The sequence below is a fragment of the Loxodonta africana genome, chromosome 16, assembly GCF_030014295.1.
Source record: "Loxodonta africana isolate mLoxAfr1 chromosome 16, mLoxAfr1.hap2, whole genome shotgun sequence".
Classification (NCBI taxonomy): domain Eukaryota; kingdom Metazoa; phylum Chordata; class Mammalia; order Proboscidea; family Elephantidae; genus Loxodonta; species Loxodonta africana.
This window is the reverse complement of record NC_087357.1, coordinates 84,713,176-84,857,354: the sequence shown is the minus strand read 5'-3', so window position 1 is coordinate 84,857,354 and position 144,179 is coordinate 84,713,176. Positions and strand designations below refer to the sequence as shown.

Below are 144,179 nucleotides of genomic sequence, written 5' to 3'. Positions count from 1 at the left end.
GCCAGTCTTCCTAAGGGCTAGGATCTGCTTAGAATTGTCACTTCAGCCACATTTTATGGGTCAAGGCAAGTCACAGATTAGCCCTGATTCCAGGGGCAGGGAAATGGACCTCACCTCTCACTAAATAGAGCAGGGTGCACATATGGGGGGGATTGATGGTGGCCATCTTTGGAAACACTGTACTGCCCATCCTGAACCTGGAGGCAAATTGCTCCTGGTAGGTGTTCTGCTCTGTGGGATTGTGGGTAGAAAGTGCGTTACACACACCTGGGCCACCACACCAGTGCTAGCAGAAAGGAAAGAGGTGATTCAGAGCCATGCTCCAGAGCCGACCCATACATGACTTACAGGAAGGTAGCCCTGCAGAGCAGTCACAGCCTTTTTCTGCTTGAGCCCGTAGATCCCCATCAGTCCTGAAGGAGCCTTGGGACAAAGCAGAAATGGTCCTAGCGCTGACTGGGTGTGGGTATGTCAGAGTCCAAACCTCGCCTTCCCAGCTTTCCCAGAGCCTTGGAGGCTAACACACCTCCTGGTTGTTCTCATTCCCCAAATGGCTGTGTTTTATGATGTGTTAAGTTTGGAAAGAAGTAAGTTCCTCCAGCTGTAAAGTTATCCCAGCTGGAAGCATTTTGGGGACAAAGAATTACAATCTGCTGAGTGCCAACAGTGCGCTCAGCTCCACACAAGGCCTACACCTAGCACCCATGGAAACTCCAGGTCAAGGTATACTCTTTGGAGTTTCACCGCTCCAGGCCTTGAACCATCTCCAAGCCCTCTGAGTTACTGGACTGCTGTGTTCGGGTCACAGCGAGACAGCCAACCATCAGGAGGTCTCAGAGCCTGGCTTGGGAAATGACTTCCCTGCTGGCTTCAGCATCCCCCAGCCTGCCTTCCTCAGCGCCTGAGCCACAGTGAGCAGGACTGTCTGGGAGGCCGGCCCAAGGACCTCATAGGAGCCCCTGGATCACCAGCCCTCCCTCCTCCCTTCCCAGACCTGGATGTGAGAGCTGCTGTCATGGCTTCCTTCCACAAGAGACAGAAGGTGATGCTCCCAGAGATGGCTTCAGAGTCCGGCAGACTGGGCTTGGTTTGGACATACTGGCTACATGGTGGAGAGCCATGCCAGGCTTTCAAGGTGCCCTCAGGAAGGCTCTCCGGAAAAGGTGTGAACGATGACTGCTGCGTGTGTGTGCATGTGTGTGTATGTATGAGTCTGTGATGCAGTAGGCGGGCAGTGCGGTGGGTCAGGGCTTAGTGGCAGGAAGCCAGTTTAGAAGCTGTTATAAATGATCCAGGCAAGACCCAATCAGATGGCCTTCCACTTTCCTCCTGTGAAAATATATATTTTACTCTCTCCAAGCTCAGCTGCTGATTCGCCTCCCCATGGGAGAAGTCTGTGACCCCAGCCTGCTCTTAATGGGCGAGGGGGAGCAGCCTGGAAGGATGAGAACAACTAAGGCTTCTGGGTCACTCTAAGGCTTCCACCCCACTTCCTGCATCTGAGTAGAGAAATCACGTGAGCCAAATGACAGTCCCAGGCTTGTGAGGTTCTGCGGGACAACTGCTATTGCCGGGTAGGCAACAAGGGCACACACGGTGGCCATGTTTCTGCCCCACGTGAGGCTGCTTTTCAGCTTCAATTCCAAGTAGAAATCACTGCAGCAGAAGAACTTTAATATCACACCCCAAAAACACACGCCATATTGCCCCCTCCAACGCACCCTATTCACAGACATCACTGAGCCTGGCCAGGAGACTGGAAACTGGGGGGAGGGACAGAAAAACAAAGTGGTTTGCACTGGCTGGCAGGGCAGAGAGCCACCTGGACTCAAATTACATATGGTCCGGTGTCTTCATCTCTAAAAAAGGACCAGAAAACCTCCCTCCGGGGTGGCTGAGAACTTTGAATGAGACGATGGGTGAGAAGGCTCTAGCCCTGGGCTGCTGCCCTGAGTCTCTGGGAATTACAGACCCTCATTCTAAGTGTGAGGTGCTGCTCCCCCTGACGGGCACCCAAAGAAAAGGCCTTCCTCAGTCAGGGGACTCACTCTGCTAACTATTCCTGTAACATTTATTTTCTCACCCACTTAGCAAATGTTTCTGGGTGCAAGTAACTACATAAAGCACTGAAAATACAACATGAATATGACAAAGCTTGAAATATGTTTGACTCAAGGTTAATTTCAGAGGTAAGTACTGAAGCTATGGACCAGAAAGTTAACTTCTGAAATTGCAGTGTTGTTGCTGTTTTGCAGGGTAGATAATGAGAGAAAAGTTCTGAGGGGAGAGGTGCCCGCTGTAAGCTAACTATTCCCTTAACATTTATTTTTTCACCCACTTTGGTGCTGGCCTCCCCCATCTGAAGGGACCGTGAATTGGAATTCAGGACCATGGAATGGAATTCATACATGACTGAGAAAGAGACAAATGAAAGCTGATCCCAGCAACCAGGCCCCAGACTGTGGCCACACTCTCCTTCCTCAACAGCCTGCTGCAGGCCTGGGGCTTTTTCACCCTAGCCTGAAACACAAGCCCAGTGTGTTCTAGAAGGATCAGAACATTTTGGGGGTAGGAAAAGGCACTACGTGAAATGGATCTCAGACTCTTAACTGATGTCTGTGAAAAGAATAAACAGCTGCTTCAATTTAAGACAATGCTCATGATCCTATTTCAGCAAAGAACTTATTATCAAGACAAAAAAAAAAAAAAAAAAAACCTGTTACCATGGAGTCGATTCCAACTCAGAGAGACCCTATAGGACAGAGTAGAACTGCCCCCATAGAGTTTCCAAAGAGTGCCTGGTGGATATGAACTGCCAACCTTTTGGTTAGCAGCTGTGGCTTTTAACCACTACGCCACGGGAGTTCACCCTCAGATAAGTGGGATTAAACGGAAACGTGCGGTACCCCCGAGAGCAGCGTCGCCAAGGGGCCCACGTGCAGTGATGAACTGCTGTTTTGATTCCAGGACTATAGCTTTCTCTCTCTGCTCTCCCTTTGTCTCTGGTTTCTTGCTTTAGGTTGTTCTCAGAAAGTTGTTTCAGGCCAAGTTTCTAGGTGAGTGAGGCTCTGAATCTCTTGCTCGCCTTACTTTTGGGTGCCTTCTCCAGCTCCCTGCGGCAGCCAGGGCGAAGGCTTTTGAATATTTGAGCAACCACAAGCACAGAGGGCAGAATCCTGGAGTTTGGACATACACACTATGATTTATTCTTAGGAGTCCCTCGTGGTGCAAATGGTTAAGGTTCTTGGCTACTAACCGAAAGACTGAAGGTTCTAGTCCACCCAGAGGCACCTTGGAAGAAAGGCCTGGTGATCTACTTCTAAAAAATCAGCCATTGGAAACCCTATGGAGTGCAGTTGTACTCTGACACACATGGGGTTGCCATGAGTCGAAATTGACTCAACAGCAACCAAAATGACTTATTCTTAACCGATAAATCTTCCGTCTGTCATCAACAAAAGCAGCTAAGCAAAACAGGAATTCCAAAATTCAGAAGGCTTTGCATGACAGAGATTTCCCAAATGCCTTGTACAAACAGCAACATAAATAAAGGAGAACTCCACCATTGTAGATTCAGTAGAAACAGCTTTCCTCTTTTGAAAAATGGTCTGAGAGAGAAGGAACAGAAGGTGCCCTTCTATCTCAGATTTTATCTACTTAACAAGCCTCACTGGCACTACCTGAGGCAAGTTCAAATGCATGTCTTTCCATTCCACACAAGAGAACACCCGAGTGAGTTCTCTGTGATGACTTTAAACTATTTATTCCTGGCCCTGTTTCACCAACACACTAGAAAATGCACACGTGAAAAAAAGGTATTTGCATTCATTCACTCATTCGAAAATATGAACTAGCTAACACAGAGGAGAAGCAGGAACGCAGAGAGGCCAGTGCTGTGAGAACGTGCTGAGGGATGGTCAAGGGATGGAAACTAAAAACAGGCATCTGGCCTGTCTGTGGAGGGACTAACCAAGCGCAACATCAGCGTCCACCTCAGGGTTCACCTTTGCTGTCTAGCAGCTCCCAGTAACATTTCCCCCAAGATTCTACCTGTGTCGCCTAGTAACCAACCTGTTATCATTACAGAAACCAGTTTCTTCGCTGTCATGCCAAAAATGTGACAGTTTCTGAAGTACTGGGCGAAGTGATAGAGCATGGGGACTCCTGTTTCCATTCTCTTCCGGAGGTATAGCTTTCTAATCAAGATAATTGTTAATCAACCATTCCTGATAATATCCATCGTGTCATTGCTTTCCAGCCAACATGAAACCCTCCCTGACCCGATGTCTTTCAGTTATGTCTTTCAGCCAATCAGTGTACTCATGCAAACGACGTTAAAGACTATGCATTACTTGTCCTGCCTTAACCGACCTTAATTACAGTAAACCAATGAGAAAAACTGTAATCTTATTCCGCTTCCAGCACCACAAGTACTTGTGACTTGGTTTTTCCCTGAGGTCCCTGAGCTTCAGCCTGGGGTTTCGTGGTCTCCCACTCCAATATTACTTTGGCTTCAACAAATCTCTTCTGACTTTATCTCAGTGCAGCTGGAGAGTCTTTTCTCTGTAATAATCGGCATTTGTTAGCAGGGTTTGGAGTTCTCTCTCCCAGGCAGAACCTGAGAGCCTGAAGAACCAGAGTCAGGCACCAACAAGGGTCCATTTGTGCCCTCTCGCTTTTTCAGACCCCTGGGGACCTGTCCAGAGGTAAGTGCTCCAGAATTAATTAGCCCCAAATTTCAGCATGGCTTTTTTTTTTTTTTTGGATTTATTAAAGCCATTTCTCCTCGTTCACAGGTGAACAATTTTGTTAAAGGTTTGTGTTTGAGTGTTCTGAGGTGGCCAGTTTTTACTGTAGTTTGAGGTTGCCATCTACTGGCTGTATCCTGTTAAGTGTGTTCACGCTCATCTTTCCTTCGTTTTCTGTTGTGGGGAGTTACCTATTCCTAACTCCCCAGGCATCTGTCACGTTGTCAGGCTGTGGTGGCCTGCATGTTGCCGTGATGCTGGAAGCTATGCCGCCGGTATTTAAAATGCCAGCAGGGTCACCCACAGTGGCCAGGTTTCAGCGAGCTTCTAGACTAAAACAGACTAGGAAGAAGGAAGGACCTGGTGGAGCACTCCTGAAAACCATCAGCCAGCGAAGACCTTAGGAACAGCAGCAGAGCATCTAATACAGCTCCGGAGGACGAGCCCCTCAAAATACAACGGGTGAAAGCTGCCTCCTCAAAGTAGAGTCGAAGGGGAACATCTTTCACCATACTTATCCAATCTGTACACTGAGCAAATAATCCAAGAAGCTGGACTATATGAAGAAGAACAGGGCATCTGTCTTCTCCTAAGACAGATCTGTTCATTTTCCTGGCAGTCCACGGTATATTCAGTATTCTTCGCCAACGCCATAATTCAAGGGCATCAATCCTTCTTCAGTCTTCTTTATTCATCATCCAGCTTTTGCATGCATATGAGGCGATTGAAAACACATGGCTTGTGTCAGGAGCACCTTAATCCTTAAAGTGACACCCTTGCCTTTTTAACACTTAAAGAGGTCTTTTCCAGCAGAAGACTCATTAACAACCTGTGATATGCAGATGACACAACCTTGCTTGCTGAAAGTGAAGAGGACTTGAAGCACTTACTAATGAAGATCAAAGACCACAGCCTTCATTATGGATTGCACCCCAACATAAAGAAAACAAAAATCCTCATAACTGGATCAATAAGCCACATCATGATAAATGGAGAAAAGACTGAAGTTGTCAAGGATTTCATTTTACTTAGATCCACAAGCAACCCCCATGGAAGCAACAGTCAAGAACTCAAACAACGTATTGCATTGCACAAATCTGCTGCAAAAGACCTCTTTAAAGTATTAAAAAGGCAAAGAATCGCCTCATATGCATGCAAAAGCTGGACAATGAATATAGAAGACTGAAGAAGGATTGATGCCTTTGAATTATGGCGTTGGTGAAGAATACTGACTATACCGTGGACTGCCAGAAAAATGAACAGATCTGTCTTAGGAGAAGTACAGCCAGAATGCTCCTAAGAAGGAAAGACTTTGTCTCAGATACTTTTGAATATTTTATCAAGAGAGATCAGTCCCTGGAGAAGGACATTATGCTTGGTAAAGCAGGTCAGCGAAAAAGAGGAAGACGCACAATGAGATGGATTTACACAGTGGCTGCAACAGTGGCTTCAAACGTAGCAACGATTCTGAGGTTGGCGCAGGACAGGGCAGTGTTTCCTTCTGTTACACATGGGGTGGCTATGAGTAGGAACCGACTCGACAGCACCTAACAACAGCAATGCCTAACTATTTTCACTTTGAATTCTTCCCTTGTGAAAAGACTCCAAAACAAGGCTCATTTTTGTGTGGGTTATATAGCCAGTTATGCCTTCGAGCTCCCAGAGCCGTATAATCCCACTTTCCAAACCCCTTGGCCAACTCCCACCCAGACATCTTTTTCTTTCGGTTTGGTACCAAAGCCATTTACCAAGTTCCCTTGTATCTCTGCCAGCATCTGTTTAACAGTCTCCTGTCTCTTTACTTTTGGCTTATTTGTGGTTTGAACAGTTGCCAAGCTTTTGGCCTTTTGTTTCCGGTAAACTCTGAGAATGACAAGTCTGCCGTCTAGCGGACAGAAGGTAGAACTCCCCACACAAACCTTTTGTTTCTTTAAGGGTGCACTTTGGTTTGGAAGACCTTGTTGGCATGTGATGTTACTTAGTACTCTGAGGAGATGCCACCTCTGGCGTTCACTTACTAAGGTTTTCCACTTGCAGGTTCAGGTCAAGGTTTTCCGCTTGCAGATTTGAGTTTCAGTCTTGTTTGACCTAGGTCTGTTGGTGCATAATTCGCTTTGAGTGCATGTTTGGTAAAAATCTTGCAAGAAAATAGGTAATGCCAGCTCCCAGGTAGCATCACATAACTAAAAACACTTTAGAATTTCAGTGATCACTTTAAGAAAGCTGAGTGTCCATCTGTTCTCTTTCTTCCATTCTGGGAAAATGAGTTAACTTTTATTTAATGCTAAGAAACTAAGTTGCTTGTGTTGTATGGCTCATTTTATATAATTTTTTTTTTTTAAGCCGGCCTCACAAACTAGTGTTTTGTTTTGTTCTGAGAACTTGCCTCTAGTTTAAAATACTGTGTCGGAGTCTTATATACAATTAAAGGCCATGGCTGATGTTTTCCATGGGGTTGTCTAAATTCTTAGTTCTTTTCTCATCCAAGGAAAACTGCTTTTTACGTCTGGACTTCTAATAGATACTTTGAGAAAATTTAATATAAATTAGTAATTGTTTATTTTAAGTAATACAGCAAAACTTCAAAAAGATATCCTATAAAGCATAATTATTGGCCATTGTGCCTAAATGTCATGGTAGGTGTGTTGTCATTTAGCTCTGGAGGCAGAAATCAGTTCCAGTGGGCCCTGTCCTTGTCTTTTCCAACAACTCTTAAAAAAAACATGAGAACTCATAAAAATAAGCTGCTCCCACAAGTATACCAGCCCTGGAAGGCCAGGGTAGGCCCTGACATGTTCTCAATAGTAACACAGCATGGACAGTCACAAAGTGATCCACACCCCATTTTCTTGTGCACGGTAAGCTTAAGCTCGGAGTCATGAAATGCTATGCCTCTTTGATTTTGCCCTTTCTTGCAAATCACTTTAATGCTCAGCTTCACGTAGGCATAATTTCCTCTAAATACACACTTCAACACTAGTAATGTTTTCTCCTGGAAGGATATGTATTTTCTTGGAGAAAAAATACTGCCAACGTACGCACTTCTATTTGGCCTGTGAAGTACCTTTTACACATTTGATTTGGAAAAGGTATAATTCTGGATTGCCAACATCTCACTGGTAACTCTGAACAGAAATTATCTTTGCAGAGAGTTTTAAAGCTGCTCTTTGGGAGTAGGATTAACCAAATCTACCCCGAGGTGCCACAAATCAGTTTTGTGTGGTCTCTATAGCCATAGCCTTGCAGCTCTCACCCAAGTGATTGGGCGGGACTGTGTGACAGGCCCACCAAAGGGACTGGATACAGTGCTGGAAGTGTTTGCTTATCTATGCCAAGAAATTTGGAAGATAGCTACCTGGCCAACTGACTCGAAAAGATTCCTATTTATGCCTATTCCAAAGAAAGTGATCCAACTGAATGCGGAAATGATTGAACAATATCAGTGATATCACACACAGGAATATTTTGCTGAAGATCATTCGAAAGCAGCTGCAGCAGTATATCAACAGTGAACTGCCAGAAATTCAGGCCAGTTTCAGAAGAGGACGTGGAAGCAGGGATATCATTGCTGATGTCAGATGGATCCTGGCTGAAGACAATGGCATTCAACTGTGTGGATCATATCAAGTTATGGATAATGCTGCAAAGGATGGTGTCTTAGTTGTCTAGTGCTGCTATAACAGAAATACCACAAGTGGATGGCTTTCACAAACAGAAGTTTATTCTCTCATAGTCTAGTAGGCTATAAGTTCGAATTCAGGGTGTCAGCTCCAGGGAAAGGCTTGCTCTTCTCCGTCAGCTCTGGAGGAAGGCCCTTGTCATCAAACTTCCCCTGAACTAGGAGCTTCTCTGCGCAGGGATCCAGAAACCAAAGGACACGCTATGTTCCTGGTGCTTCTTTCTACGTGGTATAAGTTCCCCATGTCTCTCTGCTTGCTGCTCTCTTTTATATCTCAAAAGAGATTGGGTTAAGGCCCAATCTAATCTTGTAGATTGAGTCCTGCCTCATTAACATAACTGCCGCTAATTCTATCTCATTAACATCAAGGTGGTTTTAATATCACAGAGATAGGATTTACAACACATAGCAAAATCACAGAATGATGGATAATCACACAAAACTGGGAATCATGGCCTAACCAAATTGATCCACATATTTTTTGGGGACACAATTCAATCCATAACAGATGGAAATTCCAGACCACTTAATTGTGCTCATGAAGAACCTATACGTAGATCAACAGGCAATCATTCGAACAGAACAAGAAGATACTGTGTAGTTTAAAGTCAGAAAAGATGTGCATCAGGGTTGTATCCTTTCACCACACTTATTCAATCTGAATGCTCAGCAAATAATATGAGAAGCTGGACTATATGAAGAAGAATGGGGCATCACGATTGTTGGAAGACTCATTAAGTACCTTTGATATGCAGATGACACAACTTTCCTTGCTCAAAGTGAAAAGGATATGAAGCACTTACTGATGAAGATCAAAGACCACACACAGCCTTCAGTATGGATTATATCTCAACATAAAGAAAACAGAAATCCTCACAACTGGACCAATAAGCAACATCATGATAAATGGAGAAAAGACTGGGGTTGTCAAGGATTTCATTCTACTTGGATATACAATCAATCCCCATGGAAGCAGCAGTCAAGAAATCAAACAGTGCATTGCATTGGGCAAATCTGCTGCAAAAGCCCCCTTTAAAGTGTTAAAAAGCAAAGATGTCACCTTTTAAGACTAAGGTGTACCTGACCCAAGTCATGGTGTTTTCAATCACCTCATATGCATGTGAAAGCTAGGCAATGAATAAGGAAGACCGAAGGAGAATTGACACCTTTGAATTACGGTGTTGGCGAAGTATACTGAATATACCATGGACTACCAAAAGAACAAAAAAATCTGTCTTGGGAGAAATACAGCCAGAATGTTCCTTGGAAGCAAGGATGGCGAGACTTTGTCTCACATACTTTGTACACGTTATCATGAGGGAGCAGTCCCTGGAGAAGGACATTATCCTTGGCAATGGGGTTTTAAAGTAGAGGGTCAGCGAAAAAGAGAAAGACCCTCAGCAAGATGGATTGACACAGTGTCCACAACAATGGGCTCAAGCACAACAATGACTGTGAAGATGGCACGGAACCAGGCAGTGTTTCATTCTGTTGTACATAGGGTTGCTATGAGTTGGAACCAACTTGATGGCAGCTAACAACAGCAACAACAACAAAGGGGTTGGTCGATTTTGCCATCCCACCAAACTTAAAATGAGACAACCCAGAGGCAGGAAAGAGAAGAGCCCACCACCACCAAGGAAGGCGAGATTGGCAGAAGAGATCAGCAGGACAGACCTGAAAGAGACAGCACAGTGGATCAAGAAAGCTGAGTGCCTTTGGGCAGAGATTGGGGGCCAGGGAGAGGCATAGCTGTGAGCACAGCTGGGAAGAGGCTGTCCTAATGGAAGAACTGTATCCTTGAGTGTTCCTGAGCCTGAACTGTAACCTGTTGTTGTTCTTGTTGTTAGGTGCCGTTGAGTCGGTTCCGACTCATAGCGACCCTATACAATAGAACGAAATGCTGCCCGGTCCTGCGCCATCCTTACAATTGTTTTTATGCTTGAGCTCATTGTTGCAGCCACTGTGTCAATCTACCTCCTTGAGGGTCTTCCTCTTTTCCGCTGACCCTGTACTCTGCCAAGCATGATGTCCTTCTCCAGGGACTGATCCCTCCTGACAACATGTCCAAAGTATGTAAGACGCAGTCTCGCCATCCTTGCTTCTAAGGAGCATTCTGGCTGTACTTCTTCCAAGACAGATCTGTTCGTTCTTTTGGCAGTCCATGGTATATTCAATATTCTTCACCAACACCACAATTCAAAGGCGTCAACTCTTCTTCGGTCTTCCTTATTCATTGTCCAGCTTTCACACGCATATGATGCCATTGAAAATACCATGGCTTGGGTCAGGCGCCCCTTAGTCTTCAGGGTGACATCTTTGCTCTTCATCACTTTGAAGAGGTCCTTTGCAGCAGATTTGCCCAATGCAATTCATCTTTTGATTTCTTGACTGCTGCTTTCATGGCTGTTGATTGTGCATCCAAGTAAAATGAAATCCTTGACAACATCAATCTTTTCTCCATTTATCATGATGTTGCTCATTGGTCCAGTTGTGAGGATTTTTGTTTTCTTTATGTTGAGGTGTAATCCATACTGAAGGCTGTGGCCTTTATTCTTCATTAGTAAGTGCTTCAAGTCCTCTTCACTTTCAGCAACCAAGGTTGCGTCATCTGCATAACACAGGTTGTTATTGAGGCTTCCTCCAATCTTGATGCCCCATTCTTCTTCATATAGTCCAGCTTCTCGTATGATTTGTTCAGCATACAGATTAAATAGGTATGGTGAAAGGATACAACCCTGAAGCACACCTTTCCTGACTTTAAACCAATCAGTATCCCCTTGTTCTGTCCGAACAACTGCCTCTTGATCTATGTAAAGGTTCCTCATGAGCACAATTAAGTGTTCCGGAATTCCCATTCTTCGCAGTGTTATCCATAGTTTGTTATGATCCACACAGTCAAATGCCTTTTTGCATAGCCAATAAAACAGAGGTAAACATCCTTCTGGTATTCTCTGCTTTCAGCCAGGATCCATCTGACTGATCATCCTGACTGATATGTATTGTTATAATGTATTTTTGATCCAATATGTATACTTTAAGTAAGACATTTAACCCATTCCCTGATCTTAATCATCTTTATCTGAGACCTTTCATCTGGAATCATTTTCTGCCATCTTCACTTTTTAGAATTTCCCTTATTCTGCTGGAAACAAAGTCTCTCAGTTTTGATATGTCTGAGAATGTCTTATTGGCACTTTCATTCTTACAAAATTTAGAAATCATAATCTGGTACTAGGGGTGCTCATTGTTACTGGGTTGGTCACGGGGTTTCCATTACCATTTAAGTTGACAAAGCTTCCATCCATCCACCCATCCGCCCGCCCAGCCGCCCGCCCATCCGTCCGTCCATCCACCCATCCACCTCTCACACACCCGTCCATCCACCCGTCCATCTGTGCGCCTGCCCGCCCGCCCACCCGCCTGGATGTCCATCCATCCATCCATCCGTCTGTGCATCTGTCCACCCTTCCATCCAGTTCCTGAGTTCATAATGAAAATTTCAATTCAGGACCATAGGATTTTTATTCAACTTCTATGTTACACCTGCATCTTTCTTCTTCCACACAGAGAATCCTTATTTACAGAGACAAATGATGATTGAATTAGAATATTCCATAATTACTCATTTATTTTATCCTGTACGTCTAAAAAGTAATAATCAACACTACTTCCAACAATCATTACCAAAAATGCTTAAACATTTTTGCCTATGCTATATCTAGTCTCTTCATTTAAAAAAAAATGGTTATTTGTACCTTGTCAGGTCATATAGTCATTTGTATACTAGAATTTCTCCCTTTTAACTCATTTACTACTGGTATATATAAATTGTCAATACACAAAATTGACTAAGCACTTGGGTTCTTTGTAGTTCTTTAGAAGATTATCTAGGAGGGCCTCTGGGAAACAGTATTCTCTGAGCTCTTACATGTTAATATCAGTTGTGACCTTTATACATCAAAGTTAGTTTTTCTAAATACAAAATTTGTGAGTCAAAATTTCTTTCCTTGAAAACTTAAATATATTCCTCCATTTTCTTTTGTCATGAAGTGTTACTGTCCAAAAACCTAATAATAAAAATAACCTAATTTTCTTTCCCCCATAATCTTGTATTCTTTTGGCATAGGTACCCAAAGGATTTTTTTTTCTTCAAAATTCAGTAATTTTGCTACAAAATTTCTTGGTATTGGCCATTCTAGTTTGAGATCCATGGGTATAAGCGTGGTATTTCAATGTGTAATTTTAAATCTTAAAAAATATTGTCTCAGAAAAATTTTCCTAAATTATAATTTATTGTAATTGTTCTGTACCCTTTAGTTTCTTCTTTAGAAGCTCCTATTATATATACACTGGTCTTCTTTGTCTCTTTGATATGTACCATGCTCTCAAATTCTATTTTGCTTCTTTTTTCATTTTTTTTTCTCCTGGGAAGAGGGCATTTCTCCTCTTCAGTTTTCTAATTTTCTTAAGGCTTATCAGTTGTTGTGTTTATGAATCATTATCTTAGGCTGGGTTTTCTAGAGAAGCAAACCCCAACCCCAGTGCCATTGAGTTGATTCTGACTCATAGTGACCTTACAGACTACCGACCCTTTGGTTTGCAGATGTAGTACTTAACCACTACGCCACCAAGGTTTCCCTAGAGAAGCAAACCAGTGAAGCATATACATATAGATACACACAGATACAGAGATTGATTTATATCAAGGAAATGGCTCATGTGGTTGTAGAGGCTGGAAAGTCCCCAGTCTGGGGTCAGGTATCGGTCTGGAGGCTTCTCCTGACTCATGTAGCTGCAAGGCCTGATGAACCCAAGATCGGCAGGTCAGATGGCAGGCTGCTGGCTTACAGGCTGTGGAGGATGAAGAATCCAAGACTGGCAGATAAGACGGAAGGCTGCTAGCTCAAGTCACAAAAAATGGAGGTCAGATAATGTCAAGCTGGATGTAAGATCCAAAGCAAGCAAGACTCAGCAAACTTTGCCAGATAGTCCATATATATTGGATGCAGGCCACACCCCCAAAGAAACTCCTTTTCAAGTGACTGGCTGCTCGTAGCAGATCTCATCATGCAGGTGATTACATCATTATGTGACTGCCAAACTACATTGTAACTGTGAAGCCACTGAGAATTATGGCCCACCCAAGCTGACACAGTCTTAACCATCACAGTCCAGCCCCTGTTAACTTGGCACCTGTACACATCTTTAATCATATGTAATCTCTTTTTTTTTTTAATCTCTAAAAACAATTATAAAGTCATGCTTGCACATAACATAATACAACTTACATAAAACCAAAAATACATTAGCCCCATTTACATCTTATACCAGTGAAAAAACAAAACTATTTCATGCACATATTGTTTTTGTTAGGTGCTATTCAGTCAGTTAGTGACCCAATGTACAACAGGACAAAATACTGCCCGGTCCTGCACCATCCTCACAATTGTTACCTCAAGCCTGTCGTTACACGCACTGTGTCAATCTATTGTGTTGAGGGTCTTCCTTTTTTTCACTGACCCTCTACTTTACCAAGCACGATGTCCTTCTCCAAGGACTGTACCCTCCTGATAACATATCCAAAGTACATGAAATGAAGTCTCACCATCCTTGCTTCTAAGGAACTTCCTGGCTGTACTTTTTCCAAGACAGATTTATTAGTTCTTCTGGGAGTCCACGGAATGTTCAATATTCTTTGACAACACCATAATTCAAAGGCATCAATTCTTCTTCAGTCTTCCTTATTCATTGCCCAGGTTTTGCATACATATGAGGTGACTGAAAATACCATGGTTTGGGTCAGGCATACCTTAGTCGCCAAAGTAACATTTATGCATTTTAACACTTTAAACATGTCTTTTGTGGAAGATTTGTCCAATGCACTATGTAATTTGATTTCTTGACTGCTCCTTCCATGGGCATTGATTGCAGATCCAAGTAAAATGAAATCCTTGACAACTTCAATCTTTTCTCCATTTATTGTGATGTTGCTTATTGGTCATGTTGAGAGGATTTTTGTTTTCTTTATGTTGAGATGCAATCCAACATCAAAAATCACTTCATCAGTAAGTGTTTCAAGTACTCTTCGCCTTCACCAAGCAAAGTTGTGTCATTTGCATATCGCAGGTTATTAATGAGACTTCCTCCAATGCTGATGCTGAGTTTTTCATATAGTACAGCTTCTTTGATGATTTGCTCAGCATATAGATTGAATAATATGGTGAAAATATACAACTCTAACACACACCTTTCCTGATTTTAAACCATACAGTATCTCCATTTGTTCTGTTTAGATGACTGACTCTAGGTCTACATACAAGTTCTTCATAATCACAAGTGTTCTGGAATTCCCATCCTTCCATATTTGTTATCCACACAATAGAATGCCTTTGCATAGTCAATAAAACACAAGTAAACGTCTTTCTGGTATTCTCTGCTTTCGGCCATGATCCATCTGACATGAGCAAATGATATTCCTAGTTCCACTCCTCTTCTGTATCCAGATTGATTATCTGGCAGTTCTCTGTCAATATACTGCTACGACCATTTTTGAAAGATCTTCAGAAAAATTTTACTTGTGTGTGATGTTAATAATACTGTTCAATCATTTCTGCATTCTGCTGAAGCACCTTTCTTTGGAATGGGCACAAATATGGACCTCTTCCAGTTGGATGGCAGGAGGTTTTCTTCCAAATTTCTTGACATAGATGAGTGATCACTTCCAGGGCTACATCAGTTTGTTGAAAGATCTCAATTGGTATTCCATCAATTCCTGGAGCTTTGTTTTTCACCATTGCCTTCAGTACAGCATGGACTTCTTCAGTACCATCAGTCCTTGATCATATTGTACTTCCTGAAATGGTTGAACACCAACAATTTTTTTTTTTTTGGTACAGCGACTCCGTGTATTCCTTGTATTTTCTTTTGATGCTTCCTGCGGTGTTCAGTATTTTCCCTGTAGAATCCTTCAAGATTGCAACTCAAGGCTTGAATTTTTTCTTCAGTTCTTTCAGCTTGAGAAATGTGAAGCATGTTCTTCCCATTTGGTTTTCTAACTCCAGATTTTTGCATATTTCATTATAATACTTTCTTTTCTTGAGGTGACCCTTGAAATCTGTTCAGCTCTTTTACGTCATCATTTCTTTCTTTCACTTTAGCTACTCAACATTCAAGAGTAAGTTTCATTTTGGTCTTTTCTTTCTTTCCTGGCCTTTTTAATGACCTCTTGCTTTCTTCATTTATGATGTCCTTAAAGTCATTCCATAACTTGTCCGGTCTTCAGTCATTAGTGTTCAATGCGTCAAATCTACTCTTGAGATGATCTCTAAAATCAGGTAGGATATAGTCAAGGTCATATTTTGGCTCTCGTGGACTTACTCTAATTTTCTTCACTCTTATCTTGAACTTTCGTATGAGGAACTGATGGTCTGTTCTGCAGTTGGCCCCTTGCCTTGTTCTGACTAATGATGTTGAGCTTCTCCATCATCTCTTTCCACAGATGTAGTAGATTTGATTCTTGTGTATTCCCTCTGGTAACGTACACGTGTATCATTGCCATGTATGTTGCTGAAAAAAGGTTATTTGCAATTAAGAAATAGTTGGTCTTACAAAATTCTATCATTTCTCTCACCAGGGCCGTATATTCCAACTACTGATCTTTCTTCTTTGTTTCCAACTTTCACATTCCAGTCACCAATAATTATCAATGCATCTTGATTGCATGTTCCATCAATTTCAGACTGCAAAAGTTGGTAAAAATCTTCAATTTCTTCTTCTTTGGCATTAGTGGTTGGTATGAAAATTTTAATAATAGTGGTAATAACTGGCCTTCCTTGTAGGTGTGTGGATATTATCTTATCACTGACAGTATTGTCCTTCAGGGTAGATCTTGAAATGTTCTTTTTGACAATGAATGTAACACCATTACTCTTCAGTTTGTCATTCCCACCCCCACATAGCCGTTATCTTGTCATATTGTGGTGGATTGTGTGTTGCTGTGATGCTGGAAGCTATGCCACCAATATTTCAAATACCAGCAAGGTCACCTATAGTGGACAGGTTCCCGTGAAGCTTACAGACTAAGACAGACTAGGAAAAAGGGCCTCGTAGTCTACTTATGAAAAAAATGGTCAGTGAAAACCTTATGAATAGCAGCAGAACATTGTCTGGTATAGTGCCAGAAGATGAGCCCCTGAGGTTGGAAGGCAATCAAAATACAACTGGAGAAGAGCTTCCTCCTCAAAGCATAGTCGACCTCAATGACGAGGATGGAGTAAAGCTTTTGGGATCTTCATTTGCTGAGGTAATATGACTCAAAATGAGAATAAACAGCTGAAATCTTCCATTAATAATCAGAACATGGAATGAATGAAGTACGAATCTAGGAAAATTGGAAGTAATCAAAAATGAAATGGAAAGAATTAAGATCAATATCCTAGGCATTAGTGAGCTGAAATGGACTGGAATTGGCCATTTTGAATCAGAAAACTTATATGAACTACTATGCTGGGAATGATAAAGAGAAGGGTGCCACATTCATTGATGCACACATACAAGGAAGAGATACTCTTTTAATAATTACAGTCCTTGTTTCTGCAACTGGTCACGTGCTCTTAGCTGGTATTTAGAACTACCTTCCTCAACTACCCATTCTGTATTTCCTTTACCTTCAGCAAGCACCTCCAACGGTCGTTGTTCTTTGCGGGATGACACAAACCTTCATTCCTGAAGGTCTGGGCCATTAGTAGTCATGTCAGAAATGAGTTGCTGTAATTTTCCATTGACTTTAATCATAGGACATGGTAGTACTAAGAGACTCCATAAAAGATCTCCTGTATCCAGACATATGCTTTTTACTTGTATTACACAACATCAGTCCAATTTCCCCTTGGCAGTCAGGGTCAATCACACCAGCTAATATGGTGACTCCGTTCTTTGCATGTTGATCCAGAGGCATGATGAGCCTGGGGTACCTGGGTGGCATTCTTATCTTCCAGTTCAATGATGTGAATCAGTGATGTGTCTCTAGGTGGGAGCATTCCTCCCTTTGGAACTAAGAGCTGTAGACCCACAGAGCATAGGGTCACAGTGAGATGAAGCAAATAATTTGTAAGTGTGTCAACAGAGATAATAGTGATTAGTGCCATTTCCATTTCCACCCCTTGATTCCTGAACCCATGAATCCTGGCTATGGGAGAAACAGCATCAGATATTGGATGCTGGTTTACAGAATATACAACCTCCTAGACAACAATGCCCCAACCCGGCAAGGCATTGCCACCTAGCTGGCACTGTAATTGTGTCTTTAGAAGGCCATTCCACTGTTCTATCAAGTCACCTGCTTCAGGATGATGAGGAACATGGTAAGACCAGTGAATTCCATGAGCATGGGCCCACTGCCACACTTCATTTGGTGTGAAGTGTGTGTCTTGATCCGAGGCAATGCTGTGTGGGATACCTCGACACTGGATAAGGCATTCTGTAGATCCACAGATGGTAGTTTGGGGAGAAGCATTGCATGCAGGGAAGGTGTCTCTTCCAGTAAGGACAAAACGCTGCCTTTCCATGATAGAAGCAGTCCAATATAATCAACCTGCCACCAGATAGCTGGTGCCATATCGGGGATTCAGCTGCTGGCAGATTGGGCACTCAGCAGTGGCTGTAGCCAAGTCAGCCTTGGTGAGTGGAAATCCACGTTGCTGAGCCCATGCATAGCCTCCATCCCCACGACCATGGCCACTTTGTTCATGAGCTCATTGGGCAACGACAGGAGTGGCTGGGAAAAGAGGATGACTGGTTTCCACAGAACACATCGCCCCACCTACTTGGCTGTTAAAAGTCCTCCGCTGCTGAGGTCACCCTTTGGTGAGCATTCACATGAAACACAAGCATCTTCACTTCTTTGGCCCACTCAGAGAGGTCTATCCAAATACCTCTTCCTCACACCTCCTTGTCTCCAATTTTCCAATCATGTTCCTTCCAAGTCCTTGACCATCCAGCCAAACCACTGATCACAGCCCATGAATCTGTATACAATCACACATCTGGCTATTTCTCCTTCTAAACAAAGTGAACAACCAGGTGCACTGCTCGAAGTTCAGCCAAATGGGAGGATTTCCCTTAACTTCTGTCCTTCAGGGAGGTCACAGAAAGGGGCTGTAGTACTGCCACTGTTCACTTTCATAGCACACAGAATCATCCGTAAGCCAGGCACGAGTTTTCTCTACCTCAGTCAACTGATCATAAGGAATTCCCCATGAGGCCATAGGTGCAGACTGCTAGACAGAAGGTAATGTGACAGCAGTGGAGACCATGAGGACTTTGACTATTTCCTCATGTAACTTACTTGTGCCTTCAGGTCCTACTCAGGCCCAATCTCATATAATGTCGGAGTGCTGCTGTGCTCGTCCGAATATATGGCTCTGTGGATCAGACAAAACCCAGTTCATGATGGGCAGTTCAGGCCGCATAGTGACTTGGTGGCCCATGGTTAAGTGTCCAATCTTTACTAAGGCCCAGTAACAAGCCAAAAGCTTTCTCTCAACAGGAGAGTAGTTATCTGCAGAGGATGGTATGGATTTGCTGCAAAATCATAAGGGTCTGTGCTGTGATTCACCAATAGGAGTTTGCCAAAGACTCCAAACAGCATCTCTAGGTGCCACTGACACTATTGGATCAGATGGATCATATGACCCAAGTAGCAGAGCAGCTTGCATGTTAGCCTGAACCTATTGTAAAGCCTTCTCTTGTTCTGGGCCCCAATTGAAACTAGCAGCTTCTTTTCGAGTCATTTAATGGCTGGTGCCATGGATTAAATTGTGTCCCCCCAAAATATGTGTATCAATTTGGCTAGGCCATGATTCTCAGTACTGTGTGATTGTCCACCATTTTGTCATCTGATGTGATTTTCCTATGCGTTATAAATCCTACCTCTATGATGCTAATGAGGCAGGACCTAATCTACAAGATTGGATTGTGACTTGAGTCAACCTCTTTTGAGATATAAAAGAGAGAAGCTAGCAGAGAGACAGGGGGAACTCATACCACCAAGAAAGCAGTGCAGGGAGCAGGGTGCGTCCTTTGGACCAGAGATGCCTGTGCTGAGAAGTTCCCAGACCAAGAAAAGACTGATGACAAGAACCTTTCTTCAGAACTGACACAGAAAGTCTTCCCCTGGAGCTGACACCCTAAATCTGGATTTGTAGCCTACTAGACTGTGAGATGCACGTGAAAGCTGGACGATTAATAAGGAAGACCGAAGAAGAGTTGACGCCTTTGAATTGTGGTGTTGGCAAAGAATATTGAATATACCATGGACTGCCAAAAGAACGAACAAATCTGTCTTAGAAGAAGTACAACCAGAATGCTCCTTAGAAGCAAGGATGGTGAGACTGTGTCTTACATACTTTGGACATGTTGTCAGGAGGGATCAGTCCCTGGAGAAGGACATCATGCTTGGCAGAGTACAGGGTCAGTGGAAAAGAGGAAGACCCTCAACGAGGTGGATTGCCACAGTGGCTGCAACAATGAGCTCAAGCATGACAACGATTGTAAGGATGGCGCAGGACCAGGCAGTATTTTGTTCTGTTGTGCATAGGGCCGCTATGAGTTGGAACTGACTCGATGGCATGTAACAACAACAGAGTGTAAGAAAATAAATTCTCTTCGTTAAAGCTATCCACCACTTGTGGTGTTTTTGTAACAGCAGCACTAGATGACTAAGGCAGCTGGAATGAGGGATATGCTGCCTCCAAAATCTAAAGGTATCCACCAGGTATTGTGTCTCCTTCTTAGTTGTAAGAGGGGTCACATGCAACAACTTATCCTTCACTTTAGAAGGAGTATCTCCACATGACCCACACCACTGGACCCCTAGACATTTCACTGAGGTGGAAGGCACCTGAATTTTTGTCTGATTAATTTCCCAGCTTCTAACACACAAATATTTTACCAATAAATCCAGAGTCATTGACACTTCCTCCTTACTAGGTCCAATTAGCATAATATCAATGCAATGCACCAGTGGCTTTCACTTGGTTTTTCTTACCAAAATAGCCCTTACTCCACTTGTCAGAGATCCAGTATGGGGGTTCTGCCAGTTGCTGAGTACATCTTTTCCAACTGTGCATTATGGAAATGGGGACATTACTACAGGATGGGTCCCTAAACGTAGTCTATCCAGTGTGAGATGAACCTGCGCTAAGACTCCATTAATAACCTGATCTCCATATGCCCCCACTTTGTGTGGTTAGCCTCAGTGATGTTTTGGGTCTCCTGTAATTCCCAAAAAGTCTGATTATTTCCTTTTCTCCAATGAACAGTCATTCTTGTAAAAGGCTGTAGATCCCTTTGGGGAAGGCTGGGAGAAAGATCAACAGTATACATTTTGGGCAGTGTAATGGGGTCCTTCCTCAAGGGGACCCAGCCTCCCCTTCATTCAAGGGGTTATGGGTCTGTAAACTGGTTCAAGTCAGATTTTTTCCAAACCTCTCGAGCTGAAACACTGAATAAAGAATCTGTGCTTAGTGGGCCCATATCAATAAACTAGAACTTTATGTTCCTTGCACCATTATCCCACATCCTTAATGGACATTCCCACACATATTCCCCAGGTTTCTATTTGTACATGTTAGAAAGTCAAGTAGTTCTTTTGGAGTGTAGTGTACCTCCTCCTGGGTCACACTTTGTACTTCACCTTTGTACTTTTCACCTTTTGGTGTTTGCTGGGATTTGTCTAGTTATAGGTCTAGAAGCAAAAATAGTTAGTGGGGATGTGTTTTGAGAACATTCAGCAAGGTGTTTCAAGGCATCTGCCTCAGGTGATGCCCCCAGCAATGACTGAGGCACCTCTTCAGGCAATGACTCAAATGCTACCCTAGGCAATATCTAGACAAATGCTCTTCAGACACAGCTGGGTTAATCTCATCAGATGGGGTTGGCGTGGTTAATGGTTTTGTTGACAGGAGTGAGTCAATGGAATTTAGGGGCTCAGTGTCCCCAGCTTCCTGATTATCTGTCTTCCCATATGTCCCCATCCCAAGTTTCAGGATCCCATTTCTTCCCATTTAGTGCCCTCACATTAACTTCAGATACCATTCAGGGTTGGGGATTCAATTGGCTTTGTAATCCAGCCACTCTTAGAAAAAGACTCAGTTTAATTTTCATTTTCAGCAATATCATCTCCATTACTACAAGAAATAAAGCTTTCTTTCAGGGCACAAGTGGAAACTTTGAGGTCGTTTATGCGGGGCTTGAGCGGTGACTTTGAAGCCCTGAGCTCATCTCTTTCTTTTACCACTTTGTGTAGTGAAAGCAGGACTAACCAACCAGCTTCCTTATACTTCTCATTCTGAGAAACCTGTAGAAAAAGATCAAATGTGCAATCATCCAGAGCCTTGCCTTCACCAAAACTTGATCTATTTGTGATGAGACTGTGTATTTCTACTGGATTAGCAGTGCCTTCTTTACTGCTTCAAGCAGAGTTATCAGCATCTTTAACATCTTTAAGACTAACTACACTTGAGAACCAATTTAGAAAACTCATCCTTACAATTCTCTTTCTCTAGGACCACTCTTGATACCAAATGTCTTAGGCTGGGTTCTCCAGAGAAGCAAAACCAGTGAAATGTGTGCATGTGTGGGTGTGTGTGTAGACAGAGTGAGAGAGAGAAATTTACTATAGTGAGCCATTTCCTTGATACAAATCTTGGTATTGCCACCACCACCCGGTTGCCATCGAGTCGATTCCAACTAATAGTGACCCTATAGGACAGAGTAGAACTGTCCCCTAGAGGTTCCAAGGAGCACCTGGTGGATAAGAGCTGCTGACCTTTCAGTTAGCAGCTGTAGCTCTTAACCACTATGACACCAGGGTTTCCGAATCTTTATATATGCCAAAACCCATTGCCATCGAGTTGATTTCAACTCATAGTAACCCTACAGGACAGAGGAGCGGTTGGTGGATTCCAATTGCTGATCTTTTGGATGGCAGCCAAATGCTTAACCACTGTGCCATAAAGGATATATATATATATACACACACACACATAGAGAGAGAGAGATTTATATCAAGGAAACGGATCAAGCTGTTGTAGAAGCTGGAAAGTCCCAGGTCTGTGTGTCAGGTTGGAGGCTTCTCCTGACTTATGCAGCTGCAGGGGCTGATGAACCCAAGATCTGCAAATCAGATGGCAGGCTCCTAGCTCATGGGCTGTAGAGGCTGATGAATCCAAGATTGACAGGCTGCTGGCTCAAGTCCCAAGAATCAGAGGTCACATGACGATGAGCTGATTTAAGATCTAGAGTTTTGCTGGAAAGTCCATATATACTGGTGCAGGCCACACCCACGAGGAAACTCCCTTTCTACGGATTGGCTGCTTGCAGCAGATCTCATCATGGAGGAGATTACATTGTATCTGATCTCATCATGGAGGTAATTACATCATTACATAACTGCCAGACTACATCATAACTGTCAAACCACTGAGAATCATAACCCAGCCGGGTTAACACACCTTAACCATCACAATCATGTTACTTCCAGTTTAATCTTCATTTCTTAAATGATTTTTGTATCTAATTCTTCTTGATTTCTGTCATCCCACTTTAAATTTTTCTAATTCTGATTTTTGTTGTTCTTCCATATCTTACACAATTTTTTTAATGTCTTTAAGCTCGTTTTGAAATTGCACATTACAGTTTTCATCTGATATTTTGAGCATATCTTTCTGGTGTGCCTTCATCATATTTGGGGATGCTATTCATTTCCTTGGCCTCTTTTTATTTTGCTTATGGTAAGTTTTTGGGGATTTGATCATGATAATTATCTACTGCTCATTTTTATATAAATTTACTTTTCCTGAGCTTTTAGGTGGCTTTTTCAGATAACTCTTGTAACTTTATTGAGCTTGCTTGTTGAAGTTTTCTGGCTCTGTTCCCCTCACTCACTTTTATATTGAGCTTCTCTTTTATTCATCCCTGTTCTGCTCAATTTTGATTCTACAATTTCTGTTCAGTTTGAGACTCTTTCTGGAAGGGAGTCTTGGCTGGTCAGCTTTGCGGGTAGATAAGAACTAGGCTGCTCCAACCCTTGTAGTCCTTACCATGCTCCTTGCACTTACCTATTTTTGAAGGGGCAATGCCCCTCCAGTTTCAGCTGCTGGCCTCAAAATTAGCTTGCTACACTGGTTTGTAAATAAAATTGGTCCTTTGTGAAAGAGTTTGAGAAGCACTGCTGAAGGAGTCAGAGGAGGAAAAGATGTTAGGAGGTTTCATGAAGAGGTGGCTCTTAGGCTTGGCCATGAAGGGAAATCAGGGTAAGAATGAATGGTTCAGTTCCTCAGAGTTCTGCCCTTCACCTGTGTCATGGACTGAATTGTATCCCCCCAAATGTGTGTCAACTTGGCTAGGACATGATTCCCAGTGTTGTGTGGGTTTCCACCATTTTGTGATCTGATGTGATTATCCTATGATTATCCTATGTGTTGTAAATTCTAATCTCTACATGTTAATGAGGCAGGAGTACAGGCAGTTATGTTAATGAGGCAGGACTCAATCTACGAGATTAGGTTGTATCTTCAGTCATTCTCTTTTGAGATATAAAAGAGAGGATCCAGCGGAGAGGAAAGTTGCCTCCTACCGCAAAGAAAGAAGGGCTGGGAGCAGAGCGTGTCCTCTGGACCCGGGGTCCCTGTGCTGAGAAGATCTTAGGTCAGGGGATGACTGATGACAAAGAGCTTCCCCCAGAGCTAATAGAGAGAGATAGCCTTCCCCTGGAGCTGGCACTCTGAATTCAGACATCTAGCCTCCTAAACAGTGAGAGAATAAATTTCTCTTTGTTAAAGCCATCCACTTGTGGTATTTCTGTTACAATAGTACTAGATAGCTAAGATAGCCCCTATCTCACTTTCTTGGGGGAGCTCATCTGTTCCTATGGCTTCAAGCATCATCTACAAGGCAAACACTCCCTGAGATCTGGGTTTTCAGCTTGTTGTTGTTGTTGTTAGATGCCATCGAGTTGCCTCTGACTCATAGTGACCGTATGCACAACATAAAAAAACACTGCCTGGTCCTGTGCCATCCTCACAATCGTTGCTATGCTTGAGCTCACTGTTGCAGCCACTGTGTCAATCCACCTTGTTGGTTGCCTTCCTCTTTTCTGCTGACCCTGTACTTTGCCAAGCATGAAGTCCTTCTCCAGGGACTCATCCCTCCTGACAACATGTCCAAAGTATGTAACATGCAATCTCGCCATCCTTACTTCCAAGGAGCATTCTGGGTGTACTTCTTCCAAGAGAGATCTGTGCGTTCTTTTGGCAGTCCATGATATATTCAATATTCTTTGCCAACACAATTCAGAAGCGTCAATTCTTCTTCGGTCTTCCTTATTCATTGTCCAGCTTTCACATACCATGGCTTGGATCAGGTGCACCTTAGTCTTCAAGGTGACATCTTCATTTTTCAACACTGTAAGGAGGTCCTTTACAGCAGATTTGCCCAATGCAATGTGTCGTTTGATTTCTTGACTGTTGCTTCCGTGGGTGTTGATTGTGGATGCAAGTAAAATGAAATCCTTGACAACTTCAATCTTTTCTCCATTTATCATGGTGTTGCTCATTGGTCCAGTTGTGAGGATTTTTGTTTTCTTTATGTTGAGGTGGAATCCATACTGAAGGCTGTGGTCTTTGATCTTCATTAGTAAGTGCTTCAAGTCCTCTTCACTTTCAGCAAGCAAGGTTGTGTCACCTGCATAACGTGGGTTGTTAAAGAGTCTTCCTCCAATCCCAATGCCCTGTTCTTCTTCATACAGTCCAGCTTCTCGGATTATTTGCTCAACATACAGACTGAATTGGTATGGCGAAAGGATACAACCCTGGCGCACACCTTTCCTGACTTAAACCAATTAGCATCCCCTTGTTCTGTCTAACCTATTGCCTCTTGATCTATGTAAAGGTTTCTCATGAGCACAATTAAGTGTTCCGGAATTCCCATTCTTCGCAATGTTATCCATAATTTGTTATGATTCACACAGTCGAATGCCTTTGCATAGCCAATAAAACACAGGTAAACATCCTTCTGATATTCTCTGCTTTCAGCCGCTATCCATCTGACATCAGCAATGATATCCCTGGTTCCATGTCCTCTTCTGAAACCAGCCTGAATTTCTGGCAGTTCCCTGTCGATATACTGCTGTAGCCATTTTTGAACAATCTTCAGCAAAATTTTGCTTGCATGTGATATTAATGACATTGTTCTGTAATTTCCACATTTGATTGCATTGCCTTTCTTAGGAATAGCCATAAATATGGATCTCTTCCAGGAAGCTGTCTTCCAAATTTCTTGGCATAGATGAGTGAGCACCTCCAGTGCTGAATCCGTTTGTTGAAACATCTCAGTTGATATTCCGTCAATTCCTGGAGCCTTGTTTTTTGCCAATGCCTTCAGAACAGCTTGGACTTCTTCCTTCAGCTTAGGAATCTTTTTAGCATCAAACTTGTAGAGCCACTTGGAGGTCCCCCAGGCATGACAAGTTCAACAAATCACAAATCATGCTCGTGACATCCCTCCAAACTCTGTCACTGCACTTCACAAGTTTTGATGTTAAGTTTTTATTTTCACTTAGTTCAAATTATTTTCTAATTTTCTTATGATTTTTTTCCTTTGACAGTGGATTATTTACGAGTGCATTGTTTAATTCTCAAATATTTGGGAACTTTTCAAATATCTTTCCGTTTTTTTGATTTCTAGTTAGTTCTACAAACATTGTTCCATTCCTTTGAATTTTATTGACACTTTTTTTATGACTCAGAATATAGTGTATCTTGGTGAATGTTCCATGTGCACTTGAAAAGAATGTGTATTCTGTTGTAGTCTGGTGTTCTCCAAACGTCAATTAGATCAAGCTGGTTGATAGCGTTATTCAAGTCTTTTACGTCCTTATTAATTTTCTGACTACTTGTTCCATCAATTAGGGAGAGAAGAATGTTGAAATTTCCAACTATAATTGTGGATTTGTCTATTCCTCTTCCAGTTTTATCAGTTCTATCACTTTTTGCTTCAAATATTTTGAAGTTCTATATTTGAAATGCCACCTTTAGCACATAATGAACTGACAAATATATGAGTCGAGTCTGATTCTGGACTTGATCCACTTATGTTTCCTCACACCAGAGGCAGATTGTTTCAATTACTGTGACTTCAGACAATACTTTTGATTGTTGCTAAGGTAAACCCTCTCCCTTCCCCTCTTAAATTTTCTTTTTCAAAAATATCTTGCCTCTTTTCATGCATTTACTGTTCATTTAGAATGTGAGCATCAACTGGTCAAGTTCTTTAGATTTTTTTGGTAGGCATTTTATATATTTATTTCTCAGGGATATTTTTCCTACTGAAAATACAAAACAAAAGCTGACAAATTTTTTTTTCAAAGGGCCAGATGGTGAATTCTTTAGGCTTTATAGGGCCATATGATCTCTGTCGTTAATATGATTTCTGCCATTGTCACTGTATTGCAAAAGCAGCCACACACAATATGTAAAAACAAATGGGCATAAAACTTTACTTACAAAAACAGGCAATTGGTTGGATTTGACCTTTGAGCCATACTTTGCTGATTTCTGACATAGAAAAAGATTAATTTTTACATAGTTGTCTCGTAAATAGACTTCTTACTGAACTTTCTAATACATCATTTTTCAGTTGAGTGAATTATTTCTACATTGGCAAATATACAAAAATAATTTTTGATCTAATTTTCCAATATTTATATCGATTATTCCTTTTTATAGCCATATTTCATTGGCTAGATAACTCTAGAAGAATATTCAACTACGGCATTAACAGGAGGTATTCTTGTTTTGTTAATAGAAAGGCTCTATTTTTCACCTTTAAATATAATGTTGCCGTTGGTTTCTAATGAATGTTTTCTTTATCATATTCAAGTTTCAGATATGAGTATTGTATTTGATATCTTTTAAGAGTCCTTCTTATTCAACTTGTTTCATTATAAAGTCATTATTTACTGCTTTTTGATTGTGGATGTAGACAACCTGAATACTCCGCTGAGTAATCCATCACTCCTACTGAACACTACAAGCCTGTTTTTACTTAATGGAAACTCTCCAAGTCTTCCAAATTCAATTACCTGAACCTCAAGTCAACATAAAAGAAAATTAGTCCTTACCAGAGATTTAAAAAAAGTTAAGTAGAAAATGAAACTTTGTTGCTTTAGAGTTTTTCAAGGAGTTTTCTTTTGATTTTTTTTTTTTTAAATAAATCACTAAAATGACTTTGAGTAGACCATATAAACTTAACTGAAAACTCTATAATTTCTTGAGCTTTTGGGGGAATATGGAGAGAAAGGCCCAAAGAAAAATAAACCACTAAGACTTATCTGAGAATAAAATCTGTAATATTTATTTCTGAAAAGCGTTGGTCCAGCGTGTAGGCCTTAGGCACATATAACTTCAAAATTATGTATTTAAAGTTGAAAGTTAATATATGTATATATGCTTATATTTAAATATTTTTTAAAGTTCCTTTAAATCAGTATTCATATATTCACAAAGGTGTCAATAGGACTTTCATAGTCATATCCTAGGCAGAAATTGATTCACTGTTGGTATACAAGTTAGTATTTCAATTAGTTCAATGTTTTCAATTTGGAATTCACCTTCCAAAAATGAAATCAAAACAAATGCAATCAATATTGCCAAGTTTACTTACTAACTTCCCCAGAAAATTAAAAATTGGTCCAACTGTAAATATATAAGGCATACATTAAAGAAGGGACATGTATAACATCAAGAATTGTGCAATTTTTCTTTACAAGAACATTTCAAGGCCCAGATAAATAAACATACTTCAGGCAATACATAGTAAATCTTTTCATTTAAGTAATAGCATAGAATCCTTCTCAGGGATATTGTACATTAGACCTGTTATTTTATAATAGAGAAAAATTAAAATTAGGGATACAAATATTAAAGGCCATTCATAAAATGAATTTAACGTTCAGCATAGGTTATTATTCATACTAGCTAGAATCATCAATTTAATACAAAATACTTTTTTTGGCAAATAATTATTTGAAAAATTAGAAATTATCAATGTTAATTCAACCAATTCTAGCATTCGTTAAGCCAAAGGAATAAAATAAGCCTCTTAAAAATTCAGGATTGATATATTAATATTAGGAATGTTCTCAATATAATACATAGAATATTCTGATCTCCACTGGATTACAGTTGTGCACAGTAAAGTATAGGTAAAACTGATCACTAAAACTCCCTGACCAAAATATCACTATAATTTTATGAGGCAAAGTCCTATAATAAGATGAATGTAATAATGACTACAGTCTTTTAAAAAACAGACTGTAGAAGTTTTCGTTTTCACAACTATTGAGTAGAGTTTTCTAAAATCTGTTTCCCAAATCCAACTTCTAAACGTTTCAGCAGAGGTGAGGTATTAATCAAAAGAAATGATTTAATGGAACTCTGAAGAAAAAAGATAACTATTGTAGATCTTAGTTTGGAAAATACATTCAACAAAAGAGATACCATGAATGACTCAGAAATGATTTAATAATGCCTATATCAAAGTTTTATATCAAAGTGTACCAGTTAGCTAAAGTGCAAATAGGAAGAGGCAAGTAAAATGTATAATTGCCTCTAACAAAGCAGACTGAGTAATACGTTAAGTTTAGGGTGGAACAGGAAAGAACTCAAGCTAGGCAAAAATATCCTCATGGACTTTCTGTACAAACATCTATTTTAGTTTGGGACTATTCACTAGTGTGCTCAGGTGATGGAAAGGAGAAACTCTGCCCACCCAAGAAATGCTTCCCAGACCAACAGGCCCTTATTCAGCTGCTCTGTGAAGGCAGCTCATCTTCTGAGGTCCTTGGGTCCCCAAAGGAGCATTGGAAATACAAGAAAATGGGATCCAATTTGCTTCAAAAGTTGGTCCATTCTAATTAGACTCTTTTGTAAATTGAGTTGTTCAAGCCAGAAGTACAGACTCTTCAGTTAAAGAACATGGACAAGCATCTGTCTTGAAATGCCTGCAGGAGATCATGACGTGATCTTGCAGTTTACTGGCCCTATGTTCTCCCAGAATAAGGACTCTATAAGTCCTGGAAATCCACAGCTCCCTTTAGCCACCTTAATAAATAAGATTTATTTTAATAAATTTAATATATTATTTAAATCTTAGTAATATTTAGCAAATAATATCTTAATGAATATAGTTTAAATCCATTATTGGGCTCTGTAATCCTTTCAGCCAAATAGCCAAGCTGCAGTTCTTTTATGTAACTTTTGTTTCATTGGAAAAAGTAGGAGGGTATTTTGATATTGTCTGGTAATATCAATGAGTGAACAGGAAACCAAATTATGCTGCCTTCAGGGAGTTTTTAGAAAGCAAATCAATTGACTATATCAGGAAAGTACACTGTATACAAAGCAAAGCTCTTGTAAACATGTTGTTTATGACAAGGCTCCAAGCCACTTGGTAATTTCAAGTGAGAGGCAACAGAAGTCTTTCTTAATCCGAAGTCAGAATTTTCTGAAGAACTTCAAGCACAATTTCATAACAATAGTGGTACTGCTCCTATATACACATATATATGAAAAACAACAGAATGTTAAGTAATTGAATATCATATTCACTTTTAGAGAACACATATAATTTTCAACTATACAGAATAGTTCCTAAAAAGAACACTTAGCCAAGAATTTATTTATGCAAAATATACTTCTTAAAATATCAGAAGGATAATGACCAAAATATAGTTCTTGATCTAGATGTATTTAACTGAAAGCTTAAGTGAACAGAGGAGAAAATGACTCAATTTCCTTATATCTTCCCTTACTAAATTAAATTTTAAAAGCCCCTTGAATTAATCTTGACATTTTAACTGAACACAAATATTTTATTTTGAACTTGTAATATGAGCAATATTAGAGCAAAAGTAATGTTTACTTCAAACAATGAGAATTTAATCATGTATGCAAAATAGCTTTATAAATTTTAAGGTCCCATACAATATCAAGTGAGAGCGTACCTTTGTCTGAATCATGCCACAACGGTGCTCTCTCATTTGGGTCACGATATTCTTGATGTTGAACTAGAACAGGATGAGAATAATTCTGTATTATCCACATGGGTAAAACACAAATACGTAGATTGCCCAATGAGTACTCCATACCTCCTTCCAGTAAAAGAGATGTTAAGATTCAACCAGAAAGGTTTCACTTTTAGTCACAAGAAAATGTACTATTTTTAACCTAGTCCAATGGATAAGGCAGACTTGTTTAAACAGGTTTCCAGGACAAAGCAGGAAGCAATCATTTACAGCAAGAAGCGTTCTCCAAAATAAATAAATAACTTTGCCCCTGAGTATATCTTTCTGTTCTTCAAAGAGAGAACTTACAGCAGCAATGTAACTTTGGGGAAGTCTGCGGCATGTAAGACTCTCCTTCCGTGATAGCAGCACAGTTGTTTCTCACACAGCCCTATCAACTTAAGTGGAGACCCTGAGCAACAGTCTGCTCAACACCAGATTCTGCACCATGCTCACGGCCATCACTAGTCCATAGTGAGATGAGTGCAGAAACTGAGAGTAAGTGTTTGGAAATATTTACGGCAATCTGACACGGGCACAGCATTTGAGAGAACGAACAGCGGAATGGGATATAGCCAGTTTGGATGGTGAACTCACCGTAAGAGTCATTAACCGTGCTAGTACCAACATGTGCAGCAAGATGACATTGAAATGTGATATTTTCAGTTAGTTTGTCAACTGCAACTCAAAAGTATATAAAAATTTGAGAAAATCCAAGCATTTCTTTATTTTTACAACTTGTTATTTTTATAATTTACATAATTAAGCCTGTTTTTAAAACGTTTTATTTTGAAATAATTACAGATATTCAGGAAGTTGCAAAAAATGTACAGGGACATTCCATATCTCCTTCACCCAGTTGTCCCCAGTGATAGAAACACTGGTGGCTACAGCTGCTAACCAAAAAGGTCAGTAATTTGAATCCACCAGGTGCTCTTTGGAAACCTACGGGGCAGCTGGAATTGACTTGACAGCAAAGGGTTTCAATGGATTTAACAATAAAAAAAAAAAAATTACAATAGTATAATGTAAAACCAGGAAAATGACATTGGTACAATTCACCAAACTTTTTCAGATTTTAGTTTTACATGCAATCACTTGTGTGTGTGCGTGTTTGTATATGTGCATGTGTATAGTATTATGCAATTCCATTACATGTGAAGACTAATTTAACTACAATCACAATCAAGACACAGAACTGTTTTGCCCCAAGACTCCCTCACGGTATCTCTTTTGCGTCACACCCACCCTCCCATCCCTAACCTTGGCAACCATTAATCTGTTCTCCAGCTCTATAATTTTGTTATTTCAAGATGGCTATATGCATAGAATCACACAATATCTAATCTTTTGAGATTTGCTATTTCTTTTCACTCAGAATAATTGCCTTGAGATTCTTCCAAGTTGGATGTATCAGTAAACAGTTTCTTTTTATTGCTAAATGGTAATCCACAGTATGGATGTGCATCGGTTTGTTTAACCATCAACTTATTGAGGGACATTTGAGCTATCTCCAGTTTGGAGTTATTATGAATAAAGCAGCTATGAGCATTTACGCAAACATAAGTTTTCATATCTCTGGAATAAATGCCAAAGAATTCTGCCACTAGGTCATATCGTAAGTTTAGTTTAGTTTTAGTTTTTTTAATAAACTGCCAAACTATTTTCCAGTGTGGTTGGACTGTTTTGCATTCCCACTAGCAATGGGGTGATCTAGTTTCTCTAAATCTTCACCAGTATTTGGTGTTGCCATTATATTTTATATTAGCCATTCTGTTAGCTGTGTAGTGATATTTCATCATGGTTTTAATTTGCATTTCCCTAAAGGCTATGAAGTTGGACATCTTTTCATGTGCTTATTTGCCATCAGTATTTATCCTCTTTGGTGAAATATCTATTCATGTCTTTTGCCATTTTATAATTGGATTGTTTATTCTTTTACTGTTGAGTTTTGAGGATTCCTTATATAGTCTAGATGCAGGATCTTGTTGGCTATGTGCTTTGTGATATTTTTCCCAGTTTGATGCTTGTCTTTTCACCCTCTTCACAGGGTCTTTCACAGAACAAACATTTTTTACTTTGCTTTCCCCCTAAGGTTGGAAACAAGGATGTCTGCTCACACTGCTCTTAGTCAACATAGTACTAGAAGCTGTATTCAGCACAATAAGGCGAGAAAAAGAACTAAAGGCATACAGAATAGAACGGAAGAAATCTGTCTCTATTTGCAGATGACATGATTGTCTATATAGAATTCCCACAGAATCTTTAAAAAAAAAAAAAAAAAAAGCCCACAAAAACAAAGCCACTCCTAGAACTAATAAGTGGGTTCAGCAAGGTCACAGGATACAAGATCAACATGCCTAACCCAATCACATTTCTATATACTAACAATGAACATATGGAAACCGAAAGTAAAAACACAATGCCAATTACATTTGCCCAAAAGAAAATGAAATAAATATAACAAACCAGGCACAGGATTTGTATGTTGAAACTGACAAAAAGCTCATGAAAGAAGTCAAAGATCTAAATAAATGGGGAGACATACCATGTTTATGGACTGGAAGACTCAACATATTAACTCTGTTAATTCTCCCCAAATTGATCAATTGATTTAAACCAATTCCTATAAAAATCCCAGCAAATTTTTTTTTTTTTTACATAGATAAGCTTATTCTAAAATTGATGTAAAAGCATGGGCTGCAGCATAACTAAAACATTTTTAAAAAGAAGAATAAAGTGGGAAAATCACTCTACCAGATGTTAAGGCTTGCTATATATAGCACAGTAATCAAAACAGAATAGGGAACCAGAAAAATGCCCACACAAACATACTGAACTCATTTTTGAGAAAAGCGCAAAAGCAATTTGATGAAAGAGGAACAGGCTTTTCCACAAATGCGGCTGGAACAACTGTATATCCACAGGCAAAAAAAATGAACCTTGACCTAAACCCCACACCTTATATAAAAATCCACACAAGGAGGCGGGGCCAAGATGGCTGACTAGGTAGAACTACCGCGGATCCCTCTTGCAACAAAGACTCCGAAAAACAAGCGAATCGATCACATACATGACAATCTATGAACCCTGACCATCAAACACAGATCTAAAGAGTTGACCTGAGTGACAGGGGAGCGAAAAGCTGCGCCCTGAAACAGCGACTACTTCTGGAACCGGTGTCCCACTCCACAGCCTTGAGCCCTTGCGGTTCCCCGGTGCTGAGTGGCAAGCGGCAGGGCTGATTGTGGCTTGTTGAGGTGGGGCAGGCATGGGACACAGCCCGAACCTCTAGCCCCCTAATCTTAGCCAGCGCAAGCAGGCTGCATTGACACGGCTAACGAGAGAACAAGCAACCACGGGGAAGCAGCAACTATTTTCGGAGCCTGGAGCCAGAGTCCCAGTCAGAAAACCTTGGCGCCAGGCTTTGGACTGGGCGCAGGGGAGCTGAGCACGGCTTCCTGAGATGGTGCAAGCACGGGATGCCGCCCTAGCCCCTTGAAGTGACCTCAGGGGAAGCCCAGCCAGTGCATGCAGGCAGCGCAAGGACGCAGCTGACAGAAGTCACTGGGAGGAAGTGACTCGTTTTGGAGCCTGGAGTACGGCGTCCCAGCTGGGGAACTTTGGTGCTGGGCTTTGGACTGGGAGCGGAGGAGCTGACCACAGCTTCTGAGACAGCAGAAGCATGGGACGGGCCTGACCCTCGGGGGCAATCTCAACCCAGCTAGAGCACACAGGCTACATGCCCCTCTGGAATATCAGATAAAACAGTCATCACCAAGTAAGATAAGTAACTTTGTCTATATTGCTGGGTGCTACTCTCTCCTATCTATCTGATTCCTCCCCTCTCTGCCCCAGGTGGCTTCATTAACATTGGAATTTCCTGTGCCAGGGAGTGAAGTGCTCTGCAGGGTTTTTTTTTTTCCTAACCCATTCCCCTGGCCTCAGAGAAGCAGCTAACAACCCAGGGATCAAAAATCCTTCCCTGACTTCCCTATATAAAAAAAGAAAATTTCTTTTTTTTTTTTTTGTATGCTGGAATAAAATACAGAACCAGCTCCAGCCATGCATATGAGATCCACAGTCTTTGGCTTTCATCCCTACAGGGAACAATGTGGCTATTATAATGCAAAGGCCATTCTGATAGAGATCTAACTGTAATCCTTTTAGCTGATCACTGGAAAGACAAGTTTTCTAGATCTGACATCTCTACCTATTAAACAGAGCCCTCATTGATCCACAGTGGGGAACTGAGGGCTGAAGCTCCACCCAAACTACCTAGCCACATGCCAAAGGGGTCTGAGGATACCAAGGCCTACCAATCTTTAGAGGTACAAGCATTGGGTGCCTAAGGTAGAGCTGCAGAACCCATCCACCAAAGTGCTTTAGGAATAGAGACAAACCTATCTCACTGGCACGTGGGGGAAGGCTGTCAGCATCCTGCCCCCCCCCCCGGAGTGTGACCCCCTGCCGCCACTAGAATCTGGTGCACACAACTATCACCACTACTCCTATAAGTTAATAGGTGACAGTCTACACCACACATTTGGTGACCCAAAATCAGAACACCTAAGCTGATTCTATTCAAGAATAGTGAATGGACTCTTAGGCTTATATATCTGGTAACAGCCCAAACCACCTGAAAATAGGACATAAGTGATTCAAAGGCTACAACAATCAAGACAGAGCAATCTAGTAGCCCATCTGGGTATACTGAAACAAAACAAGATAAGACTCAGTGAGCAAATGTAAAATAAATCATTATAATATCTTATAGATGGCTCAGAGACAGCAGTCGATATCAAACCACATAAAGAAGCAGACCATGATTGGTTCTACAACTCCCCAAATTAAAGATTCAAAATCTTTCCCAAATGACGATACAATCCTGGAATTGCCAGATGCAGCATATAAAAAACTAATAAGCAGAATGCTTCAAGACATCAGGGATGACCTCAAAAATGAAAATAAGGCAATCTACAGAAAAAGCCAAGGAACACACTGATAAAGCAGTTGAAGAAATCAAAAAGATTATTCAAGAACATAGTGGAAAAATTAATAAGTTGCAAGAATCCACAGAGAGACAGCATTCACAAATCCAAAAGATTAACAGTAAAATTACAGAATCAGACAACTCAATAGGAAGTCAGAGCAGAATCGAGGAATTGGAATGCAGAGTGGGGGAGATAGAAGATAAGGCAATAGACACCAATATAGTTGAAGAAAAATCAGATAAAAGAGCTAAAAAAAATGAAGAAATCCTAAGAATCACGTGAGACTCTATCAAGAAGAATAACTTGCATGTGATCGGAGTTCCAGAAAAGGGAGGGATAACAGAAAACACAGAGAGAATAGTTGAAGATCTGTTGGCAGAAAACTTCCATGGCATCATGAAAGACGAAAGGATATCTATCCAAGATGCTCATCGAACCCCATATAAGATTGATCCAAAAAGAAAATCACCAAGACATATTATCATCAAACTTACGAAAACCAAAGATAAAGAGAAAATTTTAAAAGCAGCCAGGGATAAAAGTAAAGTCACTCACAAAGGAGAATCAATAAGTTCAGACTACTCAGCAGAAACCATGCAGGCAAGAAGGCAATGGGATGACATATATAGAGCACTGAAGGAGAAAAACTGCCAGCCAAGGATCATATATCCAGCAAAACTCTCTCTCAAATATGAAGGTGAAATTAAAACATTTACAGATACACACAAGCTTAGAGAATTTGCAAAAACCAAACCAAAGCTACAAGAATTACTAAAGGATATTGTTTGGTCAGAAAATCAATAACATCAGATAACAACACAACACAAGGTCATAGAACAGAACATCCTGATATAAACTCAAATAGGGAAATCACAAAAACAAAATAAGATTAATTTTAAAAAGAAAAAAATGCTCAAAACAGGGAATCATAGAAGTCATTATGTAAAAGATAACAATAATCAAAAAGAGGGACTAAATACAGGAGGCACAGATCTTCCATATGGAGAGGAAAACAAGGCGATACAAGTTAGGTTTTTACTTAGAAAAATAGGGGTAAATATTAAGGTAACCACAAAGAGGTCTAACAATTCCATAATTCAAAAAAAAAAAAAAAAAACCAAGAAAAACATAACAACTCAGCAAACATAAATTCAAATACTATGAAAATGAGGAACATACAATTTACAAAGAAAAACTTCTCAGCGAAAAAAGTGGAAAAATGAAATTGTCAACAACACACACAAAAAGGCATCAAAATGACAGCACTAAAGTCATACTTATCTATAATTACACTGAATGTAAATGGACTAAATGCACCAATAAAGAGACAGAGAGTCTCAGACTGGATAAAGAAACACAATCCGTCCACATGCTGCCTACAAGAGATACACCTTAGACTTAGAGACAAAAACAAACTAAAACTCAAAGGATGGAAAAAAATATATCAAGCAAACAACAATCAAAAAAGAGCAGGAGTGGGAATATTGATTTCTGACAAAATAGGCTTTAAAGTTAAATCCACCACAAAGGATAAAGAAGAACACTACATAATGATTAAAGGGACAATTTAACAGGAAGATATAACCATATTAAATATTTATGCACCCAATGACAGGGCTGCAAGATACATAAAACAAACGTTAACAGAATTGAAAAGTGAGATAGACCCCTCCACAATTATAGTAGGAGACTTTAACATACCACTTTCAGAGAAGGATAGGACATCCAGTAAGATGCTCAATAGAGACATGGAAGATCTAACTGCTACAATCAACCAACTTGACCTCATACACCTATACAGAACACTCCACCCAATAGCTGAAAAGTATACTTTTTTTTCTAGTGCACATGGAACATTCTCTAGAATAGATCACATATTAGGTCATAAAACAAACCTTTGCAGAATCCAAAACATCGAAAGCATCTTCTCAGACCACAAGGCCATAAAAGTGGAAATCAATAACAGAAAAATCAGGGAAAAGAAATCAAATACTTGGAAACTGAACAATACCCTGCTCAAAAAAGACTGGGTTATAGAAGACATTATAAAAAAAGACATTAGGAGGGAATAAAGAAATTCATAGAATGCAACGAGAATGAAAACACTTCCTATCAAAACCTCTGGGACACAGCAAAAACAGTGCTCAGAGGTCAATTTATATCGATAAATGCACACATACATAAAGAAGAAAGAGCCAAATCAGAAAACTGTCCCTACAACTTGAACAAAGAGAAAGAGAGCAACAAAAGAATCCATCAGGCACCAGAAGAAAACAAATAATAAAAATTAGAGCTGAACTAAATGAATTAGGGAAGAGAAAAACAATTGAAAGAATTAACAAAGCCAAAAGCTGGTTCTTTGAAAAAATTAACAAAATTGATAAACCATCGGCCAGACTGACTAAAATAATACAGGAAAGGAAACAAATGACCCGAATAAGAAATGAGATGGGCCAGATCACAACAGACCCAACTGAAATTAAAAGAATCATATCAGATTATTTCAAAAAATTGTACTCTAACAAATTTGCAAACCTAGAAGAAATGGATGAATTCCTAGAAAAATACTATCTATCTAAACTAACACAATCAGAAAGAACAACTAAATACACCCATAACAACAAAAAAAAAGATTGAAAAGGTAATCAAAAAACTCCCAACAAAAAAAAAGCCCTGGCCCGGATGGCTTCCCTGCAGAATTCTACCAAACTTTCAGAGAAGAGTTAACACCATTACTACTAAAGGTATTTCAAAGCATAGAAAATAATGGAATACTACCTAACTGATTCTATGAAGCCAGCATATCCCTGATACCAAAACCAGGTAAAGACACCACAAAAAAAGAAAATTACAGACCTATAACCCTCATGAACATAGATGCAAAAATCCTCAACAAAATTCTAGCCAATAGAATTCAACAACATATCAAAAAAATAATCCACCACGACCAAGTGGGATTTATACCAGGTATGCAAGGTTGGTTCAATATTAGAAAAACCATTAATGTATTCGACCATATAAATAAAACAAAAGATAAAAACCACATGATCTTATCAACTGATGCAGAAACGGCATTTGACAAAGTCCAGCACCCATTCATGATAAAAACTCTCAGCAAAGTAGGAATTGAAGGAAAATTCCTCAACATAATAAAGGACATCTATACAAAGCCAACAGCCAACATCGTTCTAAATGGAGAGAGCCTGAAGGCATTTCCCTTGAGAGCGGGAATCAGACAAGGATGCCCTTTATCACCGCTCTTATTCAACATTGTGCAGGAGGTCCTAGCCAAAGCAATTAGGCTAGACAAAGAAATAAAGGACATCCAGATTGGCAAGGAAGAAGTAAAATTACCTCTATTTGCAGATGACATGATCTTATACACAGAACACCCTAAGGAATCCTCCAGAAAACTACTGAAACTAATAGAAGAGTTCGGCAGAGTCTCAGGTTACAAGATAAACATACAAAAATCACTTGGATTCCTCTACATCAACAAAAAGAACATCGAAGAGGAAATTACCAAAGCAATACCATTCACAGTAGCCCCCAAGAAGATAAAATACTTAGGAATAAATCTTACCAAGGATGTAAAAGACCTACAGAAAGAAAACTACAAAGTACTAACACAAGAAACTAAAAGGGACCTACACAAGTGAAAAAATATACCTTGCTTATGGATAGGAAGACTTAACATAGTAAAAATGTCTATTCTACCAAAAGCCATCTATATATACAATGCACTTCAGATCCAAATTCCAATGACATTTTTTAATGTGATGGAGAAATAAATCACGAACTTCATATGGAATGGAAAGAGGCCCCAGATAAGTAAAGCATTACTAAAAAAGAAGAACAAAGTTGGAGGCCTCACTCTACCTGATTTTAGAACATATTATATAGCCACAGTAGTCAAAACAGCCTGGTATTGGTACAACAACAGGCACATAGACCAATGGAACAGAATTGAGAACCCAGATATAAATCCATCCACATATAAGCAGCTGATATTTGACAAAGGCCCAGTGTCAGTTAATTGGGGAGAAGATAGTCTTTTAAACAAATGGTCCTGGCATAACTGGATATTCGTTTGCAAAAAAAATGAAACAGGACCTATATCTCACACCATGCAAAAAAACTAACTCCAAGTGGATCAAAGACCAAAACATAAAGACTAAAACAATAAAGATCATGGAAGAAAAAATAGGGACAACGTTAGGAGCCCTAATACAAGGCATAAACAGAATACAAAACATTAGTAAAATGACAAAGAGAAACCAGATAACTGGGAGCTCCTAAAAATCAAACACCTATCCTCATCTAAAGAGTTCACCAAAAGAGTAAAAAGACCACCTACAGACTGGGAAAAAATTTTCAGCTATGACATCTCCGACCAGCGCCTGATCTCTAAAATCTATATGATTGTGTTAAACTCAACCACAAAAAGACAAACAACCCAATTAAAAATTGGGCAAAGGATATGAACATACACTTCACTAAAGATATTCAAGGTGGCTAACAGATACATGAGAAAATGCTCTCGATCATTAGCCATTAAAAGAATTTTTTTTAATGCAAATTAAAAGTACCATGAGATTCCATCTCACTCCAACAAGGCTGGCATTAATCCAAAAAACACAAAATAGTAAATGTTGGAGAGGCTGTGGAGAGATTGGAACTCTTATACACTGCTGGTGGGAATGTAAAATGGTACAACCACTTTGGAAATCTATCTGGCATTTCCTTAAAAAGATAGGAATAGAACTACCATACAACCCAGCAATCCCACTCCTCGGAATACATCCTAGAGAAATAAGAGCCTTTACAGGAACAGATATATGCACACCCATGTTTATTGCAGCACTGTTTAGAATAGCAAATAGCTGGAAGCAACCAAGGTGTCCATCAAGGGCTGAATGGATAAATAAATTGTGGTATATTCACACAATGGAATGCTACGCATCGATAAAGAACAGTGATGAATCTGTGAAACATTTCATAACAGGGAGGAACCTGGAAGGCATTATGCTTAGTGAAATTAGTCAGATGCAAAAGGACAACTATTGTATAAGACCACTATTATAAGATCTTGAGAAATGGTTTAACCTGAGAAGAACACATTCTTTTGTGGTTACGAAAGAGGGGAGGAAGGGAGGGTGGGAGAGGTTTATTTACTGATTAGATAGTAGATAAGAACTACTTTAGGTGAAGGGAAGGACAACACTCAGTACAGGGAAGGTCAGTTCAACTGGACTGGACCAAAAGCAAAGAAGTTTCCTGGGTAAACTGAATGCTTCAAAGGTCAGTGGAGCAAGGGCAGGGGCTTGGGGACTATGGCTTCAGGGGACATCTAAGTCAATTGGCAAAATTAATTCTATTAAGAAAACATTCTGCATCCCACTTTGAAGTGTGGTGTCTGGGTCTTAAATGCTAACAAGTGGCCATCTAAGATGCATCAAGTGGTCTCAACCCACCTGGATCAAAGGAGAATGAAGAACACCAAGGTCACAAGATAATTATGAGCCCAAGAGACAGAAAAGGCCACATGAACTAGATAGAGTCTTACATCATCCTAAGACCAGAAGAACTAGATGGTGCCTGGCCACAACCGATGACTGCCCTGACAGGGAGCACAACAGAGAACCCCTGAGGGAGCAGGAGAACAGTGGGAAGCAGACCCCAAATTCTCATAAAAAGACCAGACTTAATGGTCTGAGACTAGAAGAATCCCGGCGGTCATGGTCCCCAAACCCTCTGTTGGCCCACGACAGGAATCATTCCTGAAGTCAACTCATCAGACATGGAATGAACTGGACAATGGGTTGGAGAGAGATGCTGATGAGGAGTGAGCTACTTGTATCAGGTGGACACTTGAGACTGTGTTGGCATCTCCTGTTTGGAGGGGAGATGGGAGGGTAGAGAGGGTTAGAAACTGGCAAAACGGTCACGAAAGGAGAGACTGGAAGGAGGGAGTGGGCTGACTCATTAGGGGGAGAGTAAATGGGAGTATGTAGTAAAGTATATATAAGTTTATATATGAGAGACTGAATTGATTTGTAAACTTTCACTTAAAGCACAAAAATTATTTTTAAAAAAATCAACACAAATAGATCATGGACTAAAACATAAAAAATAAAACCATCAAACTTTTAGAAAAAATAGGAAAAATTTTCAGGAATTAGGCTAGGCAATGAGTTCTTAGATTTGATATCAAAAACATGATCCATAAAAGGAAAATTTGATAAAATTCGTCATCGTCATTAGGTGCCGTCGAGTAAGTTCCCACTTATAGCGACCCTATGCACAAGGGAACGAAACACTCCCCTGTCCTGTGCCATCCTTACAATCGTTGTTATGCCTTAGCCCATTGTTGCAGCCACTGTGTCAATCCACTTCCTTGAGGGTCTTCCTCTTTTCTGCTGACCCTGTACTTTGCCAAGCATGATGTCCTTCTCCAGAGGCTGATCCCTCCCGACAACATGTCCAAAGTATGTAAGACGCAGTCTCGCCATCCTTGCTTCTAAGGAGCATTTTGGTTGTACTTCTTCCAAGACAGGTTTATTCGTTCTTCTGGCAGTCCATGGTATATTCAATATTCTTCGCCAATACCACAATTCAAAGGTATCAATTCTTCTTCGGTCTTCCTTATTCATTGTCCAGCTTTCACATGCATATGATGCGATTGAAAATACCATGGCTTGGGTCAGGCGCCCCTTAGTCTTCAAGGTGACATCTTTGCTCTTCATCACTTTGAAGAGGTCCTTTGCAGCAGATTTGCCCAATGCAATGCATCTTTTGATTTCTTGACTGCTGCTTCCATAGCTGTTGATTATGCATCCAAGTAAAATGAAATCCTTGACAACTTCAATCTTTTCTCCATTTATCATGATGTTGCTCATTGGTCCAGTTGTGAGGACTTTTGTTTTGTTTATGTTGAGGTGCAATCCATACTGAAGGCTGTGGTCTTTAATCTTCATTAGTAAGTGCTTCAAGTCCTCTTCACTTTCAGCAAGCAAGATTGTGTCATCTGCATAATGCAGGTTGTAAATGAGCCTTCCTCCAATCCTGATGCCCTATTCTTCTTCATATAGTCCAGCTTCTTGGATTATTTGCTGAGCATACAGATTGAATAGGTATGGTGAGGTGAATACAATCCTGACACGCACCTTTCCTGACTTTAAACGAATCAGTATCCCCTTGTTCTGTCCGAACAACTGCCTCTTGATCTATGTAAAGATTCCTCATGAGCACAATTAAGTGTTCTGGAATTCCCATTCTTTGCAGTGTTATCCATAATTTGTTATGATCCACACAGTCGAATGCCTTTGCATAGTCAATAAAACACAGGTAAACATCCTTCTGGTATTCTCTGCTTTCAGCCAGGATCCATCTGACATCAACAATGATATCCCTGGTTCCACATCCTCTTCTGAAACCGGCCTGAATTTCTGGCAGTTCCCTGTCAATATACTGCTGCATCCTTTTTGAATGATCTTCAGCAAAATTTTGCTTGCATGTGATATTAATGATATTGTTCTATAATTTCCACATTTGGTTGGGTCACCTTTCTTGGGAATAGGCATAAATATGGATCTCTTCCAGTTGGTTGGCCAGGAAGCTGTCTTCTGTATTTCTTGGCATAGATGAGTAAGCACCTCCAGTCCTGCATTTGTTTGTTGAAACATCTCAATTGATATTCCATCAATTCTTGGAGCCTTGTTTTTTGCCAATGCCTTCAGAGCAGCTTGGACTTCTTCCTTCAGTACCATCGGTTCCTGATCATATGCTACCTCTTGAAATGGTTGAACATCGCCAAATCTTTTTGGTATAATGACTCTGTGTATTCGTTCCATCTTCTTTTGATGTTTCCTGCGTCATTTAATATTTTCCCCATAGAATCCTTCACTATTGCAACTCAAGGCTTGATTTTTTTCTTCAGTTCTTTCAGCTTGAGAAACGCTGACAGTGTTCTTCCCTTTTGTTTTTCCATTTCCAGCTCTTTGCATATGTCATTATAATACTTTACTTTGTCTTCTCGAGCCGCCCTAAAATTAGACCTCAACAAAATTAAAAACTGTTGCTTCTGTGAAAGTGTTTTTAATTTATAATTTATTTGCCAAATTATTGAAATAAACTTGTATTATTAACTGTAGATTTGAATTTACTGAAGGCATAACAAGCTTTACTAGAATGTTTTGTCAGGAAAAGATACACCTTTCTGAATGTGGGTGTAGTGGTAAACCATATGATGATGGTGAATTGACTGGAAATAAATGCAGACTAAAAGAGTTCATACTGATTTTATCTAGAATTATGATTCCTCACATACTGAGTTTTATAGCCAGAATTGATAAGGAAGCACTTTCAGTTGATTGTGAAAACCATAGTATGTTATTTGAAAAGCAAAGGAACTATTAAAACATAACTGTGATTTACATTTAAAAAATAAAGAAAGAAGTTCAAAACTAAAACAATTACAATCAAGCATCGCTTAACATCAACAATATTTTCTGTGAAGTAAGATGTTATGTAATTTGGACATTGTGTAAACACCTGAGTCTATGGGCCAGGGGCCTACTATGAGACCTAACTCCTGTTGTGGATGCCTCAGGTGAGTGCTCAGCTGGGATCTGTCCCACAGTCTTGTGAAGGTTGTGGCAGGAGGCTCCAAGCACGCACCGGGACAACAGGGGAGCAATCTTCACAACCCAGCAACCCCAGCCCAGCCAGTCCTGGTAATGCTAGCCGATCTTAGGTGCTCTTGAGCAGGATCATGCAACCACTCCTCCCAGCAGCAGGGGCATCTGCAACCACTCCCCCCAGCAGCAGGGGCACCTGTTCTCATGGGTGTGGGGTGATGGGGTGGGCTCGCTGCCAGGTCAGGCTGTGGGCATCCTCCGGAGGGCACGTGCCAGACCATGGACATATATGCGGTTGGACGTTGCCCAAATGGACACTATGCAGCACATGACTGTACTTTAAATGATATTAGATCAAAAAACTAAAACTTATGTGATGCAGTGAAGGGAATACTTAAGAGGGAAACTTACAACAGGAAAAAACTACACGATAAAAGAAGAAATGTCTCAAATTAACAGCCTAATTCAACAACTTTAGGAACTAGAAAGAGAAGATCAAACTAAGCCTAAACTTAACAGAAGAAAGGAAATAATAAAGGTCAGAGCAGAAATAAATAAAATTAAAAACAGAAAATCAATAGAGAGAATCAATAAAACCAAAATTCTTTGAAAAGATCAATGAAATTAACAAACCTTTAACTGGACTGACAAAAAAGAGAGAAAAGATGCAAATAACTAAAAGATGAAAGAGGGTACATTACAACTGATCCAATAGAAAAGAATTATGACAGAATATTATGAACAACTGTATGACAACAAGATAAACTAGATGAAATGGACAAAATCTTAGCAGCACACAACCTACCTAAACTGACTCAAGAGGGAGTAGAAAGTCTCAACAGATCCATAAAAGGTGAAGAGATAGAATCAGTGATCAAAAACCTCCCAACAAAAAGTCCTGGACCAGATGGCTTCACTGGGGAATTCTACCAAGCATTTAGGGAAGAATTGGCACCATTACTGTTTAAACACTTCCATAAGACACAAAAGGAAGGAATATTCCTTAATTCATTCTATGAAGCAAACATAGCCCTGATACCCAAGCCAGACAAAGACACCACAAGAAAATGAAACTACAGGCCAACATCTCTTAAGAATATAGATATAAAAATCCTCAACAAAATACTAGTGAACAGAATCCAACAGCATATTAAAAGTCATACACCATGACCAAGTGGGATTTATTCCAGTAATGCAGGGATGGTTCAACGTTAGAAAATCAATCAACATAATATACTGCATCAACAGAACAATGGAAAAGAAACACATGATCATCTCTATGGATGCACAAAAAGCATTTGATAAAACTTAACACTGTTTCTTGATGAAAACCCTGCAGAAGACTGGAGTAGAAGGGAAATTCCTCAATATGATTCAGGGCATACGTGAAAAGCCAACAGTCAACATTATACTTAATGGAGATCAGGAACAAGACAAGGGCCTTCTCTCATTACTTCTATTCAATATTGTATGAGAAGTCCTAGCCAGAGTAATAAGACAAGAAAAAGAAGTAAAAGGTATCCAACTTACAAAAAAAGAAGTAAAATTATTTCTATTTGTGGATGATAAGACCCTACAGAATATCCCAGAGCCCACAAGAAAACTTCGAGTACTAATAGAGGAATTTAGCAAAGTTGCAGGGTACAAGGTCAACAAACAAAAAATCAATTGGGTTGGTATACAACAGCAATGAGAAATCTAAAAAGAAAATTGAGAAACAATTCAATTTACAAGAGCATCTAAGAAAATGAAATACCTAGGAATAAATCTAACCAGGGACATGAAGGACTTACACAATAAAAACTATAAAACACCACTGAAAGAGATTAAAGAAGACTTAAATAAATGGAAAGATGTTCTATGTTCACCGATTGGAAGACTTAATGTTGTTATGATGTTAATACTACCCAAAACAATCTGTAGATTAAACACAATCCCAATCAAAATTCCAACAGCCTTCTTTCAGAAATGGAAAAACCCAATCTTCAACTTTATATGGAATGGCAAGAGGTCCCAAATAGCTAAAACAATATCGAAAGAGAAGAGCAAAGTAGAAGGACTCACACGTCCTGATTTTAAAACATATTATACAGCTACAGTAATTAAAATAGCCTGGAACTGGTATAACAACAGACATATAGACGAAAGGAATAGAATTAAGAGTCCCAAAATAAACCCATACATCTATGGTCAACTGATTTTTGACAAGGGTGCTAAGTCCATTTGATGGGGAAAGAAGAATCTCTTCAATAAATAAAAAAAAAAACTAAATTTTTTTTTTTATTTGGGAAAATTGGATTTCCAAATGCAAAAAAAAAAAAAAAAAAAGAAATAGGATTCATGCCTCACACCATACACAAAAACAAATCCAAAATGGATTAAGGAGTTAAATGTGCAAACTAAAACCATAAAATTCTTAGAAGATCAAGCAGGGGCAACGGTGTCAAGGCCTAGCTTTCAACAATGGATTATCTAATATAATGACAAAAGCACAAACAGCAAAAGACAAAATAAATAAATGAGACCTCATAAAAATTAAAAACTTCTGCTCATCAAAAGACTTTACCAAAAATGTGAAATGACAAGCTACTGACTGGGAGAATATCTTCAGAAACCATATATTCAACAAGAATCTAATAACCAATATATACATACATATATGTGTATATGTGTGTGTGTGTGTGTGTATGTATATAACTTCAACAACTTAACAACAAAAAGACAAATAACCCAATAATAGAATGGGGAAAAGGACTTGAATAGACATTTCACCAAAGAGGACATTCAAATGGCCACCAAACAAATGAAAAGATGCTCAGTGTCATTAGCCATCAGAGAGATGCAAACCAAAACCACAATGAGATATCATTTCACTCCCACTAGGATTAGCATCCTTTTGAGTCAGAATCAACTCAACAGAAATGGTTTACGATGATTAAGATAAAACAGAAAATAACGAATGTTGATGAGGATGAGGAGAAATTGGAACCCTTACCCATTGCTGGTGGGAATGCAAAATGGTACTGCTGTTGGGTAAAACAATGGGGCAGTTCCTAAAAAATCTAAAAATAGAACTACCGTATAATCCAGCAATTCCAGTCTTAGGTACATATCCAAAAGACTTGAAAGTAGGGAGTCAGAAAAACACCTGTACACCAATGTTCACTGCAGTACTACACACAAGAGCCAAAAGGTTGAAGCAACCTAAACGCCCATCAACAGATGAATGAGTAAACAAAACGTGGTACGTACATACAGTGGAATGCTACTCATCCCGTATGAGAAATGATGTCTTGATACATGCTACAATATGGATGGAGCTGGAAGACATTATGCTGACTGAAATAAGTCAAACACAAAAGGACAAATATCATATGACCTAACTTACATAAAGAGACAAGAAAAGACAAATGTAGAGATGTTTATTAGTGGTTACCAGGCGAGGGAGGAGGAAAGGGGGGTTAATGGCAATTATTGTAACTGCCAATTATTGTAACTGCTGTCAAGAAGTTGTATACATGTAAGAAGTTTAATTGGCAAAAATTGTGTGATTGATATATATATATATATAATGACAACGAAATAAGAGTAGCTGCTGAGGCTGCTTACGTACAACCAAAAACCACTTGGGATTTAGTTTCTTGTTTTGGAGGATTGGGGCCATGGTTTCATGGGGCATCCCAGTTAACTGGCCTAATACCATGTTTAGTGCTTCCATCTAACTTCTAGTTCATTGTGTAGTGCCTGGGGTCTTAAGAGCTTGCAAGCGGCCATCCAAGATACAGCAATTGGTCTCTTTTCACCTGGAACAACAGTGGAGGAAGGACAGAGTCAGGAATAGGAAGAGGATACAGAATGCGTGGCTAATAGCCTCCATGAACAACTGCCTCCTTTGCTGTGAGACCAGAAGTGCCCAGCTACCATTACAGAATATTTTGATCAAAGAATCCTGATCAAAAGTGGAAAAATGTGAACAGAATTTCAAATTCTCATGGACTCTAGACTTTCTGGAGCTATGGAAAGTGGATGAACCACTGAAAATATTGCCCTGAGATAATCTTTAAACTTAAACCAAAAATATCCCCTGAAGTCTTCTTAAAACCAAAAAAGTTAGGTTAACTAATGAAAAATGTCTGCCTTGAGCATTATGCTCTTTTAAGAACTATCTATATGGGATTGAACTGACGACAACTCAAAAGATTAGATAAGAACCTTAGGGGCAGAATTATGTTAATGAGGGGAGAACAACTCAGAAAAGGAAGATGAGAATGGTTGTACAACTTGAAGAATGTAATCTATGAATGGTACATGGAGAAACCGTTGAATTGGTTTATGTTTTGCCTAGTACATTCTCAAAAACAACAAAATAAACAAAATTAAAAAAAAAAAAAAGGAAACTGACGCCAGGAGATAAATCAACACACTGCTTCCTCAAGAAAGTACTGCTATCAAAAAATTGTCAGATAAACGAAAGTGTGCTTAGCGGTGTAGTAAAAATTGTTAATTACATGAAGGCTAATTTCTTACATTTTGGATTATTGTGATACTATGGTAACTGATATTAACAACTGTTAGTTCATGCTGAAGTAAAATGGTTAAAGAAAAAAAGCTCTGTAGACAATCTTTGAACTATGGAACAAATTCTTGGTGTTTCTGTAAGATAAGAACTACTTTGCTCTCACTGTAAGGATTTTTAAACAGGTTTGATTAAAAATTAAAGTGACCACAAAAATAACAATTAACAAAAACAAATAAATGGTTACATTTCCTCAGGTTTTTAAATACTTTAATGTTATGATTAATAAACTAATCCTAAAATTCCACAAGTCACAACTTGGTCCGACTGCACAGGACTGGCATGATGCTAGGACCACCTGAGCCCTCATGTGAGTTCTTCAACACTCCAACTTGTCTGCACCCTGTTCAATAAGATGAACCTACTGATCACACTCTTGGATGGTATGGCAACATCAAATTGCTGTAAAAGTTTCCGAATGCTTACTCTCAATGTCTATATACTTGTCTTGCTGCAGACAACACACATTCACAGATTGGTGCTGGTGCCAGACCATACTTTAAGTAGCTCTGGTGGACAACATTTCTGGAGAGTAGAAAGAGGCATCAGTCAGAACATTTAAATTGGTGACAGTCATTGGCTCTGTGGAAGGTCAATAAAGAAACAATGGATGTATTCCCTATTTTGGAACCACTATATTTCATCAGGAAACCCTGGTTGCGCAGTGGTTAAGTGCTATGGGTGCTAACCAAAGGATTGGCAGTTCGAATCCGCCAGGCGCTCCTTGGAAACTCTATGGGGCAGTTCTACTCTGTCCTATAGGGTCTCTATGAGTCAGAATAGACTAAATGGCACTGGGTTTGGTTTTTGGTTTTGGTTTATATTTCATCAAAGGAGGCCTGGTGGGGCAATGGTTAAGTGCTCAACTGCTAATTGAAAGCTCGGTGGCCGATCCCACCAGCCTCTCCATGGGAGAAAGATATGACAGGCTGCTTCTGAAAAGATAGTAATGGCCTTGGAAATTCTATGGAGCCGTTCTACGGTGTCCCACAGGGTCACTATGAGTCAGAACCAACTCAACAGCAGTGAGTTTGATTTTTTTTGTTTATATTCATCAAATCTAAGCACCTTTAATTGTAAGATACACCACTATTCACTATTTTATGTACTACTAAGGAAGAAAAACATTACCCACTAAGCTATGATAAACTATTGAGTATAAAATGCATATTAATTTTAAAGACGGTATAATGGGAAAAAGGAGTCTTGATGCAGCAATGGTGAAAACGTTCGGCTGCTAACTGAAAAGTCGATGCTTCAAACCCACCAGCTGCTCCGGGGGAGAAAGACGTGGCAGTCTGCTTCCATAAAGATTTATAGCCTTGGAAACCCTATGGGGCAGTTCTACTCTGTCCTATAGGGTCACTATGAGTTGGAATGGACCTGATGACAGTGGATTTGACTTGGTTTGATAACGTGAAAAATAAGTGCATCTTAGAATCAATGAAATGTAGTATTTACAGTGTCTATATGGGATATAAAATACGTATAAATAGACACAAATTATTTAAGAAATTAGGATGAAGAATACATAAATTCAAAAAAATTTTTGCTAATGCATTTTTGCTAAAAGGATAAAGCAACATTACTTACATCAGAGTCATACTACTTAAAATTTTGGCATTTTCAGGGACATCTGTCATTTTGTTGGCCACCTAGTTTATATTCCTTTTCAAATACCCATACGGTCTGGAGTAGTCCTGAATGGCCTAAATGGAGCTGTATATTCCAGTGTGGTTCATTCAAGGAAGTAGTTACATCATTCAAATGGAAAGAGTAAAATGTTAGGAGGTATCTGCTCGAGTTTCTGAGAAAGGAAAGCTTCCTCTGTCTTCTAAGGAAGAGCCCATTGTCCTACTCCTCTCCCAATGTGGCATAGGCTATGAGTCCTAGCACTGCAGCAACCATTCTGCTGCCATCAGTAGTCTGTTACAGGTCAACTGCCTGTCGCTGTTGTGGTATGACTGTGTATACCTGAGAGTCAAAGCAGAGAGATGACACATGTTCTGACAACAACATAACCACAGCATCTGCCTGCCAGGAAAATGCCTCACAGCTCATTTTCTCATGTTTGAGGTGTAGATTTTCAAATTCCTTGTGAGCAGGATAATAGTCACCTTTTCCCCCAGGGCCTGCTAAGTAACAGATGCCTTCCCCACCCTACTTCTGCCTGACAGGAAGACAGTTCAGTACTTCACAGTTAAGACTTCAGCTCCAACATATACTCAATGTATGCTGATACACATCGGGGGGATGGGGGAGAAACAGCGGATGAAAGGAAGAGAAGGGACACAGCATCTACTGAATACTTAACACATGTAACATGGTCCTTCTGACTACCCTATAGTTTTCATTGTTACAATTTTATAGACAAGGAAATTGAAGCTAGATGACCAACGTGCCCAAAGTCACAGCTAAAGGTGGCAGGGATAAGATTTAAACCAGGGTCTCAGAATTTGCAGTTCTTTCCCATGGGCCAGTGAGGCTAATGCCAGGGAATACTTCAAGGTTGATGATGGCATACTCTTTGTTCCACTTACTCAGATAGTGTTTGAGATCCGTTCCCATTTAACTCAACCCTGAAGTGCCTCAGCAACCTCAGGGGAGGATAATTAAGATGAAAGCACACAAAGTCAACATAGTCCATCAGCTCTGGAGTTCTCCAGCTTGAAAACCAGCTAGATGATGGGATTTCTGCTGCCAGTTCTGACCCTGAATCATGACTATGGGAACACCCAAAGGCAGGATACAAATCCTCCCCCTCTACCCAGCATTGCATACAGCCAGCACTGGCACAGAGTGAGAAAGGGGAAGGTTGGTAGGAGGAGGAGGCAGACATTCCTTCGCAGTAGGTAACACTCTTTCTCCTCTCTCTGCCTCTTCATGGCATTACAACCCCCCGACTGCAGTACTTATTGTACTGCTTTATCAGCTACAGAAAGGTAGGTGCTATAGCAGTTTTATTCTCTTCGACATGCCCAGCTCCTGGCAGACTTCTTGGCACATCATGAGTGCTCAATAAAAATTCCTTGGATGAACCAATGAGTTATATTATAGTTAACTGCCTGGTGCCACTGGGAGGTGAGCTCTTTGATGTGCTAATGTCTTTTTTTTTTTAATCTTTGCATCCCTAGGTACATAATAGATGCTCAGTGTTTATTGAATACATGAATTAATGGCAGTATCCCTAAAGAAGTTAAAGTTCCCAGTTTCCTAACCACTTCGACAACTGTAATTAAACTGAGTGTCCTTCATACGTCACCTCTCACAACACAGTGAGAGGTAGAACGCTTACTCTTCATTCCATGAGTGTCCACAAGGGAGAGACTTCAACTAGAGTGACACACCTGGCCTTCCACCTCCCAGACTTTTGAGCCCTTCCCTTCATTCTCTCCTTCTGGAGTGAGCCCATCTTCAGAACATACGCATTCTTGTCTGTTCCCTACAGGTGAGGCCTGCAGTCACTCAGCCTAGTCAGGGCCTGGGGCACCAATTCTGTCTAATCAGGGAAGAAAGGCTAGTTTCTGGCCTTTTGGCCACAGGTCTAAAGTCACATTCCCTAATCAGTTTAGTCAATAATAAAGGTGATGGTATAATCATCATCTGTCTGATTCCTATGTCTCTTAGCTGATTGCAAATCCAGGAGGAAAGTAAAGGGTTGTTAATGACTGCCTCTCTCAAACCCAACAATATTATTATTCCTGTTTTACATATGAGGAAACCCAGGTGGCGTAGTGGTTAAGTGCAACAGCTGCTAACCAAAAGTATGGCAGTTCGAATCCACCAGGCGCTCCTTGGAAACTCTATGGGGCAGTTCTACTCTGTCCTATAGGGTCGCTATGAGTCGGCATCGACTCAACAGCAATGGGTAACGGTAACGGTATCTTACATATGGGAAAACTAGGCTCCAGAGATGAGCAATTTGCACAGTCATGAAAATCTAAAGCATGTGGTAAAACCAGAGGTCCGACCCAGGGAATTCTCATTAACTCCAAAGTCTATATTTTTGGCAGTGTGCTCATGGGAATGTATTTCTGTTCCTTAAACATAAGTATATTCTCTGGGCCACATAAATCAAAGACTACATCAGCCAGAGACCAGAAGTACTAGATGGTACCCAGCTACAACCAATGACTACCATGACAGGGAGCACAACAAAGAATCCCTGAAGGAGCAGAAGAGCAGTGGGATGCAGACCCCAAATTCTAGTAAAAAGACCAGACTTAATGGTCTCACTGAGACCAGAGGGGTTCCGGAGGTCATGGTCCCCAGACCTTCTGTTAGCCCAAGACAGGAAGCATTCTCGAAGCCAACTCTTCAGACAGGGATTGGACTGGACTACAAGACAGAAAATGATACTGGTAAGGAGTGGGCTTCTTGGATCGAGTAGACACATGAGACTATGTGGGCAGCTCCTGTCCAGAGGGGAGATGAGAAGGCAGAGAGGGGAGAGAAGCTGCCTGAATGAACATGGAAACACAGGGTAGAGAGAAGGAATGTGCTGTCTCATTAGGGGGAGAGCAACTAGGAGTATATGTTGTCGTTGTTGTTGTTGTTAGGTGCTGTCGAGTTGGTTCCGACTTATAGCAACCCTATGCACAACAGAACGAAACACTGCCTGGTCCTGAGCCATCCTTACAATGGTTGTTTTGCTTGAGCTCACTGTGGCAACCACTGTGTCAATCCACCTTGTTGAGGATCTTCCTCTTTTCTGCTGACCCTGTACTCTGCCAAGCATTATGTCCTTCTCCAGGGACTGATCCCTCCTGACAACATGTCCAAAGTATGTAAGATGCAGTCTCACCATCCTCGCTTCTAAGGAGCATTCTGGTTGTACTTCTTCTGAGACAGATTTTTTCATTCTTTTGGCAGTCCATGGTATATTCAACATTCTTCGCAAACACCAAAATTCAAAGGGATCAATTCTTCTTTGGTCTTCCTTTTTCTTTGTCCAGCTTTCACATGCATATAATGTGACTGAAAATACCATAGCTTCAGTCAGGCGCACTTAGTCTTCAAGGTGACATCTTTGCTCTTCAACACTTTAAAGAGGTCCTCTGCAGCAGATTTGCCCAATGCAACGCGTCTTTTGATTTCTTGACTGCTGCTTCCATGGCTGTTGATTGTGGATCCAAGTTAAAAAAAATCCTTGACAACTTCAATCTTTTCTCTGTTTATCATGATGTTGCTCATTGGTCCAGTTCTGAGGACTTTTGTTTTATTTATGTTGAGGTGTAATCCATACTGAAGGCTGTGGTCTTTGATCTTCATTAGTAAGTGCTTCAAGTCCTCTTCACTTTCAGCAAGCAAGGTTCTGTCATCTGAATAACGCAGGTTGTAAATGAGCCTTCCTCCAATCCTGATGCCCCGTTCTTCTTCATATAGTCCAGCTTCTCGGATTATTTGTTCAGCATACAGATTGAATAGGTATGGTGAAAGAACACAATCCTGACACGCACCTTTCCTGACTTTAAATGAATCAGTATCACCTTGTTCTGTCCGAACAACTGCCTCTTGATCTATGTGAAGGTTCCTCATGAGCACAATTAAGTATTCTGGAATTCCCATTCTTCGCAATGTTATCCATAATTTGTTATGATCCACACAGTGGAATCCCTTTGCATAGTCAATAAAACACAGGTAAACATCCTTCTGGTATTCTCTGCTTCCAGCCAGGATCCATCTGACATCAGCAATGGTATCCCTGGTTCCACGTTCTCTTCTGAAACCGGCCTGAATTTCTGGCAGTTCCCTGTCAATATACTGCTGCATCCTTTTTGAATGATCTTCAGCAAAATTTTGCTTGCGTGTGATATTAATGATATTGTTCTATAATTTCCACATTCAGCTGGATCACCTTTCTTGGGAATAGGCATAAATATGGATCTCTTTCAGTCAGTCGGCCAGGAAGCTGTCTTCTAAATTTCTTGGCATAGATGAGTGAGCACCTCCAGCACTGCATCTGTTTGTTGAAACATCTCAATTGATATTCCATCAATTCCTGTAGCCTTGTTTTTTGCCAATGCCTTCAGAGCAGCTTGGACTTCTTCCTTCAATACCACTGGCTCCTGATCATATGCCACCTCTTGAAATGGTTGAACATCAACTAATTCTTTTTGATATAACGACTCTGTGTATTCCATCTTCTTTTGATGCTTCCTGCGTCTAATATTTTCCCCATAGAATCCTTCACTATTGCAACTCAAGGCTTGAATTTTTTCTTCAGTTATTTCAGCTTGAGAAATGCTGAGTGTGTTCTTCTCTTTTGGTTTTCCATCTCCAGCTCTTTGCACATGTCATTATAATTCTTTACTTTGTCTTCTTGAGCCACCCTTTGAAATTTTCTGTTCAGTTCTTTTATTTCATCAGTTCTTCCTTTTGCTTTAGCTGCTCGAAGTTCAAGAGCAAGTTTCAGAGTCTCCTCTGACAACCATCTTGGTCTTTTCTTTCTTTCCTGTCTTTTCAGTGACTTCTTGCTTTCTTCATGGATGATGTCCTTGATGTCATTCCACAACTCATCTGGTCTTCGGTCACTAGCATTCAACGCATCAAATCTATTCTTCAGATGGTCTCTGAATTCAGGTGGGATATACTCACGGTCCTATTTTGGCTCTTGTGGACTTGCTCTGATTTTCTTCAGTTTCAGCTTGAACCTGCATATGAGCAATTGATGGTCTGCCTGTTCCACAGTCAGCCCCTGGCCTTGTTCTGACTGATGATATTGAGCTTTTCCATTGTGTCATTCCACAGAGGTAGTCTATTTGATTTCTGTGTGTTCCATCTGGCGAGGTCCAGGTGTACAGTTGCCATTTATGTTGGTGAAAGAAGGTATTTGCAATGAAGAAGTCGTTGGTCTTGCAAGATTCTATCATTCGATCTCTGGCATTGTTTCTATCACCAAGGCCATATTTTCCAACTACTGATCCTTCCTCTTTGTTTCCAACTTTCTCATTCCAATCGCTAGTAATTATCAATGCATCTTGATTGCATGTTTGATCAATTTCAGACTGCAGCAGCTGATAAAAATCTATTTCTTCATCTTTGGACCTAGTGGCTGGTGTGTAAATTTGAATAATAGTTGTATTAACTTGTCTTCCTTGTAGGCGTATGGATATTATCCTATCACTGACGGCGTTGTACTTCAGGATAGATCTTGAAACGTTCTTTTTGACAACGAATGCAACACCATTCCTCTTCAAGCTGTCATTCCCAGAATAGTAGACTATATGATTGTCTGATTCAAAATGACCAATACCAGTCCATTTCAGCTCACTAACACCAAGGATATCGATGTTTATGCATTCCATTTCATTTTTGACCATTTCTAATTTTCCTAGATTCATACCTCATACATTCCAGGTTCCGATTATTAATGGATGTTTGCAGCTGTTTTTTCTCATTTTGAGTCATGCCACATCAGTGAATGAAGGTCCCGGAAGCTTTACTCCATCCACGTCATTAAGGTCGACTCTACTTTGAGGAAGCTGCTCTACCCAGTCATCTTTTGAGTGCCTTCCAACCTGGGGGGCTCATCTTCCAGCACTATATCAATGTTCTGCTGCTATTCATAAGGTTTTCACTGGCTAATGCTTTCAGAAGTAGACTACTGAGTCCTTCTTCCTAGTCTGTCTTAGTCTGGAAGCTCAGCTGTAACGTGTCCTCCATGGGTGACCCTGCTGGTATCTGAATACCAGTGGCATAGCTTCCAGCATCACAGCAACATGCAAGCTCCCACAGTATGACAAACTGACAGACACGTGGGGGCTATAGGAATATATATAAGGTGTATATAAGGTTTTGTACGAGAGACTGACTTGATGTGTAAAGTTTCACTTAAACTGCAATAGAATTTTTTTTAATATGTATATTGTGTAACAATATTCTAAAAAAAATGTGGGGGGTGTAGGGCAGGGGACAGTAGAGGGAAAATGAACTCACACTGTGTTCCTAATACATACCAGACACTGCCCTCAACCAGTTATTTGCAGTCTATAATTTAATTCTCATGACTAGCCCCAGAAGCCAACAGTTCATAGAGGTTAAGTAACCTGTAGCAAGTTAGGCTGCATGGGCTTTCAACTTACCAGTGGTTCTTGAAGGCCTAATGTGAGTCTTCCAGTATTGCAAGGCTGTTAAAAGTACTGTTTACTAACAGCACTGTTTTATCCGCTTGATTCACACACTTACCAGAAAGTTCCTTTCGATGGCACAGAACACAACATCCACACACAGGAGTACCCCAGTGCGGCCTATGCCAGCACTGCAGTGGACAATGATGGGTCCCCTCTGGTGACTCTTCCTTGCTAAACGAACAAACTTGATAAAATCATTTGCTGAGGCAGGAGTGCCATGGTCTGGCCAGTTAGTGAACTGCAACTGTCTTACAAAGTGAACAGTTCCCTTCTGTTGAGAGAGAGTGAAAGAAACTGAGATAAGAGAAATAGTGAAGGAGGAGACTGAAAGAGAAATGATCCATTTCTTATATTACAGATCTCATTTCATTTCTACCAACAATAATAATAATAATGGCTATACGGTATTATATAGAGCTTTCAAATGAATACTTAAAACCTCATTTTCCTATTTCTAAGAAATCTAGAAGTTGCCGGGTATTCCTTTTACAGAACACAATAACAATAATAAGAAGAATACTAACAGGTAACACAAACTGAGCACCTACTATATGCCAGGTACTCTGCCAGATACTTCACATGTATTTTCTCATTTAATCCTCATTATCAACCCTGCGAGGCAGGAACTATTTTATCTTCACTTTACAGAGGAAGATGCTAAGTATTAGAGGGATTGAGAGACTTATGCTTAGGTCATAAGCCTAATGCATGTAGCACTGGGACTACATATAATGCAGTCTGCAGAAAAACCAAGATTCAAAAATATTTAGAGCAACACATGAGCTGGTATGTTAGGAATAAGATAAAAAGGCAAACAACCTTAGCTTAACTATCATGATACTACATTTAATTCAAACCAGTTGATGCTATCAAGCCACCCAGCTGGGATGCACAGAACTTCTCTGGCAGTAAGTGCGAAGTGATCAAATGGCCATGCCAGCACCTGCGGCCCCCAACTCCTGTGCTGAGCCTTCTGGAAGGAGAGTTACAAAGACTCAGGGATGGCAGACAATGGACTTTCAGTTTGCACATAATCCCTTCCAAAGGGATCACCCTTCCCCTAGCATGGGGCTCTCAACTTACTACAATGGGGACCCTTGTGAAAAAACTCAAAATGGGGTTCTCTCCTCCTCTGCTCCACCTAATGCACCTCTTTTTCCTAAGTCTTTTTAATAAAGATGCTGGTGCTCAGAGACCTTCTTCTGGAATCCTTTATTTTTTAGAATTTTCACCCCGAAATTATAAACCTAGGAAAACTATAGTTACTGATGTTTTCAATATTACATATCACTTGACAAAAGCAGGAACGTCCTCTGATCTATAAATGGCAGAGAGAGAGGGTAACGTTTAAGACCTCTTTTAACTGAATACCAAATAGAAAACTAAAGTTTGAGTCATTGGTACATGAAATTGAATGATAAAATTAATACTTAAAAACCTTATGAAGGTACTAAGCTGAGGAAAGCTATCACCATGACCTACAGGCATACCTTGGAGATATTACGGGTTCAGTTCTCGACCACCACAATAAAGCAAATGTTGCAATAAAGCAAGTCACACAAATTTCTTGATCTGCCAGCGCATATAAAAGTTATGTTTATGCTAAACTGTGGTTCATTAGGTATGCAATAGCATTATGTCTAAAAAAAAGTTCATATCCTAATTAAGAAATACTTTACTGTTCATGTAAAGTGCAATAATTAAAAAAAAAATCCCACAAAGCATACGAAGGACAAGGTGTAAATATTGCATGGTGGGGGCAGTATATGGCCTCCTCTAACTTCACAAGAGGAAAATGAGTCAAGGTCAATGGCCCAAGGCTGACTGCTATGAGGCAGAGGTCAGACAAACCACTTACTTGCTGTAAATTCGCCTCATGGCAGTCAACCTTGGGCTCTTGATCTTGATTACCCTTCCCCCTGTGGGGGAAAAAAAAAAACTTTGTTGCTAAAAAGTGCAAACCGTCATCTGAGCCTTCAGTGAGTTGTAATCTTTTTGCTGGTGGATGGTCTTGTTTCGATGTTGATGGCTGCTGACTCATCAGGGTGGTGGTCACTGAAGACTGGAGGGGCTGTGGCAATTCCTAAAAATAAAACAATGAAGTTTGCCATATCAATTGACTCTTCCGTTCATGAAAGATTTCTCTGTAGCATGTGATGCTGTTTGATAGCCTTTTATCCACAGTTGAACTTCTTTCAAAATGGGAGTCTATCCTCTCAAACCCTGCCACTGCTTTGTCATCTAAGCTGATGTAATATTCTAAATCCTTGTTGTTATTTCAACAGTGTTCATAGCATCTTCACCAGGAGTACATTCCATCTCAAGAAACCACTTTCTTTGCTCATCCATAAGAAGCAACTCCTCAGCCATTAAAGTTTAATCATGACATTGCAGCAATTCAGTCATATCTTCAGGCTTTACTTTTAATTCTAGTTCCCTTGCTACTTCCGCCACATCTGCAGTTACTTCTTCCACTGAAGTCTTGAACCCCTCAAAGTCATCCACGAGGACTGCAATCAACTACTTTCAAACTCCTGTTAATGTTGATATTTGGACATCCTCCCATGAATCTTGAATGTTCTTAATGAAATCTAGAATAATGAATGCTTTTCAGAAGGTTTTCAGTTTACTTTGCCTAGATCCATCAGAGGAATCACTATCTATGGCAGCTACAGCCTTATGAAATGTATTTCTTAAATAATAAGACTTGAAAGTTGAAATTACTCCTTCATCTATGGACTGCAGAATGGATGTTAGGTTACAAACAACAGTAATCTCTAGAACTCTTGGGTGACCAGGTGCATTGTAAATGAGCAGTAATATTTTGAAAAGAATCTTTTTTTCTGATCAGTAGGTCTCAACAGTGGGCTTAAAATATTCAGTAAACCATGCCGTAAACAGATGTGCTGTCATTCAGGCTTAGTTGTACCATTTATAGAGCACAGGCAGAGTAGATTTAGCATAAGTCTAAAGGGCCCTGGGATTCTCAGAATGGTAAATGAGCACTAGCTTCGACTTCAAAGTCACCAGCTGCAATAGACCCTAACGAGAGTGTCAGCCTGTCCATTGAAACTTCGGAGCCAGGCCTTGACTTCTCTCTAGCTTTTGAAAGTCCTAGATGGCATCTTCTTTCAGTATAAGGCTGTTTCGTCTACACTGAAAACCTGTTATTTAGTATAGTCACCTTCATCAATTAGCTAGATCTTTTTTTTTATTGTGCTTTAAGTGAAAGTTTACAGTTCAAGTCAGTCTCTCAGACAAAAACATATACACACTGTTTTTTATGTAATCCTAGTTGTTCTCCCTATAATATGACAGCACATTCCTCCTCTCCATCCTGTATTTCCTGTGTCCATTCAACCAGCACCTGTCTCCGTCTGCCTTCTGTGTTCCAGTCTCTCCACAACCCCTCTAACATTTATTATTTTGTGTTTTGTGGATCAATGCTAGCCTTGTTGGGGTGAGATGGCACCTCGTTGCAGTTTTGATTTGCATTTCTCTAACGACTAATGATACTGAGCATTTCATCATCTGTTACCCCCCCCAAATGCCTTCTATAGTGAAGTATCTGTTCACATCATTTGTCCATTTTTTATTTAGGTTATTTATCTTTTTGTTGTTGAGGTTTTACAGTATCTTATAGATTTTAGAGATTAGATGCTGACCAGATTTGTCATAGCCAATTTTTTTTTCCCAGTCTGTAGGTTGTCTTTTTACTCTTTTGGTGGAGTCTTTTTTATTTTTTTCTTTTGGATGAGCATAAGCGTTGGATGTTTAGGAGCTCCCAGTTATCTAGTTTCTCTTCTAGTGTTTGTGCATTGCTAGTAATGTTTTTTTTTTTTTAACTTTTATTGAGCTTCAAGTGAATGTTTACAAATCAAGTCAGACTGTCACATGTAAGTTTATATACACCTTACTCCATACTCCCACTTGCTCTCCCCCTAATGAGTCAGCCCTTCCAGTCTCTCCTTTCGTGACAATTTTGCCAGCTTCCAACTGTCTCTATCCTCCCATCCCCCCTCCAGACAGGAGATGCCAACACAGTCTCAAGTGTCCACCTGATATAATTAGCTCACTCTTCATCAGCATCTCTCTCCTCCCCACTGTCCAGTCCCTTTCATGTCTGATGAGTTGTGTTTGGGAATGGTTCCTGTCCTGGGCCAACAGAAGGTTTGGGGACCATGATCAGCGGGATTCCTCTAGTCTCGGTCAGACCATTAAGTCTGGTCTTTTTATGAGAATTTGGGGTCTGCATCCCACTGATCTCCTGCTCCCTCAGGGGTTCTCTGTTGTGCTCCCTGTCAGGGCAGTCATTGATTGTGGCTGGGCACCAGCTAGTTCTTCTGGTCTCAGGATGATGTAGGTCTCTGGCTCGTGTGGCCCTTTCTGTCTCTTGGGCTCATAGTTATCGTGTGACCTTGGTGTTCTTTATTCTCCTTTGATCCAGGTGGGTTGAGACCACTTGATGTATCTTAGATGGCCGCACGTTAGCATTTAAGACCCCAGGCACCACATTTCAAAGTGGGATGCAGAATATTTTCATAATAGAATTATTTTGCCAATTGACTTAGAAGTCCCCTTAAACCATGGTCCTCAAAGCCCCGCCCTTGCTCTGCTGACCTTCGAAGCATTCAGTTTATCCCGGAAACTTCTTTGCTTTTGGTCCAGTCCAGTTGAGCTGACCTTCCATGTATTGAGTATTGTCCTTCCCTTCACCTAAAGCAGTTCTTATCTACTAATTAATCAGTAAAAAACCCTCTCCCACCCTCCCTCCCTCCCCGCCTTGTAACCACAAAAGTATGTATTCTTGTCAGTTTATACTATTTCTCAAGATCTTATAATAGTGGTGTTATATAATATTTGTCCTTTTGCCTCTGACTAATTTTGTTCAGCATAATGCCTTCCAGGTTTCTCCATGTTATGAAATGTTTCACAGGTTCGTCACTGTTCTTTATCGATGCGTAGTATTCCATTGTGTGAATATACCACAATTTATTTAACCATTCATTCGTTGATGGACACCTTGGTTGCTTCCAGCTTTTTGCTATTGTAAACAGAGCTGCAATAAACATGGGTGTGCATATATCTGTTTGTGTGAAGGCTCTTGTTTCTCTAGGGTATATTCCGAGGAGTGGGATTTCTGGGTTGTATGGTAGTTCTATTTCTAACTGTTTAAGATAACGCCAGATAGATTTCCAAAGTGGTTGTACCATTTGACATTCCCACCAGCAGTGTATAAGAGTTCCAATCTCTCCGCAGCCTCTCCAGCATTTATTATTTTCTGTTTTTTGGATTAATGCCAGCCTTGTTGGAGTGAGATGGAATCTCATGGTACTTTTAATTTGCATTTCTCTAATGGCTAATAATCGAGAGCATTTTCTCATGTATCTGTTAGCTGCCTGAATATCTTCTTTAGTGAAGTGTGTGTTCATATCCTTTGCCCACTTCTTGATTGGGTTGTTTGTCTTTTCGTGGTTGAGTTTTGATAGAATCATATAGATTTTAGAGATCAGGCGCTGGTCGGAGATGTCATAGCTGAAAATCCTTTCCCAGTCTGTAGGTGGTCTTTTTACTCTTTTGGTGAAGTCTTTAGATGAGCACAGGTGTTTGATTTTTAGGAGCTCCCAGTTATCTGGTTTCTCTTTGTCATTTTTGGTAATGTTTTGTATTCTGTTTATACCTTGTATTAGGGCTCCTAAGGTTGTCCCTATTTTTTCTTCCATGATCTTTATCGTTTTAGTCTTTATGTTTAAGTCTTTGATCCACTTGGATTTAGTTTTTGTGCATGGTGTGAGGTATGGGTCCTGTTTCATTTTTTTGCAAATGGATAGCCAGTTATGCCAGCATCATTTGTTAAAAAGACTATCTTTTCCCCAATTAACTGACACTGGGCCTTTGTCAAATATCAGCTGCTCATATGTGGATGGATTTATATCTGGGTTCTCAACTCTGTTCCATTGGTCTACGTGTCTGTTGTTGTACCAATACCAGGCTGTTTTGACTACTGTGGCTGTATAATAGGTTCTGAAATCAGGTAGAGTGAGGCCTCCCACTTTCTTCTTCTTTTTCAGTAATGCTTTGCTTATCCGAGGCTTCTTTCCCTTCCATATGAAGTTGGTGATTTGCTTCTCTATCACATTAAAAAATGACATTGGAATTTGGATCGGAAGTGCATTGTATGTATAGATGGCTTTTGGTAGAATAGACATTTTTACTATGTTAAGTCTTCCTGTCCATGAGCAAGGTATGTTTTTCCACTTAAGTAGGTCCTTTTGAATTTCTTGTAGTAGTGCTTTGTAGTTTTCTTTGTATAGGTCTTTTACATCTTTGGTAAGATTTATTCCTAAGTAGATTATCTTCTTGGGGGCTACTGTGAATGGTACTGATTTGGTTATTTCCTCTTCAATGTTCTTTTTGTTGATGTAGAGTAATCCAAGCGATTTTTGTATGTTTATCTTATAACCTGAGACTCTGCCAAACTCTTGTATTAGTTTCAGTAGTTTTCTGGAGGATTCCTTAGGATTTTCTGTGTATAAGATCATGTCATCTGCAAATAGAGATAATTTCACTTCCTCCTTGCCAATCCGGATGCCCTTTATTTCTTTGTCTAGCCTAATTGCTCTGGCTAGGACCTCTAGCACAATGTTGAATAAGAGCAGTGATAAAGGGCATCCTTGCCTGGTTCCCGTTCTCAAGGGAAATGCTTCAGGCTCTCTCCATTTAGAGTGATGTTGGCTGTTGGCTTTGTATAGAGGCCCTTTATTATGTTGAGGAATTTTCCTTCAATTCCTATTTTGGTGAGAGTTTTTATCATAAATGGATGTTGAACTTTGTCAAATGCGTTTTCTGCATCAATGGATAAGATCATGTGGTTTTTGTCTTTTGTTTTATTTATATGGTGGATTACATTAATGGTTTTTCTAATATTAAACCAGCCTTGCATACCTGGTATAAATCCCACTTGGTCGTGGTGAATTATTTTTTTGATATGTTGTTGAATTCTATTGGGTAGAATTTTGTTGAGGATTTTTGCATCTATGTTCATGAGGGATATAGGTCTGTAATTTTCTTTTTTTGTGATGTCTTTACCTGGTTTTGATATCAGGGAGATGGTGGCTTCATAGAATGAGTTAGGTAGTATTCTGTCATCTTCTATGCTTTGAAATACTTTTAGTAGTAGTGGTGTTAACTCTTCTCTGAAAGTTTGGTAGAACTCTGCAGTATAGCCATCCGGGCCAGGGATTTTTTTATTGGGAGTTGTTTTATTACCGTTTCAATCTCTTTTTTTGTTATGGGTCTATTTAGTTGTTCTACTTCTGATTGTGTTAGTTTAGGTAGGTAGTGTTTTTCTAGGAATTCATTCATTTCTTCTAGGTTTGCAAATTCGTTAGAGTACAATTTTTTGTAATAATCTGATATGATTCTTTTAATTTCAGTTGGGTCTGTTGTGATGTGGCCCTTCTCGTTTCTTATTCGGGTTATTTGTTTCCTTTCCTGTATTTCTTTAGTCAGTCTAGCCAATGGTTTATCAATTTTGTTAATTTTTTCGAAGGACCAGCTTTTGGCTTTGTTAATTCTTTCAATTGTTTTTCTGTTCTCTAATTCATTTAGTTCAGCTCTAATTTTTATTATTTGTTTTCTTCTGGTGCCTGAGGGATTCTTTTGTTGCTCACTTTCTATTTGCTCAAGATGTAGGAACAGCTCTCTGAGTTTGGCTCTTTCTTCTTTTTGTATGTGTGCATTTATCGATATAAATTGGCCTCTGAGCACTGCTTTAGCTGTGTCCCAGAGGTTTTGATAGGAAGTGTTTTCATTCTCGTTGCATTCTATGAATTTCCTTATTCCCTCCTTAATGTCTTCTATAACCCAGTCTTTTTTCAGGAGGGTATTGTTCAGTTTCCAAGTATTTGATTTCTTTTCCCTAATTTTTCTGTTATTGATTTCCACTTTTACGGCCTTGTGGTCTGAGAAGATGCTTTGTAATATTTTGATGTTTTGGATTCTGCAAAGGTTTGTTTTATGACCTAATATGTGGTCTATTCTAGAGAATGTTCCATGTGCGCTAGAAAAAAAAGTATATTTTGCAGCAGTTGGGTGGAGAGTTCTGTATAAGTCAATGAGGTCAAGTTGGTTGATTGTTGTAATTAGGTCTTCCATGTCTCTATTGAGCTTCTTACTGGATGTCCTGTCCTTCTCCGAAAGTGGTGTGTTGAAGTCTCCTACTCTAATTGTGGAGGTGTCTATCTCACTTTTCAATTCTGTTAAAATTTGATTTATGTATCTTGCAGCCCTGTCATTGGGTGCATAAATATTTAATATGGTTATGTCTTCCTGATCAATTGTCCCTTTTATCATTATGTAGTGTCCTTCTTTATCCTTTGTGGTGGATTCAAGTCTAAAGTCTATTTTGTGAGAAATTAATATTGCTACTCCTCTTCTTTTTTGCTCATTGTTTGCTTGATATATTTTTTTCCATCCTTTGAGTTTTAGTTTGTTTGTGTCTCTAAGTCTAAGGTGTGTCTCTTGTAGGCAGCATATTGACGTATCGTGTTTCTTTATCCAGTCTGAGACTCTCTGTCTCTTTATTGGTGCATTTAGTCCATTTACATTCAGCGTAATTATAGATAAATGTTTAGTGTTGTCATTTTGATGCCTTTTTATGTGTGTTGTTGACAGTTTCATTTTTCCACCTACTTTTTTGTGCTGAGACATTTTTCTTTGTAAATTGTGAGATTCTCATTTTCGTTGTATTTGACTTTATGTTTGCTGAGTCGTTACGTTTTTCTTCGTTTTTATTTTGAGTTATGGAGTTGTTATACCTCTTTGTGGTTACCTTAATATTTACCCCTATTTTTCTAAATAAAAACCTAACTTGTATTGTCCTATATCGCCTTGTATCCCTCTCCATATGGCAGTTCTATGCCACCTGTATTTAGTCCCTGTTTTTGATTATTGTGATCTTTTACATATTGACTTCAATGATTCCCTGTTTTGAGCATTTTTTTTTATATTAATCTTAATTTGTTTTTGTGATTTCCCTATTTGAGTTGATATCAGGATGTTCTGTTCTGTGACCTTGTGTTGTGCTGGTATCTGATATTATTGGTTTTCTGACCAAAACATTTCCTTTAGTATTTCTTGTAGCTTTGGTTTGGTTTTTGCAAATTGTCTAAGCTTGTGTTTATCTGTAAATACCTTAATTTCACCTTCATATTTCAGAGAGAGTTTTGCAAAAAAAAAAAAAAATTTTTTTTTTTTTTTTTTTTTGCTGGATATATGATCCTTGGCTGGCAGTTTTTCTCCTTCAGTGCTCTGTATATGTCATCCCATTGCCTTCTTGCCTGCATGGTTTCTGCTGAGTAGTCTGAACTTATTCTTATTGATTCTCCCTTGAAGGAGAACTTTTTTTCTCCCTGGCTGCTTTTAAAATTTTCTCTTTATCTTTGGTTTTGGCAAGTTTGATGATAATATGTCTTGGTGTTTTTCTTTTTGGATCAATCTTAAATGGGGTTCGATGAGCATCTTGGATAGATATCCTTTCATCTTTCATGATGTCAGGGAAGTTTTCTGTCAGCAGATCTTCAACTATTCTGTGTTTTCTGTCCTCCCTCCCTGTTCTGGGACTCCAATCACACACAAGTTATCCTTCTTGATAGAGTCCCACATGATTCTTAGGGTTTCTTCATTTTTTTTTAATTCTTTTATCTGATTTTTTTTTTCAGCTATGTTGGTGTTAATTCCCTCGTCCTCCAGATTTCCCACTCTGCATTCTAATTGCTCGAGTCTGCTCCTCTGACTTCCTATTGCGTTGTCTAATTCTGTAATTTTATTGTTAATCTTTTGGATTTCTGCATGCTGTCTCTCTATGGATTCTTGCAACTTATTAATCTTTCCACTATGTTCTTAAATAATCTTTTTGAGTTCTTCAACTGTTTTATCAGTGTGTTCCTTGGCTTTTTCTGCAGATTGCCTTATTTCATTTCTGAGGTCATCCCTGATGTCTTGAAGCATTCTGTAAATTAGTTTTTTATATTCTGTATCTGATAATTCCAGGATTGTATCTTCATTTGGGAAAGATTTTGATTCTTTAGTTTGGGGAGTTGTAGAACCAATCATGGTCTGCTTCTTTATGTGGTTTGATATCAACTGCTGTCTCTGAGCCATCACTAAGATATTGTAGTGATTTATTCTATATTTGCTCACTGAGTCTTGTTTTGTTTTCTTTCAATATACGTGGATGGGCTACTAGATTGTGCTGTCTTGTTTCTTGTAGCCCTTGACTTACTTATGACCTATTACCAGCTGGTTTGGGCTGTTGCCAGATATATATGCCTGAGTCTATTCACTATTCTTGAGTAGAATCTGATTTTGGGTCATCAAGTGTGTGCTGCACCCTAACACCCATCCACCTTGAGAAGTAGTGGTGATAGTTGTGTGCACCAGATTCTATTAGCAGCTGGGGTTCACACTCCGGGGTGGGGGCCGGATGCTGACAGGCTTCCCCCAAGTGTCAGTGAGGTAGATGTGTCTCTATTCCTAAAGCACCTTGGTGGGAGGGCTCTGCAGCTGTACCTTAGGCCCCCAATGCAAGTACCTCTACAGATTGGTAGGTGTCACCCTCCTTAGACCCCTAAGGCAAGAGACTAGGTGGTCTGGCGGGAGCTTCAGCCCTCAGTTCCCTGTTGTGTGTGAGTTAGGGCTCTGTTGAATAAGCAGAGATATCAGACCTGGGAAACTTGTTTTTCCAGTAAATCAGCTAAAAAAAAATGCAGTCAGATCCCTATCAGAAATGCCTTTGCATTATAATAGCCACCTTGTTCCCTGTAGGGATGAAAGCCCGAGATATGGATCATATATACTTGGCTGGAGCTGCTTCTGTGTTTTTAGTCTGATTAGGGAAGGATTTTTGGTCCCTGGGTTTTTTGTGGTTGCTTCTCTCAGGCTGGAAGAATGGGTTAGGAAAAGACCAAAATAAAAGGGAAAAGAAAAGCCGCGGAGCCGGAGCCATTCTCCCTCTGGCTCAGGAAATTCCGATGTTAATGAAGCCGCCTGGGAAGGGGAGGGGAGGGTTCAGAAAAACAGGAGAGAGTAGCACCCCGGAATATAGCCAAAGTTGCTCATCTTGCTTGGGATGACTATTTTATCTGAGATTCCCGAGGGGCGTGTCGCCTATGTGTGCTGGCTGTGTAAAGATTGCCCCCGAGGGTCGGGCCCACAGAAGCCGCGGTCAGATCTTCCACTGCCAATCCAAAGCCCAGCATCAAGGTTCCCCGGCTGCGACGCTGCACTCCCGGCTCCAAAAATCAGTCGCTGCCTCCCGGGGACTTCTCCTCCCGCCAGCGGCGTCACCGCACCGCCTGCGCAGACTGGCTGGGACCCCTCCCGGGGTCAGTTCAGGGGCGTAGGTCTGCGCTCCGTGTTTGTGCCGTGACAGGATGCTGTGCTCAGCTCCCCTGTGCCCAGTGCAAAGCCCGGCGCCAAGGTTCCCCGGCTGGGATGCTGCACTCCCGGCTCCAAAACCAGTCACTGCCTCCCGGGGGCTTCTCCCCCCACCAGCCGCTTCACTGCGCCGCCCGCACGGACCAGCTGGGCCCCCTCCCGAGGTCAGTTCAGGGGGGTAGGGCTGCGCCCTGTGTTTGCGCCGTCACAGGATGTTGTGTTCAGCTCCCCTGGGCCCAGTCCTAAGCCCGACGCCAAGGTTACCTGACTGGGACGCTGGCTCCAGGCTCCAAAATCAGGTGCTGCTTTCGTTCTCCGTCTCTGTCACTCAGGTCAACTCTTTAAACCTGTGTTTGTTGTTCAGGGTTCCTAGATTGTCATGTATGTGATCAATTCACTTGTTTTTCCGAGTCTTTGTTGCAAGAGGGATCCGAAGTAGTGTCTACCTAGTCAGCCATCTTGGCTCCCTCTTCGCTAGTAATGTTTTGAATACTTTTTATGCCGTGTATTAGGGCTCCTAGCACTGTCCCTATTTTTTCTTCCATGATCTTTATCATTTTAGAATTTATACTTAGGCCTTTGATCCACTTTGAGTTCGTTTTTGTGCATGGTGTGAGGTATCCACTTTGCAGATGGGTATCCACTTATGCCAGCACCATTTGTTAAAGAGACTGTCTTTTCCCCATTTAACAGACTTTGGGCCTTTGTCAAATATCAGCTGCTCATAGGTAGATGAATTTATGTCTGGATTCTTGATTCTGTTCCATTGGTCCATGTATCTGTTGTCGTACCAGTACCAGGCTGTTTTGACTACTGTGCTGGTATAATAGGTTCTAAAATCAGGCAATATGACTCCTCCCACTTTTTTCTTCTTTTCAGCAATGCTTTACTTATCCGGAACCTCTTCCCTTTCCATATAAAGTTGGTGATTTGTTTCTACAACTCATTAAAAAATGCCAGTGGAATTTGGATCAGAATTGCACTGTATAGATCGCTTTGGGTAGAATAGACATTTTCCCAGTGTTGAGTCTTCCTATCCATAAGCAAGGTAAGCTTTTCCACTTATGTAGGTCTCTTTTGGTTTTCTAGCAGTCGTGTCTTGTACTTTTCTTTGTATATAGGTCTTTTACGACTCTGGTTAGATTTATTCCAAAGTATTTTATCTTCTAGGGGCTATTGCAAATAGTATTGATTTGGTGGTGATTTCATCTTCAACATTCTCTTTGTTGGTGTAGAGGAATCCAATTGATTTATGAATGTTTATCTTATATACTGATACTTTGCTGAAATATTCTATTAATTACAGGAGTTTTCTTGTGGATTCTTTAGGGTGTTCTGTGTATAAGATCATATCACCTGCAAACAGAGATAATTTTACTTCTTCCTTACCAATTTAGATGCCCTTTATTTCTTTTTCTAACCTAATTGCTCTGGCTTGGACCTCCAGCACAACGTTGAATAAGGGTGGTAATCAAGGGCAGCCTTGTCTGGTTCCTGTTCTCAAGGGGAATGCTTTTAGACTCCATTTAGGATGATGTTGGTCCTCGGCTTTGTGTAAAGGCCCTTTATTATGTTGAGGAATTTTTCTTCTATTCCTATTTTTCTGAGAGTTTTTATCATGAATGGGTGTTGGACTTTGTCAAATGCCTTTTTTCAGCATCAATTGATAAGATCATGTGATTCCTGTCTTTTGTTTTATTTATATGATGGATTACATTCATTGTTCTTCTAATGGTAAACCATTCCTGCATACCTGGTATGAATCCCACTTGGTCATGGTGAATTATTTTTTTGATATGTTGTTGAATTCTACTGGCTAGAATTTTGTTGAGGATTTTTGCATCTAAGTTCATGAGGGATATTGGTCTGTAATTTTCTTTTCTTTTTTTCTTTTTTTTTGTGTCGTCTACCTGGTTTTGTTATCAGGGATATGCTGGCTTCATAGAATGAGTTTAGGAGTATTCCATCCTTTTCTATGCTCTGAAATGCCTTTAACAGTAGTGGTGTTAACACTTCTCTGAAAGTTTGGTAGAATTCTCCAGTGAAGCCATCAGGGCCAGCACTTTTTTGACGGGGAGCTTTTTTAATTAACCTTTTCAATGTCTTCTTTTGTTATGGGTCTATTTAGTTGTTCTTCCTCTGTTTGTGCTAATTTAGGTAGGTAGCGTGTTTCAAGAAATTTATCCATTTCCTCTAGGTTTTCAAATTTTTGGGAGTATGATTTTTCACAGTATTCTGTTACAATTCTTCTAATTTCAGTTGGGTCTGTTGTGATGTCGTCCATCTCATTTCTTATTCGGGTTATTTGCTTCCTCTTCTGTTTTTATTTTGTCAGTTTGGTCAGTGGTTTATCGATTTTGTTGACCTTTTCAAAGAACCAGCTTTTGGTCTTGTTAACTCTTTCAGTTGTTTTTCTGTTCTATTTCATTTAATTCTGCCCTAATTTTTATTATTTGCTTTCTTCTGGTGCCCAAGAGCTTCTTTTGCTGCTCTCTTTCTATTTGTTCAAGTTGTAAGGTTAATTCTTTGATTTTGGCCCTCTCTTCTTTTTAGATGTGTGCATTTATTTCTGTAAATTGATCTCTGAGCACTGCTTTTGCTGTGTCTCAAAGGTTCTGGAAGTGTTTTCATTATCATTTGATTCTATGAATTTCTTTATTCTGTCCTTGATTTCTTCTATAAGCCAGTAGTTTCTGAGGAAAGTGTTGTTCAGTTTCCATGTTTGGTATTTTAGTTTCCTTGCTTTTTCTGTTATTAATTTCTACTTTTATGGGTTTATAGTCAGAAAAGATGCTTTGTAATATTTCAGTGTTTTGGATTTTGTTGAGGCTTGCTTTGTGGCCTAATATGTGGTCTACTCTGGAGAATGTTCCATGTGCGTTGGAAAAGAAAGTATACTTGGCTGCTCTTGGGTGGAGTGCTCTGTATATGTCTATGAGATCAAGTTGGTTGACTGTAGCATTTAGATCTTCCATGTCTTTATTGAGCTTCTTTCTGGATGTTCTGTACTTCACCCAAAGTGGTCTGTTGAAATCTCCTACTATTATTGTGGAGCTGGCTATCTCTATTTTCAATGCTGTTAGAGTCTGTTTTATGTACTTTGGAGCCCTATTGTTGGGTGCATAAATATTTATTATAGTTTTGTCCTCCTGGTGTATTGTTTTAATCATTATATAGTGTCCTTCCCTATCCTCTGTAGTGGATTTTAAAGTCTATTTTGTCAGAAATTAATATTGCCACTCCTCCTCTTTTTTGATTGTTGTTTACTTGATATAATTTTTTCCATCCTTTGAGTTTAAGTCTGTGTCTTTAAGTCTAATGTGTGCCTCTTGTATGCAGCATATAGACGGATCATGCTTTTTCATTCATTCTGCCATGCTGTCTCTTTATTGGTGCATTTAGTCCATTAACATTCAGTGTAATTATTAATGGATATGAGTTCAGTGCTGTCATTTTGATGTCTTTTTTTGTGTGTTGTTGACACTTTCTTTTTTCCATTTAATTATCTGTGTTGAGTCATTTTTCTTTATATATTGTCTTTACCTCTTTTTCATTGTTGTTTCTTTTCTATTTGCTCAGTCTTTACATTCCTCTTGTCTTTTATTTTGATGTGTAGGACTGTTAGTTTCCTCTGTGTTTACCTTAACATTTACCTCTATTTTTCTAAGTTTAAATCAATCTTTTATTTCTTTTTATCGCCTTGATTTCTTCTCCATATGAGAGAGCTATAACTACATTTTTTAGTCCCTCTTTTTTTATTTAATGTTGTCATCTTTTACATAATGACACTTCTGTTTCCCTCTTTTGAGTGTTTTAGTTTTGATTTATTTTTATGATTTCCCTATCTGAGTTGATATCTGGTTACTCTGTCCTGTGTTCTAGTCTTGTCATTGATTTTCTACCCAGAGGACTCCCTTTAATATTTCTTGTAATTTTGGTTTCGCTTTTGCAAATTTCCTAAACTTCTGTTTATCTGGAAATGTTCTAATTTCACCTTCATATGTGAGAGACAGTTTTGCTGTATATATTTTATAATTCTTGGCTGGCAATTTTTTTCCTTCAAGGCTTTATATATGTCATCCCATTGCCTTTTTGCCTGCATGGTTTCTACTGACTAGTCCGAGCTTAGTCTTATGGACTCTCCTTCATAGGTGCCTTTTCATTTATCCCTAGCCGCTATTAAAATTCTCTATCTTTGGCTTTGGTAAGTTTAATTATAATATGCCTTGGTGAATTTCTTTTGGGATCTACTTTATGTGGGGTTCGATAAGCATCTTAGACAGATATCTTCTCATCTTTCACCACATCAGAGAAGTTTTTTGCCAACAAATCTTCAACAATTCTCTCTGTATTTTCTGTTATTGCCCCCTCTTCCGGTACTCCCATAACTCATAGGTTATACTTCTTGATAGACTCTTAAGGTTTCTTCCTTTTTGTTTTTGTTCTTTTATCCGATTTTTCCTGAAATATGTTGGTGACAAGTGCTTTATCTTCAGTCTCACTAATTCTGACTTCCATTGCCTCAGTTCTACTCCTATGACTTTCTATTGAGTGGTCTAATTCTGAAATTTTATTGTTAATCTTCTGGATTTCTGCTTGCTCTCTATGGAGTCTTGCAGCCTATTAAATTTGTCATTATGCTCTTTTCTGATCTTCTTAAGTTCCTCTAATGCTTGGTCTGTGTGTTGCTTGGCTTGTTCTTCATCATGCCTAATTTCCTTCCTGATATCTTCAAGAGTTCTGTATATTAATCTTTTGTATTCTACCTCTGGTAATTCCAGGAATACATCTTCATCCGGAAGATTTCTTGATTCTTTGTTTTGGGAGCTTGCTGAAGCCATCATGGTCTGCTTCTTTATGTGATTTGATATTGACTGTTTTCTCCAAGCCACCAATAAGTTATTGTATTTATTTATTTTCTGTTTGCTCACTGTGCCCTGGCTTCCTGTTTTGTTTTGTTTTGATATACCCAAGTAGGCTGCTCGAGTGAGCTAGTTTGGTTATTGGCACCTTTGAAGCTCTAACATCCAGTCACCAGGTGGTTAGAGCTATTACTTGGTGTATGAGCCCAGGAGTCCGTTTACTTTTTTTATATGGATCTAGCTCAGGTGTCCTGGTAGTCACTAAGTGTGTGGTGCAGGCTCTCACCTACAGTGTTTGACGAGCAGGGGTGACTGGTTTAGGCACAGGTATCTGGCTGCAGCAGGGGGTCATGTACTCAGCAAAGCAGGGGGCTGACAACCACCCTTGCATGTCTGTGAGGAAAGTGTGTTCCTGTTCTCTAGGGCGCCTAGGTGGATGTGTTTTTCAGCTGGACTATGTGCATGCAATGCTGTTGGCTGGAAGGGCTAGGAGGTACCACTTTTCTGGAATCCTATCTCGGGTGGCTAGGTGGCATGGGTGGATCCACCAGTCCTCAGGCCCCTGATTTGGGTAGGTGAGGACCGTGCTTAATAGGCAGAGTGATGTTAAACATCGTGAACCTACCTCTCTAGCAATATGGCTAAAACAGCTGAAGTCAGACTTCATGTATATACCCTGTGGTACTGTGCTAATGAGGCCCTACGCTGTTGTAATGGGTCCACACAGGCCTATGCAGGGGTAAAAGGCATTCAAAGTCTGTGGACCCCTTATGCCTGTGCCTGGGAAAGGATCTGTTTCTGCCCTGCGTTTCTGGCTTAGGGGAGCTGGCAGATTATTTTTTTCCCTGTTTGTTAATTTGTTCCTTCGCCAAGGCTGGGAGAATGGCTCAGGGAGCACCACAGGTCCTACTTCCAGCCCAGGGAAAGCAGCTTTCACTGAAGCCAGTTCTGACTGGTGCAGAGCAGGGAGGCATCAGGAAATTGGGAGAAAGCATTTTCCCCAAAGGGTTGTTTTTTGGTCCACACGATAGACTGGACACATGTACTTATCCTTTGCCGAGAGCACCGCTTTCTGCTGATTCTCCTGACGTGGAAAGCGCACCCCAAATGCCACTGCTTGCCTCCTCACGCTCGTACCAAGAGGTCCAGCCTGCAGGGAGCTGGTTTCCACCAAATCAGCTGTGCCAGTTCCCTGCTGCTTCTGAATCTTCTCTCGCTCCCCCTGCCGCTCTGCTGGATTCCTCAACTTTGCCTTTGATGTTCAGGGCTCCTAGACTGTCACGTATTATCAATTTCCTTGTTTTGGGGTCTCTGCTGTAAGAGGGGGCACAGGAAGCGTCTGACTGCTCAGCCAGCTTGGCCCCGTCTCCCTGAGCTGGAGCTTCTGGATGACTTGCTGCTGCTTCTACACCAGCACCCACTGCTGCCTCTTGCACCTTCATGGTATGGAGACGGCTTCTCTCCTTAAACCTCGTGAACCAGCCTCTGCCAGCTTCAACTTTTCTGCTGCAGCTTTCTCACCTCTCTTGGCCTTCACGGACTTGACGAGAGTTAGGGCCTTGCTCTGCACTAAGCTTTGGCTTAAGAGAATGTTGTAGCTGGTGTGATCTTTTATCAGACCACTAGAACTTTCTCCATATCAGCAATAAGGCGTTTTTGCTTTCTCATTATTCATGTGTTAACTGGGGTAGCCCGTTTAATTTCCTTCAAGAACTTTTCCTTTCCATTCACAACTTGGCTAACTGTTTGGTGCAAGAGGCCTAGATCTTGGCCTGTCTCAGCTTTTGATATGCCTTCCTCACTAAGCTTAATCATTTCTAGCTTTTCAGAGTGAGAGATGTGCGACTCTTCCTTTCTCTTGAACACTTAGAAGCCATTGCAGGGTTATTAAATGGCCTAATTTCAATATTGTCATGTCTTAGGGAACAGGGAGGCCTGAGGAGAGGGAACGAGATGGGGGAACAAATAGTCTGTGGAGCTATCAGAACACACACAACATTTATTAATTCAGTTTGCCATCTCATATGGGTATGGTTTGTAGTGCCGCAAAACAATTAGAATAATAATATCAAATATTACTGATCACAGATAACCATAACAGATATAAGAATAATGAAAAAGTTTGAAATATCTCAAGAATTACCAAAATGTGACACAGACAATTCCTCTGTGCCACATACTTGACCTATATCCTCCAAGCACACTCACTATCCTTCCCACGCATATCACACATCACTCAGAACTGACTTGTGCAGGGTGAGGTGTACGCAGCTTAATGAAGGGAAATGGTGTCACTAAAAAGTACACAAGGAAAAAGGACTTGTTGGTAACTGCTATGGCACATGCAATTTTGAAACAACCAAAAATTGAATGTGTGGGTATACATGCATGTATGTAAGCATATTTGCTGCTGCTGAGTTGATTCCAACTCAAAGCAACCCTACAGGACAGAGTAGAACTGCCCCATAGGGTTTTCCAAGGAGCAGCTGGTGAATTTGAACCACTGACCTTTTGGTTAGCAGCCCGAGCTCTTAACTACTGCACCACCAAGTTTCCTTATATGTGTATAGTTATGTGTTTATGTGTGTATATATAGATGTATGCATATGTATATGCAGCTATGTGACTATATGCACATATATTCATATACATAATAAAGCATATGGGGGCACAGTTACAGACACTTCTGAGACATAACTAAAGGCATCATGGAATTGGATTTCTGGGTTTAGAGGATTAGTACCACAATGTGGGACATCTCAGTCAATTGGCATAATATAGTTCATAAAGTTACGGTCTACATCCTAGTTTGGTGAGTAGTGTCTGGGGTCTTAAAAGCTTGTGAGTAGCCATATAAGATAAACTACTGGTCTCTGCTCCTCCAGAGCAAAAGAAAAAGGAGGTAACCAAAGATTCCAAGAAGAAACTAGTCTACAGGACAAATAGTTTACACAAACCACAGCCTCATCTACCCTGAGACCAGAACTAGATGGTGCCTGGCTACCACTACAAATTGGTCTAATCAGCGCCACAATAGATGGGCTCTGATAAAATGGGAGAAAAATATGGAATAGAACCTCAAATTCCTAAAAAAAAAAAAAAAAGACCTACTGGACTGGTTGAGACTGGAGGACTCCCTGTGACTACTGCCCTGAGATACTCTTCAAACCTTGAACCAGCATCTTGTAATTAAAAAACAAACTGGCTCAAAAAATAATGACTATCACCCATAAGTACTGTGCTCCTTTAAAAAATCACCTGTATGAGAGAGCAGTGGGTTGCAGACCCCAAATTCTCATAAGACTAGACTTAATGGTCTGACTGAGACTAGAAGGACCCCGGTGGTCATGCCCCCCAGACCTTCTGTTCGCCCAGGACAGGAACCATTCCCAAAGCCAACTCTTCAGACAGGGATTGGACTGGACAGTGGGTTGGAGAGGGATGCTGGTGAGGAGTGAGCTTCTTGGATCAGGTGGACACTTGAGACTATGTTGGCATCTCCTCCCTGGAGGGGAGATGAGAGGGTAGAGGGGGTTAGGAGCTAGTGAAATGGACTTGAAAAGAGAGAGTGAAAGAAGGGAGCAGGCTGCCTCATTAGCGGGAGAGCATTTGGGAGTACATAGCAAGGTACATACAAGTTTTTGTGTGAGAGACTGACTTGATTCGTAAACTTTCACTTAAACCACAATAAAAATTGAAAAAAAAAAATTACCTATATGAGACCAAATATTCAACAATTGCTTTAAAACAAAGATGGGAAAGTAAATGGGCAGGGAAAACTGGATTAATGAAAACAAAACAACCAGAAGGGAAATAATGAGAATGTTCACACATTGTGAAGAATGTAACCAATGTCGATGAACAACTTGCGCAGAAATTGTTGAATGGGAACCTAAACTGCTGTATAAACCTTCACCAAAAACACAATAAAATATTATTTAAAAAAAAAAAAACTGGTGTAGTGTCTTCCTTCCCCACTAGAGGTAAGTGTTCTAAAAGTTGATATTGTGCCTGTCTTCTATCCCCAGCACCTAGCACAATGCCTGGTTAATAGCAGGCAATCAACAAGCACCAGGGGAGAGAAGGATCGAATGTGTCCCCACATGCGCAGTGCACACACCAGGCTCAACACACAACTAGCAAGCTCTCCATCCATGTAAACCATAATTATGATTCCTGGCATCCTTGGTCTCACTCTGTGCTGTGATCATCATATTCCTCAACTCTATCTCTTCCTCTCCATTATCCACACTCCCCTCTCTTCACCCTCGCCCTTTGCACTTGTGTCTCCCATCCCACAGTAAACTCTTTGAAGCCCTATCATTTCACTGAATGCTTCTTCCACCTCCTCGTCTTGCCTCCCACAGGGACTTCACTCTGCAGGCCTCTCTAACTGAGGCTACCCCTTCTACCATGCTCCAGGTACCACACAGCTCAGAGGTAATGTTGCATACTCTGTGCTGCCCACTTCTGTTTCTAGTTCACTACTCCTTCTCATTGTATAAAATCCCCTCTTCCTTTTGACTTCATACCTCTAGCTTCATCTTCTCCTTCCTATCATCCAGTGGCTAAACCTCCTGGTGGATCTTCCACATACACTGAAGATCATAGTCTTCTCCCTACCACATAATTCAGGTCTCAACAGACTCTAATGTCACATGTGTAGTTCTCTCTTGCAGGGAGGACCACTTCCTTTCTTCTAGTCCTCACAATAATAACCACTCCTTGGACTTATCACATGTAATGTTCAGTTCTTAACCTCCAATATCACTTTCTGACCAGAAGGTTTACCCTAGCAGCTCACTTAAATCCAACAACAATGTGACCAAATGGCGATCTCCTGTCCCTTAAATCCTCCACTGTCTCCTCATTCACTATTCCCTCTGATCTCATTCGTTTCTCTGAGCAGCTTAGACTTCATGTTTGTTTATCTGAATCATTCTCTCACCAAACTGCTAACTCCTTTGCTCCTCTGACTGTTGCCACATATACTGGACAACATCCCTCCTGGATCAGTCCCATAATCTTGTCTTCAGGGATCCCACAGCCAGGCTCCCAGAAATAATAACAAAGCTGTATATTCTATTGCTATTACAGATTAATGGGTTCCAACAACCTCAGCACCACCAGCAACCTTTTCCCTTGCCATTGGCTGTGCTCCAATAAACTTCTTTGGTGATGACTCCAAACCTCACGACTCTCTACAAGTTTCCTGCCCAACTTCTGCCCCTTTCACTCCTGCTAAACTCATGTATCGCTACCAAGTTCACATAGAAAGACGTAGCTCATCATCTCCTACAAATAATTCCTTTCCTATTTTCTAAATCTATTAGATCAAGAAATCCATTAATTATTCTAGACTGGCACTGCCCAACAGAGCTTTCTAAAATGATGCAAATATTCTGTATCTGTGCTATCCAATATGTCAGCCGTTAGTCACGTGTGACTAATAAATACTAGAAATGTGGCTACTGCAACTGAGGAGCTGAGTTTTTTATTTAATGTAATTTTAAATATTTGAATTTAAACATAAATAGCCACATGTGGCTACCAAATTGGATAGATAGCAATTTTCTACCCCTCCTGTCACTCAAAAGTCACAAGTCCTAAGTCTGCTGATTTTGTCTGCAAAACACCTATGTCTCTGCTTTCCATCCCAATGCCAACTTCCTTAATTGATCATGCTACCCCCTAATAAAATTCTTTGATACCTCCCAATTATCTTCGTAATAAAATCCATGGTCCTTAGCCGAAATCTAAGACATTTCACCTCCTGGCTGGCCTCTTCTACGGCCTCATCTCATCTCTCATTACTACCTGCACTGAACATTCAGTCATCCACCCTTAACTACTTACATTTCTCTACAGACACCTCATGCTTATTTACATTTCATTATCTATTTCTTTCTCCCTATCTTTCTCATTTGAGCAATTCTCAATCCAGACATCACCTCCTACAGCAAACCTACCACAAGCCCCAAACAAAGCCAAGAGCCTCCCTTCTAAGTCCCCTAAGTACTCCATACAGACCTCTGTTACTACCACCGAACACAGTATTTGAAAGTATCAGGAGTGTACCCATGTCCCCACTACTCGGTAAGTACCAGTAGGGTCAGGCGTATACAGCACACATTAAGGAATCAATACATATCTGTCACATTCAGCAGAAGCAGCCTATGTACATCCTAGGAAAAGACAGTTTCTAATATTCACTTCCTCTATCCCACATCTCCTTTTCCACTTTTTCTTCTCTTTAGTCAGAGTTTCGTTAAGCCAAAATGCAAGTGGCAGTGGCTTAGTTTATGGTACCTGAAAAAAACCCAAACCCACTGCCGTCGAATCGATTCCGACTCATAGTGACCCTATAGGACAGAGTAGAACTGTCCCATAGGGTTCCCAAGGAGCGCCTGGTGGATTTCAACTGCCGACCTTTTGGTTAGCAGCTGAAGTCTTAAATACGATGCCACCAGGGTTTCCTTATGGTAACAGGGAGAAGTAAAAGGGAATTATTTAGAAAAGCATTCCCAGTTTTCTATCCCATCCTATTCCTAACTGCTAGTGCTTATGTAGTGAAACATATCTAATACTGATTTTTAAAAACTTACGGTCTTCTCCACAACTTTAAGTATTCGAATGATGAACTCTTCAAGTATCTGGTAGTTCTCCAAGAAGATACTGAAGTATTTCAATTCCAAAGGCTTATCCAGAGAGATGGGCCAGTAACGGTGACATTTGACAGTTCCATCTTCTACCTCTCTGGTCATCATGGCAATAACATTAGCTTGATTTTCCAAAACCATTTGCCAAAAATCACTTACAGTATCTCGCAGTGGTCCTTGGGTAGCAATGTAAAAATACTCTTCTCCAGAATTTACTATTCTAATATAACTAGCATTGATGTAGTCCCTGCTTTCTCCAAGAGGGACACGTGTTGAATCATCTGTTACAGAAACAGAAACATCAGACAGATAAATGAAAAGCAGGAGATGTGATTACACCCAGACTTGAGGAAAGCATTTCACAAAGGTAAATCTATCTACTTCTCTGACCAATACAGAACATGGCACAGGAGTTTCTTCCAAAGGGTAATTGGAGTCCATAAGTTTAAATTCTTTCCTCCCTAAAGCCTACTGGCATGACCTAAAAGTTAAATAATAAGGTGATTTTTTTTTATCAGTGTTTACTAAACAGAGAAGGGTGGCACTAGAATCCCAGGCACTTTGACAGATTTCTGCTAGCTATGGCACAGGTAGGATTAGGCCAAGGGTACTTACTAGTCTGCAATTCAACACAGCAAAGGAGGAGCACTCTGAGGAAGTAGGTGAATGGCACTTCTCTGCAGAATCCAGGAAATCTGCAAGCCCAGAGCAGCAGGGGCCAGGGACAAAAATGGACTGTGGTAGTTAATGGGAGTCAAATCCTAGGATTAGTATAACTCGATCGGTGCTCCCACAGAAGGTAACAGCTTTTATGTCCATCCTTAGCCTTCATCTGGTGAAAGAGCCTACTAATCAAAGCTAAGGTACCATGGCAAAAGGATGCTACCAAGCGCATTTGCTCCAATTAACGTAACATGGACTGTTATGACAAACATAGCAAATAGGAGAGATGGAAAAATAGCTACTTGGGTTATTAGTAAACTTCACTGCCCCGAGAGCTGTTCCTTCACTTCACAAAGACATATGGATCTCTGGCTCCACCACTGCTCCACAAGGAGAATAAAAACACTCAGCAAAGGAGTGGCCTTCCCTGCCATGTAGCTGTCTTACAAATAAGCCCTCCTTACTCTTCATAGCCAAGTATACCACTTATTCAGCAAATGTGTGTATGACAAACATATTCAGACAGGACATAACACAATTTCTGAAACAGCCCATCTCAAACAATCACTAGATATGTGAAGATACCCAGTATTTCAATAATGGAGACTGTTCTGAGAAATCATAGCAAATGCTTTCTTTTCCATAAAAGTGGACACTTTAAAAACCCTATTTAAATTTTAAATGCAATCCAAGAGAATATTATTTTAACATTTAAAAGGATAATATATAACTATGTTTATTGACATAAAAATATGTTATATTATTAAGCTGAAAAGGAAGAAATTAAAGCATTACAGCAAAATCTTTCATATATATAACCAAAAAACCAAACCTGTTGCTGTCAAGTCGATTCTGACTCTTAGTGATTTCATATGAGAGAGTAGAACTGTTCTGTAGGGCTTCCTAAGCTGTAATCTTTATGGAAGCTGACTGCCAAATCTGTCTGTTGTGGAGCCACTGAGTGGGTACAGACTGCTGACCTTTTGGTTAGCAGCCCAGCATCACCAAGACTCCTTATACATATATACAAATAAAACAGCCTCTGCTAACATTCTGATGAATATTTGCCAAGCCAGGTTTTGTTATTGTTGTTGTTTTTAATTATGTGGTAACCCTGGCAAATATTCACCAAAAAAAGTTAGCAGTGACTGTTTTATTACATAAAGTTTTATAGTTGGTACATATCAATTTTATAGTAGAAAGCTCTTTTTCATTTTGAAGATTACAGATGTAAAAATTAAATAACCTAAAATAATAAAATCTTGCTTTCAGATAAAAACTACAATTACTCAATTAAAATCCCTAAAATGGGAATGAAACAGAAAAACAAATTGGTGATTCAGAAAACTGGCATAAGGAATTTCCTCCAGAACTCCAAGAAAAAAAAAAAAAGGCAAAAAATGACAACAATGATTAAACTGCTAAAGAATGCAGAGGATATAAAAGGAGTAGATTAAAGGAATTTTAAAAGCAAACCATGGAATACACAATTGGAAAGAAATAACCCAAGTGATCACAGGAGAAAAGTTCCCTAAGTTGAAGATTAGTAATGGAACTCAGTACACACAGCCTACCAGCATGGTATGTACTCTGTGCATAACCTTATCTGAACTTCAAAACAGGTACCATTATTATTATTCATACTTTTCAGATGAGGCACCTAAACTCAGTGTGGCTGAGTACTTTGCTCCACATTATATGTCAATTCTTCTAGGCTCCAGAGCCCAAGTCATACTATGCTCCGTTGTCTCTCAAAGAAGACTCAAGTTTGCAGACGGAAAGGCCTATGTGCCAGGCAACATTAGTGAAAAAATCTGAACCTAAACATAACATAAACATTGTTGTTGTTAGGTGTCATTGAGTTGGTACTGACTCATAGCGACCCTATGTACAACAGAAGGAACCACTGCCTGGTCCTGTGTCATCCTCATAATTGTTGTTATGCCTGAGCCCACTGTTTCAGCTACTGTGCCAATCCACCTTGTTGAGGGTCTTTCTCTTTTTCGCTGACCCTTTACTTTACCAAGCATGATATCCTTTTCCAGGGTCTGATCCCTCCTGATAACATGTCCAAAGTATGTGAGACGCAGTCTCGCCATCCTTGCTTCCAAGAAGCGTTCTGGCTGTACTTCTTCCAAGTCAGATCTGTTTGTTCTTTTGGCAGTCCACGGTATATTCAATATTCTCTGCCAACGCTATAATTCAAAGGCGTCAATTCTTCTTCGGTCTTCCTTATTCATTGCCCAGCTTTCCCATGCATATAAGCAGAAAGAAAATATTAGGACTTGGGTCAGACTCGCCTTAGTATTCAAGGTGACATCTTTGCTTTTTAACATTTTAAAGAGGTCTTTTGCAGCAGATTTGCCCAATACAATGTTTTGTTTGATTTCTTGACTACTATCTCTATGGGTATTGATTGTGGATACAAGTAAAATGAAATCCTTGACATTTTAAATCTTTTCTCCACTTATCATGATGCTGCTTATTGGTCCAGTTGTGAGAAATTTTGATTTATTTTGAGGTGTAATCCATACTGAAGGCTGTGGTCTTTGATCTTCATCAGTAAGTGTTTCAAGTCCTTTTCACTTAGAGCAAGCAAGGTTCTATGATCTGAGTACCACAGGTTGTTAATGAGTATTCTTCCAATTATGGTGCCCATTCTTCTGCATATAATCCAGCTTCTTATATTATTCCTTCAACATACAGATTGAATACAGTATGGTGAAAGAATACAACCCTGACGCACAACTTTCCTGAGTTTAAACCACACGGTATTCCCTTGTTCTGTTTGAATGACTGCCTCTTGATCTATGTACAGGTGCCTCATGAGCATAATTAAGTGTTTCGGAATTCCCACTCACAATGTTATCCATAATTGGTTATGATCCACACAGTCAAATGCCTTTGAATAGTCAATAAAACATAGGTAAACATCTCTCTGGCATTCTACACTTTCAGCCAGGATCCATCTAACATCAGCAATGATATTCCTCATTCCACTTTCTCTTCTAAATTCAGTTTGAATATTTGGCAATTCCCTATCAATGTACTGCTACAAAGGCTTTTGAATGATCTTTAGCAAAATTTGACTTGCATGTGATATGAATGATATTGTTCGATAATTTCTGAATTCAACTGGATCACATTTGGAATAGGCATAAATATGGATCTCCTCCAGTCAGCTGGCCAGGTAGCTGTCTTTCAAATTTCTTGGCATAGATGAGTGAGCACTGCCATCGCTGCATTCATTTATTGAAACATCTCAGTTGATATTACATTAATTCCTAGAGCCTTGTTTTTTGCCAATATCTTTGGTGCAGGTTGGACTTCTTCCTTCAGCACCATCGGTTCTTGATCATATGCTGCTCCCTGAAGTGGCTGAATGTCAACCAACTCTTTTTGGTACAGTGACTGTATTCCTTCCATCTGCCTTTGATGCTTCCTGCATCTTTCAGTATTTTGCCCATGGAATCCTTCACTATTGCAACTTGAGGCTTGAATTCTTCCTTCAGTTCTTTCAGCTTGAGAAATGCCGAGCATGTTTTTCCCTTTTTGTTTTCTAACTCCAGGTTTTTGCATGTCAGTATAATATTTTACTTTGTCTTCTCGAGCTGCTCTTTGAAATCTTCTGTTCAGCACATTTACGTCATCACATAACCTAGGGAAAAATTAAAGGATAAAAAAAAAAAAAAACTAATCCTGTCATCAAGGCAGGAAAATATAGGTTGCAAATAAAAAAAATCTACCTCATCTTGTAATCAGAGTTCTTTAAAGTATCCTAAGTGCTGGAAATTAATACAGTAATGTCTATGGAGGCCTGAAAAGATTATGATCAGGAATTCTATACACAGAAAATGTATCATCATGCGTGAGAACAAGAAAATTCAGTATTATCATCTGTGCTTACTTCCTCACGTGACTGTAGAGAATATTCAATAAGATATGCCCAAACATGCCCTGAAGAGTAGAGAACAAATCTAAGTCATTGCTGTTATTAATCAGTACTGAGTAGATCCTGACTCAGAGACAAGTAACAGAAAAAGCATTAAGTAGAGAACCTGACATGTAGTGTGGTCCCACTCCTTTATTAACATTTAAAAATGCCTTTTAACCTCAGAGTCTGTCCCCTTCTCTATGACATGGGAATAATAATATCTGAGTTATCTAGTTCAGAGGGATTCTATGAAGATTATATAAAATTATGCATTTGAAAATGTTCTGTAAGTTGTAAAATGTTACAGAAATGCATGGTATTGTCTTTATACCTGAAAATCCCTAGGCTGCATGCTAAGGGCTGTCCTTGCTTTGCATGGTAGTACACGACCACAGATATGGCTGTACAAGCTAAAACTCTGTAAAGTGTTCTTAATAATCAGTAGAAAAAAATTATTATTGTTACATAACCCTTAAAAATTGTTGTCAAAAGTCCCAAACCCATTCCCGATGAAAACTCTAAATAAAATAGGTATAGAAGAGAAATTGCTCAACATAATAAAGGGCATCTATACAAAACCAACAGCCAGCATCATTCTCAACACAGAGAGGCTGGAAACATCCCCCTTGAGAACAGGAACAAGATAAGGATGTCCTTTATCACCACTCCTATTTTACATTATGCTGGAAGGCCTAGCTAGAGCAATAATGCAAGAAAAAGAAATAAAGGGCATCCAAATTTGTAAGGAAGAAGGAAAACTATCCCCATTTGCAGATGATATAATACTGTACAAAGAAAACCCAAAAAACTCCATTAGAAAACTACTAGAACTAACAGAAAGATTCAGCAGAGTAGCAAGGTACAAAATAAACATACAAAAATCAGTTGTTTCCTATACACCAATAAAGAGAACGCCGAAGAGGATATTAGGAAAACAATACCATTTATAATAGCCCCTAAAAAAATAAAATACTTAGGAATAAATTTAACCAGGGATGTAAAAGACCTATACCAATAAATCTACAAAACTCCACTGCAAGAAACCTGAAGAGACCTACATAAATGGAAAAACACACCATGCTCATGGATACATAGACTCAGCATCGTGAAAATGTCAATTCTACCCAAAGCAATCAACAAATGCAATGTAATCCCAATCCAAATACCAACAGCATTCTTTAAAGAGACTGAAAAACTAACCATTAACTTTTTATGGAAAGAGAAAAGGCCCTGGATAAGCAAGCACTATTGAAGAAGAAGAATAAAGTAGGAGGACTTGCCCTACCTAATCTCAGAACCTACTATATAGCTATGGTAGACAAAACAGCCTGGTACTGGTACAGTGACAGACACGTTGACGAATGGAACAGAACTGAGAACCGAGATCTAAACCCATCCACCTATGGTCACCTGATCTTTGACAAAGGCCCAAAGTCCATTAAATGGGGAAAAGACAGTCTTTTAAACAAATGGCACTGTCATAACTGCATGTCTGTCTGCAAAAAAAATGAAACAGGACACATATCTCATACCATACACAAAAACTAATTCAAAATGGAACAAAGACCTAAATATAAAACCCAAAACTATAAAGATCATAGAAGAAAAAAATTGTCAATTCTAGAGGCCCTAATACACGGCATTAACAAGATACAAACTATAACTAACAATACACAAACACCAAAGCTAAGCTAGATTACTGGGATCTTCTAAATACTAAACACTTATGCTAATCAAAAGACTTCACCAAAAGAGTAAAAAGAGAACCTACAGACTGGGAAAACATTCTTGGTCACGACAAATCCAACAAAGGTCTAATCTCTAAAATCTACAGGAAAATCCAACACCTCTACAACAAAAAGACATATAATCCAATTAAAAAATGGGCAAAGGATATGAACTGACACTTCACCAAAGGTGATATTCAAGTGGCTAACATACACATAAGGAAATGCTCAGGATCACTAGCCATTAGAGAAATGCAAATCAAAACCAAAATGAGATACCATCTCACACAGCCATTACTGGCACTAATTAAAAAAAAAAAATCAAACGTTGCAGAGGCTGTGGGGAGACTGGAGCTCTTATGCCCTGCTGTGGGAATGCAAAATGATACAACCATTTTGGAAAATGATATGGTGCTTCCTTAAAAAGCTAGAAATAAAAATACCATATAATCCTGCAATCCCACTCCTAGGAATATATCCTAGGGAAATAAGAGCTGTCACACGAATAGACATATGCATACCCTTTGTTCACTGCAGTATTGTTTACAATAGCAAAAAGATGGAAACAACCTAGGTGCCCATCAACAGATGAATGGATAAACAAACTCTGGTACACACAACATACACACAATGGAATACTATGGAACAATAAAGAACCATGATGAACCTTTGCAGGATCTCACAACATGGATAAATCTAGACAGCATTATGCTGAGTGAAATAAGTCAATCGCAAAAGGACAAATATTGTATGAGACCACTACTATAAAAACTCATAAAAAGGTTTACACACAAAAAGAAAAAATATTTGATGGTTACGAGGGTGCGGAGGGGTGAGGGGAAAAAATTAAATAGATGATAGGTAAGTGGGAAGGATAAGACAGTACACAAAACTGGGCAAGCCAGCACAACTTGTTCAAGGCAAAGTCATGGAAGCTCCATAGACACATCCAAACTCCCTGAAGACTGAGGGTTGTGGGGACCATGGTCTCAGGGAACATCCAGCTCAATTAGCATAACATCATTTATAAAGAAAATGTTATACAGTCTACTTTAGTGAGTAGCTTCTGGGGTCTGAAAAGCTTGTGAGCAGCCATTTAAGATACTCTACTGCTCTCACCCTGTCTGGAGCAAGGCAGAATGAAGAAAATCAAAGACACAGGGAAAGATTAGTCTGAAGGACTAATGGACCACAACTACCACAGTCTCTACCAGACTGAGCCCAGTACAATTAAATGGTGTTTGACTACCATCACCAACTGCTCTGACAAGGATCACATTAGAAGGTTCCAGACAGAGCTGGAGAAAAATGTAGAACAAATTTCTAACTCACACACAGACAAATAAAAAGACCAGACTTACTGGTCTGACAGAGACGGGAGGAGCCCTAAGACTATGGCCCCCATATACTCTTTTAGCTCAGTAATAAAGTCACCCTTGAGATTCACCCTTCAGCCAAATATTACACAGACTCAGAAAACAAAAGACTAAATGAGAATACCAGCCCATAAGGGAACAGGAAAGTTGGTAATGTGAACCCAAGGTCAAGAAGGGGAGACTACCGATCATGGGGTTAGCAACCAATGTCATGAAACAATGTTTGTATTCATTCTTTAATGAGAAACCAGTTTGCTCTGTAAAACTTCAAATAAAGTACAATAAAAAATTTTTTAGGAGGCGAGGCCAAGATGGCGGAATAGACAGACGCGTCCAGCAAGCCCTCTTACAACAAGACCCGAAAAAACAAGTGAAATGAGTATATTTATGACAAGGTAGGAGCCCTGAACATCAAAGGCAAGCTTAGAAAATGAACCCAAGGGCACGGGGAGGAAGAGACAGCTCAGACGCGGAGAGGACTTACCAGACCCTCAGGCACCATTCCCAGGAGTGGCTGTGGCAGGCTGGTTCCACCATTTGGCTGCAGTTTCCTCAGGGAGAAGCAGCCAGCCACGCATCCTACTCACACGTCCGGAACCAGAGAGGAACAGCACTCTCAGAAAAAGCTAAGTACCTATGTATATTTTACCGTGCCCCCTGCCCCCAAGCTGGCTTCAGTGGCTGTTCATTTCCCTGGGTCTGAGATAGGCCCTATTTAGTGCCTAGAGCCATCCTCTAGGCCTTGGAGAAGTAATAAATTCACAAGTGGGGGAAAAGATAATTTGCCAGCTCCACTAACTGGGGGAGCTCAGGACAGAAGCATTTCCTGTCCAGGTATAAACTGTCTGTGGACTTTGGGTACCTTTCCCCTAGGAATGAACCTGTGTGGGTCTATTTCAGGATAATAGGCCCTTGTTGGCAGACTAAAATTGTTCCAGCTCTGTGGTGGTGAAGTGGGTGTTTGATTTGACACTGCTTTGCCTATTAAACAGGGTCCCTGCCTACCCACATCAGGGGTCTCAGGACTGGTGGCTCCACTCAGCTCACCCAGACACCTGCGACAGGGGCACAAGGATGACTGGTACCTTCCAGTCCTTACAACCAAAAACATTGGGTGCCCATAGTCTGTCTGGAGAACCCACCCACCTGTATGCTCTAGGGAAGAGGGACGTGCTTTCCTCAGAGACACGGGGGATGATTCTCAGCCCACTGCCTTGTTCAGAGTATGACCCCCTGCTGCAACCAGATACAGGTACCTACACCCATCACCCCTGTACCTCTAAGACTGTAGGACAGAGCCTGCACCACACACCTGGTGATCAGCTACCTGGACACCTGAGCTGAATTCACACAAGAAAAATGAATGGACTCCTAGGCTTATATACCTGATAACACCTCTAGCCATATGGGATAGGACGTCAGAGCTCCAAAGGTGAAAATAATCCAACTGCTCACTTAAGCAACCCATTTGGGCATAGCAAAACAAAACAAAGCAAGAAGCTACAACATAGTAATCAAACACAAAATAAACTAATACAATGTCTTATAGATGGCTCAAAGACAACAGTCAATATCAAGTCACATAAAGAAACAAACCATGATGGCTTCAACAAGCTGTCAAAACAAAGAATCAAAGGATGTTTAGATGAAAGTGCCTTTCTGGACTTACCGGGGGTAGATTACAAAAGATTAATATACACAACCCTGAAGGACATCAGGAAGGAAATCAGGCAACATGCAGAACAAGCCAAGGAACACAAATACAAAGCAGTTGAAGAAATTAAAAAGGTTATTCAGGAATATATTGAAAAATTTAATAAGCTGGAAAAATCCATAGAGAGACAGCAATCAGAAATTCAGAAGATTAAAAACAGAATTACAGAAGTAGACAACTCAATAGAAAGTCAGAGGAGTAGAGCTGAGCAAGTAGAAGGCAGAATTGGGGAACGTGAAGATAAAGCACTTGGCACTAATATATTTGAAGAAAAATCAGATAAAGGAATTTTTAAAAAATGAAGAAACCTTAAGAATCGTGTGGGACTCTATCAAGACAAACAACCTAGGAGTGATTGGAGTACCAGAACAGGGAGGGATAACAGAAAGTACAGAGAGAATAGTTGGAGATTTGTTGGCAGAAAATGTCCCTGATATCATGAAAGATGAGAAGAGATCTATTCAAAATGCTCATCGAACTCCACATAAGGTAGGTATTAAAAGAAAGTCACCAAGACATTATATTCAAATTTGCCAAAAACAAAGATAAAGAGAGAATTTTAAGGGCAGCTAGGGAAAAACGAAAAGTCACCTACAAAGGAGAGCCAGTAAGAATAAGCTCGGACTACTCAGCAGAAACCTTGCAGGCAAGAAGGCAATGGGCTGGCTTATATAAAGCACTGAAGGAAAAAAATTACCAGCCAAGAATCGGATACCCAGCAAAACTGTCTCTCAAATATGAAGGTGAAATTAGGATATTTTCAGATAAGCAGAAGTTTAGGGAATTCATAAAAATGAAACCAAAACTACAAGAAATACTAAAGGGAGTTCTTTGGCTAGAAAATCAATAGTGTCAGGCATCAACCCAAGATTAGAACACTGGGCAGAACAAACAGATGTCAACCCACACAGGCAAATGACAAAAATAAATCAAGGTTAAAAAAATGCTCAAAACAGGGAAAGAGTGATGTTACTGTGTAAAGAAAACATTAAAGTAATAAAGAGGGACTAAGGAATGTAGTCATAGATCTTTCATATACAGAGGAAGACAAGGTGATACAAAGAAATAAAAGTTAGATTTAAATTTAGAAGAATAGGGGTAAATAATAAGGTAACCACAAAGGAGACAAACTATCCTACACATCAAAATAAAAAACAAGAAAAAAATAGAGACTCAGCAGAAACAAAATCAACAACAACGAATATGAGGAAAAGATAATATATAATCTACTCAGCACAAAAAGTTAAGTGGGAAAAACAAACTGTCAACAACACACAAAAAAAGATACCGAAATGAGAACACTAAATTCATACCGATCCATAATTACACTGAATGTAAATGGACTAAATGCACCAATAAAGAGAGAGTGGCAGAATGGATTAAGAAGCACCATCCATCTATATGCTGCCTACAAGAGACACACCTTAGACTTGGAGACACAAACTAAAACTCAAAGGATGGAAAAAAATATCAAGGAAACAACAATCAAAAAAGAGCAGGAGTGGCAATATTAATTTCTGACAAAATAGACTTTAAAGTTAAATCCATCATAAAGGAAAGGAAGGACACTACATCATGATTTAAGGGACAATACACCAGGAGGGCATAACATCATGATTTAAGGGACAATACACCAGGAGGGCATACCCATATTAAATATTTATGCACCCAATGACAAGGCTGCAAGATACATAAAACAAACTCTATCAGCATTGAAAAGTGAGATAGCTCCAAAAAAAAAGTAGGAGAGTTCAACACACCACTTTTGGTGACGGACAGGACTTCCAGAAGGAAGCTCAATAAAGACACGGCAGATATAATGCCACAAGAAAACAACCTGAACTCATCAACATATACACAACACTACACCCAACAGCGACCAAGTATACTTTCTTTTCCAATGCACATGGAACATTCTCTAGAATAGACCACATGTTAGGTCATAAAGCAAGGCTTAGCAGAATCCAAACAACTGAAATATTACAAAGCATCTTCTCTGACCATAAGGCCAAAAAGTAGAAATCAATAACAAAAAAAGCAGGGAAAAGAAATCAAACACTTGGAAAATGAACAATACCCTCCTCAAAAAAGTCTGGATTTTAGAAGACATTAAGGATGGAATAAGGAAATTCAAAGAATCCAATGAGAATGAAAACACTTCCTATCAGAACCTTTGAGACAGCGAAAGCAGTGCTCAGAGGTCAATTTAAATCAATAAATGCACACATACTAAAAGGCGAAAGGGCCAAAATCAAAGAATAATCCCTACAACTTGAACAAATAGAAAGCAACAAAAGAAACCCTCAGGCACCAGAAGAAAGCAAATAATAAAAATTAGAGCAGAATTAATGAAATAGAAATCAGAAAAATAATTGAAAGAATTCACAAGACCAAAAGCTGGTTCTTTGAAAAAATCAACAAAATTGATAAGCCCTTGGTAAAACTAACAAAAGAAAAACAGGAGAGGAAGCAAAAACCCGAATAAGAAATAAGATGGGCAATATTACAACAGATCCAACTGAAATTAAAAGAATCATATCAGATTACCATGAGCAACGGTACTCTAACAAATTTGAAAACCTAGAGGAAATGGAAGAATTCCAAGAAACACACTACCTACCTAAATTAACACAGAGGTTGTTGTTGTTGTTAGGTGCCATCGCGTCAGTTCCTAGCCTAAGCAAAACAGAATGAAACACTGCCAGTACTGCGCCATCCTTACATTCGTTGTTACGTTTGAGCTCACTGTTGCAGCCACTGTGTCAATTCACCTCATTAAGGGTCTTCCTCTTTTCCGCTGACCCTGTACTCTGCCAAGCATGATGTCCTTCTCCAGGGACTGAACCCTCCTGACAACATGTCCAAAGTATGTAAGACACAGTCTCACCATCCTTGCTTCTAAGGAGCATTCGGGCTGCACTTCTTCCAAGACAGATTTGTTCGTTCTTTTGGCAGTCCATGGTATATTCAATATTCTTTGCCAACACCACAATTCAAAGGCATCAACTCTTCTTCAGTCTTCCTTATTCACTGTCCAGCTTTCACATGCATATGATGTGATTGAAAATACCATAGCTTCGGTCAGGCGCACCTTAGTCTTCAGGGTGACATCTTTGCTCTTCATCACTTTGAAGAGGTCCTTTGCAGCAGATTTGCCCAATGCAAAGCATCTTTTGATTTTTTGACTGCTGCTTCCATGGCTGTTGATTGAAGATCCAAGTAAAATGAAATCCTTGACAACTTCAATCTTTGTTTATCATGATGTTGCTCATTGGTCCAGTTGTGAGGATTTTTGTTTTCTTTATGTTGAGGTGTGATCCATACTGAAGCGTTAGAGTGCTTCAAGTCCTCTTCACTCTCAGCAAGCAAGGTTGGGTCATCTGCATCATGCAGGTTGTTGATGAGTCTTCCTCCAATCCTGATGCCCCGTTCTTCTTCATATAGTCCAGCTTCCTGGATTATTTGTTCAGAATACAGATTATATAGGTATGATGAAAGAATACAACCCTGACGCACACCGTTCCTGACTTTAAATGAATCAGTATCCCCTTGTTCTGTCCGAACAACTGCCTCTTGATCTATGTAAAGGTTCCTCATGAGCACAATTAAGTGTTCTGGAATTCCCATTCTTCGCAGTGTTATCCATAGTTTGTTACGATCCACACAGTCGAATGGTTTTGCATAGTCAATAAAACACAGGTAAACATCCTTCTGGTATCCTCTGCTTTCTGCCAGGATCCATCTGACATCAGCAATGGTATCCCTGGTTCCACGTCCTCTTCTGAAACCAGCCTGAACTTCTGGCAGTTCCATGTCGATATACTGCTGCAGCCTTTTCGAATGATCTTCAGCAAAATTTTGCTTGCATGTGATATTAATGATATTTTTCTATAATTTCCACGTTCAGTTGGATCACCTTTCTTGGGAATCGGCATAAATATGGATCTCTTCCAGTCAGTTGGCCAGGAAGCTGTCTCCCATATTTCTTGGCATAGATGACTGAGCACCTCCATTGCTGCATCTGTTTGTTGAAACATCTCAATTGATATTCCATCAATTCCCGGAGCCCTGTTTTTTGCCAATGCCTTCAGAGCAGCTTGGACTTCTTCCTTCAGTACCATCGGTTCCTGATCATATGCCACTTCTTGAAATGGTTGAATATCAACTAATTCTTTTTGGTATAATGACTCTGTGTATTCCTTCCATCTTCCACGTGTCTGTCAGTTTGTTGTACTATGAGGGCTTGTGTGTTGCTGTGATGCTAGAAACTATACCACCGGTATTCAGATACCAGCAGGGTCACCCATGGAGGACAGGTTTCAGCTGAGCTTCCAGACTAAGACAGACTAGGAAGAAGGACCCGGCAGTCTACTTCTGAAAAGCATTAGCCAGTGAAAGCCTTATGAATAGCAGTGGAACACTGTCTGATATAGTGCTGTAAGATGAGTCCCCCAGGTTGGAAGGCACTCAAAAGATGACTAGGGAAGAGCTGCCTCCTCAAAGTAGAGTCAATCTTAATGACATGGATGGAGTAAACATTTCAGGACCTTCGTTTGCTGATGTGGCATGACTCAAAATGAGAGGAAACAACTGCAAACATCCATTAATAATGGGAACCTGGAATTACAAAATATGAATCTAGGAAAATTGGAAATTGTCAAAAATGAAATGGAACGCATAATCATCAATATCCTAGGCATTAGCGAGCTGAAATGGACTGGTATTGGTCATTTTGAATCGGACAATCATATAGTCTACCATGCTGGGAATGACAACTCGAAGAGGAATGGTGTTGCATTCATCGTCAAAAAGAATGTTTCAAGGTCTATCCTGAAGTACAAAGCTGTCAGTGATAGGATAATATCCATAAGCCTACAAGGAAGACGAGTTAATACAACTATTATTCAAATTTATGCACCAACCACTAGGGCCAAAGATGAGGAAACAGAAGATTTTTATCAGCTGCTGCAGTCTGAAATTGATCGAATATGAAATCAAGATGCATTGATTATTACTGGTGATTGGAATGCGAAAGTCCAAAACAAAGAAGAAGGATCAGTAGTTGGAAAATAAGGCCTTGGTGACAGAAACAATGCTGGAGATCGAACGATAGAATTTTGCAAGACCAACGACTTCTTCATTGCAGATACCTTCTTTCACCAACATAAACGGAACTGTACCCATGGACCTCGCCAGATGGAACACACAGAAATCAAATTGACTACATCTGCGGAGACAATAAAAAAGCTCAATATCATCAGTCAGAAAAAGGCCAGGGGACGACTGTGGAACAGACCACCAATTGCTCATTTGCAAGTTCAAGCTGAAACTGAAGAAAATCAGAGCAAGTCCACGAGAGCCAAAATAGGACCTTGAGTATATCCCACCTGAGTTCAGAGACCATCTGAAGAATAGATTTGACGCACTGAACACTAGTGACCGAAGACCAGAGGAGCTGTGGAATGACATCAAGGACATCACCCATGAAGAAAGCAAGAGGTCACTGAAAAGACAAGAAAGAAAGAAAAGACCAAGATGGATGTCAGAGGAGACTCTGAAACTTGCTCTTGAGCATCAAGCAGCTAAAGCAAAAGGAAGAAATGATGAAGGAAAAGAACTGAACAGAATATTTCGAAGGGCCTCTCAAGAAGATAAAGTATTATAACAACATGTGCAAAGAGCTGGAGATGGAAAATCAAAAGGGAAACACGCTCGGCGTTTCTCAAGCTGAAACAACTGAAGAAAAAATTCAAGCCTCGAGTTTGCAAAGGATTCCATGGGGAAAATACTAAACGATGCAGGAAGCATCAAAAGAAGATGAAGGAATACACAGAGTCATTATACCAAACAGAGGTAGAATAAGTAAATAGACCCGTAACAAGAGAAGTGATTGAAAAGGTAACCAAAAAATTCCCAACAAATAAAGCCCTAGCCGGGATGGCTTCTCTGCACAGTTCTACCAAACTTTCAGAGAAGAATTAACACCACTACTACTAAAGGTATTTCAGAGCATAGAAAAGGACAGCATACTCCCAAAGTCATTCTATAAAACCAGCATATCCCAGATACCAAAACGAGATAAAGACACCACAAAAAAAGAAAATCACGGACCTATATCCCTCATGAACACAGATGCAAAAATCTTCAACAAAATTCTAGCCAATAGAATTCCACAACATATCAAAAAATTAATTCACCATGACCAGGTGGGATTTATACCAGGTATGCAGGGATGGTTCAACATTAGAAAAATAATGAATGTAATCCATCATATAAACAAAACAAAAACAAGAATCACACGATTTTATCAATTGATGCAGAAAAGGCATTTGACAAAGTTCAACATCAATTCATGATAAAAACTCTCAGCAAAACAGGAATAGAAGGAACATTCCTCAGCATAATAAAGGGCATTTATACAAAGCCAACAGCCAACATCATCCTAAATGGAGAGAGCCTGAAAGCATTCCACTGGAGATCGGGAACCAGACAAGGATGCCCTTTATCACCACTCTTATTCAACATTGTGTTGGAGGTCCTAGCCAGAGCAATTAGGCTAGATAAAAAAAATAAAGGGCAACTAAACTTGTAAGGAAGAAGTAAAAGTATTTCTATTTGCAGATGACATGATCTTAGACACAGAAAACCCTAAGGAATTCTCAAGAAAACTGCTGAAACGAATAGAAGAGTTCAGCAGAGTATGGGGATACAAGATAAACATACAAAAATCAGTTGTATTCGTCTACACCAACAAAAAGAACATCGAAGAGGAAATTACCAAAGCAATACCATTTACAGTAGCCCCCAATAAATCTTATTCCAGAGATGTAAAAGACTTATACAAAGAAAACTAGAAAACACTTCTGCAAGACACCAAAAGAGACCTACGTAAGTGGAAAAGCATACCTTGCTCATGGATAGGAAGACTTAACATTGTAAAAATCTCTATTCTACCAAAAGGAATCTACAGATACAATGCAATCCCAATCCAAATTCCTATGACATTTTTTTAATGAGATGGAGAAACAAATCGCCAACTTCATACAGAAAGGAAAGAGGCTCCAGATAAGTAAAGCATTACTGAAAAAGAGGAACAAAGTGGGAGGCCTCACTCTATCTGATTTTAGAACCTATTATACTGCCACAGTAGTCAAAACAGCCTGGTACTGGTACAACAGATACATAGATCAGTGGAACAGAATTGAGAATCCAGACACAAATCCATTCACATATGAGCAGTTGATATTTGACAAAAGCCCCAAAATAGTTAAATGGGGAAAAGACAGTCTTTTTAACAAATGGTGCTAGCATAACTGGATATCCAACTGGAAAAAAATGAAACAAGACCCATACCTCATACCATACACAAAAACTAACTCAAAATGGATCAGAGACTACATCAGCCTGAGACCAGAAGAACTAGATGGTGCCCGGCCACAACCGATGACTGCCTTGATGGGGAACATGACAGAGAACCCCTGAGTGAGCAGGAGAGCAGTGGGATGCAGACTCCAAATTCTTATAAAAAGACCAGACTTTATGGTCTGACTGAGACCAGAAGGGCCCCAGTGGTCATGGTCCCCTGACCTTCTGTTAGCCCAAGACAGGAACCATTTCCAATGCCAACTCCTCAGACAGAGATTGGACTATGGGATAGAAAATGATACGGGTGAAGAACAAGCTTCTTGGGTCAAGTAGACATATGAGACTATGCGAGCATCTCCTGTCTGGAGGGGAGATGAGAGGGCAGAGGGGGTCAGAAACTGGCCGAATGGACACGAAAAGAGAGAGTGGAGGGAAGGAGTGTGCTGTCTCATTAGGGGGAGAGCAATTAGGAGTATACAGCAAGGTGTGTATGTAAGTTGTTGTATGAGAGGCTGGCTTGATTTGTAAACTTTCACTTAGAGCACAATAAAAATTTTTTTTAAATTTAGAAAAATTGTGGAAACATTAAAAATTCCCTTATCGTTGGCTATAAATGAATAGACAAATTGATAGCTGCCACTGAGTTGACTCCATCTCATGGTGCCCTTATGTACAACAGAATGAAACACTGCCCAGTCCTACATCATGATCATTGGCATGGTTGCATCTATCATTTTGGCTCTGCTAATGCATCTCACCGAGGGTCTCATATGCCCTCTCTGGCCCTCAACTTCATCAAAGAGGAGGATGTCCTCCTCCACAATTGATCTCTCCAGATGACGTGCCTAAAGCAAGCAAATTGTATAATGTTCTGTTGTAATCCATAAGATTTTCATTGGTTAATTTTTGCAAGTATATTGCCAGAGCTTTCTTACCAGTCTGTCATAGTCTGGAAGCTCCACTGAAACCTGTGCATCATGGGTAACTCTGCTGCTATTTGAAATGCTGATTGCATTGCTTCCAGTATCACAGCAAGCTGTAAGCCACCACAGTACCACAAACTGACAGTCGGGTAGTGGTATAAATGTAGAGGGAATAAAAAAATGTCAAAACTAGTATTTATTTAGAACACTACAATTTAAAACATTAGAAATGGTGAAAATTAAAGTGCTCTATTTGTAAAAAATTATCAAGAGTAGTTTTAACAGTGCACGCCTCTTCATTGTATAACTTACAATACGGAACAAGTATCTTTTCTATGAAGAAATACCATACTCCATTCTACATTTGGATCAATGTCTAACATTTTATCTTTGCACTTGGGATGTTGTAAAGTATCTCCAAAAGTTCCTTTAATGTAAAGCTTTTCTGACAGCATCACTTCCTCTGGACATCTTCATCCTGTTTTTCACAACCATCTTCCTCATTTACGTTTCTCAGTTCTTCAACAAGCTTCTCTGGTTGCAGACCCTAGACTCTCTGGAAAGGTGGCAGGGTCCACACTCCCTGGCCAGGTATTTTTTCTATCACTCCATTTACTTTCCATTCAAATTTCACTTTCAAAGTTCCCACTTTTTGTTTCTTTGCTGCACTTTCATCTTTGTTGCACAATTCCCTCTTTTCGATTATTCATTTTTGTAAAATGTCATGTTGGTTTATTACTGAAAGGCAAGGAGGCAAGACAACTACACGTTTTGCTGTCTGCATGAACTGAGTAATAGATGTGCAGTGAGCAATCACCAAAAGACTTTGAAAGAAGTACCATAATTGGGCACTGAGTTGTTATTTACAAAGTGATCTGTGGATAGAAGAGCTAGCACGGAACTTTGTACTTTATGCAATTACTCACAGTTAATGTACCATGGCAAGTAAATCATGCTGTTAATGGGCTGGTTTTATTTAACTAAATGCAGTAATTAGAAATTTGTGTATATTGGAACCATGCAAAGTGAGGACTACCTGTATTTGTAGTGTCCTGAGATGTATGAATTCCCTCATTCAGTGTTTTCAGCATTTGAAAAGGATGGCAAATTAATCATTTCTTTGGCTTTCTTTATATGAGTCTTCAGTAACCTTCTCTATAAGTTCAAGACGTGTGGTGAAGAAATCAAGCTTTCTATGATTGTCACTTAAGATCAATTCCAGAAACAAAAGAAGTTCTGTGGGAGAGCTATGGCTAGTGAGGGGAAAATTCACATGCCATGCTAAAAGACTTTAACATGAGAGTGAAGGAAGTACTGAGAGTAACATGTTCTGATTCACATTTTAGAAAACTAATTTCAGAAACTGTTGTGAATGGACTGGAGTAGAGGCAGTGAAGAAGACAGAGACCAGCTGAACAATAAAACAGGCTCAGTCTATGTTAGTAGCAGTAGGAACAGTGAGATGCAGAAGCATTCTAGAGGTCTTAAGGAGGTGAAATCAAAAGGACTCTGTGACTACTTTTGGACGCTGCAGGCGACTTGATGTTTTCTAGCTTGGACAAGTGGGTGGTTAATTAATTGAGATACAGAATAAAGGAGGCGGGTCAAGTTTGAGGAAAAAAATGATAAATTTGTAAAGATTTTGAGTTTGAAAGGAGTGTGGGCCACAAAATGAGATTTCCTACCTGAGATTAAAACTGCATTTTTGTGTTTTGTTTCTGCGCTATGGTCGTCCTGAGACAGATAAATCGTTGTGAGTAACTGGGTAGGGAGTTTGTGGCACTATTCTCTATCCAACATGTGAAGATAATCAAAGGCAGCCTCCCACTGGAGGGTAGATTATTGTCTGGGACAAAGCTATATACAGCTCCATTGTATTTAGGTGTCTAAACAAAATGGCCAGGGAATGTGGTCAGGACTTGTGGTACACAAAGTGGCAGCTATCTTACCTTACCGGGCTTTATGTTTTGGATGCTTCACGGCCTAAGAAGTAGCAATGCGTAAGAACAAGGTTGAAGAACTGTTGTAAATAACCCTGAGACAGTGGCTAGGGGAAGTTAGCTGGAACAAAGGACTTGACTCTCACCAAATTCTTGCATGTATCCTAGAACATGCCCAGGCCATCCGCTGCTAGCTACTAGAGCTCTTCATTATGGTCCCAGGTCAAAATGCCTCATGTGGAAGACCATATAACCCATTTTTTACCTTTTCCCAAAATTAAACAGGAAAATATCAAAATAATTTTTAGCTTACATGGAAGAATATCTCGATATCTGTTTTTGTTTCTATTGGATGGTTCATTCCCACAGGTGAACTCACCAGACGGGCTCTCAAATTCTAAATCCTTAAAAAGGTAAGAAATATAAATCATGCTATTTACTATAACCAAAAAAAAAAAAAAAAAACCTGCCTTTGTTTAGTGTCCATGATCCTTAAATCTCTATATGTTAAATGTGTTATATGATAAATGAAGAAAGTATAACCCCATTAAAAGAGTACTATATAAAATATCTCAAGTTTGCAGTTCCACTCAACAAATTGTTTGATAAGAAAATGCTAAACACTCTGGACATACTTTTCCTTTTGAACTTCATTATTTTTTTATTTTTCATTTAAAAAAAGGCAATATACAATATTCCCTTCATAGGGCCTCTACCTACCCATAAAATTATAATTTTATGAACAAAAAGAACAGCAACAAAAACATACATATAAACTAAAAAATATAAACAGTCTCACAATTTATCCCTTGCCCTATGAAGAAGTTATAGTTAGAAGGCCAATTAAAGAACGATTCCTTTCAAAAAAAAATATTCACCAAATGTGAATTCAACAAACATTTATTGAGCGTTTAGCAAGTACTTGGCACTGTTTTTGATACTGAAATACAAAGATGAATCAGAAATGGCTTCACCCCTGAAGACTTAACAGAGTAGCTGAAGAGACACGCATGCAATCAAATAACATGTGACCAATGTACGGAGGTGTGATGACTGTTGTTTTTGTATGCCATCCAGTCAATTCCAACTCAGCAACCCATGTGACAGAGCAGAACTGCCCCACAGGGTTTCCTAGGCTGTAATCTTTATGGGAGCAGATCACCAGGTCTTTCTCCTGCAGAGCCACTGGGTGGGTTTAAACCACCAACCTTTCAGTTAACAGCTGAGCACTTAACCATTGCACCACCAGGGTTCCTTAGTAAATGATTAAAACAGAAAAAAAACAGACTAGAGTACTATAAGTGACTAGTATAAATCATTGCACCTTCTCCCCACTTATTGACTATCTTGTTATCTGACATTTCACACTTATGACAATAGTAAAAAATCTACTATCTGACTATTTTGCACATTAACGACATACATCTGGCAGTAATGAATGCCAAGGTGTGAGGCAAGAGTAACACTGGGTTTCACAGTTAACACTATGTGTCAACTTGGCTGGGCCATGATTCTCAGTGGTTTGGCAGTTATATAATAATGTAATTTGGCAATTATATAATGATGTAGTCATCCTCCATTTCGTGATCTGAGTGGTCATCCTTCATTTTTGAATAATGCCAATTTTGCATAATGGCCTGGTCTTTGGTACTTACCCATGTCAATAAGTGAGAAGAGGGTGTAGATTGTACCTGAAGGAAGTAGTACTTGAACTGGGCCTTAGTGAATCTTCAAGAGTTAGCCATATGAAAGTAAGTGTGTGGAGAAAGAAAAGAGAAGGCAGGTGAAGCAGTATCATTCCAGGCAGAAGGACTTGAGTAGAGACATAGAGGTATATGTGTCCTCTCAGAGAAGCAGGGAACAGCATGGTAGGTAACAAGAGCACAGTGCACATGATCCAGGCCAGAGGGAGATCCAAACTACCCAGGGGGGCCGTGTTTCATACACAAAAGAAATTAGACGTAGCGAGGCCTACCATATTAGAATGCCTATGGATAAAGCCTGGAAATCTGTTTTTGTAATAAGCTCTTCAATAACTCTTGGGTAGCCAATACAGCACCACCAGTCTTTAAGTAAAAGTGTTGGTAACCACTATCATGGAGAAAGAGGAGCCAATCAAGGTTTTAAGCAAAAGGATAATACAATCAGGTTTGTACTTTTAATATTTGTACTTATTAGAGTTAACCTGAGCCCTGGTGGTACAGTGTTTAAAAGCATGGCTGCTAACCAAAAAGTTGGCAGTTCGAATCCACCTGCTGCTCCTTGGAAATCCTATGGGTGAGTTCTACTATGTGCTATAGGGTCACTACGAGTTGGAATTGACTTGATGCCAACGGGTCTGTAAGAAGAGCCAGAAAGAATGTTTTAAAGAAGAACAATGAGGGGAGACTAGTCCTAAAAGAAGATTTTATATATATATACTACATATATATATATGTAGTATATATATATATATAAAGTTACATTAATCAAGAGTTTGATACTACCATGTTAATAAACATATAATGGGGAAAGTCTAAGAGAATATTAAAATATATACTGGACTTCAAAAAAAAAAAAAAAACCAAACCCAGTGCAATCGAGTTGATTCTGACTCATAGTGACCCTATAAGACGGGGAGCACAGGCCCTGAGATCGGAGGGTGCCTGTTTGAGAAACAGCGAAGAGACTGGTGTGGTTAGAGGAGAAGCAAGTAAAAGAGAAATAGGCTATACTATCAGGGAGGTAATAGGGGGTTGGGTGTGGAACCCAGGGACTTATTAAGACAAGGAACAGAGGGGCCCCAAATCTGCAAACAAAGTAACAAGAAATGAGCCAGGGCACAGAAACAAAGCCATTCCCCAGAACAATGGGGCAGAGTATCTAAAAATAGCCCACAAACTTCTTTAAAGTTCCCTTTCAGGAGCAGCTGGAGAAAACCAGGCCCAGGGACATGCGCAGAACATCCACCTGTGACCGCTGTGTGACCTTCCACCAGGGGCAGTGAGGGGCTACAGCCCCAGCTAGGGAATTGAACCCATGGAGCGAGAGACTGCGCAGGCACGACACCCCATAATAAGTCCTGTTACGAATCCCAGAGGCCTCCAGGACAGGAGCCATCTTAGAACGCTGCTGCGCACGCACCACAGATAACATATCCCCGCCTGTGTCTATGAATAAACATGAATCTTTTCCCAGCCCAAGAACTTTTAAAAACTCAGGCCCGTCTTTTGTTCTGTGAGAGGAGGGTGAGCATTGCTCTAGGCCCTCCTCATCTCTGCTTGCAAGCCTCTTCAATAAAGCTTTGCTCATAGAAAACTCTATGTGCCTTACCTGCTCATTCTTGACCATTGAGAGGCTATAGGACAGAGCAGAACTGCCTATAAGGTTTTCAAGGAGCGTCTGGTGGATTTGAACTGTCGACCTTTTGGTTAGCAGCCGAACTCTTAACCACTATGCCACCAGGGTTTCCATATTGGACTTTGGTGTACGATAAAAGTGGCATTTTACATCACTCAAGAGAAATTTCAAGAGGGACTTGGGACACCTAATAGCTATTAGAAAAAAATATATACTGGCACATCTGACCTAACACCTTATACCAAATTAAATTCTAGCTGGATCAAAGGTTTAAACATTAAAAAAAATGATAAAAGTATTAGAAAAAAAGAGAATAGTTACTATGATCCTAGAGTGAAGGGGCATTTTTAAAGAACACAGAAAATTCAGAAGTCAAAAAAGGAAAGATTGACATATTTGACCACTGAAAATTAGCTATTTCTTCATGGTGAATGTGTATGTGTACGTGTATAAATATGTGCGTGTTTGCATGTATGTGTGTAAGACAAATAACAAAGTGGAAAAAATTGCCCTATATAAGATACACAAATGGGCTAATTATAAAAAGATTTATTAATCAATAAAAAGAAAATAAATAAAAAATTGGGCAAAGAATTGGAACCTGCAGTTCATGAAAAATAAACATCGAAAACATGAAAAATAAATATCAAAAGATATTCCTTTGTTCTTAAATAAAAAATGCAATTTGATTGGGGATAAGAAATAATGTGTAATTTAAGAGATGAATAAAGATCCAAATTTAAAAGTGTAAAACACTGGTTGTATTTCTAGGACTTTGTCCTAAAGAATACTCACGTGTATGCACAAGAAGATGAAGAGGGATGATCGTTGTTCATAATAGCAAAGACCAGAACAACTTAAGTGTTTACCATAGGCAACTATATAAAGAAAACAAGGAACTGAGCCATATAATTAATACAACATGTACAAAGATGAGATAGAGCTATATGTGCTGATAATACATTTAGAAATTGCATCTTATGTGGGAAAAAAAGGGCGGTAGTATGTCAACCATTTTTTTTTTGGAAGTTTACATGACAAACTTAATAGTGGAAAGGGACCATACGAAGCCTAGGGTAAGTAAGAGACTTATTATCCATTTTATACTCTTTTATGCTGTTTGACTTTTTTTTTTTTTACCATGTATATTACTTTAAAAATAAATTTAGTATTTCAAAATTAGAAAAACAACAATGTATCCAATTTTTTAAAAGTGAGAAACAAAAGAGAAGAAACCAATTAGCAGCGATGTGGGGGAAAAAAAAACACAGATACAAATTTTTGTGACTACCAAAATATTTACCATAAACTCCTGGAAGATTTCAGAGGTTAACACTTTTCTCTGAAGCATTTCAAAGCAAGCCTTGATGGTTGATCGTACACGAAAATTGAGTATTAATGGTCGAATCTGAGCCAACTGAGCTAGCTCACTTTCAGAAACAATTTGCATACCTAAGAAAGAAAAAAATTCACGTTTGTAAATTACTTGTATGTACCTGAAGATTTTATTTTTGTTGTTGTTTTCTTTTAAATAAGGGCACAGGCATTTGTTAATGGAAATTTATTTTTCTAGAGGTGAAGAGTCTATTACTTCAAAAGCAACTGCCTTGTTTTAGAAAAATCAACTATATACTTTTTAATTACACAAAACTCACTGTTCTCAGAGAAAACTATGAAGAGATATATCAGATGCAGTAGATTGAGAAGTGTTCTATTTTATAATGTGAATTGGGTGTACATATCGTATAATTATGCCAAGGCAAGAGTGAAAAAGACTAGGACTAGGAAAGAGAGAACCTTTTGCCTTTCCTGGGACTGAGTGTTTAGAAGTCCCTCGATTCTGAGATGAAAGGATATGGAGAGTCTAACACACATATCTTACTCTAGAGTAGATCAATAAACATACACACACACACACGCCAAGGACAGAGAAAACTATATGATGTAATTAATAAGACTGATATACATATATGTATGTACGAATATATAAACTAACAACCAAGAGGAAGAGGAGAGACTATATTCCATTTAATAGTACACATGGAATCTCTTTTTTTTTTTAAATCATGATCTTTTAGGTCATATTCACAGTCTAGATTCTAAGCATACGCAATTGTACAGACCACATGCTCCGGTAAAAATACAATAAATTCGAAAGTCAAGGGTAAAATAATATTTTTAAAAAGTGCAACATTTGAGGTAAAACGTTAAAGTGAAACCAGTTCTCAAAATCTTGCTTCCCCAAAGTCAAATAATACGAGCGAAAACCAAATTAACGCCCGCAAAAAAATATATATACAAAAGCAATTAGGGGACAGAATGTTGTTGTTGTTAGATGCCATCGAGTCGGTTCTGATTCATAGCTACCCTACGTACAATAGAACGAAACACTGCCCTGTCCTGCACCATCCTCACAGTCGTTGTTGTACTTGAGCCCATTGCTGCAGCCACTGTGTCAACCCACCTCATTGAGGGTCTTCCTCTTTTTCGCTGACTCTCTACTTTACCAAGCATGAAGTCCTTCTCCAGGGACTGATCCCTCCTGATAACATGTCCAAAGTATATGAGACGTAGTCTTACCATCCTTGCTTCTAAGGAGCATTGTGGTTGTACTTCTTCCAAGACAGATTCGTTTGTTCTTTTGGCAGTCCATTCAATATTCTTCACCAACACCATAATTCAAAGATATCGATTCTTCTTCGATCTTCCTTATTCATTGTCCAGCTGTCACTTGCATACGACCTCAGTCTTGAAGATGACATCTTTGCTTTTTAACACTTTAAAGAGGTCTTTTGCAGCAGATTTGCCCAATGTAATGCATCCTTTGTTTCTTGACTGCTGCTTCCATGAGTGTTTATTGCAGATCCAAGTAAAATGAAATCCTTCACAACTTCAATCTTTTATCCACTTATCATGATGTTTCTAGGAAGAAGGACTTGGCGGTCTACTTCTGAAAAGAATTACCCAGTGAAAACCTTATGAACAGCAGTGAAACATTATCTGATATAGTGCCAGAAGATGAGTCCCTTGGGTTGGAAGGCACTCAAAATACAACTGGGGAAGAGTTGCCTCCTCAAAGTAGGGTCTACCTTAATGACATGGATGGAGTCAAGTTTTCAGGACCTTCATTTGCTGATGTGGCATGACTCAAAACGAGAAGAAACAGCTGCAAACATCCATTAATAATCTGAATGTGGAATGCACAAAGTATAAATCTAGAAAAATTGAAAATTGTCAAAAATGAAATGCAGTGTATAAACATCAATATCCTGGGCATTAGCAAGCTGAAAGGGACTAGTATTGTCCATTTTCAATCAATCATATGGTCTACTATGCCAGGAATGAAAATTGAAAAGTAATGGCATCACATTCATTGTCAAAAAGAACATTTTAAGATCCTGAAGTACAATGCTGTCAGTAATAGGATGATATTCATATGCCTACAAGGAAGACCAGTTAATATGACTATTATTCAAATTTATGCATCAACCACTAAGGCCAAAAATGAAGAAATTAAAGATTTTTACCAACTTCTGCAGTCTGAAATGGACTGAACATGCAATTAGGACTGATTGATAATTACTGGTGATTGGAATGAAAAAGCTAGAAAAAAAGAAGTATCAGTGGTTGGAAAATATGGCCTTGGTGACGAAAACAATTCTGGAGATTGTGTGCTGGAATTTTGTAAGACCAATGACTTCTTTCTCCAACTACCTTTTTTCAGCAACATAAAGGGTGACTAGACACATGGACCTCACCAGATGGAATACACAGGAATCAAATCGACTACATCTGTGAAAAGAGATGATAGAAACCTCAGTATTATCAGTCAGAACAAGGCTAGGGGCCAACTGCATAACAGTCCATCAATTGCTCATATGCATGTTCCAAGCTGAAGCTGAAGAAAATTAGAAAAAGTCCATAAGAGTCCAAGTACAACCTTGAGTATATCCCACCTGAATTTAGAGACCATCTCAAGAATAGATTTGACACTTTGAATACTAACTACCAAAGACCAGATGAGTTGTGCGATGACATCAAGGACATCATACATAAAGAAAGAGGTCATTAAAAAGACAGGAAAAAAAGAAAAGACCAAAATGGATGTCAGAATAGGCTTTGAAACTTGCTCTTGAACATTGAGTAGCTAAAGCAAAAGGAAGAAATGATGAAGTAAAAGAGCTGAACAGAAGATTTCAAAGGGTAACTGGAGAAGACAAAGTGAAGTATTATAATGACATGTGCAAAGACCTGGAGTTAGAAAACCAAAAGGGAAGAACATCCTCGGCATTTCTCAAGCTGAAAGACCTGAAGAAAAAATTCAAGCCTTGAGTTGCAATATTGAAGGATTCTACGGGGAAAATATTGAATGACACAGGAAGCATCAAAAGACAGTGGAAGGAACACACATAGTCATTGAACCAAAAAGAATTGGTCAATGTTGGCTACCCAGTCAACTGACTGGAAGAGATTCATATTTGTGGCTATTTTATAGAAAGGTAATCCGACTGAATGCAGAAGTTATCAAACAATATCATTAATATCACACGTAAGTAACATTTTGCTGAAGGTTATTCAGTACCAGCTGCAGCAGATCATCGACAGGAAACTACCAGAAATTCAAGCTGGATTCAGAAGAGGATGTGAAACCAGAAATATCGTTGCTAAAGTCAGAGAGATCTTGGATGAAAGCAGAGAATACCAGAAGGATGTTTACCTGTGTTTTACTGACTATGCAAAGGCATTCGCTGAGCAGATCATAACAAATTATGGATAACATGCAAAGAATGGGAATTCCAGAATACTTAATTTTGCTCATGAGGAACTTGTACAGAGATCAAGGGGTGTTTGCTCAAACAGAACAAGGGGATACTGTGTGTTTTAAAGTCAGGAAAGGTGTGCGTCAGGGTTGTATCCTTTCACCTTTCATCATACTTATTCAATCTGTATGCTGAGCAAGTAATATGAGAAACTGGACTATATGAAGAGGAAAAGGCCATCAGGATTGGTGGGAGATTCGTTAACCTGCATTCTTCAGATGACACATCTTGCTTGCTGAAAGCAAAGAGGACTTGAAGCACTTACTGATGAAGATCAAAGACCACACCCTTCAATATAAATTACACCTCAACATACCAAAAAAAAAAAAAAATCCTCACAACTGGACCAATAATAAAAAGAATAGACACAAAAAAAGAAACAGAAGTTTCTAAGAACCTGCACAGCCCTGGGCAATTCATCTTGTTTTGAAACCCCACTACCTCCATAATTCTTTGTAGGGTTGAGGACACTGATAGAAGGAGAAACTGAGGCCCATATTATCAGATTCCTCAGTACGTACGAAAGACCACTGACCGACGTGGAACGCACCAAGAAAGAGATAAACAAGAAGACAGGGTGGAGACACTATGATCGTAAAATCAAAAACCCACTTCTGAGACATCAGTTAACCATGAATCTGCTTAAAGTTTACTTTGTGCAAAGAATTTAACTTTACCAAAAGGAATCTCATCTTTTACCCCTGTTTTCTAAGAAGATAATCATAAAGGTTCAGAGCCTCCTGAACCTTTACTGTGAAAATGAATGGGGGCTGGCCAGGCCAGAGAGAGCACCTAGTAACCTCATGTCCAGTCATCTCAGAAAAGGGCATGATTCCATCAATCACATTAAAATTAGCCAATGGTTACTTTTGTACTCTACGTCCTTCTTTACTCCTTAAAACTTTATTGTAACTGACCTAAAACATTCCTTTCTGTTTTTTTCCAAACAATAAGGTCTCTACGTATGCATACAGATCAGCTGCTTGAATAAACCCTTTATACTTTAATTTCTCTGTGCTTTGATTATTTTTTACACGGGTAAGGGGCTGTTGGTTCAGACAGTCAAAAAAACCTAAAATTTATCACAAATATCTCTGACATTAGTACTGAGAGTAGGAGTTCTGGGAAGTTCAAAAGGGGAGAGAAAATTTTGAAATTATAAAAGCCATTGAGATCATTTTTTTTGTATTTTTAATTTTTATTGTGCTTTAAGTGAAAGTTTACACATCAAGTCAGTCCCTCCCACAAAAACTTACATACACTTTGCTACATACTCCCAATTGCTCTCCCCCTAATAAGACAGCCCGCCCCCTCCCTCCACTCTCTCTTTTTCGTCCATTTTGCCAGCTTCTAACCCCCTCTACCCTCTCATCTCCCATCCAGGGAGGAGATGTCAACAAAGTCTCAAATGTCCACCTGATCCAAGAAGCTCACTCCTCATCAGCATCCCTCTCCAACCCATTGTCCAGTCCATTCCCTGTCTGAAGAGTTGGCTTTGGGAATGGTTCCTGCCCTGAGCCAACAAAAGATCTGGGGGCCATGACCACCAGGGTCCTTCTGGTTTCAGTCAGACCATTAAGTCTGGTCTTTTTACGAGATTTTGGGGTCTGCATCCCACTGCTCTCCTGCTCCCTCAGTGATTCTGTTGTGTTCCCCGTCAGGGTAGTCATCAGTTGTAGTTGGGCACCAACTAGTTCTTCTGGTCTCAGGCTGATGCAGTCTCTGGTTTATGTGGCCCTTTCTGTCTCTTGGGCTCATAATTACCTTGAGTCCTTGGTATTCTTCATTCTCCTTTGATCCAGGTGTGTTGAGACCAATTGATGCATCTTCAAAGGCTGCTTGCTAGTGTTTAAGACCCCAGATGCCACTCTCCAAAGTGGGATGCAGAATGTTTTCATAATAGATTTTATTATGCCAATTGACTTAGATGTCCCCTGAAACCATGGTCCCCAAACCCCTTCCACTGCTACTATGGCCTTTGAAGCATTCAGTTTATTTAGGAAACTGTTTTTGGTTTAGTCCAGTTGTGCTGACCTCACCTGAATTGTGTGTTTTCTTTCCTGTCACCTAAAGCAGTTCTTATTCTACTATTAGTGAATACCCCTCTCCCACCCTCCCTCCCCATACTTGTCACCATCAAAGAATATTTTCTTCTCTGTTTGAACTATTTCTCGAGTTCTTACAATACTGGTCTTATACAATATTTGTCCTTTTACAACTGACTAATTTCACTCAGCATAATGCCTTCCAGATTCCTCCATGTTATGAAATGTTTAACAGATTCATCACTGTTCTTTATTGATGTGTAGTATTCCATTGTGAGAATATACCCTAATTTATTTATCCATTCATCCGTTGATGGGCAGCTTGGTTGCTTCCATCTTTTTGCTATTGTAAACAGTGGTGCAATGAACATGGGTGTGCATATATCTGTTCGTGTAAAGGCTCTTATTTTTCTAGGATGTATTCCAAAGAGTGGGATTTCTGGATGGTACAGTAGTTCTATTTCTAGCTTTTTAAGGAAGCACCAAATCAATTTCCAAAGCGGTTGTACCGTTTTACAGTCTCACCAGCAGTATATAACTGTTTCAGTCTCTCACTGCCTCTCCAACATTTATTATTTTGTGTTTTTTTGATTAATGCCAGTCTTGTTGGAGATGATATCTCATTGCAGTTTTGATTTGCATCTCTCTAATGGCTAATGATCGTGAGCACTTCCTCATGCACCAGTTAGCTACCTGAATGTATTCTTTAGTGAAGTGTCTGTTCATATCTTTTGCCCATTTTTTAATGGGGTTATTTGTCTTTTTGTAGGTGAGTTTTTGCAGTATCCTGTAGATTTTAGAGATCAGACACTGATCGGAAATGTCATAGCTAAAAACATTTTCCCAGTCTGTAGGTAATTTTTTTACTCTTTTGGTGAAGTCTTTGGATGAGCAAAGGTGTTTGATTTTTAGGAGCTCCCAGTTATCTAGTTTTTCTTCTGCATTGTCAATAATGTTTTATATATTGTTTATGCCATGTGTTAGGGCTCCTAATGTTGTCCCTAATTTTCTTCCAGGATCTTTACTGTTTCAGATTTCACGTTTAGGTCTTTGATCCATTTTGAGCTCATTTTTGTGCATGGAGTGAGGTATGGGTCTTGTCTCCTTATTCTGCAGATGGGTATCCAGTTATGCCAGCACCATTTGTTAAAAAGACTATCTTTTCCCCCTTTTAACTATTTTGGGGCCTTTGTCCAATACCAACTGCTCATATGTGGATGGATTTATGTCTCGATTCTCAATTCTGTCCCATTGGTCTAGGAATTTGTTGTTGTACCAATACCAGGCTCTTTTGACTACTGTGGCGGTATAATAGGTTCTAAAATCAGGTAAAGTAAGGCCTCTCACTTTGTTCTTCTTTTTCAATAATGCTGTACTTATCCGGGGCCTCTTTCTCTTCCATGTGAAGTTAGTGATTTGTTTCTCCATCTCATTAAAAAATGTCATTGGAATTTGGATCAGAATTGCATTAAATCTATAGATTGCTTTTGGTAGAACAGACATTTTTATAATGTTAAGTCTTCCTATCCATGAGCAAGGTATGTTTTTCCACTTATGAAGGTCTCTTTTGGTTTCTTGCAGAAGCGTTTTGTAGTTTTCTTTGTGTAAGTCTTTTACATCTCTGGTAAGATTTATTCCTAAGTATTTTACCTTCTTAGAAAAAAAAAATAGGGTACTGTAAATGGTATTGATTCAGTGATTTCCTCTTCAATGTTCTTTTTGTTGATGTAGAGGAATCCAAGTGATTTTTGTATGTTTATCTGGTATCCCTATACTCTGCTGAACTCTTCTATTCGTTTCTGCAGTTTTCTTGAGGATTCCTTAGGGTTTTCTGCATATAAGATCATGTCATCTGCAAACAGAAATACTTTTACTTCTTCCTTGCCGATCTCAATACCCTTTATTTCTTTATCTTGCCTAATTGCTCTGGCTAGGACCTCCAGCACAATGCTGATTAAGAGTGGTGATAAAGGGCATCCTTGTGTGGTTCCTGATCTCAAGGGGATTGCTTTCGGGCTCTCTCCATTTAGGATGATGTTCGCTATTGGCTTTGTATGAACGTCCTTTATTATGTTGAGGAATTTTCCTTCTATTCCTAATTTGCTGAGAGTTTTTATCATGAATATGTGTTGAACTTTCTCAAATACCTTTTCTGCATCAATTGATAAAATCATGTGATTCTTGTCTTTTGTTTTATTTATGTGATGGATTAAATTAATTCTTTTTCTAATTTGAACCATCCCTGCATACCTGGTATGAATCCCACTTGGTCATGGTGAATTATTTTTTTGGTATGTTGTTAAATTCTATTGGCTAGAATTTTGTTGAGGATTTTTGCATCTGTGTTCATGAGGGACATAGGTCTGTAATTTTCTTTTTTTGTGGTGTCTTTATCTGGTTTTGGTATCAGGGATATGCTGGCTTCAGAAAATGAGTTTCAGAGTATTCCATCCTTTTCGATGTTCTGAAATACCTTTAGTAGTAGTGGTGTTAACTCTTCTCTGAAAGTTTGGTAGAACTGTGCAGTGAACCCGTCCGGGTCAGGGCTTTTTTTTGTTGGGAGTTTTTTCATCACCTTTTCAATCTCTTCTTTTGTTATGGGTCTATTTAGTTGTTCTACCTCTGTTTGTGTTAGTTTAGGTAAGTAGTGTGTTTCTAGGAATTCATCCATTTCTTCTAGGTTTTCAAATTTGTTAGAGCACTATTTTTCATAGTAATGTGATATGATCCTTTTCATTTCAGTTGGGTCTGTTGTAATATCGCCCATCTCATTTCTTATTCAGTTTATTTGCTTCCTCTCCTGTTTTTCTTTTGTCAGGTTGGCCAATGGTTTATCAATTTTGTTGACTTTTTCAGAGAACCAGCTTTTGGTCTTGTGAATTCTTTCAATTGTTTTTCTGTTTTCTATTTCATTTAGTTCTGCTCTAATTTTTATTATTTGTTTTCTTCTGGTGCCTGACGGTTTCTTTTGTTGTTCTCTTTCTATTGGTTCAAGTTGTAGGGATAATTCCTTAATTTTTGCCCTTTCTTCTTTTTGTATGTGTGCATTTATTGATATAAATTAACATCTGAGCACTGCTTTCATTGTGTCCCTAATGTTCTGATAGGAAGTGTTTTCATTCTCATTGGATTCTATGATTTTCTTTGTTCCATCCTTAATGTCTTCTATAACCCAGTCTTTCTTGAGGAGGGTATTGTTCAGTTTCCAAGTGTTTGATTTCTTTTCCCTGCTTTTTTTCTGTTACTGATTTCCACTTTTATGGCCTTACGGTCAGAGAAGATGCTTTGTAATATTTCAATGTTTTGGATTCTGCTAAGGCTTGCTTTATGACCTAATATGCGGTCTATTTTAGAGAATGTTCCATGTGCACTAGAAAAGACAGTATACTTGGTTGCTGTTGGCTGGAGTGTTTTGTGTATGTCTATGAGGTCAGGTTGGTTTATTGGGGCAGTTAGCTCTTCCGTGTCTTTATTGAGCTTCTTTCTGGATGTCCTGTCCTTCACCCAAAGTGGTGTGTTGAAGTCTCCTACTATTATTGTGGAGCTGTCTATCTCACTTTTCAGTGCTGATAATTTATGTATCTTGCAGCCCTGTCATTGGGTGCATATTTAAAAAGGTTATATTTTCTTGGTATATTGTCCCTTTAATTATTATAGAGTGTCCTTCCTTATCCTTTATGATGGATTTAACATTAAAGTCTATTTTGTCAGAAATTAATATTGCCACTCCTGCTCTTTTTCGATTGTTGTTCGCTTGATGTATTTCTTTTCCATCCGTTGAGTTTTAGTCTGTTTGTGTCTCTAGGTTTAAGGTGTGTCTCTTGTAGGCAGCATATTCCCACTCTCTGTCTCTTTATTGATGCTTTTTAGTCCATTCGAATTCAGCGTAAGTATGGATAAGTATGAATTTAGTGCTATCATTTTTATGTCTTTTTGTGTGTGTTGTTGACAGTTTCTTTTTCCCACTTAATTTTACGTGCTGAGTGGAGTATGTATTGTCCTTTCCTCATATTCTTTGTTGTTGATTTTGTTTCTGCTGAGTTTCTGTTTTTCTCTTGTATTTTATTTTGATTAGTAGGATAGTTTGTCTCCTTTGTGGTTACCTTACTATTTATTCCTATTTTTCTAAATTTAAACCTAACTTTTATTTCTTTGTATCACCTTATCTTCCTCTGCGTATGGAAGATCTATGACTCCATTTTTTAGTCCTTCTTTATTGTTTTGATGTTGTCTTCTTTTATATAATATTATCGCTGTTACCCTGTTTTGAGTGGTTTTTTTTTTATCTTGCTTTTTTGTTTGTTTGTTTGTTTCCCTGTCTAGGTTGACTTCTGATTGCTCTGTCCAGTGTTCTAGTCTTGGGTTGATACCTGATATTATTGATTTTCTAACCAAAGAACTCCCTTTAGTATTTCTTGCAGTTTTGATTCGGTTTTTACGAATTCCCTAAATTTCTGTTTATGCGGAAATGTCCTAATTTCACCTTTACATCTGAGAGACAGTTTTGCTGGATATATGATTCTTGGCTGGCAATTTTTTTCATTCAATTTTTTCTATAAGCCATCCCATTGCCTTCTTGCCTGCATGGTTTCTGACGAGTAGTCCGAGCTTATTCTTATTGGCTCTCCTTTGTAGGTGAGTGTTCATTTATCCCTAGCCTCTCTTAAAATTCTCTCTTTATCTTTGCTTTTGGCAAGTTTGATTATAATATGTCTTGGTCACTTTCTTTTAACATCTACCTTATGTGTAGTTCAATGAGCATCTTGGATAAATATCATCTCATCTTTCTCAATATCAGGGAAGTTTTCTGCCAACAAATCTTCAACAATTCTGTCCGTATTTTCTGCTATCCCTCACTGTTCTGGTACTCCAATCACTCGTAGGTTATTTCTCTTTATAGAGTCCCACATGATTCTTAAGGTTTCTTCGTTTTTTAATTCTTTTATCTGATTTCTCTTTGAATATATCAGTGCTGAGTGATTTATCTTCAAGTTCAGAAATTCTGCCTTCCACTCGCTCAAATCTGCTTGTCTTTCTATCGAGTTGTCTACTTCTGCAATTTTATTGTTAATCTTCTGAATTTCTGATTGCCTTCTGTCTATGGATTTTTCCAGCTTATTAAATTTTTCATTATGTTCATGCATAATCTTTTTAATTTTTTCAATTGCTTTACCTGTGTGTTCCTTGGCTTCTTCTGCGTATTGCCTCATTTCCTTCCTGATGACTTGAAGGGTTCTGTATGTTAATCTTCTGTCTACTGCCTCTGGTAATTCCAGGAATGCACTTTCATCTAGAAGATCCCTGGATTCTTTTTTTTTTTGAGAGCTTGTTGAGGTGATCATGGTCTGTTTTTTTATGTGACTTGATATTGACTATTGTCTCCTAGCCATCTGTAAATTATTGTATTAATTTATTTTATGTTTGCTTACTGTGTCATTTTTTTTTTTTTTTACTGTGTCATAGCTTCTTACTTTGTTTTATTTTGATATGCACAAATAGGTTGTTTGCGTGAACTAGCTTGATTATTTTCAGCTTTGGAACTCTGACGTCCTGTCCCCAGGTGGCTAGAGCTGTTATCAGGTATATCAGTCTAGGAGTCCATTCACTTTTCTTGTATGAATTCAGCTCAGGTGTCCAGGTAGCTGATCACCAACTGTGTGGTACAGGCTCTGTTCTACAGTCTTAGAGGGGCAGGGGTGATTGGTGTAGGTACCTCTATCTGGTTGCAGCAGGGGGTCACACTCTGAACAAGGCAAGTGGCTGAGAATCGTCCCCCATGTGTCTCTGAGGAAATTGTCCTTGTTCCCTACAGTGTACAGGTGGGTGGGTTCTGCAGATGGACCATGAACACCCAATGTTTTTGGTTGTAAGGACTGGGAGGTACCAGGTATCCCTGGACCCCTGTCACAGGTGTCTGGGTGACCTGAGTGGAGCTACGAGTCCTTAGGCTACTGATGTGGGTAGGTGAGGACACTGTTTCATAGGCAAAGCGATGTCAAACATCAAACACCCACCTCTCCACCACACAGCTGAAATGGTTGGAGTCTGCCAACAAGGGCCTATTCTCCTGAAATAGGCCCACACAGATCCATGCTGCAGAGAAAGGTACTCAAAGTCCACGGACCGTTTATGTCTGGACAGGAGCTGCTTCTGTCCTGAGCTCCCCCAGTTAGGGGAGCTAGCAAATTATCTTTTCCCCAAGTGCAAATTTATTCATTCTCCAAGGCCAGGAGGATGGCTCTAGGCACTCAAAAGGGCCTATCTCAGGCCCAGGCAAGTCAGCGGCTGATGCCACTTGGAGGGGGTGCGCAGTAAAATATACACAAGCACTTAGCTTTTTCTGAGAGCACCATTCTCTTCTGGATCCAGAGGTGTCAGTAGGCTGTGTGGCTGGCTGCTTCTCCCTGAGGAAACTGCAGCCCAACACTACTAGTACCAGCCTACCATTGCCGCTCTCGGGAATGGTACCTGAGGGCTCCCCATGATTCAAGTCCAGTAACTTCTCTCCACTTCTGAACCGTCTCTTCCTCCCACTGCCACTCAGTTCATTTTCTAAGCTTGCCTTTGATGTTCAGGGCTCCTAGCTTGTCATGAATATATTCATTTCACTTGTTTTTTCGGGTCTTTGTTGTAAAGATGGCTTGTCGGAAGCATCTGTCTATTCCGCCATCTGGGCTCCGCCTCCCATACTGATCATCTTTGATCCCCAAAAGAAAAACCCTACAGTTTCTCTTTTTGTTCTAGCCCAACTAGGAAAAAAGCTGAGAGAATTCAGAAAGAGTTAAAAAGAAAATGTAGAATGACTGTATTGGACACTGTCATTGATCTTACAACACTGATCTATTCTGATGGTTAGTTAAGGGCAGTCGTGATTACTTCATAAAAATTCCTGCTGTCAGTGAATAATTCAGCCAACAGGCAAGTAATTTCAGTCAGTTATCAAGGAAAAGTTTATTCATAGCTTATGAAGAGCAAAAGCAAGCCTCTCTTTACACTCCCATTTCCCTGCCCAGACATAAGGAAGCATAAGGCCATGATTACCACTAGAAGGCCACTTATGATCATAAAATGAAGAGCTAAGCATTGCTGTTGTCATGTACCCTCAAGTCAATTCTGACTCACAGCAGCACTATGTACAACACAACAAAACATTGACCAGTCCTGAGCCATCCTCACAATAATAGCTATGTTTGAGCCCACTGTTGCAGTCTACTGTGCCAATCCACCTTGTTGAGGGTCATCCTCTTTTTCATTATTTTCTCCATTTGTCATGCTGTTGCTTATTGGTCCAGTTGTGAGGATTTTTGTTTTATGTGGAGGTACAGTCCATACCAAAGGCTGTAGTCTTTGATCTTCATCAGTAAGTGCTTCAAGTTCTCTTCACTTTCAGCAAGCAAGGTTGTGTCATCTGCATATTGCAGGTTGTTAATGAGTCTTCCTCCAATCCTGATGCTGAATTCTACTTCATATAGTCCAGCTTCTCAGATTATTTGCTCAGCATACAGACTGAATAGGTATGGTGAAAGGATACAACCCTGAAACACACCATTCCTGACTTTAAACCATGCAGTATCTCCTCGCTCTGTTCAAATGAATGCTTCTTGATCTATGTACAGGTTCCAAATGAGCACAATTAAGTGTTCTGGAAACCCCATTCTTCACAATGTTATCCATAATTTGTTATAATCCATATAGTCAAATGCCATTGCATACACAATCAAATACAGGTAAACATCTTTCTAATATTCTCTGCTTTCAGCCTAGATCCATCTGGCATTAGCAGTGATATCCCTGGTTTCACATCCTCTTCTGAGTCCAGCTTCAATTTCTGGCAGTTTCCTGTCAATGTACTGCTGCAACCACTTTTGAATGATTTTCAGTAAAATGTTACTTGCATGTGATATTAATGACATTGTTCTATGATTTCCACTTTCTCTTGGATCACCTTTCTTTGGAATGGGCACAATATGGATCTCTTCAAATTAGTTGGCCAGGAAGCTATCTTTCAAATTTCCTGACATAGATGAGTGGCATCTCCAGTACTGTGTCCATTTGTTGAAACATCTCAACTGGTATTCAATCAATTCCTTGAGCCTTGTTTTTCGCCATTCCCTTCAGAGCAGTTTGGACTTCTTCATTACCATCGGTTCTTCATCATATCCTACCTCCTGAAACGGTTGAACATTGATCAATTCTTTTCGGTACAGTGACTCTGTGTATTCCTTCCACTGTCTTTTGATGCTTCTTTTGTCGTTCAATATTTTCCCCATAGAATCCTTCATTACTGCAACTCAAAGCTTGGATTTTACTTCAGTTCTTTCCGCTTGAGAAATGCCAAGCATGTTCTTCCCTTTTGGTTTTCTAACTCCAGGTCTTTGCACATGTCACTATAATACTTTGTCTTCTGTAGTCGCCCTTTAAAATCTTCTGTTCAGCTTTTACTTCATCATTTCTTCCTTTTGCTTTAGCTACTCAATGTTCAAGAGCAAGTTTCAAAGCCTATTCTGACATCCATTTTGGTCTTTTCTTTCTCTCCCGTCTTTTTAATGACCTCTTGTTTTCTTCATGTATAATGTCCTTGATGTCATTCCACAACTCCTCTGGTCTCTGGCCATTAGTGTTCAATGTGTCAAATCTATTCTTGAGATGGTCTCTAAATTCAGGTGGGATATACTCAAGGTCGTATTTTGGCTTTTGTGGACTTGCTCTAATTTTCTTCAGCTTCAACTTGAACTTGCATGTGAGCAATTGATGGTCTGTTTCCACAGATGTAGTCAATTTGATTTCCATCTGGTGAGGCCCACGTTTGTAGTCACAATTTGTTGTTGAAAAAAGGTATTTGCAATGAAGTCGTTCGTCTTACAAAATTTTATCACGCAATCTCCTGCATTGTTTCTATCACCAAGGCCATATTTTCCAACTACCAATCCTTCTTCTGTTTCCAACTTTCACATTCCAATCACCAGTAATTATCAATGAATCTCGACTGCATGTTTGATCAGTTTCAGACTGCAGAAGTTGATAAAAAAAAAACTTCAATTTCCTCATCTTTGGCCTTTGTGTTGGTGTATAAATTTGAATAACATTCACAGTAACTGGTCTTCCTTGTAGGTGTATGGATATTGCTCTATCACTGACTGTATTGTACTTCAGAATAGTTCCTGAAATGTTCTTTTTGACAATGAATGCAATGCCACTTCTCTTCAATTTGCCATTCCTGGCATAACTGACCGTATGATTGCCTGATTCCAAATCACCATTACCAGTCATTTCAGCTCATTAATGCCTAGGGTATCATTGTTTATGAGTTCCATTTCATTTTTTACGATTTTCTGTTTTCCTAGATTCCTACCTCGTACATCCCTAGTTCTGATTATTAATGGATATTTGCAGCTTTTTCTTCTCATTGTGAGTCATGCCACTTCAGCAAATCAAGGTCCCGAAAGCTTTACTCCATCCACGTCATTAAGGTCAACTCCACTTTGAGGAGGCAGCTCTTCCCCGTTTTTAGTGTCTTCTAACCTGTGGGGCTCAATTTCCCGAATTACACCCGACAAAAGTTTCACTGCTATTCATAAGGTTTTCGCTGGTCAATTTTTTTGAAAAGTAGACCGCCAGGTCCTTCTTCTAGTCTATCTTAGTCTGGAAGCTCTGCTGAAACCTATCTACCATGAGCGACCCTGCTGGTATTTTAAATAACAGTGGCATAGCTTCCAGCATCTCAGCAACGCACAAGTCACCACAGTATGACAAACTGACAAACTGAATGAGCTGAGTTTAGCAAATATGAAAGATGCATAAAGAACATATGTTCTTCTTTTTAAAAATTTTTATTGTGCATTAGGTGGAAGTTTACAGAGCAATTTAATTTTCCATCCAATAGTTTGTACATAAATTGTTCCATGACATTGGTTGAAGTCCCACAATGTGTCAGCACTTTCCCCATATCTGCACTATGTTGCCTATTTCCTTTCGTCCTGCCTCTCTACCCTTTCCTGCCTTCTCATCTTTGTTTTTGTTCATACGTTGACCTTTGATCTCATATAATTGACTGTTCTAAGGAGTATGTTCGTCTCGAGTCTGATTATTTTGCGGGGCTGTCTATAGTTTGGCCGAAAGGTGGACATCAAGAATTCTCCCATTTGAGTTCAGAAGGGTGTCTTAGGGCCATAGCCTCGGGATTTCCTCAAGTCTCTGTCAGGAGAGCAAATCTGGTCTTTTTTGTGAATTTGATTGTTTCTTCTACAATTTTTCTCCCACTCTGGGACCATATGTTGTGATTCCAGTCAGAGCAGTTTGTAGTGGTAGTCGGACAGCAGCTAGTTCTTCTGGTCTCAGGGTCTTGTAGGCTGTGGTTCATGTTGTCCATTAGTCCTTTCAACTTACTGCTCCCTTGAGTCTTTGGTGTTTTCACTCTCCCTTGCCCCAGATGGTTAAGAGGCCAATAGTTGTATCTTAGATGGTCATTCACAAGCTTTTAAGACCTCAGATGTTACTCACCAAAGTAGGATGCAGAACTTTATGAACTGTTTTGTACCAACCGACGGTGATGTCCCCTGAGTCTATGGTCCTTCAACTTCGAGCCAAGGAACTTCATCCTGCAAGGTGTTTGCTTATGTCTAAGAAGTTGTCCTGACTGCAGCCCAAGCATGCTCTATTGTGTATGTTGACATGAAAGAAGCACCTACAGCTATGTATGTAGAAATATCCGTAACCGAACCTGTATCTATAGGTGGATGTGTTCCCTTAAACCCTCCCACACCTCTTGGCAAACTTATTTACCTGTGTATCAATTCGAAAATTATTGTTTGTTAATGCTATCGTTGCAGGATTTTCTAGGCTATACTAATTGCCATTGTTGGTCTTTGTTCTTGCACTCCTCTCAGTGTCCTCACTTGTTGGGTCATGTTTTGCTAACATCCCCCATATTGTGTGTTGCCCTTCCCTTCACCAATATTAACATGTGTCGTCTATCTATTTGGTAATTTCTCCTCCATTCCCAGCAACCATCAAAGAATTTTTTTCTTTTTCTGTGTGTAAACCTTTTCTTCTTTCTTTGTAATAGTGGTCTCATACAGTATTTGTCCTTTTGTGATTGATTTCACTCAGTATAATGTCCTCCAAATTCATCCATGTTGAGAGATGTTTCATAGATTCATCATTATTCTTTACTGCTGTGTAATACTCCATTCTGTGTACGTACCAAAGTTCGTTTATCCACTCATCTCTTCATGGGAACTGAGGTTATTTCCATCTTTTTGCTATTGTGAATAATGCTGCAATGAACATGAATGCACAAATGTCTATTTGTGTCATGCCTCTTATTTCTTTAGGGAATATACCTAGACGTGGGATTGCTGGATCATACGGTATTTTTATTTCTACCTTTTCTAAGGATGCACCATACCATTTTGCATAGTGGTTATACAGTTTTAAATTCCCACCAGCAGTATATAAGAGTTCCAATCGCCCCACAACCTCTCCAACATTTGTTATTTCCTATCTTTTTGATTAGCACCAATAATGTTGGGGTAAGATCGTATCTCATTGTACTTTTGATTTACATCTCTCTCTTTTTTTAATGGCTAAACTATTTAGTTTTAATGGCTAATGATCTCAAGCATATCTTCATGTATTTATTAACCCCTGAATGTCTACTTCTTCATATCCTCTGCCCATTTTTTAATTGGATTTTTGTTTTTTTGTTATTGAGATGTTGAACTTTTCTATAATTTTCCATAAATTTTAGAGATTAGACCTTATCAGATATGTCGCGGCCAAAATCTTTTTCCCAGTCTGTACATTCTCTTTTTACTCTTTTGAAGAAGTCTTTTGATGAGCGTACATGTTTAATTTTTAGGAGGTCCCATTTATATAGTTCATCTTCTGCTGTTTGTACATTTTTACATACATTTGGTATTCTATTTATGCCATATATTGGGGACCCTAGTGTGGTCCCTATTTTTTCTATGGTCTTTATATTTATAGTTTTAGGTTTTATTTTTAGGTCTTTACTTTGAGCTAGTGTTTGTGTAGGGTGTGAGGTATGGGCCCTGTTACTTTTTTTTTTTTTTTTTACAAATGGACGTCCAGTTTTGCTAGCGTCATTGTTAATGAGACTGCCTTTTCTCCATTTAATGGACTTTGGCCCTTTGTCAAAGATCAGCTGTCCATAGGTGGATCGATTTATGTCTAGGTTCTCAATTCTGTTCCATTGGGCTAAATGCCTGTTGTTGTACCAGCACCAGGCTATTTTGACTATCAAAGCTGTATAGCAGATTCTGAGATTAGTTAGTGTGAGGCCTCCTACTTTGCTCTTCTTCTTCAGAAATGATTTACTTATCTGGGGTCTCTTTCCTTTCCATATAAAGTTGATGATTAGTTTCTCCATCTCGCTGTTGGAATTTGGATCGGGGTTGCATTATATCTATAGATCACTGTCACTGATTGGATTGTGTTCCTCCCAAAATATCTGTTGACTTGATTAGGTCATGCTTCCCAGTATTTGTATGATTGTCTACCATTTTGTCATCCTATGTCCTATGTGTTGTAAATCCTAATCTCTGTCTGTGGTTAATGAAGAAAGATTGATTATGTTAACAAGGACTAGGGTGAGATGTAACACTCTTGCTCAGGTCACATTCCTGATCCAATATTAAGGAAGTTTCCCTGGGGTGTGGCCTGTGCCACCTTTTATCTTATAAGAGATAAAAGGAAAGGGAAGCGAGCAGAGAGTAGCAGACTTCATACCACCAAGAAAGCAATGCTGGAGCAGAGCATGCATTTTGGACATGAGGTCCCTGCACTGATAAGCTCCTTTCTCCTGAGGAAGATTGATGACAAGGACCTTCCTCCAGAGCTGACAGAAAGAGAGAAAGCCTTTCCCTGAAGTTACACCATGAATTTGGGTTTGTAGCCTACTAGATTGTGAGAGAATACATTTCTCTTTGTTAAAACCATTCATTTATGGAATTTCTGTTAGAGCAGTACTAAATAACTAAGAAAACAATCGCTTTGGATAGCATTGACATTTTCACAATATTAAGCCTTCCTATGCATGAGCATGGTATGTTCTTCCATTTATGTAGGTCTCTTTTTTGTTTCTTACAGTAATGTTCTCTAGTTTCCTTTCTATAGGTTTTTTACCTTCTTAGATTTATTCCTAAGTATTTTATCATTTGGGGGGCTACTGTAAATGGTATCTTTTTTCCTGATTTCCTTTTCAAAGTTCTCTTTTGGTGTAGAGGAAGCCAACTTATTTATGTATGGTGATTGTGTATCCTGCTACTTTGTCAAATCCTTCTATTAGCTCCAATAGCTTTCCTGTGGAATCTTCACTATTTTCTATGTACAGGATCATATCAACTGCAAATACGGAGAGTTTTACTTTTCCTTACCAATTTGAATGCCCTTTATATCCTTTCCTTGCCTAGCTAGGACTTCTAGTACAATATATAACAAGAGTGATGATCCTTGCCTGGTTCCCATTCTCAAGTGGAATGCTTTCAGTCTCTCTTCATTGAAAATAATGTTAATTTTCTATGAATAACCCTTATTGTGTTAAAGAATTTCCCTTCTATTCCTATTTTGCTGAGAGTTTTCATCAGGAATGGGCATTTGGACTTTATCATATGCCTTTTCTTCATCCATTGAGATGATCATATGATTCTTTTGTTTCATTTATGTGGTGGGTTACATTGATACATTTTTAAATGGTGAACCATCGCTGCATATGTAGTATGAATCCCATTTGGTCACGATGTATTATTTTCTTTGTATGCTGTTGAACTCCATTGGCTAGAGTTTTGTTGAGAAGTTTTGTGCCTATATTCCTGAGGTATATTAGTCTGTAATTTTCTTTTTTTTGTGGTGTGTTTGCCTGACTTTGGTATCAGGGTTATGCTGACTTTATAGGATGAAATCAGGGGTATTACTTCCTTTTCTATGCAGTGAAGGAGTTTCAGTAGTATTGGTGTGAGCTCTTCTCTGAATGTTTGGTATAATCCGTCAGAGAAGATGTCCAAACCAGGGCTCTTTTTGTTGCTGTTGGGAGCTTTTTTAAATTACTTCTTCAATCTCTTCTTTTCTTATGGGTCTGTTCAGTTTTTCTAACTCAGTTTGTGTTAGTTTGGATAGGCTGTGTGTTTCCAGAAATTTGTCCATTTCCCCTTGGTTTTCAAATTTGTTGAGCACAATTTTTTATAGTATTGTTATAATCTTTTTCATTTCAGTTGGTTCTGTTGTGATGTCACCCCTCTCATTTCTTGTTTGGGTTATTTGCTTCCTCTCATGCTTTTCTTTTGTCAGTTCGGCCAATGGTTTGCTAATTTTGTTGACCTTCTGAAAGAACCAACTTCTGATTCTGTTGATTCTTTCTATTGTTTTTCTGTTCTTTATTTATTTCTGCTCTAATATTTATTATTTCCTTTCTTCTGTTGACTGTAGACTTCTTTTCCTGCTCACTTTCTCTTTGTTCCAGTCACAGGGTTAATGTTTTTATTTTGGCCCTTTCTTCTTTTCTGATGTGTGTGTTTATTGCTATAAACTGACTTCTGAGCACTGCTTTTACTGGGTACCAAAGGTTTTGTTATGATGTGTTTTCATTCCCATTTGACTCTAGGAATTTTTTTTTATTATTATGTCTTTGATTTCTTCTATTACCCAGTGGTTTTTAAGCAAGGTGTTATTGAGTATCCATGTATTTGATTTTTTTCCTTACTTTCCATGTTATTGAATTTTACTTTTACGGCATTTTGAAGAAAACGCTTTGTATTATTTCGATGTTTTGGATTTTGTTAAGACTTGCTTTGTGGCTTAAAATGTGGTCTATTCTGGAGAATGCTCTATGTGCACTGCAAAAGAATTTATACCTTGCTGCTGTTGGGTGCAGTGTTCTGTATATGGTTCTATGAGGTCCAGCCGGTTGACTGTGGCATTTAGATCTTCTGTATTTTCATTCAGTTTCTTTCTAGATGTTCTGTCCTTCACCGAAAGTGGTGTGTTCAAATCTCCTACTATTATCGAAGAACTGTCTGTTTCTCTTTTCAATGCTGCTAGAGTTCGTTTTATGTATTTTGGAGCCCTGTAATTGGGGCACATAAATATTTATTATGGTTAGATTCTCCTGGTAGATTGACCCTTTAATCATTACATAATGTCTTTCTTTATCTTTTACGGTGGATTTTGCCTTAAAGTCTATTTTATCAAGATTAATATTGTTACTCCTGCTCTCTTTAGGTTATTGTTTGTTTGATATGTATTTTTCCATCCTTTGAGATTTAGTTTATGTCTTTATGTCTGAGGTGTGTCTCCTGTAGACAGCATGTTGATGAGTTATGCTTTTTGATACATTCTGCCACTCTCTGTCTCATTTTTGGTTCATTTTACATTCAGGGTAATTATTGATTGGTACGAGTTTACTACTGTCATTTTGTTGTCCTTATTCTGTGGTGTCCCTCCAGTTTGTCATACTGTGGGGGCTTCCTTGTTGCTGTGATGCTGGATGCTATGCCACCGGTATTCAAATGCCAGCAGGACCACCCATGGCAGACAAGTTTCAGCTGAGCTTCCAGGCTAAGACAGACTAGGAAGAAGGACCCAGCAGTCTACTTCTGAAAAGACTTAGCCAGTGAAAAGCTTATGAATAGCAGCAGAACGTTGTCTGATATAGTGCTGGAAGATGAGACACCTAGGTTGGAAGGCACTCAAAAGACGACTGGGAAAGAGCTGTCTCCTCAAAGTTGAGTCAACCTTAATGACGTGGACAGAGTAAAGCTTTCAGGACCTTCATTTGCTGATGTGACACAACTCAAAATGAGAAGAAGGAGCTGCGAACATACGTTAATAATTGGAACATGGAATGTAAGAAGCAAGAATCTAGGAAAATTGGAAATCATCAAAAATGAAACGGAACACATAAACATTCATATCCTAGGTATTAGTAAGCTGAAATGGACTGGTATTGGCCATTTTGAATCAGACAATCATATAATCTACTATGCCTGGAATGACAACTTGAAGAGGAATGTTGCATTCACCATCAAAAAGAACATTTCAAGGTCTATCGTGAAGTACAATGCTGTCAGTAACAGAATAATATCCATACAAATACAAGGAAGACCAGTGAATACGACTATTACTAAAATTTATGTGCCAACCACTAAGGCCAAAAATGAAGAAATTGAAGATTTTTAGCAGCTTCTGCAGTCTGAAATTGATCAAACATGCATCAGGATGCATTGATAATTACTGGTGATTGGAATACTGAAGTTGTAAGCAAAGAAGACAGATCAGTAGTTGGAAAATATGGCCTTGGTGACAGAAACAATGCCAGAGACAGAATGATAGAATTTTGCAAGACCAACGACTTCTTCATTGCAAATACATTTTTTCACCAACTATAGTTTCTGCATAAACAGCAACTATAGATATGGACCTCACCAGGTAGAATACACAGGAATCAAATCGACTACATCTACGGAAAGAGATGATGGAAAAGTTCAACATCTTCAGTCAGAACAAGCTAGGGGTCGACTGTGGAACAGACCATCAATTGCTCCTTTGCAAGTTCAAGTTAAACCTAAAGAAAATCAGAGCAAGTCCACAAGAGCCAAAATACGACCTTGAATATACTCCACCTGAATTTAGAGACCATCTCAAGAACAGATTTGACATGTTGAACAGTAAGGACCAAAGACCAGACAAATTGGGGAATAACATCAAGGGCATCATACATGAAGAAAGCAAGAAGTCGCTGAAAAGACAGGAAAGAAATAAAAGACCAAGATGGATATCTGAGGAGATTCTGAAACTTGCTCTTGAACAACCAGAATGCTCCTTAGAAGCAAGGACGGCGAGACTGCGTCTTACATACTTTGGACATGTTGTCATGACGGATCAGTCCCTGGAGAAGGACATCGTGCTCAGTAAAGTACAGGGTCCATAGAAAAGAGAAAGACTCTCAATGAAATGGATTGATACAGTGGCTGCAACAATGGGCTTAAGCATAACAACAATTCTAATGATGGCACAGGACTGGCCAGTGTTTCATTTTGTGGTACCTAGGGTTGCCATGAGTCAGAACCAATTCGATGGCACCTAACACAACAACAACATTCTGTGGTACTGTTGGTTTCTTTATTTCAATTAATTTTCTGTGCTGAGTTCTTTTTGTTTGTGGATTTTCTTTTCAGTTCTTTTGTTGTTGATTTTGTTTTTACTGAGTCTTCAAGTCTTTCTTTTTTTATTTTGATGAGTAGGTTTGTAAACTTTCTTTGTGGTTACCTTGAAATTTACCTTTATATTTCTGTATTTAAACCATTCTTTTATTTCTTGATATCGCCTTGACTTCCTCTCCATATGAAAGTTCTATAACTATACCAATAATTCCCCCTTTTTTGTTTTCACGTTGTTCGTTTACAGATTCACGTCTCTGGTTCTCTGTTTTCAGGTTTTTAACTTTTATTTTATTTCTGAGAATTCTTTATCTGGGTTGGTATCTGGCTGATATTGACCTGTTTTGCCACCTCAGGTTGTTGTGTGATGTTGTTGGTTCTCCATCTGAAGGAATCCCTTTAATATTTCTTGAAAGTTTGGTCTGGTTTTTACAAATTTCCTTAATTTCTGTTTATCTGGAATGGTCCTAATTTCGCCCTCATATTTGAGCGATAATTTTGCTCAATACATAATTCTTGGCAATTTTTTTTCTTTCAAGGTTTTATATATATCATCTTATTGCTTTCATGCCTGCATGGTTTCTTCCAAGTAATCAGAGTTTAGTCTTATTGATTCTCCTCTGTAGGTGACTTTTAGTTTTTCCTGAGCTGATCTCAGGATTTTTTGTCTTTGTTTTTGACAAGTTTGATTATGATATATGTCTTGGTGACTTTCTTTTGGGGTCTATTATGTATGGAGTTCACTGAGGTTCATCGATGGATACCACCTCATCTTTCATGATACTAGGGAAATTTATTGCCAATAAATCTTCGACAACTCTGTCTTTTCCATTGCATCTCCCTGTTCTGGAACTTTGATCACGCACAATTGTTCCTCTTGATAGTGCCCCACATAATTCTTAGGCTCTCTTCATTTTTCTTCAATCTTTTTTCTGATTTTTCCTCAAACAAACTGGTGTTATGGGATTTGTCTCCAAATTTGCTGATTCTGTCTTCCATTGTTTAATTCTGCTCATATATCCTCTATTATCTATCTATGAAATTTTATCGTTAACTTTTTGGATTTCTAGTTGTTGCTTTTATGTTTTCTGTCTATTTATTTTGTGTTTTGTTCTTGTATTGTTTTCCTGAATTCTTATACTGCTTTGTCTGTTTATCTTGATGTTGTCTATGTTTTCCTTGGTTTTATCTGTGCCTTCCTGATCTCTTTATCTCTTGAAGAGCCCTGTATGTTTGTCTTTGAACTCCTTTCAGGTAGTTCCATTACCATTTCTTCCTCCAGAAGGTTTTCTAGTTCCTTATTTTCTAGTCACTTGCTGGAGCCATCTTGTCCTGCTGCTTTATGTGACTTGGTATTGTCTGTTGTCATCAAGGAATCAAGAAGTTATATTATTTACATGTTGTATGTTTGTTTCCTGCATTCTGAATTTTTGTTTTGTTTTGATATGACCGAGCAGGCTGGGTGTGTGTGCTACTCTGGTCACTAATCTGGCCGCATTGAAGCTCTCACCTCTTATCTCCAGGTGGGTGGAGCAGCAACTGGATGTGTGAGTGCGAGTCTCTGCTGGTCTTGCAGGGCTGCTGAGGATGCAGCTGGTGTTTCTGATGAGGTGATGTATATGTCCAGCCAGTCACATAGCTGTGGGAGCAGGGACTGTTTTGTCTGAACTCTGCTGATTGCCAGGTGGTCATGGTGAGGGTGTCTGGGTTGTTCATCGCTGGGTGGGTTGTACAGAAATTCTTACTGACAGTCCCGGGCTGGCAGGGCTGCATGTGGGTGGTTCAGAGTGGGCACAAGCCTCCAGGTGTGGGGGGGGGAGTGGAGGGGGAGAGTCAAGGGGGATGTCACCTGTCCATAGGTGTTCAGTTGTAGGGTGTGTCCCTCTATGCTAGAGTACATCATGGGGGGGTTGTGCAGCTGGCCCTCGGGACTCTGGTGCATGTGGCCATAGGGAACAGAAGGCACTGCCACTCCTCAGGTCCCTGGCGTGAGTAGCTGGTGGCAATAGGAGGCACCTCCAGTCCTTGGGCCCTGATGTGGATGGCTGGAGGGAGTGGGAGGCACCACTAGCCCTCAGGCCCCAACTTGGGCAGCTGGAGGGAGTGGGGGACATTGTCAGTCCTCAGGCTCCCTGGAATGGGTGCTTGGATGGAGTTGGGACGCACCTCTGATGCTCAGGCCCCCAACAAGGGTGATCAAAGGGAGTAGCAGACACCACTCGTCTTCAGGCCCTTGATGCAGGTGGCTGGAGAGAGTGGGAGACACTGCCAGCCCTCAGGGCACTGGCACACATGGCCAGAGGGAGTAGGAGGCATCAGCAGCCCTCAGACCCCTGGCACAAGTGGCCAGAGGGAGTGGGAGGCACCACTGGCCCTCAAGTCCCTGGCACAGGTGGATGGAGGGAACTGGAGGTGGTGCAAATCTGTGGGCCCCTGACCTGACTGGTTGAGCAAAGGGGTGGATGCCTGCAGTCCACGGGCTCCAGGCTTAGGGGTCAGGGCAGTTGTAGAAACCCCTGGGCTGCGATTGTGTGAGAGGAAGAAGGGTTTACAAGGAGGGTGGGGAGCCCCACAGGCCAAGGGGTCCGGAATGGGGGACTGATGCGGGTACGGTGGGTAAGGTGCATGCACTTAACTTTTGAAAGGCAAGAACCACTCCTGCCAGGCTCTGGACATGAGTGCAGAGTTACTCCTGCTTGGCTGTACCATGGATAGAGGTTTCAGGTAAGAACATGGCTTATTGTTTCTCAATATTACTGCACTATGCAGGTTTGGCTAGGAGGGTGCTGGCAATCCACAATTCTCCGTATTTGCTGTTTTTATACTATCTGTTCTCCACCTGGCACTTCGTCTGATTCTTTAGCCTTGTCTTTGATGCTCAGTGTTCCAAAGTCGTCATCTATATCTGATACACTTGTTTTCTCGGGTCTTGGTTGGAGAAGGAAAGTTATAAAGCATCTGACTACTCTGCCATCTTGAACTGCCTCAGAACCTATGTTCTTGATGGCTTTACTGAGCAGCTGATCATATTGAACCTGGAACCCTTCCCATCTCTCCACTACCATTATGGGAGAAAATATGCTTCTTTACTGTGTGTCACTTTGATTTTGGTTTCTTTTTCTTGCAGTCTGGTCTAAGAATTCCAGTCAAGGTGCACAGTTCAGGCTTCAGCTATACACACACGTACATGTTGCCCTTGAGTCAATTCCAACTCATAGCAACTCTATATGACAGAGGAGAACTTCCCCTTAGGGTTTCCAAGGAGTGGCTGGTGGATTCAAGCTGCTGACATTTTGGTTAGCAGCTGAGCTCTTAACCACTGAGCCAGGAGGGCTCCAGTTGCAGATAATGGAAATAATCCTAGCCAGTTACACAGTGTGATGGTTAAGGTTGTGTATCAATTTGGCTGGGCCAGGATTCTCAGTGGTTTGGGAGTTACGATGTAGTTTGGCAGTCATCTAATGATGCAGTCACCTCCATGGTGATATCTGATATAATGTGATCACCTCCACAATGGGATTATGTGGTGAGTAGCCACTCAGTTGAAAGGGAGTTTCCCGTGGACTTTCTCACAAAGCTTGCTGGCTTTTGCTATGCTCTGGATCCTGCATTAGGGTCTTTGGCATCCGACCTTCAGTTGGGACTTGGGCTGGCAGCCTGCCATCTTACGTACTGATCTTGGATTTATCAGCCTTCACAGCCATGAGCCAGCAGCTCACCATATGCCCTGTGGATCTTGGGTTCATCAGCCCTGCAGCTGCATGAGTCAGGAGAAGCCTGACCTTTGACGTCTGACCCACGGACTTGAGACGTGCCATCCCCTACAACTGAGTGAGCCATTTCCTTCCAATAAACCTCTTTTTCTCTCTCTAAATACATATACATATATATGTATACATATATAAATATGTACATGTACATGTATACACACAGGTATATACACGCTTTACTGGTTTTGCTTCTCTAGAGAACCCAGCCTAAGACACAAAGAAAGTGGTTTTATCTATCTACTTAGTGCTGACAACCTCACTGGACAAGCTTGAAGACAGAGTGCTTCGGCCAATCATAATCCAAGAACAACACCAAGAATGCAAAGAAAAGTGTTACCTTTGCCATGATGAGGAAGCTGAGGAAGCTGGAGACCACTATTCTAACTGCTGGATCCTGGGTCAAACCACCTTAGCAACAATGGAGGAATTAGAAAGCCACCACTACAACTGTTGGCTCTAGTAATACACCACCTTAGTTTGGAGCACTAGGATGCTATGCCTGCTATGATCTGTACCAGCAAAATGGATGCCTCTCTACATTTAAGTAAAACCCAAATTAGCTACCAGGAAGTCTGGAAAACATAACTTTTAGTTTTCCAGGCTAGGCCATACAGGAAGGCATACTAAGAGAAGGGTGGGATTGATGCTGAGTAACCTGATCTATAATATTTGCCACACAAGACTTCATTCAGATCCTTTAAGCTTTCTGCTGCTTTTCCTAAACCCCTTGAACACACTCATCAGTGTCCTCAGGCAAAATTTATCCCTCCAAATGTAGTTTAAGAATGGAATATAATTACATTTCAATTAAATGAGAATGGAAGTCATGAAGAATTCCTTTATGGTCAATCATAAAAATCAAAGGGATGGAAGTGCTATTCATGTTAATGAAGAAGATGGAAATAAAATATGAGATACAGAAAAAAACAAGTAATGGAATATAATATGCAAAAAAAATTACTAAATCAATTTTCAAATGGAGCACAACTGAATGCACCGTCTGTTTTAAATAAAAGTTTCAAAGCAGTTTTAAAAAAAGATGATTAAAAAATAAAAATAATTTAAAAAATAATAGAGATAAAAAATATTCTCTGAATCCAGGAAACACATTCAGATCCAAACATACATGATTATAGAGCTAATAATTAAGCCAAAACCGCATGAAACAAAGCAGAGAGTAAAAACGGAACTTACTGATGTAGGACAAGTCATGTGTACATCAATTAATGAAAAGCTGAAAAGGCAAAAAAAAAATTAAAAGATAATATATATGTGGACTTCATCAGAGGCTCAAGAGAAAAACTAGAGACAGGGTGAAGAACTGGAGAAGTCCTTCCTCATCGTGCAAGCTTAGGGAGGGGAGAAGTAGCTTCTGCAGAAAAGGCATAAAGTTTTACCCCAATCCTATCCCTTGATCTCATAGCTGGGGAAAGGGCATCAAACCCTGCTACCCTCAAGACACAGGTTAAGAACCACTAATAATGGGAGTAGATGGGAGAGGAAACTTTCCTGGGACCAGGGCATGAGATAACTCCTACACTTAAGAAAGGACAGGATAACTGAAAAGATACCACCTCTGAGAACCAGGGACACTGTACCAGCCTAAGACTGAGGCTGAACAAAGGCAACAAACAATACCCCTTCCCCCTCCAACCAGGTTAGCAAGCAACAGAATTACAAGTAAAAGTGCTCTACTGCTATGGAATGGACAGGGGCATGGAAAGAAACCTCTGAGGTGCAAGTGCAATGGAAAGACCTAAATCAAAGGGTAGAGAAGACACTGAGCAAAACCCTCTGGCAGGCCATTCTGTATTCTAAGCACAAAGTAACACTACAGCAATATGAACCTGATGGTACACTAAGAATAACCACTGCAACATCAAAACCCACACTCAGCTCAATTCCCTACTAAACTGATTCAACTCCTCATGCTAATGGCCTACCAAAGGGAGAGGCATCTCCACTCCAGTTAACCTTGGTATTTAAAACACAAGATACCCAGCTTTGGCAAAAAGTTATATGGTGCGCACGCATGCACACACACACACACACACACACACACACACACACAACTGTCAAGGGACAAAGCAATCAAGAGAACCAGGCAGCATAATGACACAAATGCTATAACTATTAGACAATACATTTAAAATAACTATGGTAATATATTAAGGCTTTAATAGACAATGTAGACAACATGCACAAGCAAATCAGTAATTTCATCAGAAGCACAAAAATTCTAAGAAAGAATCACATGGGAATGCTGACAATGAAAAATAACAGAAATGGCTCACTGGTAGTCTTGACACATTCAAAAAAAGAAATGGTAAACTTAAAAACAGGTCAATAGAAATTACTTAAATGGGAACACAAAGAAAAAAGTTTGAAGAAAAACAAACAGGAGAGAACATCCAAGAGCTACGAGCCATTATCAAGCAGAATACCATATCTATAACTGGAATCCTAAAATGGCAAGGAAGAGTTGAAAGGCATCAAGCCTCACATCCAAAAGCTCATTAGAAACAATACAATCCAGAAGTAAACGGTGTGACATCTTTAAAGGACTCAAAGAAAAAAAAAATCAACCCAGAATTCTAGGACCAATAAAAACATCCTTGAAAAAATGAGGGAGAGATGTGGAGTAAACATGGCACTATAATCAGAAGCACCACCCCATTCCTTCACAGCAAAGGCCCAAAAAACTAAGTAAAACACAGACGTTAGTCTGGAATCCTAAGCATCAAATGAAGAGCTAAAGAATTCAACCAAGCACCGAATTGAATAAGAAACTGACAGAGAACAGACAGCGAGGAAAGACATGTAAGGAGGCCCCCTATCAGCCCACGCAGCATGGACTGACCACCTTGTACGCCTGTCGGAGATCCCCAGGCAGGGAGTACGGGAAAGCAGCTTCATAGAGCTTCCAGCAGGAGACTGAGCACGTGGTAACCACGGATATACACTTTCCCACCCCCCACCCTTCTTCCCCCTGCTCACCATCCGCTGCTTCCCAGCAGGGCAAGCGACCACAGCCTGGGAGGTGCCAGCTCCATGCTGCTTTGGAGTCGCCCCACCCACATCGGCCAGCTCTTTCACGGCCATTTTGTTTTTGATTTCAATTAGTTTCTTGCCTGCTTCTTACCTCCTCCCCCTCCTTTCGCTTGAACACCTGGCTCCGTGTGCCATCTTTGTTTCTTTTTCACAGGCTGTAAAGCACGACTGGGCTGGCGAACTGCTTCCCTGCGTGACCATCCTTGTGTGATCCCCAGTGCCATTTGTTGTTTTGTTTTGTTTTCATTCGTCTGTTTCTTTTCTTTTTGTGGCATGGGAGCTCCATTCTACCTGGGCTGTACTGCACGCATTGGGAGCCACTTCCCTGGTCTAAGCAGCTGCACCAGTGGCATCCTTGGGGCTTTTCTATTATTTTTATTTTGTATTATTATTTTTTTCTTTTTTCCTTTTATCTTTCTTCATTTCTGAGTTTCTCATCTCTCTGTAATTACCTTCTTTTCCTGTCCCCTGAATATTTGGCACTGTGTACCATCTCTGCCCCTTCTAGCCAGGCTGTACTGCACAGCTTGGGAGCCACTGCCCCAGTCTTCACAGCCCTACTGGTGAGATTCCTGGGGGTTCGTTCTTTTCTTTCTTCTCTTTCTCTTTCTTTCTCTCTGTGTCTCTGTTTCTGTCTCTCTCTCTCTGTCTCTCTTCTTTCTTTCTGTCCTTCCTTCTTTCTCTCTTTTTTACTTTCTTTCGGTTTCTGTTTGTCTCTTCTTTCTCTCTCTCTCCCTCTCTCTTTTTTCCTTTTTGTTTTTCTTCATTTCTCACTTTCTCATCTCTCTCTACTTACCTTCTTTTCCTGTCTCCTGAATACCTGTCAATGTCTGCCATCTCTGCCCCTTCTAATTGGATTGCACCACATGCCTTGGGAGCCACTTTACCAGTCCGTGAAACCTCGCAGATGGGATCCTTGAGGGCCTTCTTTTTTCTTTTCGCTTTTTTGTTTTTCTTACTTCTCAGTTTCTCATCTCTCTCTGCTTTCCTTCTTTTCCTTGTCTCCTGAATACACAGTGTTATGTGCCATCTCTCCCCCTTCTAGCAGGGCTATGCCCAGAGGCCTGGGAGCCACTTCCTCAGTCACTGGTGCAAACACTGGGGGAATTTTTTTTAATTTTTCTTTTCTTTTTTCCTTCTAGTTCTTCTTCATTTCTCAGCTTCTCATCTCCCCACTCCAATGGCAAGCTCCCTCAGGACTTTTTGTTTGGTTGTTTGTATTGCTAGCTCCTGTTTCTCTCTCCTCTCTTCTCATCGCTCCCATACCCATATTAGCTCCACACATCACAACCTCCCGCCTACCTCCTGCCTACCTGAACTATGTGCTGAATGTCACACCCCCAAGCAGCACAGGCATAGCCCATTGGAACCTGCCCCACACTGACCCCTGGCCTGCCCTGTCAGATCCAGTACATGCCACAAACAACCCATCTCAGCAACTCCCCTTCAGTTGGACCTGCCCTGATACACCACAGCTGAGTGGCTAGCCCTGCCCATTGAACAAAGAGATGAAAAGTACTATGCCCACAGACGAGCAAACAACAAAGAATGCACAGTCTGCCTGCTCAGACATAATCAAATAAACAAAAAAGCAGGATGAAACAAAGAAATCTATAATCGATAAATGAAGAAAATAACTACTGAATGTTCTAATGACAACAGATAATATCAAAACATTTTTTTAAAAAAAAAAAGACAGGACAGGATGGTTCCAGTAGGCATCTAAAATGTAACACCAGATGACTCTCCAGTTCCAGCAGGCACTGGAACTACCTGATAGGAAATTCAAATTTCTAATACTCAGAGCTCTCCAAGAGTTGAAGCAAAAACCAGAAAAAAATGAGGAAAAAAAAAGACAAATTCATGGAAAACACACATGGAAAAAATGGAAGACTTCAGGAAAATAATTATGAACAAAATCCCAAAATAAGTGCACAACTAGAAATCACATAAAAACAAGAATCCAAAAGACAAATTTTCAGAAATGGACAGTGTCATAGGAGGTCTGAGAAACAGGTTTCAAACAATGGAAGACAGGATCAGCAAACTTGAAGACAAACATGTGGATACAACTTTGAAGAAAAAAGAAGGAAGAAAAATGAAGAAACCCTGAGAATTATGTGGGATACAATTAAAAGCAAAAATTTGCAAGTGACCACAGTTTCAGAACAAGGGGAAAAAATAGAAAAGTGAGGATCATTGAAGAATTGCTAACAGAAAACTTCCCTAATATCACAATAGATGAAAATCTGACCATCCAAGAAGCTCAATGAATCCCATACAGGATAGAACCCAAAAGAAAATCAACAAGGAAAATCACGATCACACTCACTAAAACCAAAGACAAAGAAAGAATTCTGAAAGCAGCTTTGGAAAACAAAAAGTCACAAACAGAGAGGAGTCACCAAGACTAGCTCTGATTACTCAGCAGAAACCCTGCAGCAAAAAGGCAATGGGATGACGTATAAAACCTTGAAAGGAAAAAACTGCCAACCAAGAATAATATATCCAACAAAACTCTCATTCAAACATGCTGGTGAAATTAGGCCATTTCCAGATAAACAGAAATTAAGGGAATATGTAAAAACCAAACCAAACTTCCAAGAATTATTAAAGGGAGTCCTTCAGCAGTTTGAGAAGAAACAACATCAGACCACAGCCTGAATCTAGGATGCAAGATCGCACCAGCTAGATACCAACCTAGGAAATGAACTCACAAGGACTATTCAAAACCAAAAGATTCACAACAAGGAACCTGAGAGATTAATCTGCAAATGACAACAACATCAGAATAATAAAAGGGAAAATATACAGTATAGGTATAAAACCTTCTAATGGTGAGAAAAGCAAGGCAATACCAAGTAATAACAGACTGGTTCAAACCTAGGAAAAGGATAAGGGTAAATTTCAAGGTAGCCACAAAGAAAGTTAATAAACCTACTCATCAAAATAAAGAAAAACATGAAGTCTCAATAAAAACAAAATCTACAAAAACAAAAGAAATGAAAAAAAAAAATCCACACGCCACAGGAGAGTAAGAGGAACAAAGAATATGTCAGAACGACAAAAAAAAGCACTAGAAAATGACAGCAACAAATTCACACAGATCAATAATTACACTGAACATAAATGGCCTAAATACACCCATAAAGAGACAGAGAGTGACAGAATAGATTAAAAAAACAAGATGCATCAATATGCTGTCTACAAGAGATCAGCTTAGAAACAAGGACACAAATTTATTAAAAATCAAAGGATGGAAAAAATATATCAAGCAAACAGCTACCAAGAATGATCAGGAAAGGCAACACAAATCTCAGATAAAATAGGCATTAAAATAAAATCCACCATAAAAGACAAAGAAAGGGCACTATATAATGATTAAAGGGACAATCCATCATTAAGGCATAACCATAATAAATACCTACACACACAATGACAGGGCTCAAAAATACATAAACTCAACAGTGCTGAAAAGAGAAAATGACAGTTGCACAACAATAGTAGGAGACTTCAACACACCACTCTCGGTAAAGGACAAAACACCTAAAAAGAAATTCAACAAAGATACAGAAGATCTAAGGGACACAATCAGCCAATTTGACCTCACAGACATATATAGTACACTCCACCCTACAGCCGCAAAGTACACATTTTTTTCCAATGCACATGGAGTGTTCTCCACAACAGACCACATCTTAGGCCACGAAGCAACTCTCAACAAAATCCAAAACACTGAGATAATACAAAGTGTATTCTCTGACCACAATGTCATCAAAGCAGAAATTAACAACAGGAAGAGCAAGGAAAAAAAATCAATTACATGAAAACTGAGTAACACTCTGCTTAAAAACCACTGGGTAATTAAAGAAATCAGACATGGAATGAAAAAATTCCTAGAATCAAACACGAATGAAAACACATCATACCAAACCTTTGGAACACAGCAAAGGCAGTGCTCAGAGGTCAATTTACAGAAATAGATGTACACATTGAAAAAGAAAGGGACAAAATCAAAACATTAGCCACATAACTCGAACAAAAAGAGAACAGGAAAAGAAGCCCAAAGCCACCAGAAGAAAGGAAATAATGAAGATTAGAGCAGAAATAAATGAAATAGAGAATAGAAAAACAACAGAAAGAATCAACAAAACCAAAAGTTGGTTCTTTGAAAGGATCAACAAAATCGACAAACCACTGGCCAAACTGACAAAAGAAAAACAAGAGAGGACACAAATAACCCAAAAAAGAAATGAAATGGAGGATATTAGTTACCACAGACCCAACTGAAACAAAAAGGATCATAACAGAGTATCGTGAAAAACCATATTCCAAGAGATTTGAAAACCTAGAGGAAATGTACAAATTTCTAGAAACACACTGCCTGCCTACCCAAACTAACACAAAATGATGTTGAAAATCCAAACAGACCCATAACAAGAGAAGAGATTGAAAAGATAATAATAATAAAAACCTCCCAACAACAACAACAACAAAAAGCCCTGGCCCAGATGGCTTTACTGGAGAATTCTACCAAACATTCAGAGAACAGCTTACACCAGTAGTACTCAAACTGTTTTAGGATATAGAAAAGGAAGCGATAGTTCTGAATTCATCCAATGAAGCCAGCATAACCCTGATACCACAACCAGGCAAAGACGCCACAAAAAAAGAAAATTACAGACCAATATCTCTCATCAATATAAATGCAAAAATTCTCAACAAAATTCTAGCCAACAAAATTCAGCATCATATCAAAAAAATAATACATTGGCAGAGGGGGGCCAAGATGGCTGACTAGGTAGACGCTACCCCGGATCCCTCTTGCAACAAAGACTTGGAGAAACAAGTGAATCAATCACATATATGACAATCTAGGAACCCTGACCAACAAACACAGATTTAAAGAGTTGACCTGAGTGACAGAGACAGAGAACGAACAACTACGGGGAAGCAGAGACTGTTTTCGGAGCCTGGAGCCAGCGTCCCAGTCAGGTAACCTTGGTGCTGGGCTTAGGACTGGGTGCAGGGGAGCTGAACACAACATCCTGTGAAGGTGCAAACACGGGGCGCAGCCCTACCCCCTGAACTGACCTCGGGAGGGGGCCCATCCGGTCCGCAGGCGGCGCAGCGACGCGGCTGGCGGGAGGAGAAGTCCCCAGGAGGCAGCAACTGGTTTTGGAGCTGGGAGTGCAGCATCCCAGCCGGGGAACCTTGATGCTGGGCTTTGGACTGGCAGCAGAGGAACTGACCGTGGCTTCTGCGGGCCTCACACTCGGGGGCAATCTCTACCCAGCTAGCACACATAGGCAACACGCCCCTCGGGAATCGCAAATAAAACAGTCATTCCAAGCAAGATAAGTAACTTTGTCTATATTCCAGGGTGCTACTCTCTCCTGTTTTTCTGAACCCTCCCCTCCCCTTCCCAGGAGGCTTCATTAACATTGGAATTTCCTGAGCCAGAGGGAGAACTGCTCCGTGGTTTCTCTTTTCCCTTTTTTTTTTTGGTCTTTTCCTAACCCATTCTTCCAGCCTGAGAGAAGCAACCACAAAAAACCCAGGGACCAAAAATCCTTCCCTAATAGGACTAAAAACACAGAACCAGCTCCAACCAAGCATATGTGATCCACAGTCTCCAGCTTTCATCCCTACAGGGAACAAAGTGTCTATTATAATGCAAAGGCTTTTCTGATAGGGATCTGACTGCATTTTTTTTTTAGCGGATTTACTGGACAGACAAGTTTCCTAGGTCTGATATCTCTGCATATTCAACAGAGCCCTCACCGACCCGCAACAGGGAACTGAGGGCTGAAGCTCCCCCCAGACCACCTAGCCTCTTGCCTTAGGGGTCTAAGGAGGGTGACACCTACCAATCTGTAGAGGTACTTGCATTCGGGGCCTAAGGTACAGCTGCAGAGCCCTCCCACCAAGGTGCTATAGGAATAGAGACACACCTACGTCACTGACACTTAGGGGAAGCCTGTCAGCATCCTGGCCCCCTGGAGTGTGAACCCCAGCTGCTAATACAATCTGGTGCACACAACTATCACCACTACTTCTCGAGGGGATAGGTGTTAGGGTGCAGCACACACTTGATGACCCAAAATCAGATTCTACTCAAGAATAGTGAATAGACTCAGGCATATATATCTGGCAACAGCCCAAACCAGCTGGTAATAGGTCATAAGTAAGTCAAGGGCTACAAGAAACAAGACAGAACAATCTAGTAGCCCATCCATGTATATTGAAAGAAAACAAAACAAAACAAGACTCAGTGAGCAAATATAGAATAAATCACTACTATAAAACTGTTTAGTTTTTTTTTTATATCTTAGTGATGGTTCGGAGACAGTAGTCGATATCAAACCACATAAAGAAGCAGACCATGACAGCTTCTACAACCCCCCAAACAAAAGAATCAAACTCTTTCCCAAATGAAGATACAATCCTGGAATTATCAGATACAGAATATAAAAAACTAATTTACAGAATGCTTCAAGACATCAGGGATGACCTCAAAAATGAAATAAGGCAATCTGCAGAAAAAGCCAAGGAACACACTGATAAAACAGTTGAAGAACTCAAAAAGATTATTCAAGAACATAGTGGAAAGATTAATAAGTTGCAAGAATCCATAGAGAGACAGCATGCAGAAATCCAAAAGATTAACAATAAAATTACAGAATTAGACAACGCAAGAGGAAGTCAGAGGAGCAGACTCGAGCAATTAGAATGCAGAGTGGGAAATCTGGAGGACCAGGGAATTAACAGCAACATAGCTGAAAAAAAATCAGGTAAAAGAATTTTAAAAAAATGAAGAAACCCTAAGAATCATGTGGGACTCTATAAAGAAGGATAACTTGCGTGCGATTGGAGTCCCAGAACAGGGAGGGAGGACAGAAAACACAGAGAGAATAGTTGAAGATCTGCTGACAGAAAACTTCCCTGACATCATGAAAGACGAAAGGAAATCCATCCAAGATGCTCATCGAACCCCATTTAAGATTGATCCAAAAAGAAAAACACCAAGACATATTATCATCAAACTCGCCAAAACCAAAGATAAAGAGAAAATTTTAAAAGCAGCCAGGGATAAAAGAAAGGTCTCCTACAGGGGAGAATCAGTAAGAATAAGTTCAGACTACTCAGCAGAAACCATGCAGGCAAGAAGGCAATGGGATGACATATACAGAGCACTGAAGGAGAAAAACTGCCAGCCAAGGATCATATATCCAACAAAACTCTCTCTGAAATATGAAGGTGAAATTAAGATATTTACAGATAAACAGAAGCTTAGAGAATTTGCAAAAACCAAACCAAAGCTACAAGAAATACTAAAGGAAATTGGTCAGAAAACCAGTAATATCAGATACCAGCACAACACAATGACACAGAACAGAACATCCTGATATCAACTCAAATAGGGAAATCACAAAAACAAATCAAGATTAATTAAAAAAAAATGCTCAAAACAGGGAATCATTGAAGTCAATATGGAAAAGATCACAATAATCAAAAACAGGGACTAAATACAGGTGTCATAGAACTGCCATATGGAGAGGATTACAAGGCAATACAGGACAATACAAGTTTGGTTTTTACTTAGAAAAATAGGGGTAAATATTAAGGTAACCACAAAGAGGTATAACAACTCCATAACTCAAAATAAAAACCAAGAAAAACGTAACGACTCAGCAAACATAAAGTCAAATACTACGAAAATGAGGAAAACACAATTTACAAAGAAAGACGTCTCAGCACAAAAAAGTAAGTGGAAAAATGAAATTGTCAACAACACACATAAAAAGGCATCAAAATGACAACACTAAACACATACTTTCTATAATTACACTGAATGTAAATGGATTAAATGCACCAATAAACAGACAGAGAGTCTCAGACTGGATAAAGAAACACGATACGTCTATATGCTGCCTACAAGAGACACACCTTAGACTTAGAGACACAAACATACTAAAACTCAAAGGATGGAAAAAAATATATCAAGTAAACAATAAGCAAAAAAGAGCACGAGTAGCAATACTAATTTCTGACAAAATAGACTTTAAACTTAAATCCACCACAAATGATAAAGAAGGACACTACATAACGATAAAAGGGACAATTGACCAGGAAGATACACCCATATTAAATATTTATGCACCCAATGACAGGGCTGCAAGATACATAAAACAAACTTTAATAGAACTGAAAAGTGAGATAGACACCTCCACAATTATAGTAGGAGACTTCAACACACCACTTTCGGAGAAGAACAGGACATCCAGTAAGAAGCTCAATAGAGACACGGAAGACCAAATTGCTACAATCAACCAACTTGACCTCATAGACCTATACAGAACACTCTACCCAACTGCTGCAAAGTATACTTCTTTTTCTAGCGCACATGGAACATTCTCTAGAATAGACCACATATTAGGTCATAAAACAAACCTTTGCAGGATCCAAAACATCGAAATATTACAAAGCATCTTCTCAGACCACAAGACCATAAAAGTGGAAATCAATAACAGGAAAATTAGGGAAAAGAAATCAAATACTTGGAAAATGAACAATACCCTCCTGAAAAAAGACTGGGTTATAGAAGACATTAAGGAGGGAATAGGAAATTCATAGAATGCAACGAGAATGAAAATACTTCCTATCAAAACCTCTGGGACACAGCTAAAGCAGTGCTCAGAGGCCAATTGATATCGATAAATGCACACATACAAAAAGAAGAAAGAGCCAAACTCAGAGAACTGTCCCTACAACTTGAGCAAATAGAAAGTGAGCAACAAAAGAATCCATCAGGCACCAGAAGAAAACAAATAATAAAAATTAGAGCTGAACTAAATGAATTAAATTCAGAACAGAAAAACAATTGAAAGAATTAACAAAGCCAAAAGCTGGTTCTTCGAAAAAATTAACAAACTTGATAAACTGGCCAGACTGACTAAAGAAATACAGGAAAGGAAACAAATAACCCGAATAAGAAATGAGAAGGGCCACATCACAACAGACCGAACTGAAATTAAAAGAATCATATTAGATTATTACGAAAAATTGTACTCTAACAAATTTGCAAACCTAGAAGAAATGGATGAATTCCTGGAAAAACACTACCTGCCTAAACTAACACATTCAGAAGTAGAACAACGAAATAGACCCATAACAAAAAAAAGAGATTGAAACGGTAATCAAAAAACTCCCAACAAAAAAAAGCCCTGGCCCGGATGGCTTTACTGCAGAGTTCTACCAAACTTTCAGAGAATAGTTAACACCACTACTACTAAAGGTATTTCAAAGCATAGAAAATGACGGAATACAACCTAACTCATTCTATGAAACCACCATCTCCCTGATACCATAACCAGGTAAAGACATCACAAAAAAAAGAAAATTACAGACCTATATCCCTCATGAACATAGATGCAAAAATCCTCAACAAAATTCTACCCAATAGAATTCAACAACATATCAAAAAATTAATCCACCATGACCAAGTGGGATTTATACCAGGTATGCAAGGCTGGTTTAATATTAGAAAAACCATTAATGTAATCCACCATATAAATAAAACAAAAGACAAAAACCACATGATCTTATCAATTGATGCAGAATAGGCATTTGACAAAGTCCAACACCCATTCATGATAAAAACTCTCTCCAAAATAGGAATTGAAGGAAAATTCCTCAACATAATGAAGGGCATCTATAATTTTTTTATACAAAGCCAACAGCCAACATCACTCTAAATGGAGAGAGCCTGAAAGCATTTCCCTTGAGAATGGGAACCAGACAAGGATGCCCTTTATCACAGCTCTTATTCAACATTGTGCTAGAGGTCCTAGCCAGAGCAATTAGGCTAGACAAAGAAATAAAGGGCATCCGGATTGGCAAGGAGGAAGTAAAATTATCTCTATTTGCAGATGACATGATCTTATACACAGAAAACCCTAAGGAATCCTCCAGAAAACTACTGAAACTAATAGAAGAGTTTGGCAGAGTCTCAGGTTATAAGATAAACATACAAAAATCACTTGGATTCCTCTACATCAACAAAAAGAACGTCGAAGAGGAAATCACCAAATCAATACCATTCACAGTAGCCACCAAGAAGATAAAATACTTAGGAATAAATCTTACCAAAGATGTAAAAGACCTATACAAAGAAAACTACAAACTACTACTACAAGAAACTAAAAAGGAACTACTTAAGTGGAAAAACATACCTTTCTCATGGATAGGAAGACTTAACATAGTAAAAATGTCTATTCTACCAAAAGCCATCTATACATACAATGCACTTCCGATCCAAATTCCAATGTCATTTTTTTAATGTGATGGAGAAACAAATCACCAACTTCATATGGAAGGGAAAGAAGCCTTGGATAAGTAAAGCATTACTGAAAAAGAAGAAGAAAGTGGGAGGCCTCACTCTACCTGATTTCAGAACCTATTATACAGCCACAGTAGTCAAA

General features: G+C 39.7%; 1 protein-coding gene across 1 annotated transcript; it reads right to left on the bottom strand.

Annotated features, from left to right (window-relative positions):
* Positions 1 to 29,707: 29,707 nt before the first annotated feature.
* PTPN20 (protein tyrosine phosphatase non-receptor type 20) lies at positions 29,708 to 139,002 on the bottom strand. The gene is made up of 7 exons (XM_064269092.1): positions 138,777 to 139,002; positions 104,139 to 104,287; positions 99,810 to 99,900; positions 79,801 to 80,135; positions 56,950 to 57,165; positions 30,494 to 30,556; positions 29,708 to 30,039 (listed from the first exon to the last, which is right to left on the bottom strand). The coding sequence occupies exons 1-7, from the start codon at positions 139,000 to 139,002 to the stop codon at positions 29,974 to 29,976; spliced, it is 1,146 nt and encodes a 381-aa protein (XP_064125162.1). The 3' UTR covers positions 29,708 to 29,973.
* Positions 139,003 to 144,179: the final 5,177 nt, after the last annotated feature.

Coding starts and splice junctions, on each gene's coding strand:
- PTPN20 (XM_064269092.1), bottom strand. CDS start 139,002: ATGTGTGCTAGCTGGGTAGAGATTGCCCCCGAGTGTGAGGCCCGCAGA. Junction 57,166..79,800: donor TTAAAGTTGTGGAGAAGACC/GTAAGTTTTTAA, acceptor CTCTCTCAACAG/AAGGGAACTGTTCACTTTGT. Junction 30,557..56,949: donor CCATCGAAAGGAACTTTCTG/GTAAGTGTGTGA, acceptor ATCCTGTTCTAG/TTCAACATCAAGAATATCGT.